This window comes from Salmo salar, chromosome 15 (genome assembly GCF_965601325.2).
Source record: "Salmo salar chromosome 15, fSalSal1, whole genome shotgun sequence".
NCBI lineage: Eukaryota > Metazoa > Chordata > Actinopteri > Salmoniformes > Salmonidae > Salmo > Salmo salar.
In genome coordinates this window covers 80958234-81082018 of record NC_138305.1, presented here as the reverse complement: position 1 = coordinate 81082018, position 123785 = coordinate 80958234, and the positions used below count along the sequence as shown (strand labels likewise).

The 123785-nt window shown below is 43.5% G+C and overlaps 6 protein-coding genes across 6 annotated transcripts; 3 read left to right on the top strand and 3 right to left on the bottom strand.

The window, feature by feature from the left end:
* Positions 1 to 4245: 4245 nt before the first annotated feature.
* etbr2 (Endothelin B receptor-like protein 2) lies at positions 4246 to 7668 on the top strand. Its single transcript, NM_001140030.1, has 2 exons — positions 4246 to 5122; positions 5956 to 7668. The coding sequence occupies exons 1-2, from the start codon at positions 4454 to 4456 to the stop codon at positions 6781 to 6783; spliced, it is 1497 nt and encodes a 498-aa protein (NP_001133502.1). The 5' UTR covers positions 4246 to 4453; the 3' UTR covers positions 6784 to 7668.
* Positions 7669 to 13716: 6048 nt separating this feature from the next.
* Positions 13717 to 16188, bottom strand: arl8a (ADP-ribosylation factor-like 8A). Its single transcript, NM_001140936.1, is given in 7 exon segments — positions 13717 to 14040; positions 14128 to 14198; positions 14301 to 14368; positions 14623 to 14716; positions 14843 to 14916; positions 15148 to 15228; positions 15790 to 16188. Coding segments are annotated over 7 exon segments (567 nt in total). The 5' UTR covers positions 15913 to 16188; the 3' UTR covers positions 13717 to 13984.
* A 268-nt stretch (positions 16189 to 16456) lies between these two features.
* On the bottom strand, positions 16457 to 22255 carry LOC106572094 (tyrosine-protein phosphatase non-receptor type 7-like). Its single transcript, XM_014145921.3, has 10 exons — positions 22092 to 22255; positions 20007 to 20213; positions 19720 to 19909; positions 19543 to 19627; positions 19364 to 19449; positions 18378 to 18515; positions 18159 to 18269; positions 17842 to 17999; positions 17303 to 17416; positions 16457 to 16833 (listed from the first exon to the last, which is right to left on the bottom strand). The coding sequence occupies exons 2-10, from the start codon at positions 20126 to 20128 to the stop codon at positions 16665 to 16667; spliced, it is 1173 nt and encodes a 390-aa protein (XP_014001396.2). The 5' UTR covers positions 20129 to 20213; positions 22092 to 22255; the 3' UTR covers positions 16457 to 16664.
* Positions 22256 to 30335: 8080 nt separating this feature from the next.
* LOC106572096 (peptidase inhibitor 15) lies at positions 30336 to 37258 on the top strand. The gene is made up of 5 exons (XM_014145922.3): positions 30336 to 30792; positions 33552 to 33776; positions 35413 to 35522; positions 35751 to 35842; positions 36117 to 37258. Exons 1-5 carry the CDS (start codon positions 30625 to 30627, stop codon positions 36530 to 36532), a joined length of 1011 nt encoding a protein of 336 aa, XP_014001397.1. The 5' UTR covers positions 30336 to 30624; the 3' UTR covers positions 36533 to 37258.
* A 2856-nt stretch (positions 37259 to 40114) lies between these two features.
* On the top strand, positions 40115 to 54540 carry LOC106572097 (uncharacterized). The gene is made up of 5 exons (XM_014145923.3): positions 40115 to 40484; positions 50420 to 50661; positions 50962 to 51070; positions 51437 to 51532; positions 51637 to 54540. The coding sequence occupies exons 1-5, from the start codon at positions 40434 to 40436 to the stop codon at positions 53149 to 53151; spliced, it is 2013 nt and encodes a 670-aa protein (XP_014001398.1). The 5' UTR covers positions 40115 to 40433; the 3' UTR covers positions 53152 to 54540.
* A 7482-nt stretch (positions 54541 to 62022) lies between these two features.
* On the bottom strand, positions 62023 to 110907 carry LOC106572099 (kelch domain-containing protein 8B). Its single transcript, XM_014145928.3, has 4 exons — positions 110747 to 110907; positions 103976 to 104200; positions 82968 to 83069; positions 62023 to 68737 (listed from the first exon to the last, which is right to left on the bottom strand). Exons 1-4 carry the CDS (start codon positions 110883 to 110885, stop codon positions 68541 to 68543), a joined length of 663 nt encoding a protein of 220 aa, XP_014001403.2. The 5' UTR covers positions 110886 to 110907; the 3' UTR covers positions 62023 to 68540.
* Positions 110908 to 123785: the final 12878 nt, after the last annotated feature.

The following is a 123785-nucleotide window of genomic DNA, read 5'->3' as shown; positions in this document are numbered from 1 at the left end:
ACAAGCCACCACTAACTTTTTTATTTTTATTTTATTTAACCTTTATGGCAAGTCAGTTAAGTTTCTTGGCAAGTCAGTTAAGAACAAATTCTCATTTACAATGACAGCCTACCAAAAGGCAAAAGGCCCCCTGGGAGTACGGGAGCTGGGATTTAAAATAAAAACATTTAATAACAATATTGGACAAAACACACATCAAGACAAGAGAGACAACACAACACTACACAAATAAATACCTAACACAACAACATAGCAAGGCAGCAAAACATGACAACACTGCATGGTAGCAACGCAACATGACAACAACATGATAGAAACACAACATGGCAGCAGCACAACATGGTAGCAGCACAAAACTAGCATTAGCACATGACTGGAGGTATGCTAGCAGTTACCATAGACTTCCAGTCATTGTGCTAACACTATTTAGCAACAGCGCTAATGCTATTTAGCATCTGACTCAGAGAAAAAAGATACAGGGCTTCAATCCTGAAGTATCCATTTAAGATCAAAAGATCACTGATGTACTAGGCTACTGTCTATGAGAGAGTGATGTAGTGAGATTCAGACATTTCCCTTTTCTTTTCTCTTTTATACAGCCTATGGTGACTAATCCTGTTTAACTGGAATTATTTAAAAGGATCCTGTAATTTAATCTGAATCTCAACCTATTGCCATGCTCTGCTGGATGTTTACTATTCCAGATGTCACTTTCTTACCATACTTTACCGTCTAGGGTTCTCGGTTACTACATCTTCATAGTTTGCTTTAGTAAAAGCATGATAAAGTATTGAACAGCATTTAGGCTGATGTAGCAAACACGTTACAACCTCTGGGCTTGTGTTGATTGTTGACAACTCATGTAGTGACTGGCAAATCATGCTCAGCCTTCAGCCTGGACTTCCTGTCGCAGTCAAGGCGTGATACAGTCTGAGGCTGAGCCAAGCTATTGTAAGAGACGTCTTGTTGCTTTCCTTACACACCACAATATGTAGGCCTATTCAATCCAAATATAGCCTCTCTTTCATGGTTTTCTAGAGGGAAGCTCTAATCGGTTGAGATCTCATCTGGCCATTCAAAAGGTCAGTGTTTGAGAAAATGACATTTCTAACAATGTGCCAGTTATAACTTATCACAACAATAGTTTCCCAACCTTATCTAAAGTACTTTCTTGCAGTATTCCCAAAAATACAACTTTATAAACATGCAGTTCTTTCCTTTTCAATTTTTCATGAAATATTGATTTCATATGGCAGTTAGGCCATGTCACAAAAATGTGGGATCCTTTTGATTTGCTTTCTTGACCAGGAACATTTTCCAAACTGTAATGACAGCCAGAAGACCCTCTATTTTCTCCATGATTCCTCTGGTTAGCGCTGGCATTGAAAGGTCATTGTAACTGACTGACTGACTGCCTTTAACTCCCTTAACATTCATGTCCCCGGCCGGGCCATACCTGTACACCAGGCAGCGAATTTGATTATATTCCTTGGCCCATGTGAATGTGTCCATGGTGACCATTTGCATTTCAAGGTTCCTCAGTCTTGTCTCCATAGTGATGGAGAGAAAGGCCCAATGGAGGAGTGTGAGGCCCATAGAGGTCCACCGGACCTGGGGAACATTCTGTCTCACTCTCATTGTGATTAATACCTACTTTAGTAGGCTACCTCCAGTGATGGTTGGAGAGACCCCACCTTCTCCTTTACAAGTAACACACAGACACTTTAAGCTTCATCAAGCATGTAACATCCACTTTCTTGTAACCAAATGCACCATTACGATCCACTCCATTCAAACTAAGTGCAACAAAGGTTTTGATAGTTCCCCCAAGATTAAGTAGCATGCTGCAAGGATTATTATCTTCCTTGCTCTAGTATCTGAATCTGCTTTGAAATGCTCCATGATCAGTTGAGAGATCGAAAGAGATTTGATTTAGGCTTCGCTCTAGGCTTCACTCATGTTTACTCAGTCAGCACAGAAAGCGATTGTAATAGTTTCAGCCATATCAAATAGTCATTAGATACTTCTGAGATTTAGTGTCTCTCAAGGAGACCCTCGTCTATTTCATCAGCTAATGAGACAGAGAGAGAGAGAGAGAGAGAGGTTGCAGGGGGGCAGTTGACTGTTAAAACAACCAATGTTAGAAAAGGAAGGAACTAGCTGATTGTTCACCTGAAGTCAGCGACTTGGGAATGTTTGGGTCACTCAAAGGTCAGACCCATTGTTTTCTACACAATGTCATTATTATTACACCTGGGAGTTAACTTTTGCTATTGTGGTTTGATGCACTGCATTCAAAGCTATAGATGTATGAGGGCTTTGACTATGAAACAAAACCAAATAAACTAGACTGTGTTTATGTATGTAACTGACTTGAACCCTGTTCATCAGTGCTACAGATTCAGAATTTTGATATGTAATACGTTTTAAATCCATTGCATTTTGGTAAGTTTATTTTACATAGCACAGTTAAGCCAGGCCGTCTCTTTATATCAAAAGATGAACAGTTATTTTTTTAGATTTTTCTTGTGCATAGATATGTCTGCCCTGCAGTGACCACGTTCTTCGTTCTCTATTGGCACAGCAACCATAAAAGGCCTCTCCTGCTGGGGAGACACGCCGACTGCCTCATTAGGGCATAGCATTACGCATTTCAGTCTGACCCCAAAACTTAGCCTCTCTGGGGTCCTTGCCACAGATGACCCATGAAAAAGCCTCAGTCTTGCCCCTGCATCCGCAGCCAATGACCACCATATATAGGTACAAGAGAAACTACATTATAAAATATATCGGCCAACACAGGTGTAAGAGTGAAAATACCAACATATTTTTGTCAATTTGGAACAGAAGAGACAATTATAGCCTACTAGGTAACATTTTGGCCTTCACAGTGAGTTCCAGACCCCGCTTCATGAATAGTGTTTGTACTTTTTTGACTGTAAAATATGCTCTCCGCTTCAAAGGACACTACAAACATACAGTATCTGAGTCTTAGGAAGTCACCTTTACTGTGGAACCTGTTCACCTATGTATTTACAGAGAGATAAAGACTCATCCCATCACCTCCCTCTTCACAAACAGGGAATGACCATCCTGCTTCAAGTATTTAAAAATAATTCAAGCATTGAGGGCAGTGGGAATGTGCAGCCTGTCCTCAAAGATGTAACATAGTAGATGTAACATAGTAAATGTAAATGAATGTCCCTCCAATTAGTATGATGTGTTACTTTTGCTAATGTCACATAAGACAGAAGGTTCCGGGAAGGATGGGTGGGCATATAACGTTTAATGTCTAACAGCCCAAAGGTTGCGTGTTTGAATCACATCATGGACAATTTTAGCATTTTAGCTAATTAGCTACTTTGCAACTACTTACTACTTTTTAGCTACATTGCAACTACTTAGCATGTTAGCTAACCCTTCCCCTAACAGAGAGGAAGAGGTGAAGCTAGAGGGTCTATCCCCGTCAAAATCTGTCCAGACGAAAATGTAAAAATAAATCCCTGCCTGGTCTGCTTATATTGGTCTGGTTATTAAGCAGACCAAGCAGACCAAGACCAAGTGGCCTGTCTTTCCGCCTTTGGGACAACGCCTCCCATTGTTAGGGCGGGCACAAGACCATCTCATCATTATATACAGCATCTCTGACCCTAACCATAACATTAACCTCTAACCCTAACATTAACCCCTAACCCTAATTTTAACCCCTAACCCACATTCCAATTGATTGTAGATTAAGTAAATATCTCCACCTTTCCTATGGGTTAGGGTTAGCATTTCCTGTTGATACTGTTGTAGGTATAGTAGGGGGAGCTGGACTGTTCATGTGGATTTTGGAACAGGACACACTTCCTATACTACCAAAATATACGGCACCTTTGGATAACACAACAGATCTGGTTATATAGATACAACACATCCAATAAAACGTTCTGCATTTGTCCTTATTGATGTTGTGCCAGTGTCTTTGTTTGCATGACATTTTATTCTCTGAGGGATTCCACCACAAAGTGATATTGAAATGAATGGGAACAGATAGGGATTGGTGATTGATGTACTTTTTATGTAGATACTGCCCCCTACATGAAAAACATGAAACTGCAACTGATATGTCCAAGTATTTTGACCAGCAGAGGGCACTTTTGGGGGTCCACAGAGAAAAACAGATGGGGTTCGACTTGTCTTTCCCTTTCCAAAGGGACCAGCTACCCATGTCTGAGCAGGCAGTGTACTTGTTAACAGACTCACAGATGCTCCTATAGGACTGCAGCCACAGGACGCAGAGAGAGAGTTCCCCAAGCTTCAGCATCTCACCACGGATTGGCACCTTCTTCTCTTCTCCTAAATTAACTTCTGCTGAGGGGCCTCATTTTTACCACGTCTCCTGCAGTGATCAAAGTTGGCAAGTTTTGGAATTTAAAGAAAATCTACTTTTCAGGCTACTCATCTCACGATGATTCCCTTTATTTCATTGGTGATACTATTGACTGTGTGGGCTTCCGATGCAAAAAATGTTCCACAGACAAACAGTGCATCTGTTGAAAAGGATATGTCAAATCTCGACATTCAAGTCATTCAAAGCCATGGTTATGGTGATGAGGATGTAAAACAACTGCAATTTGACAAGCAGCACAAGAGAGCGCCGCGGGGCGCAGAGATCATGGACACAGACGCAGGTGAACCTCAGTCTACCTTCTCACAGTCTTACGAGAATGAATTCTTCACCACACCCAGAGCCACCCAGTTCTCTAACTCAACCCTAGACACTGGAGCCACTGGGGCTAACACAGATGGGGACCAGGGCAATATCAGCACCACAAAGCGGGGCATCACCCACATCCACAACCCTCTGTACCCAGTGACTGACAGCTCCTACACTGCCTACGCTGTCATGTTCCTGTCTCTGGTGGTGTTCGCTGTGGGGATTATAGGGAACCTGGCTGTGATGTGCATCGTCTGGCACAACTACTACATGAGGAGTGCCTGGAACTACATCCTGGCTAGCTTGGCTTTCTGGGATTTCCTGGTGCTCTGCTTCTGTTTACCTGTGGTGGTCTTCAATGAGCTCACCAATAAGAGGCTGTTGGGGGACATCTCATGCAGAGTGGTACCATATATGGAGGTGGGTTTGATTCCCTTAGCCCCCCCCCCCCCACCCCCACCATCATCACACCCCACACCCCTCACCCCTCCCGCCATGGTGGAATCACTGTGGCCTTGTATGAAAATAATTCATGAACATGGCTATGATTCTGAGTCCCCAAGGACAAGTTTAGTACCTGCTGTTGCCTAAAACAACCCTCCATTTATTTTCTGCTTTTGACTATGTCATTATGAGATATTTACTCTGATTTATGACATTGTTGCAAATCAGCCAGTAAAATAAACATATGGGTTGAATTATGTTTATGGGCCACATAGTATTTTGAAATGTAAAATGTTGTAAATGTTTAAAACTTTTACCAATCTAATATTTATAGTACAATTTTATGGTAATCCAAAGTTTATTAACTGATTATTGTTTGCTAATTAACAACAAATTACATAGTTGTATGTAAGCCATGCATTTTGTGTACAATTTTATCTTGTCAAACTACAATTTAAACTCCTAATTTTATATCTCTACAGCTAATGTAACAGGTTGGAAAGACTGCTTCCATATTGAAACTGTTGTCTAATTGAAATGGCCAGTGATCCTCCCTTTGATCTGTTCTCTCAGACGGGTCATTTGTGAGTGGTGGGTTCATAGTTTTAATGGGATATTTCTAGTTCCAGTGACATTCTGCTATAAAACCATGCTGTGTTAATAAATGGTGTGTGCAAGGTGTGAAAACGTTTCCCTCATTCCACCCACATTTGTAGGTCAAAAGATCATAACTGTCATACAAAAGAAGCATCTGCACACCATGAAAATTCTAGCATAGCTAACAAGTTTAACTCCATTTATCCCTCTAGGTGACTTCCCTAGGGGTGACTTCCTTCAGCCTGTGTGCCCTGGGTATCGACCGCTTTAATGCTACCACTAGCTCCCAGCCCAAGACCCGTCGGGTGGAGCGCTGTCAGTCCGTCCTGGCCAAGCTGCTGGTCATCTGGGTTGGTTCCATGGTGTTGGCTGCCCCAGAGCTGCTCCTATGGCAGCTCAGTCAGGCCGTGTCTCCAGCCACAGGGGCCTTGATGGACTCCTGCACCATGAACCCCACCTCCAACCTTCCCGAGTCCATCTACGCCCTGGTCATCAACTACCACGAGTGCCGCATGTGGTGGTACTTTGGCTGCTACTTCTGCCTGCCCGTGGTCTTCACCCTGCTGTGCCAGCTGGCCACCTGCCACGTGTCCCATGACAGCATCCCTGAGCGTCTGGAGGAGCGCTCCCCCTCCAAGAAGCAGAAGATACAACACAACCAACAGGTGGAGCGCCAGCTCAACTGCACCGTGATGGCCCTGGCCGTGGTCTACGGCATCTGCGCCCTACCGGAGAACGTGTGCAACATCGTTCTGGCCTACACCGCCATGCCCATCTCTGACAACACCGCCACCCTGCTGGCCCTCATCAACCAGTTCTTCTTGTTCTTCAAGTCGTCAGTGACGCCGGTGCTGCTGTTGTGCCTCTGTAAGTCCCTGGGCCAGGCCTTCATGGACTGCTGCTGCTGCTGCTGTGAGGAGTGCCAACCCAGCAGTTCCTCTTCCCCTGGCACTGAGGCCAAACTCAAGAGCACCTCCACCATCTTCTTTGACAAAGCCAAGGACAGCTCCACCATCCTGTCAATCAGCGGGTCCAGCTGATCTGACTTCTCCTGCCTGCCTTTTCTTTCCATCCTATCACCTAACCTAATTAGATGTGGTAACAAAACAACTCACCTTTCAGCAGTGGACATTCCAACCTCAACCTCACCCCCCTTTCCTCCCCAGTCCCACCACACAGGGATCAGATGCTGGATCTCTCCATGGACACGCCTTTGTTTTCAGTGATATTAGTAAGAGGACTGGGACCATTGTCAGTGCCGCCTTCTCTGTAACTTTAAAGTCTGTAATGTCTCTCCTTTTGATGTTCTCTCCAAATAGAGACCACACCCCATCCAGTTTTAAGGTGGTTCGTTTTACAGGAAGTTAAGACTGACTAAGTGCAGATTAGGAGAAGAGCTCCATTTAATATTTTTTGTAGAAGTGTCACCCCAATGTTTTCATCCTATGGATTATTAGATCAAGATAAACTGCGTATTATGTTAGATTATTATGATAGGTTTGACTAACTAACATTCCCTTGGAGCCTCAGAGTGTGGGGCACTGAGATAATTATTTTTGATGTCACAGCCTATTTACATATCTGTTAAACAATGTGTGTTCGCTCACTAGCCAACACAGACAAGTTTGCCATAGAATTTTATTCATGCCCCCCCACCCCCGATGGAGCTACTTCATCTTTAGCCATCCCGTGTCATTGTATGCATTATTACTTTGAGTTTTATTAATAATCAAGAGGGATGGTTAAGACATATTAATTTCCATCAACGTGCTGTGAATAATAAATATTTGACGAGATAATCATGAAAAGTCGCTGTACAGAGGTCAAGGTTATCAACCGGTTATAAGAAGGTCAAGAGAGAAGTCTGAGATGTAAATTCGCCGGATGTAGTGTTGTTAATTTATCCAATAAAGGTTTATCATTTATCAGCGCTTGTCATTTTTCTCCTAGAGGGATGTTGGGTGATTAGTGCTTGACTGAGCATCCCATTGACCCTCTGAAACTCAATAATGGGGTCCTCCCCCTGAGCTGGAGCATATTTTTCCTCTCACTGATTCAGGCTTTGGACAGCAGCAGAGCTGCTCTCATAAGGGTATCCTTGTTCTCCAGGGGCCGATGGAACCCTACACTCTGAATATCAATGCCCTGTTACTACAGTTGAGTTGCCAGGTTACCATCCCAAAATTCACGTGTATTGCAGACTGGCCAAAGCCGGGCAAGCTTTCCTCGATTTTCTCACCCTGCCTGGTTCCCCTGGAAACAGGGCATTTAACTGTCCAAATCAACATGGGGTGCTGCTGCATGTTCTCTCATGTTGTGGTGAAGGTTAGAAAGAAAATACATGATATAGAAATGTTTCTAGTTTGTTTTATTTCACTTTTAAAAAAAAATGGAGATGGACAAGGGCTTAGTGACATGATCATTTTCTGATGGATGGGCTAGGTTCAATCAGAGATCACGGCCACAATGAAACTCAAGAAAACCTGATTGGAAAACATATCAAAAGATCACTTGTAAGCCAATAGGGCCTACCAATAACCAATGGTGATTGACTTAGAAGTCAGTGGGAATCTACAGAGACAGTCTGGTTCCTAAAAATATGCACTGATTGAAGGGGTTAGACAGAGGAGGGTATTTTTGGGGGGGGTTGACCTCTTTAGAGTTTCTCTCTCTGGGTCTTGGAGCCTGGGCAGATGACTGTGTGTGTGAGAGAGAGAGAGAGAGAGAGAGAGAGAGAGAGAGAGAGAGAGAGAGAGAGAGAGAGGGTGCTGGAGCCTCATTAGCAGTGAGCACGGAGCTCTTCAGCTCCCCTGGCCACTAATGACTGCACAGTTAACAGTCCCCTCTCTGTTTCCTTAATGAAGCCACCAACACAAATCAACAGACAGCCCCTGCCACAACATCCAATGCCAGTCCACTAATATACAAGGACTGAGGGAGAGGGATGGTTTATGAAGCACTACAACAGGTGAATAAATAGAATGAGTCCTTCCAGGATGAAAAGTTGAATGTACATGATGACATAGCGAGCTGGCATCACAAGCAGAAATAGGATAGAAGGTATCAACATAGATCAGATCATATGCACATGTACAAAGCAGAGATCTTGGCTCATTTGATTGAAAAGTACATGACTGAATGCTTTATGAAACTATTTCAGTTTTCCCCTGTATTGTCAGATTACTGAAAACATGAAATGTTAAGCAAGAGTGGAGAAAGAGTGGAGAAATCTTTGGTATTATATTTGTGAAACACCAAAGACAAGTGTGCAGAAATGTAAATGGACCTATTTTCTGGCACTGCCAGTGTGTGTTATTTGTGTGCACGCTTGTAATACTGTAATACTTATTTAATAGGATTTATGGTATGTTGCCTGTACAAACAATTGGGCAATGTTTATATGAGCCCCTTTCAAACAGCCCCATCTTACCTCTTTCTTGTCGGCATTCACCTTTTACATAGCCATTACTTAGGTGGCAATTGAGAAAGAGACATTCAACTTTGACCTTACTGTTGCAACCGTTGCAAAAAATAGAGCAGGTAACGTTGCTATTTTGACCAGGCTGCTGCATGCAGACTGCCGTTTTGATTATGCTTTTTCATAATGACAACGGCAAGTTGATGTTGGAGAGCAACAATAAAATGACCATGATTTAATATGTGCCAAAGCAGGTAAGATGATAGGGGACATTTAAACTGAGTTGGCAATACTTTGAAACATATTACCACAATCATGACTAGCTCGGTTAGCAGAAATAAACATACAGGCTTTGTTGCCGGCAATACCTTTCAGATATAAAAGAAGTTGGCGGCATGCTAAAGTTGGTAACAAAACGTCTAGGTTTAAAAGGTGTATATGAGGGTGCTTGATTGTTTTCAGACTGTGAATGGCTCTCATGGCTGTCTCAGACACTCTGTGTGAATGTGTGACTGCATGTGAATGTTTTTTGTATGGTGAGAGGCAATTCTGTATGTGTGCCTGTGAGTGAGAGAGGAGAGAGAGTGAGAGAGGAGAGAGAGTGTGTCTCTCTCTCATGCTGCATGTCCTCTTTGGGTTGGCTCAGTGAACGCAGACTAATATGCCCTGAATGTCCCCACTTATGAACACAGAGCTGCCTCACCTCCCCCTGATGCGGGAACAGTGTTTGTTTTGTTCTGTTGGAATACTGACGAGGGTGGGGGGGAGCTCTCAGAACCATTCACCCCTGTTGTCATGGCAGAGGCCTGACAGAGAGCCTTGGCCCTTCCGAGAAACACAAACTGATCTGAATCAGAGAGATTGGCGCAGATCCTGAGCACGAACGGCCACACACACACACACCGGCCCGCTCCGGACCCCAGGCTTCTATAGCCACCGGACCACCTTGTTCTCTCTGGACAGGAAGTCCTGGTCAGCCTCATTATAGTGTGCTGTGATGCCAAGGAGAGACAAAAACAGAACTTGTCACAACTCGTTTGTATTCATGGCCAATGGCGGTTAAACCCAGAGGAGAGTAGAGAGGGGAGTAACTTATTTTCAGCTTTAGTCTGGCCATTCTGAGATCACCACTTCCATAGCACCTCTCTGGTACCCACAATTACTCCCTCTTTGGGGTCTGGGAGATTGGGAAGCCCTGCAAAACACCTCAATCCAACTTATTTGGATTGAGGTGAGATTTGCCATACACAAAGGCTTCACACACTTGTTGAAAATCAGTTCTGAGAAAGGGAGTGAGAAAGATTGTGTTGTGGGGGTAGAAAGAAATCCCCTAAATTGTGTAGTGTAAGCACGTTAGAGCCTACCTGCTGTTTTAGGCGTAGAGTTTAGTTTACAAATCCCTCTTACATACCAGCGTTTGACTAAATCTAAAACGGCAATTTTTGCATAATTAAATATACAGAGAAAAAATACACACTAACAACAGATCTCTAAAATCTATTATTTGAAAGTAAAAGTGCCAGTCAGTGGTATTAGTTTCCCACAGGGCAGCATTGTGTGCAACAGACAGAACAATATAATGATGCAACATAGTAGCCTGCTCACCATGCTGCTAGGCTAAATACTGCAGAAGGGGATCATCTCAAAGTGACAGTCCTGAGGTTATTAACCATGAATCCTGCCAAACGTTCTTTCTAATGCACAACCTTCTGTCATTAGAAAATGTCCCTCAGAATACTCATTATAACACTATGGAAACCAGATCTGAAGTCGTTTAAACCACACGCATACAAATGTAGACCATGTATGCGTTCAGAATAGTTTTGAGGGATTGACTGCCTTAGTCTACCCTCAATCACCCAGAAAGGACCTGCGACTGGGAAGCTACTGCCCCCTGCTGTTCACAATATTTGCTTAATGTCGGTAGGCTTGGATCTTCCCTTGAGGAAATCCTTTACACACACACACACACACACACACACACATACATACATACATACATATAAACTCAGCAAAAATAGAAACGTCCTCTCACTGTCAACTGCGTTTATTTTCAGCAAACTTAACATGTGTAAATATTTGTATGAACATAAAAAGATTCAACAACTGAGACAACTGAACAAGTTCCACAGACGTGACTAACAGAAATGGAATAATGTGTCCCTGAACAAAGGCGGGGTCAAAATCAAAAGTCGGTCTCTGGTGTGGCCACCAGCTGCATTAAGTACTGCAGTGCATCTCCTCCTCATGGACTGCACCAGATTTGCCAGTTCTTGCTGTGAGATGTTACCCCACTCTTCCACCAAGGCACCTGCAAGTTCCCAGTCATTTCTGGGGGGAATGGCCCTAGCCCTCACCCTCCGATCCAACAGGTCCCAGATGTGCACAATGGGATTGAGATCTGGGCTCTTCGCTGGCCATGGCAGAACACTGACATTCCTGTCTTGCAGGAAATCACGCACAGAATGAGCAGTATGGCTGGTGGCATTGTCATGCTGGAGGGTCATGTCAGGATGAGCCTGCAGAAAGGGTACCACATGAGGGAGGAGGATGTCTTCTCTGTAACGCACAGCGTTGAGATTGCCTGCAATGACAACAAGCTAAGTCCGACGCCGCCCCAAATCATGACGGACCCTCCACCTCCAAATCAATCCCGCTCCAGAGTACAGGCCTCGGTGTAATGCTCATTCCTTCGACAATAAACGCGAATCTGACCATCACCCCTGGTGAGACAAAACCGCGAGTCGTCAGTGAAGAACACTGTCTTAGGCAGTACGGACATTGCAATGTATTGCCCTGGCCACATCTGCCTCCTTGCAGCATGCCTAAGGCACGTTCACGCAGATGAGCAGGGACCCTGGGCATCTTTCTTTTGGTGTTTTTCCAAGTCAGTAGAAAGGCCTCATTAGTGTCCTAAGTTTTCATAGCTGACCTTAACTGCCTAACTGCTGTAAGCTGTTAGTGTCTTAACGACCGTTCCACAGGTGCATGTTCATTAATTGTTTATGCTTCATTGAACGAGCAAGGAAACAGTGTTCAAACCCTTTACAATGAAGATCTGTGAAGTTATTTGGATTTTTATGAATTATCTTTGGAAGACAGGGTCCTGAAAAGGGGATGTTTCTTTTTTTGCTGAGTTTATATTTGGTAAGAGGTAAAGGTTGGCGGTGTCACTGCTATTTCCCTCATTGACTGAAGTGATTACAACCTCGTCACAACCTTTTCCTCAGGTTGTGACGAGTGCCGTGGCATGGACCTTTAATGAGAGCAACGGAAACACAAACTTTCTCCCACATGAAACAAACAGACAACACTACATGTAAAGCACCAACCATCATCCCAACAACCCAAAGTTACAGTGAGATTCTATATTGTTTGGCAACAATAACCATATGAATTCTGCAGACCATGGATACAGTTGTTTTCACCATTGTTTTTAGTTTGTGTATGATACTTTCATCAACTTAATTGAAACAATAATGTACAAACAGGTTAAAACAGATACAGTATTTACTATTATTTGCCATAAAAATAACAATTTATAGTTCATTCTCAAAGGTCCCACAAATACTTATGCCCAAGCATGCAAACAAATAAGTAAAGATATTTTGCTGCGGTTGTCAATAACCAAAAATGACTTAGGTAATGTTGGCAATGTAGGAAGCAGAATAATTCATAGACATGTAAGTTTAGTTTATACAAAATTAGATAGAAGCCTTCATCGTTAGTTCATATGGCTGGCACCTGTAGAATCTCAATTTATCTAGTGGACTTCTTTATCAACAGTCACTGAAGAACACATTTTACATTTTATAATGGGTTATTCATGACTCGTGATGAGACAAAAACTGGCCAAGTAGTATCTGTACATTACTGGGTACAAATGAGCTATTACATAATTACATAAATGAATGGTAAGAAAGGGGAAAGAATATGCAAAAATCAATAAATATATATTTTGTTTATAACCCATGTGTTGCAGATAATGCTTGACCATAGACATGGCCATTGAAAATGTAAAAAGGCCAGGTTGCTTAGTTTAAAGAAACCCTGTCTGCTGTTTCTAAAGTAACAGAAGGGTGTCAGGGCGACAGACAGAGATGACGACATATAACGCAAATGTATATATAGATATATATTGACAATAGAGATTACATCAAGGGTACTCTTTAACAACACCTACCAATTAGCCTTTAAAAAATGAGAAACGGAGATACTTGTACACACTCCAAGTATTTGAATCAAATGGTGTAATGATCCCCCTTCATAAAAGGTACATACATGTACAGTACCATTTCAGTTGGGCACTGTCATTGGGAAGTGATAAGACTATGGTCCGAGACTTATATTGTTTGAGATTTGATATCAGTGTTCTAAACTTGACTTTGGGGCTGTTAATTGATGCAGTGTTCAGACTCCAGTCTCTTCTACCTATTGGGAGCAGAGGTTACGTTCAGTACTCCGCCCTGTCTCCGGATCAGTTGAATATGAACCTCAACATCAACAGAGATGATGAACTACGAAATATGAACACAATTATCTTTTTTTTCTTTTTCAGGGCAGCTAAGTACCACTTTATCCATCAGAGGTTATATGTCACTACAATAATGATTATATTACAAAAAAGAAAATGAACAGTGCAAGTAAAAAGTTTCCAGGCTCTCTTCAGGAGAGTGGAATCAGGCAAGGAGTCTTGGCAAGGGAGGGCCATCCAAAGAAAATAGGGGGAGAATGGATAAGCTTGGGAGGATAGAGGACAGGGTGTAAGGGACCTGTGCAGGCCTGTGGGGCTGTCTCAGGGCTGTGACCGTAAGATGAGGTTCTCATGAAGTGCTCCGCTTGGTTCTGGAGTGCTGGATCAGCCACTGTAGTGTTATATCTGGAAATAAAATAACAGAAGTTTAAAATGGCATGAAATAAATAAGAAAACTGGAAATAACAAGTAATAAAGTCGTCAGATACTGACCAATGTTGTCCTTTTCCTTGCAAGAGATAGAGTAACAGCAGATCTCTCTGTCCTGGATGGCTGAGAGGTTCCTGTGGATCACAGAAGAGTCATGAGTATCACTCATTCTCAACCCCCCCCCCCCCCCCCCCCCCCCCCCCACACACACACACACGCACACACTTGGTGCTTACATCCTCTCAATCAGCTCTTTCTCATCAAGTGACCCAGGAAGATCTCTCTTGTTCCCCAAGACAAGAACCTGTGAGGGGGAAACAATATGGAGAGTTGGACAAAGTCAACGTAATATGAATATAGGCCATTTAGCAGACACTTTTATCCAAGGCTACTTAGTCATGAGTGCATACATGTTACATATGGGTGGTCCCAGGAATCGAACCCACAATCCTGCATTGCAAACGCCATGCTCTACCAACTGACCACAACGAGGAAATTGAAGCAATTAGGCCTACTACTGTAGCTATTAGATCAGCAAGCTCTGTATGGGGTACTCACAGGAATACCCTGGAGCTGGGGCTTGTCCAACAAGTTGTGTAGTTCATTCTTAGAGGCCTCAATTTTCTCTGGGTCTGCTGCATCAACCATGTACCTTTAAAATGATACGGTTTCAAAAGTTTGAAGAAATATCCTTATTTGAAACGGGCAACCAATATAATTGACCACCCCCACCACCACAAGGGGTAGGAGGCATGACTGAGTCAATGCTGTTACCCACACAATGGCACTGACTCCTCGGCAGTATCGCTCCCACATACTCCTGAATCGAGGCTGACCGCCGATATCCCACAGCTAGAAAAGCAAGGGATCAAAACATCAATACAGCCTTGATACTGTGAAGCTAATCAGTTTTAAACCTTTCACAATTAATAAAATAGCTTCAGTGAGTCACAGTCAATCCGAGAGCCCATCCAAGATCCCCCTAAATACTTAACTCTCCTCTCGCTGGAGCAACCAAGTGATGAATCAAGTATGACCATTAAGTGGCCTGACCTCTGTCCTTTGACCTGGCAGTGTACTGACCTTAATGGTGACGTTTCCCTTGGTGATTTTCCTCATGTTGAAGCCCACTGTTGGAATCATGTCTTCACTGAACTGGCCTGACTGCAAGGGGTTAAGAATAGAGGTGGGTTACTGATGAAGTTATATTAAATCATCTGGCAAATAGTGTTTGTAATATTGCTAGGACTTAAATTGTGAAATATGATCATGTCGCTCATAAAACTGACCCTAGTCATTTCATGAAAGGGACTTAAGAAATACGATTGAATGCACTGTGCACAAGTGAACTGTCAGGACATACACGTGTGTGATGGGGGATGATAGGCGAGTATTGTCCGTTTCCATGGGGTCACGGTGTGGTGGCACTACTGCATGCCTCATGTGCATGCTGTCGTTAAGCTAACAGAGCTAGGGTCATCATCACCGCCCGTACATGTCAGCAACCACACACGTTAGCTTCCTCGCTAAAGCCGACCTTTAAAATATGTCATCGAGACGTAGCTAACTATATAAAATGGATACAACAACAGAAGCTAACGTTATCTAACTGCTGAGCTAGCAAGCGCTTGCATCGGTGGTGCACGAGCAGACATCTCGATCTGTTCCAACAACAAGGACACGTCGTCCGTAGATTAAATGACAGTAAGAAATGATTGACCGTACCGCAATCACGTTTACGAAGGTTGTCTTTCCCGAATACTGTAGTCCCACCAAAGTCAACTCCATCTCCTCCTTCCAAAATAGTGCTTTAAACCAGTCAAGGAGCTTGTTGATCAACGCGATCATTTTGGGAGCGTTGTGATAGCACTGCTACTACTGGGAAAGGGAACCTGCTAGCCAGCTAGCTAACGTTAGTTACAAGTTGCCTAGCTAGCGCTATCTGACAACACAGTAACGTTACATACAGAACGAATAGCGTGCCTATAATGAATACTCGCTAAATAATCCGTTTTGCGCGCACGTGTTGGCTATATTATTTGAGGTATTTTTCAGTTATCCGCCTTGTTTACTATGCCTCTTCCCTCCCTGTCTGTATTTTCCAATAAGGGTTTGTCCTTCCTCATTGAGTGGGATTTCAGAATCAGGCAGTGAGAGGAACGCTCGATAAAGAGGGTGCTCAGCGCAAATGAGGCTCTGGCTTCACAAGACCTGTCCTCTGCTGGAGAGAAGGAACATTACCGTAGCTCTTGTGTATTTCTTTTCTGTTTTACATATCACCATGTACACCTGGAAAAGCATAAAATAATAATACATGTATTTATCTACTATATGAATGTATTCTTCAGAATGTCAAGTGAACTGCAATTAGGTCTAATTAGAGCCAAGGACATTATGCATAATGCTTGTTTTTATTATCACGGTAACAAATATGGACAATATTATTACGAATGACTTTCAATAAAATTCTAACTGCATGGTGTGGTGAGTACCACATCACATGCCCATCAAAATGCCACAATCAATGTCACGGTCAAGAGGATGAGATGGCCACAGTGTGTGAGCAGAGTTCCAGGAGCTTATTCCCCCATGCGGAAATATCAAGTTTTAGCTGGGCTTTCTCTGTCACTGCATGTCCCCGTAGTTCTAATGGTCTGGATAGGGCCAGGGCTCTCTGAGCCACTGTCTGTGTTCCCCAGCTGCCTACTGTACTGAGCCAGGGTGAGGTACAGGAACTGGTACTGCTCACTGGTCTGGATCATACCACCCCTAAAAACACAGAGGCGGAGAGAGTGAGGGAGCAGCATCCCCAAACTACAACCATTTTTTTCATAACTCAAGATAATTATCAAATGCTGTTTTTGAACCAAGGTGCTCACTTGATAGTTTACGTGATAAGTAACAGAGTTTGGTTTAAATGTGCTTGTCACTTTAGTTTCAAGTTTTAGTGTCACGTGCACAAGTACAGTGAAATGCCTTTCTTGCAAACTCAAAGCCCAACAATACAATAGTCAATAACAGTGTATTACTAGAAATAAAGAAAAAACACGAGAAATAAGAATAATAAATATGAAATACGCAATTAAGTGAGGACATTTAAAAAAAAAAATTCAATACCATATTTACATGTGCAGGGATAGTGGAGTGATGGAGGTAGACGTGTATAGGGGTAAGGTGACTAGGCAACAGGTTACTACCAAAAGCAGGGCGGATGGCCAAAGTGTGTAGTGGCTAGTACCTGTCGAGGCGTAGCTTACAGACGATCCCAAGCACATCAGCCTTACTAGTGTGTTGCAGCTGTAGGCATCCAATGCTGCTGGCGATGAAACAACCTGTTCTCCCAATCCCTGCACTGCAAGACAGAGCCCATGAGATCATGTCAAATAGAGCTGTAACATTCAACCTTCTGTCATACAATGTATTTATACTTCAGTCTTTCTGATACAGTATCTGCCAGAAATACACAGTCCACATGTACACTATACTGTATATCACAACACAAACGGAATTCCATAGCATTCACCTTTGCCGTCAGTAAGTGTATTCAAGTCGTTCACCGTAAATCATTTCAGAGCCTAATTCTGACTGACATGGTATGTGAAAGGAGCCTCCCTAAGGTGTCGTAACGTATAAATCCTCTGGAAGTGAGATCCGTTCAAGTAGCCTAGGGCTATTTTCTTTTCAAGGACATTCTATCATACGTCATTGTTTGTTCTTTTCACATTTATTATATTGATAGCTAATGAGAATAAGTGTTAAGGGGTGTGCTAGTGGGACCTGCAGTGGACGATGGTGGGTCCTGGGCTGGGTATGGACTGCCTGTGTTCATCCACATCCACCACCAGTCTGAGCAGGGGCCCAGTGCAGTCTGGGGTCTGGTGGTCTGGCCATGTGGAGTACCAGTAGTGTCTCACCTGCCTGTTCTCTGAGCCCACCTGTCAGACACATTGTTGTTAGTGAATTATTTGGTTCATTCATTCTTTCATTCATTCAATCATTCCTTCAGAAGTTCGGAATTTTTTTAACTGGTTTAACCCAGCGCTTTGACTGGCATTACTTCACACTTTACAGATGATAATAACCTACTATCTCACCTGTATAATCATATCTCGAATGGTGTAGCCGTCACATTCTTTCACAATGGACACTCTGACCTCAAATCTGCCATAGCTGCCGTCCTTCTCTGGCCAGTAAAGCTCGCACTTCTGAAAAACAGGGCACACTTTTTGTAGACTGTAGACTTAAACTGTCTGTCAACGGAAACCATTGATGAAAGCTTTGGAGGTGGAATAAAATTGACATATCCCTGTTACCTCGTTCTTCTCCTTTAGCTTGGTGATCATGACAATGGTGGTGGATCCCTCCTGCCACACCATCTCCCAGAAGTCATGCACTGTGTTGAGCATGGGTCCCTGGGTGGCGATGTAGGCACTGGGTGCACCGTTGTAACCCTGCGTGGGAGACAGCAAGAGTTGAGCCTGTGTCGTTCGTTTCCACTTTGACTTCCTGTGGGTTTCCTTGGTTGACATGATACACCCACGTAAACCAACCGTATCACTCTTTACGGCAAGCTACAGTTGCTGCATCCATTTTTGGACTGATAAAGGAGAGATATGTAGGATTGATTTTTGAAGAATATAACTTATAAATGCCTCATGAGCTTAGTTCAACTGTAGTACACTCTTAGAAAAAAGGGTCCAAAAGGGTTCTTCCGCTGTCCCCATAGGATAACCCTTTTTGGTTCTAGGTAGAACCCTTTTGGGTTCCATGTAGAACTCGCAGAGGAAAAGGTTATGCATGGAACCCAAAAGGGTTCTACCTGGAACCAAAAGTGTTCTACAGTACCTGGCACCAGAAATGGTTCTTCAAAGTGTTCTCCTATCGGGACAGCCGAAGAACCCTTTTAAGTTCTAGATAGCACCCAAAGTATAAGCTTGTTTTACTCCAATGTTTGTAAACAAAGTAAATGTACACATACACTGTATAGCCTCAAAACATGATTAAAACTATAATTTTTATCTCATGGATGGTCAGTACTTGCATCCATAGCTCTGTCTATGAATTTGAGAATGGTTACATTTCTCCAGCCCCATCCCTCAGCTTTTTTTGCAAAACAGTTGTGGCGAGTACGCTTTGTTATAGTTTCAACTGCTGATTGCTGTTTTAACATACACTGTGCAGTGTGTATTCTTGACTTTCTCCTCACCTTTTGTATTACTCTTACTTTAAGTTCGCATGACACAGTTGTGTCAAAAATGTATAAATAAAGACGGTGGTTGTAATAATGCATGATTCTAACCTTTATGTAGTTTGCATTGATGTATCTCTCAGTATTACCCCCTTCCTCTGCTGCAGGGTTCCTCAGACGCACACGGGTCTCAGGATCTGGTTAACATGATTATAGTGTTTACATTGCCTGGGTGCCAGCGTGTTTCAGCATTTATCAACTATTTCTTCACTTATGACTTAGGAACTCACTTGGCAGTATGGTCTTGTATCTATCTTTTAAAGCGCGTCCTGGAATGTCCAGCTCTGCAGGGTTGACAAAGTTTGGAGGAATCTTCTGTTGGAAAGAATGGACAGGCTTAGGGTACACATTCCACTTGATCCTACATGCAGTCAATCTCTGCACGTACAGTTACAGTAGATATTAACCTGGTACTCTGAGTTCAGCCTGCTGGTCTCGTCAGATGCCTCCTGCAGCTGAGAGGGGGTCAGAGGGCGTGTTAAGGTCCTCAGCAGGTGGAGGAGGGTCTCTTTGGGGGTGGAGATGGAGCACAAGGGCTCTACCGCACCCAGGCTGAGACTGCTCACGTCCAGCACCAGGGACACATTGGAGCCCCGTCTGAGGATGTATGGAACCACAGAGAGGACAAAAGGTCAGGAACTCTGTTCAATAAATATAATGACAGTACTGTTTATTATCATGGATGTCTCTCTACCTCTCCTGGAGCTGGACTGGTTTGCGAGGAGCTGTGGCAGCAGGGCAGGGGAATAACTGTTCCTGGTCCACAGGTTGTGATGATGATGATGATGATGATGGGGATTCTACTGACTCATTCATGGTGGTGTGTGGAATGACTGGGAGGTTTAGAAGGATACCATACAACCATACTCCACTGACATCTGTTCATAGAGTGAAAACGGACCTGAGAGAGAGAGAGAGAGAGAGAGAGAGAGAGAGAGAGAGAGAGAGAGAGAGAGAGAGAGAGAGAGAGAGAGAGAGAGAGAGAGAGAGAGAGAGAGAGAGAGAGAGAGAGAGAGAGAGAGAGAGAGAGAGAGAGAGAGAGAGAGAGAGAGAGAGAGAGAGAGAGAGAGAGAGAGAGAGAGAGAGAGAGAGAGAGAGAGAGAGAGTAGTGAACTACATGTAACTATATTTTGCATTAGCTTGGTGGTAGCTGAACTAAATTCGAATCTAGGTAGTCTTTTCAGTATAACTTTTTTTTTGCCATGTAGTGTTGTAGCTACAGTAACTACTGGAAGTACACACTACTTTTTTTGGCTGAAGGAGCCAATCATTTCCAGCATCAAACCTGCCTAATGGTCACTTGAAATATTGGTTTCGGGTTTAATAGGCTAAAGTGATCTGTTCTTGCAATTTATAGTCTATGACAGGGATCATCAACTAGATTCAGCCAAAGGCCGATTTTTGCCTGAGTGGGCTGGAACATAATTACTAATAATTTGTAGACCGCAAATTGACCGCAAGAAGCCCAAACCGATATAATAATTGACTAAAACGTTATAATTTTGTCACATCTGCTCCTGCAACGCCCTCTACTGCTCATCCTGTGTCGCCTTGATCTGCCGCCTCCCCAGTGCACTTTCCCTCTCTCTCTCTGTGTGTGTGTGTGTGTGTGTGTGTGTGTGTGTGTGTGTGTGTGTGTGTGTGTGTGTGTGTGTGTGTGTGTATGTGTGTGTGGGGGGGGGGGGGTGGAGACAGGTGTGCTGGAGTCAGAGCAGATCTCCACTAGCTGCAACCTGTTCCATAATCAAGACCTCTAATACTAATACTCAGCCCTTCCACTTCCACGCTGCCAGATCGTAATCTCTGCTCAGTCAGTCTATGTTGCTAGCCGTTTGTTACTATTCAGATCCAGTTATCCTGTTGTACCTGTTTTCCTCTCCGCTACAGTTCTGCTCACTCTGACTCTGGTCCCTGTCTCCAGTCCCACGTCTCGTCATTCTGCTACTCTGTCCTGGATTCCCCACTCTACTACTCCTTTGGATTCCCCTCTGGACCTGCTTACCCTGTCTTTTTTTTTTACTTGGGGGGCCCAAATAAAATTACCCGCGGGCCGCCAGTTGGGGAACCCTGGTCTATGACATTTCAGATTTACATATGATAATTTTTCACAAATTAGTTTGGATGTAGTGAACTACTTTTTTCACAGTAACTTTAGTTAAGTAAACTATATTTTTCGTAGGGGTAGCTCTAGTGTAGCTTAACTTCTGTCAGTGTGAAGTAATTGGTAGCTTGGTAAACTATCTTTTCAGAGTAGCTTCCCCAATACTAGAGAGGGATAGGGAGAGAGAGAGTATTAAAGACTGCTAGTGAATTGACCTGTTGACCTTTACTGCCCACCTCACTAATTCTGTGACAAACATACTCAGCCATAGTTTTTCTTCCTTCTCTCTGTTCAACTAGTCTACCCAGACCTCAAAACTGGCATAAATCACACACAATTTTAACATCTAAACTCTCCATGGATCTTGTAATTAACTATTCTATTTTGATCACAACTGTATTATACGTTTATTGCTATATCACATTATTCCTCATTATACCAACAGACCAGAATAGCAATTCAATTCAGATGGAATTTGAAATATTTATCCTTATCAGCTCTTCTTGTCAAAAGTACAACAGCTAATGAAATATCTCACATCCCCTAAAACGGAGAAATAACATTCACAACACATGGCACTCAGTAGACAACACCCTTGACTAACAATTTCTGTTTCAGATCATAATTTCTTTCCCATCTCTTGTTGCCAAATTGTCGCGAAACTGGATCTATCCATACCTGAATCCTGTGCTGCCGATGTGTCAGAATAATCCAAAGCCAAATTAAATATCTGCCGTTGACGTGAACCAACCAGGGCAAGAAGAAACTGGAAAGTGAGAGAGAGAAACAGAAAGAGTGAGAGAGAGAGAGGGGAGAGAGAGATAGAGACAGTGAGAAATAGAGAGTGAGCAAGAACAGACGCGCAATCTTTTTGACACAGTGCCTCAGTATGTTAGTAGCTAGCCTCTTTGGCTTCAGGTGCACGTCTAAACGTGAGAGTGGCTGAAAAATCACTGAGAAGTTCCTGGAGGAAAGAGAGGCAGAGAATATTGTGAAGCTGAGCTGCTTTGGGAATAGGTGAATCAGTAGTCATTCCTCAATGACTCCAGGCTCAAGGCTGGCGCAAATGTGCATGTCAATAGTTGCCCATGATTTATTCATCATACTAACATTCTGTTTTGCATAAATGTTTGCACATAGTGTATTGGATTTGCTGATGAAGTCCTTGAAGCTGGATTGTATCAGACAAGTAAATTATGTTTAAAAAAACAATAGAGAAATACTCTCAGATACATAAATAGCTTTGAAATTGTATTTAAGATACTAAACACTTGACTATTGGAATACTAAATGATGAGGAGGTGATGTGGTCAATGATATGATTATTACTTATAGCACAACAAATAATACAGTAAGGAAGCTCAGAACATAACCAACCGTAAGCCTTACTGCAATGATGGAACAGCTGAAAGTATGCATCAGTTCATCTGTATGGGCTGACATACAGCATCAGACTGACCAGAGTCTTCCATGTTCTCGGCTAAAAGGTGGCGTTAACATGATGATGGGGGAAAACAATCTGTAGTCCACCTGCAGCCATACAGTACAGTATACTTACGCCTTTACTCTGGCTTGTGATTGTCGCTATCGCACTGAATGAGAAAGGCCTGGAAGATAACGCACCAGTGCAAGGGACTGCCAATCAAAGTTGGCCCTCAGAATCTCCTCTGTCCGTGAGTACTATGTGGCTGTGTGACGACCAGGGCCTCAGTCCAGATAAGCTATTACAGACACAGGCAGTCTTAACACTGGGCTCCTTGGCTTAAGGGAAGCTGATGAGAGCACTGTTTTTTTCTTTTACTTCTTCTACCTCTCCACGCTTCCTCTCTACTCACCCACTCACTCACTCTCTCATACTCTCAGTTCCGCACGCACGCGCGCACGTACGCACGCACGCACGCACGCACACACACACACACACACACACACACACACAGATATTCAAGGCTGTATCACCCCTGCAGACTCAGTGCCACCGGCTTTTGTGTAACCTGGAAGGAGAGCGCACTAACCTCACATCTGAATTTTAAGTTGACTATTATTTTCTCTACAGCTACAACATGCAAACAATGGACCGATATGCACAGTTACAGCAATACAACCATTGAGTGGATAATATGTCAAATGTGAGAGCCATATTGCAAGCATTTTCTAATCTCATCACAGTGTCTTGACAGTGCAAAAGTGAATAACAGTCACTGTGGGTCGAAATGTCAGATGTTGTTTATGAAACTGTAGTGGAAATGAGCATTGATGTGATGGAAACTGCTGGGCGACAAATTGAATAACAGTGTTATTTGAATCATTTATTTAGCTTTTATTTAAGCAGGTAAGTCATTGAGAACAGATGATCTTTTACAATAGCGATCTGATCTGTAACAATAATGTTGATTTAACACAAACATCAGCCATCTCACTGCAGAAATGTTTGGTACTTTCCTATTACGTGACGTTGATGTTGTTTTACCGCCGTGGATTGAGGGCATTTCAAGCGACAAGCTAGTCATAAATACCAAGATAAAGGAAAATCAGAGTATAACAGTACGTTTATGGAAAACCATAGTAAAGGAAGGTCATAGTAACACGTTAGAGGTATTCATATCGGAGGTACAAGTTAATCCAAGTATGTGCCCAGTAAATCACATGAAACTTAGTGAGGGTGAATGAGCTTTCTGTGATAAAGCTTAATTATAACATAAGATCTATGCATCATCTGTACAGAGATCCCTGATGAGTAAGGCTTGTGGTGGTTGCTACGTGGGTGGGAGGCTGGTCAACAGGCCTGAATCCGCTACTGAGGGTTTGAGCAAGCCACTTCCTGTCATGGCCATACATCACTTCCTGCTGTTAACAGACTGTTTTAGTCAGACTCAGCAATATTAGTCATCCATACCATCAACGTTAACATATACACCATAGTGTAAAAGTACATGTTTATCTCTTAAATATTTAGCTCTGTACAGTTGAATGGAGGTCCATGGCCATTGCATTATTTATCAGTCATGATGAGGAAATGAGTCCTCTCAGGACCTTCCACCCACACAGGCCAGGCAGCAACACTCTGAATGTGATGCGGATGTTTTATTTTTATTTGATTTCCCAATGATGACTACAGTAAGTCACACGCTAAGAGCACACACACTGTTCTAACCTTTGAAACATTCTTACACACAACTCTGCAAATAGTTGAAATAGTACAACTACAATGTGTTACAATTAGAAACATTCATATTTTGTAGAATGAAAAAGATTGAATTAGATCCACGTACTGTACTGTATGTTGGATAACAGTAATATTGTAGCCCACAAGGATTCATTACTAGAAAAAAAGAACACTCTTGCCTTTCTTACTAACACTCACAATTGTTTTACTTCTTACTGACACTGACTTTGATTTATTGAAGAAAAATGTACTCATTATGGCTGTGATATGTGGTTGTCTCACCTAGCTACCTTAAGATGAATGCACTGACTGTAAGTCGCTCTGGATCTGACTAAAATGTAATGTAAACGTAATCAACAGCAGGTGGCACTGCCTGTCTGAATCGCTCATCGTTTTCTGCTTAGTTTTCACAATACTATATTCATAACCTGTTCCACACTACCGTCAATAGGACAAATCTAATAAAAAGTGAGGTTATGTAAATATGAATCAAATAGACAGTAACATTTTTACGTTTAACATTTATGTCATTTAGCAGACGCTCTTATCCAGAGAGACTTACAACAGTAGAATGTCATCAGTTGCTCTTCCGAGATGCGCTTGTTTTGTTTGAATTATAGTTGTCCAGTAGATGTCAGTTGAGTCATTTTATGTTGCATTTGACTTGCCTAGGAAAACAACCAATGCTTTTGATTTGGCAATGCTTTATTTCGATTTTCAGTTGAGGTACACATCATAGAGTACAGTCGGTGCATGTCTCCAATCAGAGAGAAGGGTGCTGATGATTCTAGTGCTTCTGAAGTGTTCTTCACTCCACATAATCATTGAAAAAACAAACAACAAATGTCTCTTTGAGAAGTAATTTCCTGTTCAGAATTTCTGAGCACCGTGCAGTGGTTGCAGAATTCCCATCAGAAAACAAATTGTGTAATATCCCCAAGGATACAAGTCCCTGCCTGAGATGGTCCAGAGAATAAGTCATACTTAAATTCTAGGCCTGGAAAAAGTTTGGTGCATTGATTGGATTTGATGACATTTTTAATGTAAGAAATATCCAACCTTTTCTAGGGTTACACATGCATACTTGCATGTACTTGATGATGAGTAGCAGTTGTTTTGTAGTCAAACTCTGAGAATCAAAATAGGTTATGGAACACAATTTCTATGTCTTTGCAAGGCAAAAGATGTTCATTTAACTTGTCCTGGGGAACTTAGTTTTCATCAAGTTGAACAGAAAAGGCTCCTCCCAGAACCCTGCTTCTCTACAGCACGCCTCCTGGTAGATAAAGAGAGAGAGGATGACGGGGAGCTGCTCTGCACTGAGGGCCTGTGATGTGAAAGGTTCCAGATGCATGGGGAGGGGAGTTTTGGGGGGAGTCCTAAGGGGCAGAACACAGTGAATTAGAGCCCAGAGCTGAAGTCATACACAGCTGTAGCCAGAAGTCACTCCACCCCAAAATCTGCCTGTATTCCTGCACCATGGTCACCAAGGCAACAGCCAGGCCAGAGAACGGAGAGGACAGCCGCAGAGTCCAGGGCCAGACATCCAGAAGCTCCATGCTGCATACACAGACAGACGTAACTGAAGCAGTCAGGCATCACCATAGTTTCCAGGTCTAACACCTGTAAGACTCTAATGGGCGTTTACTTTAATTCATACTGTAATACATTACGCAGTATGAAGGGTTTTCTGAACCTCTTAGTGTCTAATTGCAAAATACATCTCATGTCTCTCTGAGGTGATGATATTGCAGAGCACGGCAGTGAACCCAGGACGCTGGGGTGAAAGGCAAACACCCTATTCATCGCACCAATTGCAATAACTCACTTGGTGTGAATTGTTAAGTGTCTCATAGGATGAGGATCGCTACAATATGATAAGCAGGATGGAACACTTCCAAAAAGAGTGCGTCTGCACTTCATGGCAGTCTCTATGGGGGTGCCACAGGGTTCAATTCTCGGGCCGGTTCTTTTCTCTGCGTATATCAATGATGTCGCTCTTGCTGCGGGTGAATCTTTGATCCACCTCAACGCAGATGACAACATTCTGTATACATCTGGCCCTTCTTTGGACACTGAGTTAACAAACCTCCAAACGAGCTTCAACGCCATACAACACTCCTTCGGTGGCCTCCAACTGCTCTTAAATGCTAGTAAAACTAAATGCATGCTCTTCAACCGATCCCTGCCCACACACACCCGCACGACTAGCATCACTACTCTGAACGGTTCTGACTTAGAATATGCAGACAACTACAAATACCTAGATGTCTGGCTAGACTGTAAACTCTCCTTCCAGACTCACATCAAACATCTCCAATCCAAAGTTAAATCTAGAATCGGCTTCCTATTTCACAACAAAGCCTCCTTCACTCACGCTGCCAAACATACCCTCGTAAAACTGACTATCCTACCAATCCTTGACTTCGGTGATGTCATTTACAAAATAGCCTCCAACACTCTACTCAACAAATTGGATGCAGTCTGTCACAGTGCCATCCGTTTGTCACCAAAGCCCCATATACTACCCACCAATGTGAACTGTATGCTCTCGTTGGCTGGTCCTCGCTACATATTCGTTGCCAAACCCACTGGCTCCAGGTCATCTTTAAGTCTTTGCTCGGTAAAGCTCCGCCTTATCTCAGCTCACTGGTCACCATAGCAACACCCACCCATAGCACACATTCCAGCAGGTATATTTCACTGGTCATCCCCAAAGCCAACACCTCATTTGGCTACCTTTCCTTCCAGTTCTCTGCTGCCAATGACTGGAACAAACTGCAAAAATTGCTGAAGTTGGAGACTTGTATCTCCTTCACTAACTTTAAGCGTCAGCTGTCAGAGCAGCTTATCGATCGCTGCAGCTGTACACAGCCCATCTGTAAATAGCCCATCCAACTACCTACCTCATCACCATATTTGTTTTTGTTTTTCTGCTCTTTTGCACACCAGTATTTCTACTCGCACATCCTCATATGCACATATATCACTCCAGTGTAAATTGCTAAATTGTAATTACTTTGCCACTATTGGCCTATTTATTGCCTTACCTCCTTACTTCATTTGCACACACTGTATACAGATTTTTCTATTGTGTTATTGACTGTATGATTGTTTATCCCATGTGTAACTCTGTGTTGTTTTTGTCACACTGCTTTGCTTTATCTTGGCCAGGTCGCAGTTGTAAATGAGAACTTGTTCTCAACTGGCCTACCTCGTCAAATAAAGGTGAAATAAATAAAAAATTGGTTACCATGCCAAAGTTGATGGTTGTATGATTTTACATTTTTGTAATGGACAATAAAATCATCCTTATCTCCACCCATGTAAACACTGTCATTCAGAATGTTTACTCACACTTGGACATGTAAAACTAGCCTCTGTGTCACTTTGAAAGAATTGTTAATTTGACCCCATTCATAACAATCAAACATACTGAGCTTTGTTCAATATCAACAAGCTCTTAGAAAGTAATCTGAGATTGGACTTAATCTTCTTGCTCAAGCTCAACCATGGCTTGGGTCAGGCCAAAGGGGCACAGGCAGCCCTGGGGTGTGTTTACCTGTACCATAGCTCACCATGACTTCAGAACTGGGCTCTAGATCCCTGAAAAGTGTGGATCTCCAGAGCTCTCCTCTGGCCATCTGAAGCCTGTCATAGGCCTGCTGAATCCAGTCAAGACCAAGGCGGGTATGATGCTGGAGAACTAGGGATACATCTACGGTGAAGATCTGAAACACCCCAGGAGAGGTTGAGGGAATGCCTAATGCCTTTATGTTGTTGTCTTGTCCATTCATCACTTTGCTAAGACCTCTGAGATAGTAGGCTGAGGTAAACTCACAGAAAGTGGTGTTATTGAATAAAGACAAAGTGAAGCTGCTAGTGCTTATTCAAGCGTTGTAGTGGTATGTACTTTTGATATCAAACTGCATCTGCAACCAAGATAGCTGTGTCCTAGAAAAACAGGATTCAGAAAGGCCTGGTCGAGTCATCCTTTAGCCCTGCATGAAAGATAACAGGAAAGATTATGACAGAGAAAAACAAGCTAAGTGCGAGTTCGTGACATGTTGTTGTTGTGTTCCATCAATGAAAAATGAATGTATCTGATTTGGATTAATTCAGATGTAGCTCTGATTAACGAGTTGTGGTTTCTGCTCTTATTTAGCCAGGGAGAAATGTCTCTTCCCCTATGGCAGGACAGCTAGGGCGGATCCATGGACAAGTCCTCATAAATTACTCTACTTAATGTGTGAGAAAAACTACTCCTACCTCCATTAAGTTGCTAAAGCGCATAAACACATTGTATAGAGAGGGATGGATACCAGGGTGTGTATTTGAGGTACAGCACATTGCGGAGAGATCCTTTCTGTGGAGGTTAACGTCATGAAATGATGCAATCCTCTTCTCAGCTGGTAGTAATATTGTACATTTCCTGTAAGTAAGTCGTAGTTGTTTTGAAAGCTTTTCTCTCAGGCAAGGTTTCTCAGAACGACTCTAATACTTGTTCTCCCTGTGGCATTATAGTCACGGAGCACATTCTGGAAGAAGGGCTTTTGGGAGGGTTCAGGATCAGCTTATCAGGTCTCAGCTTTCAGTTCATTCTGCAGACCTGTGCATACCGAGCTACTGACCATGGACAGCTGGAGTGTTTGGTTGCTATGTGTATGTGAGGGACTTGGCCCCACTTCTCTGGTCTAATGAAGTTTTAAGGAGCTCAGAGGCCCACACCCTCTATGGCTCTAGTGACGCAAAAAAAAATGAAATAAACCTTTCCTGTGAACACTCCAATATGACTGATACCTACCGCATGTGTAATTCATGAACAGAATGTTAACCACTAGAATGAATGACAGCAAACATCACATGCTCAAATCTGTTGTTTTTCTGCAGTGCAAACTCCTGTCTGTCATAGACTCATACTGGGTATGTTTTCATGAAATAGTATTGAGATAATGTATGGAAGGGTCTCAGTGTGCTGAATGTACTGCCCTGAACCTTATAAAGGCCCCATGTAAAAACACCCTGGTGTGAGCAATGGGACATTCCCCGGTTCCAGCAGGATTATATGACTTATGGACTGGGAACCTGCTTTGTTCGTTACATTGTCATAACTGAAATCATGAAATCCCATTGCAATTCAGGATTTAGGAATGTGTCCCTAAAATTAATAAGCATTTCTTTAATTTGATTGTCATAAGGAATGCATTCCTGGAAATTAAAATTGAAATCTGAATGACCACATTGAGGTCTGGTAGCTACCAAATGTTGATGGTACAGAGATGTGTATGTGCCAAGTGAATCACGTCCCACCCAACCCACCGCATAGGATCACATTACATTCTTTATCAGCTATGGAAATTCCTCTGTTATGAAGAGCTGTAACGGAAGGAGAATAAAAGTAAATATGACACTGGGGTGAGATACAACACAACATAGGTCAACTGCCTGATGCTGCTCAGTCTTCCCATGTTTGGATTTAAGATCTTTCCTGTCAGGTGCACCACAGGGAAATCTGTGTCCTGACTCAGTGTTGAGAGCACAGAGTGAAGGCCAACTGCGTGTGAGTCAGAGATATGAACAGTATCTGTATCTCAACGTATCTTGATCTGTATCTGTGTCCAGCCTGAAATCACACCAGATTCGTAAGAATAGGCCGATTGTTTTCAAGTGGTGTCGGTGCGTACCAGTCAGAGCAGCGTGTAATGTGACCTAGTGAGGGTGAGGGTGGTGTGGGTGTTCTCCTGTGGAGAGCGGGGTGGAGTCACTCCCTCTTAATATCTCCAGCCTGAGATCCAAGAGGAGAAGAGACAGAGCAGCTGAAGCACACACTATACACACACTATACACACACATACACACACATACACATATAAGTACACACACAAGTACATTGACCGAAAGAAAGATTTTCACACACACATATACATACTCGCAGAACACACATCTACACACTGGAAACACACATTCACATAGAGCAACACCCTCGATACTGGCAGACATCTGAAGTGACCCTTGAGAGATAGAAAGAGAGGACTTTACTGCCTAGACATGCTGAGGGGGACACTTCTCTGGGCTGGCCTGGTGGGATTCTATGTCATCGTCACCCTGTGTCCAGCCTCCTGCCAGCTGAGCGAGGAAGATACAGAGACCCTCGTGGAGCTGCACAACAGCTACCGTGGCCAGGTGGAGCCCAATTCCACCTACATGCGTAAAGTGGTAAGCGCAGCATCACTGGGGGGACGGATAGGAGGTTATCTCTACCTGGATCTCTACCTGTCCGTGGCGGGATGGGTTCAGTCTGGGCACTTCTGCATCAGAATAGGTGGAAATAATACGTTTTAACCCTTTGTGGTGAGGAGCTTCTTGGATATTGGGATACTACTGTATGGCTGGTGGGATTGGTGGAGTTTACCCCTGTTTTGACTGCTGTCACCTGGTGTGGTTAGTAGTACTCGTTGTTCTCATGGGGTTAATGTGTATTAGAATTGATCTCAGGTGGATGTAGATACATAGGTTTCTGCTGGTGAGGGGATTTTTGAATGATATTTATGTTTGTGCAATGCTGCCAGTTGTTCAGTATTGTACATGAAATGGGTGCTTCAGCAACTTAACATATCCGTTAGTATTCAGCTTTAAAATGGCCTTGCATCAAAACTAAACTCTGCCTGCATCTACAGTGTCATGGCCATTGCTTTGACATGATATCAACATATCATAAATGACAAAAAGCTTGTTGTGCAGAACATTTACCACAGTGCTGCAGAAGATGCATCATACCTAATACATATTACCACCCAGTAAAGTTGACAAAAACAGCGCTGCCCCATGTTTAAATCAGCATATCAATGATAAAAGTAATCCCAAGACAAAACGTTTGTCGACATCCAGAGTTAAGTTAATTACTTTGCTGATAGAGCCTGTCTGTGCCTCAGTGCATTTCTGTGTTGATTCACCCCACCGTGACTGAGTGAGTGGGTGTTCAGAGTTGAGTCCAGGGTTATGCAATGCATGAGAGTGAGTGAGTGAGTGTGTGTGTGAGTGTGCACACTGTGGAATGTACATGCTAAAGTTGCTATCTGGCAGTCCCAGGGTTGGGTCTCTGCCTGTCTCTGTGTTAAGATGAACGCAACACCGAGGCCATTTTCATGAATGGGTTCATATCATTCATTCATAGCATTAAAGCATTAATTGCAGTTGAGTGGAATCATGAGTCATCATGACCAACAAACCGCAACATTTCAACAGTTAAACAGTAACTTCCTGTTAAGCATTGCTTCATCCTCACCTTCTGTGAATGACAGGTTTATTAGATGTCCTGGGACAGGAATGTCCGTCAAACATCACAGTAATCAATTACCTGGAGAAAGAAAGATAATGTGGACTATACAAGAAGAAACAGAACATACCTATTATAAACAAGAAATTTATGTAACTTTTTATTTGTATTTTTATGGAAGATTCAATGAAATTTTAATGGGTGTTTCAAAACATAGCCATATGTCATTGACTCATATATCACAGCTTTCTACGTCACTACTTGGTCAGGTTTCATCTGCAGAGTCACACCCCATGTGGAATGTCCTTGATTTTCTGTGTACTGGACACAGCATCTAATGCTGACCAGATGGTCAGGGGGACGCCTTTGTTTTCTCTGGCTGAAGCATGACAAAGATGTACAACTCTGTTTCCCCAAGAACAGAGAGGAGGAGATCTGATGTCCTGAGGCTAGGATGCAAGATGTTGTGGAATTTCAACTAGTATCCCCAGCCTCCAACACAAGACCCCTGTTTGTTTAGAGTCATGGGGTGACAAATAACCTGAACTTCACATGACTCCACACTGGACGTCTCTGTCTGGACAGGTCATGATACAAAGACAATACGCGTTCGTACAATACTGCATCTCTTCATTTCTTCGAACCAATTACCACCATAACTTTTGGCGAGCTAAATCAAGATCAAGCCTTATCTGTCAAGTGCCACCTCATCCTCTTGCTCATTACAATACCTGTATAGGAATTGAACTGAAACTATGTGGGATAAGTTAACATTCCTCAACCTCTAATACCCGTATTACTGAAAGGTTCCTTATAAGTTCCTAAGTAAAGGTTTGATTTAATAAGGAAGGAACATAAAAAGGAGTATGAGGTTTACATGGGAATGTTGGTGTGACTAATGTAATGTACAGTATGGTTTATGTCTAAAGTTAAAGGTGTGACTAATGTAATGTACAGTATGATTTATGTCTAAAGTTAAAGAGGATCCTTTTAGACAGAGATAGTCATTGTCCTCCTCCAATGTTAACATAACAAACCCTCCCTTATCGGTTTGCAGTTTTAACATTTCAATAGTGGAGAAGGAAATTCCTCTTGCTACAGGCAGTATTAGAAGGAAATACCAATGTCGACTGGCGGGTGGCCGGGTCAGGAATTGTTCAATTATTAGGGTAGTATAAATTGGCACATACATCAAATAAATACATCAAATATACATCAAATAAATACATCAAATAAATAAATAGCTACATTCAAAACCATTAGCAATAGAGTGTCTCCACCAATGTTTTCATAAGCATACCTCTTGTATTACAATCTGCCAGTGCTGTGCTGTCTAGATCAACCGTGAAAGCTTGGTATTTAGATAGGGGTAGAGATAGGATCATAGCTATTGGTTTTAGAATGCCACTTGCAAAAATTATTTTTTCCCTCTTTAGAATCAGAGTAATAGGACATATGTGATTTTAGGATCAAACTTACTTGCAATGTGGTGGATATGCTGAATAGAATTATTAATTTGAAGTAGTTTGAAGTTGTACACTATTGAAACACTGAGTTCTGTTTTGGTCCTCAGTGTTGGTTAATGTCTCCCTCTGTCGTTCAGTCTGCAGCACTACATCTGTACAGATTACAGGTAGCAGTCAAGCACATTATTGGTAGTCTACAGTAATACGATGGTTTGTCTCTTTTTCCCCTTCAGAAATGGGATGAGAAGCTGAAGATCATAGCTGAGGGCTATGCTGTGAAGTGTATATGGGAGCACAACCCGGATCTAGAGGAGCTGAACATGGGAGAGAACCTGTTTGTGTCCAACGGACTCTTTGACCCCAACATTGCCATGGAGAAGTGGTTCCTGGAGCACCTAGACTACGACTACAACAACAACAGCTGCCAGGATGACAAGATGTGTGGACACTACACTCAGGTGAGTGACACCGGGAGATAATAGTTACTGTATTTGTAGAATACACCTCTTATAACACAGTACCGTAATTTCCGGACTATTAAGCGCACCTGAATATAAGCCGCACCCATTGAATTGAATTTTTTTTTTTTTAACATAAATAAGCCGCACATGTCTATAAGCCGCAGGTGCCTACAAAATTAGCAGTAAGCTTTAGTTGTCTTTTTGCACTGAGTCAATTCCTCACGCTGCTATTTCCAACGTCTTATTATCGACTCATTAAGACCAAGCTCCCGTGCAGCAGCTCTATTTCCTTTTCCAACTGCCAGATCAATCGCCTTCAACTTGAAAGCTGCATCATATGCATTTCTCTGTGTCTTTGCCATGATGAGGGTGACAAAATGACTACCGTAATCAGAATGATGGGAAGTTTGAGAGCGCTCGATTTAATCTAAACATTAAACAAAAAAGTTGTTTGACCGTAACCCGTTCGGCAATTTCATTGGTCTAATGAAAGCTTCATTCCGGCAAAAAACTGAGCACGTCACAGAATGTGTTTTTTTGGAGAAAAAAAATTTTGAAAGCGGGAAAAATCCATATATTAGCCGCGTCATTGTTTAAGCCGCGAGGTTCAAAGCCTGGGAAAAAAGTTGCGGTTTATAGTCCGGAATTTACGGTACTACAACTGTGACAGGTGGAATATTCCTTTATGTCTTTACTCCTGTGTGTATAACCCCTGTGATAGTGAGTGATGATGATGATGATGATGATGGTGATGGTGGTGATGATGATGGATGGTGATGATGATGATGATGTTGGTGGTGATGATGGTGATGATGATGGTGGTGATGATGATGATGATGATGATGAGGGTGGTGATGATGAGGGTGAGGATGGTGATGATGATAGTGATGATGATGATGATGGTGGTGATGATGATGATAGTGATGATGATGATGGTGGTGATGGTGATGATGATGGTGGTGATGAGGGTGATGATGGTGGTGATGATGATGATGAGGGTGGTGATGATGACGGTGAGGATGGTGATGATGATAGTGATGATGATGATGATGGTGGTGATGATGATGATAGTGATGATGATGATGGTGGTGATGGTGATGATGATGGTGGTGATGAGGGTGATGATGGTGGTGATGATGATGGTGATGATGATGATGGTGATGGTGATGATGGTGGTGGTGATGATGTTGGTGATGATGGTGGTGATGATGATGGTGATGATGTTCATGGTGATGATGGTGATGATGTTGATGAAGGTGATGATGATGGTGGTGATGGTGAAGATGGTGATGATGGTGATGATGATGGTGATGATGATGATGATGATGGTGATGATGGTGGTGATGATGATGGTGGTGATGATGATGGTGATGGTGGTGATGATGATGGTGATGGTGGTGAAGATGGTGGTGATGGTGATGATGGTCATGGTGATGATGATGATGATGTTGATGAAGGTGATGATGGTGGTGATGATGATGGTGATGGTGATGATGGTCATGGTGATGATGGTGATGATGTTGATGAAGGTGATGATGATGGTGATGATGGTGAAGATGGTCATGATGGTGATGATGATGATGATGATGATGATGATGAAGACATTAATACAAGACTGCTGGGGATGTTTCAGATGGTGTGGGCGGACTCTCACTCTGTGGGCTGTGCTGCTCATCGCTGTGACACCATGGAGGGGCTGTCCTTTGAGAAAGTCACCTTCCTCGTCTGCAATTATTATCCAGCGTAAGTATGTTACCAGAGAACATGGACTAAATTCCACATTCATCTCCTATTTCTACACTTAGACATTCAGTTAACATAATGAATCCTTACCATTGCATTTCACTGACTGCGTTAGGGTTAGCATTACACCTATAGAGACATTGTAATACCATTCTGGGGTTAGGGTTGATCCCTGACTTACAGCCCTGACAGAGTGACCGCTGACCTGTGTTACCATTCGCATTTCAGAGGTAACTTTAATGATGAGAAACCCTATGAGGAAGGTGAATGGTGCTCCAAGTGTCCAGACAACCTGCCGCGATGTGACCAGAACCTCTGTGGTAGGAATTCAGCACATGTCAATCACACAACTCTGCCCGCAACTCCGCCTGCCTGCCCCCTCTCCGTCCCCCAAATTCATTTTACCTCACTATCTACCTCCAGTGTCTTGGAAAACAGATGTCAAATCTCATCCTCTCCAACCTGACCTAAATGTCAAGCCAATTGTGGTTGATCATGATATTCCCTCTTTGTGAAGATTGATTTGTTGCTTTGGGCTAGGGACCCTGTAATCAGTTTCGAAGACAGAAGATTTCTCATTATTGTTTCCCACAGTGCCTGATGCCCCTGAGCCTACAGAGGAGCCTGATGTAGAGAAGGAGACAATGGACAGCTCTCCCTCAGGCACTAATGAGCCCTCCACACACACAGCCACAGCCACCACCCCCGCCACAGCCACCGAGGACACACCGCCATCACCACCGAGGACACAACCCGACTACTCATCAGCTCCTGAGCCAACCATGGCTGACAGAGCGGAGACAGACACAGAGCCTGGGGAGGAGGAGGAGGAGGAGGAGAAGGAGAAGGAGGAGGAGAAGGAGGAGGAGGAGAAGTGGGAGGGGGAGGAAAGAGCGACAGTGAGGGAGAAGGACAGTACTAGGGAACAACCTAGGGCCAACGCAGGAAGTGTTTCTACTTCCCTGCTTCTGGTTACTAGCTTGATGCCTTTACTGTCAATGGGATTGTGAGGGAGTGCATGAGGGAAAAGGTATCACGCACACACACGCACTATCTGGAGCTGAACTGGACATTGGTGGAAGTTGAATTACATTGTGATATAATTAAGCAATAAGGGCTGAGGGGGTGTGGTATATGACCAATATACCACAGCTAAGGGCTGTTCGTATGCACGACGCATCGCAGACTGCCTGGATACAGTCCTTAGCCGTGGTATATTGGTCATATATATTGGTCAAATACCACAAATCCCAGAGGGGAGCCTTATTGCTATTATAAACTGGTTACCAACGTAATTAGAGCAGTAAAAATAAATGTTTTGTCATACCTGTGGTATACGTTCTGATATACCCCGGGTGTCAGTCAATCAGCATTCAGTGCTCGAACCACCCAGTTTATAATTATGTATACAGCATGGATTTATATTAAATAAACCAAAGTAGCTAATTTCATGGTTATTTAGCTTTTATTTGCTGGTAAATAATTACAGTTGGTAGTTTGCCATATGCCTTCTTAGCAATAAGCATAGAACATACAGTAGTTATCAATGTAATATAACAGTTGTATAAAAACAGTTGTGACATGTGACCAATCTAACAGCAACTACCTTTTAAAGCAAGTCACATCCTCTATAAACAGGAATGTGATTCCTAAGCCTAAAGGAGCAGAACTATTGTCAATATTGAATATTTCTGTAAATGTCTGTATATAGAGTACAATAAATATTGTTTGTTCTACTCGTCGGGTCTCAACACTTCCATGTGTCATATACTGTACCTTCCTCTGGACTGTGAACACGTGTTTCCCACTACCACAAAGAATAGAGACCAGCAACTTGATGAGCAGACGAGCTCCTCATCAAAATGACTTCTTTTAGGGGCCATAACAATGTGAGTTCAAAGGTTATTCTGTATCAGAATATGCTTTGTGTCTTCCTATAGTCCTTTCTCTCTGTAATGTTTTATCATTCTCACTCTCCTTTAACCATTTTCATCAGTTAGGTGTGTTGCATGTAAAAGAAATATATAACGAAGTGGAGAAAAAAAAAACAGCAGAAAAACAGAGTCGGCCTATGCAAAGGAAGGGATAAAGTGGTTGGTGAGAAAGTGCAAAGCCCTGTTAACAAAACACCTGGGGAGAAAAATATTAAAAATCCAAACAGATCTGGCTCAGCCTGGCCTGGCTTACAGTCAGCAGCACAACTGAAATATTCATTTACCACTTCTCTGTGAGGTTATTTCTGGAGGTGCATTTAGACACTCAGGCCTCCACAGTGTTCACAGAGAAATTAAAATGAGTCGAGGGGGGCCCGGGCTCCACTTGTAAGGTACCCAGAACTGAAGGACTTTCTCGCTCCCTGGCTTGGTATTTTAGATAGATTTTTAAGAGACTGGATTTTAAAAACAACTCTCCTAGGCATTGAAATGTCACGTTACATCACAGGCTCGTTAAATGCATCTCCTCCTTAGATGATTCGATGTGACATTTTTTGATTTCTCCGAATGCTGACGTGAGCAGTTAACCAACCCTGTCAGCTGTTAAAGTGCATGTCTGTACTGTATTAATGGGTGTGTGCACAGAGACTTTAATGAATGAGATTCAAAGACAGACAGAGAGACTCCCGGTGGGTTACAGTGGCTAATTCTATAACACTGACTGCACCATTGCACACCACAATGCCAACATTTACATATGAAATATAGCTAGACATATCAATTCAGACACAAATAGTGGATGCAGAGAGCCCAGTGACCGAAACAACAGGCAAAGTCAGGCATGGTGAGAGGGGACAGCAGGACAACACCTGCAGGCTAGCTGGGACTGGGAGGAGAAGCTGGGAGGCTGGCACTCCGTGGGGACGTGATTGAAGATGACATGAACTAGTGTGCCCTCTCTCTCTCTCTCTCTCTCTCTCTCTCTCTCTCTCTCTCTCTCCTGTTTTTTATTTTTCCTTTTATCGCCTCTCCTCTGAAGCGCTCTCTGTTCTCAGGATTTCTAGGCTACCTCTAACTGATCTATTCCACTCTCGTCATCCTTCATAATAACGGACTGAACATCTAGAAGAGGAGATTATTGGTGAAGGGGATATTCTTAGAACCTGGAGACACTGGATTCATGTGAGAATGCAAGCAGGCAAACCAGGACCCTGGACTTGATCCCAAAGACACAGCTCACACGCACAAAAGGAATAGCAAATCCATGCTTTTGAGTGTCAAATTGTCTGGTGTGCTGACAGAGTGACTGACATGACAGTAACTGTCCCCTGCAGATAGAGACGGAGATAGTTTGCCTCTGCTGGGGGTTGACTCATCCTCTGTGAGTATGACTGTGTCAGTGCTTTAGACGGGTGATCAAATCAAAATCATCAAATCAAATGTTATCGGTCACATACAAGTGTTTAGCAGATGTTATCGGTCACATACACGTGTTTAGCAGATGTTATCGGTCACATATACGTGTTTAGCAGATGTTATCGGTCACATACACGTGCTTAGCAGATGTTATTGCGGGTGTAGCGAAATGCTTGTGTTTCTAGCTCCAACAGTGCAGTAATATCTAACAATACACAACAATACACACAATAAACACAAATGTAAGTAAAGGAATGGAATGAAGAATATATAAATGAGCAATGTTAGAGCGGCATAGACTAAGATACAGTAGTATATTATAGAATACAGTATATTCATATGAAATGAGTAATGCAAAATATGTAAACATTATTCAAGTTAGTGCTCCAATATTAAAGTGGCCAGTGATTTCAAGTCTATGTATATGGGGAAGCAGCCTCTAATGTGCTAGTGATGGCTATTTAGCACTCTGATGGCCTTGAGATAGAAGCTGTTTTTCAGTCTCTTGGTCCCAGCTTTCATGCACCTGTACTGACCTCGCCTTCTGGATGATAGCGGGGTGAACAGGCAGTGGCTCGGGTGGTTAGTTGTCCTTAAGGATCTTTTTGGCCTTCCTGTGACATCGGGTGCTGTAGGTGATGTGAAGGAATGTGTGCTGGTGGATGTGTGTTTATGCCTTTCTCTCCCTAGAGTTTAGAATGAAAGCTCATTAACCAGCATTAGTGTTTCTTGCAAAATTCCCTCTCCTTCTGGACACCTTATGCCACTACAACTATGTTCCATAACTAAACCAATTCCCCAGCATTCAATAATACCACAGCTGGTAAGAGTGCCTGCCAAGGGTTAGCTACTTGAATATTTAAGCATAATAATGAGATACTGTATTTGTTTACTGACACACTTAGCTTCTATCATTAAAATGGCAAATATAAACATAATGCAAAATATCATATTGATATGGGAGTAATCTCTGCCATGCAATTACCAACATACTGTACCTTCGTTTGGGGAGGAGGGGGTTTATAAAGGGAAAGACCATTTCATTTTCATCAAGTACAAATGGTGATAAACACTGTGGGGAAGACTGAATAAATGAATGAATGTTTGACTGCTGATCCTTTGAACCAATACCATCCACAGGCCTCCCTCCCTCTCTCATTCTGGCTCTGGGATTGGTTCATTGGTGTTGACAGATGCTGAATATGCATGAGCAGAGGGTCTGTTCGTGGGTGGAGCCTCAGAGGCTGACTCTGAGAGAGGATGAGAGAGAAGTGAAGCGAGTAACAGCAGCGTTCTATTCTCCAGCACTGCAGAATCCACGCACTGACAAGGCTCACATTCCCCATCATTTGAGGAGGGGGGGGGCATTTCTGCCCGCCTTTCCTCTTCCCTGGACTCTGGCACAGATTGGATTGATGCACCGATGCACTGGTTTCATCCTTCATACCTCCAAGCTGGCTTGTCTACCTTCCTCTTACCTTCGAACTGGCCTTCCCTCCTCCTCTCTCCCCCTCCACTGCTGTAAGTGGATCGGCCAGACCTCCACCAGAGTGACACAGACATGGGCTGTCGGTTCTCTGGACAGGGACAGTGGGCTGACAATGGGAATGGGGTAAGTAAGGGTGGTTATGTGTGTGTGTGTGGGTGTTTGCATGAGTGCGTTCAACCTGTGCCTTTGTTCTGGGATTTGTGTGCTTATAGACAAAGCAGCCTATACTGTTACCATCATGTCTGCCTTCACACAGAAAAGTCAACATACGCAGGCTACGTAATCTGAAGACTCGGGGCAGACAGTGTGTGTGTGTGTGTGTGTGTGTGTGTGTGTGTGTGTGTGTGTGTGTGTGTGTGTGTGTGTGTGTGTGTGTGTGTGTGTGTGTGTGTGTGTGTGTGTGTGTGTGTGTGTGTGTGTGTGTGTGTGTGTGTGTGTGTGTGTGTGTGTGTGTGTGTGTGTGTGTGTGCGTGCGTGCGTGCGTACGTGTTTGTGTGGTCACGCACACATTTATGGTATGACCTCATGTGCGTTCGTTTGAGTGTGTTTGCATAACTGAGGGTCTTTAGCATGCATACCGTATTTGTGTTGGCAAAAATATTCCATGAAGAGAACAGTCTAAGAGAAACTACTGCAGTTTCTGTGTGTGTTCAAGCGTAGCTAACAGGGACTGATGGTGGCTGTGGTGACCTGCTCTGGTCTCACAGGAAGCCATGTAGATGCCTCTAGACAGGCTGACTTTTCACCAACACGCTGTCTATCTCTATTTGCCCCAAGCAGCCTCTGGCCATTCAGCAGCCATCGTCCAGATACTGTGCATTGTAATGCATCAAAAGAATTGTATACTGTGCATTAAGAGAAGATTGCTCGTTGGTGACCAGAGGGTGAATGTGTTCATGGGTGACCTGATAGAGTATATGTCTCCATTGTCAATGGAGTAACTACTGTTAGCAATAGCTATGGCTGCTCAACCTGGCTGCCTGCCTTGCATTTATAAACTGGAATCTGAGCACAATACACACGCATATAAACTCACAGGTTTGCAAGCACAGACACACAGTATACCAGTGGCGGTCGGTGCCGTTTAAGATTAGGGAGGACAATACATTTTTTATGAGCATGGCCTTATTTCTATTACAGCATATTGGATGACTGTCATCCATATTCCATTCACCCTGCTCAATGTATCATCGATAGGTTTAAGCAACTACATGATACTCAAATTTGTCCTATACCCACCATGAGGTTGCTTCAACTTAGCCTACAATTGAACGTTTATAATGTAGGTGCACAGGTCAAGAGACAAATTGGAGTAATCAAGGTGACAGAAAGCGACACATTCAATACGGCCATGCACACTATTGCCTGGATCTAGCTGATCATGGGTGTAATCATTAGTCCAAACAGTTGTAAAATGTTCCGTTTTTCAACTGAAACAAGAGTTTCTATTGGACAAATTCAGGTAGGTCCCTCCCCGCTTCGATCCGTTTAAGAAACATTTTGCAACAGAATCAGCGGAATGAATACACCCCGAATCACACGCACACAGAGTTCACTTTCAAAGCAGCCACATACAGCATCATCACTTTGCTAGTTGTATAATTCCTTTTTGCTCTCCTCTAACCTTTTCCCCAACTATTTAGGAAACCCCAACTATTTAGTTCTATAATCAATATACTAGCTTTTAAATGTGCCTGGCTTTATAAATCATCCATATACAGTACCAGTCAAAAGTGTGGACACACCTACTCATTCAAGTGTTTTTCTTTATTTTTACTATTTTCTACATTGTAGAATAATAGTGAAGACATCAAAACTATGAAATAACACATATGGAATCATGTAGTAAACAAAAACGTGTTAAACAAATAGAAATATATTTTATATTCTTCAAATTAGCCACACTTTGCCTTGATGCACACTCTTGACGTTCTCTCAACCAGCTTCATGAGGTGCATTTGTGGAATTTAATTCCTTCTTAATGAATTTGAGCCAATCACCTGTGATGTGACAAGGTAATTTTTTTAACCTTTATTTAACTAGGCAAGTCAGTTAAGAACAAATTATGATTTACAATGACGGCATACCCCAGCCAAACCTGGGCCAATTGTGCGCCGCCCTATGGGACTCTCAATCACCGTATGTGATACAGCCTGGAACCAGGGACTCTAGCGATACCTCTTGCACTGAGATGAAGTGCCTTAGACCGCTGCGCCACTCGGGAGAAAGTAGGTAGGGGTGGTATACAGAAGATAGCCCTATTTGGATTTGACGAAGTCCATATTATGGCAAGAACAGCTCAATTAAGCAAAGTGAAACGACAGTCCATCATTACTTAAAGACATGAAGTTCAGTCAATGCGGAAAATTTCAAGAACTGTTTCTTCAAGTGCAGTCACAAAAAACTTCAAGCGTTATGTTGAAACTGGCTCTCATGAGGACCATCACAGGAAAGGAAGACGCAGAGTTACCTCTAACGTAGAGGATAAGATTCATTAGAGTTACCAGCCTCAGAAATTGCAGCCTAAATAAATGCTTCACAGAGTTCAAGTAACAGATACATCTCAACATAAACTGTTCAGAGGAGACTGCGTGAATCAGGCCTTCATGGTTGAATTGCTGCAAAGAAACCACTACTAAAGGACACCAATAAGAAGAAGAGACTTGCTTGGGCCAAGAAACACGAGCAATGGACATTAGATCGGTGGAAATCTGTCCTTTGGTCTGATGAGTCCAAATTTGAAATTTTTGGTTCCAGCTGCCGTGTCTTTGTAAGACGCATGTGTGGTTCCCACCGTGAAGCATGGAGGAGGAGGTGTAATGGTGTGGGGGTGCTTTGCTGGTGACACTGTCAGTGATTTATTTAGAATTCAAGGCGCACTTAACCAGCATGGCTACCACAGCCTTCTGCAGCAATATGCCATCCCATCTGGTTTGCGCTTAGTGGGACTATCATTTGTTTTCAACAGGACAATGACCCAACACACTTCCAGACTGTGTAAGGACTATCTGACCAAGAAGGAGAGTGATGGAGTGCTGCATCAGATCACCTGGCCTCCACAATCCCCTGACCTCAACCAAATTGAGATGGTTTGGGATGAGTTGGACCGCAGAGTGAAGGAAAAGCAGCCAACAAGTGCTCAGTATATGTATAAACTCCTTCAAGACTGTTTGAAAAGCATTCCAGGTGAAGCTGGTTGAGAGAATGCCAAGAGTGTGCAAAGCTGTCATCAAGGCAAAGGGTGGCTACATTGAAGAAAATATCCAAAAAATATATACACTGCTCCAAAAAATAAAGGGAACACTTAAACAACACAATGTAGCTCTAAGTCAATCACACTTCTGTGAAATCAAACTGTCCACTTAGGAAGCAACACTGATTGACAATACATTTCACATGCTGTTGTGCAAATGGAATAGACAACAGGTGGAAATTATAGGCAATTAGCAAGACACCCCCAATAAAGGAGTGGTTCTGCAGGTGGGGACCACAGACCACTTCTCAGTTCCTATGCTTCCTGGCTGATGTTTTGGTCACTTTTGAATGCTGGCGGTGCTTTCACTCTAGTGGTAGCAAGAGACGGAGTCTACAACCCACACAAGTGGCTCAGGTAGTGCAGCTCATCCAGGATGGCACATCAATGCGAGCTGTGGCAAGAAGGTTTGCTGTGTCTGTCAGCGTAGTGTCCAGAGCATGGAGGCGCTACCAGGAGACAGGCCAGTACATCAGGAGACGTGGAGGAGGCCGTAGGAGGGCAACAACCCAGCAGCAGGACCGCTACCTCCGCCTTTGTGCAAGGAGGAGCAGGAGGAGCACTGCCAGAGCCCTGCAAAATGACCTCCAGCAGGCCACAAATGTGCATGTGTCTGCTCAAACGGTCAGAAACAGACTCCATGAGGGTGGTATGAGGGCCCGACGTCCACAGGTGGGGGTTGTGCTTACAGCCCAACACCGTGCAGGACGTTTGGCATTTGCCAGAGAACACCAAGATTGGCAAATTCGCCACTGGCGCCCTGTGCTCTTCACAGATGAAAGCAGGTTCACACTGAGCACGTGACAGACATAACAGAGTCTGGAGACGCCGTGGAGAACGTTCTGCTGCCTGCAACATCCTCCAGCATGACCGGTTTGACGGTGCGTCAGTCATGGTGTGGGGTGGCATTACTTTGGGGGACCACACAGCCCTCCATGTGCTCGCCAGAGGTAACCTGACTGCCATTAGGTACCGAGAGGAGATCCTCAGACCCCTTGTGAGACCATATGCTGGTGCGGTTGGCCCTGGGTTCCTCCTAATGCAAGACAATGCTAGACCTCATGTGGCTGGAGTGTGTCAGCAGTTCCTGCAAGAGGAAGGCATTGATGATATGGACTGGCCCGCCCGTTCCCCAGACCTGAATCCAATTGAGCACATCTGGGACATCATGTCTCGCTCCATCCACCAACGCCACGTTGCACCACAGACTGTCCAGGAGTTGGTGGATGCTTTAGTCCAGGTCTGGGAGGAGATCCCTCAGGAGACCATCCACCACCTCATCAGGAGCATGCCCAGGCGTTGTAGGGAGGTCATACAGGCACGTGGAGGCCACACACACTACTGAGCCTCATTTTGACTTGTTTTAAGGACATTCCATCAAAGTTGGATCAGCCTGTAGTGTGGTTTTCCACTTTAATTTTGAGTGTGACTCCAAATCCAGACCTCCATGGTTTGATAAATTGGATTCCCATTGATTATTTTTGTGTGATTTTGTTGTCAGCACATTCAACTATGTAAAGAAAAAAGTATTTAATAAGATTATTTCATTCATTCAGATCTAGGATGTGTTATTTTAGTGTTCCCTTTATTTTTTTGAGCAGTATATATTGATTTGTTTAACACTTTTTTGGTTGCTACATGATTCCATATGTGTTTTTTGTCCATCAAGGAAAACACTGTCTGGCGCAAACCCAACACCTCTCATCCCTCCGAGAACACCATCCCCACAGTGAAGCATGGTGGTGGCAGCATCATGCTGTGGGGATGTTTTTCATCGGCAGGGACTGGGAAATTGGTCAGAATTTAAGGAATGATGGCTGACACTAAATACAGAGAAATTCTTGAGGGAAACCTGTTTCAGTCTTCCAGAGATATGAGACTGGGCCGGAGGTTCACCTTCCAGCAGGACAATGACCTTAAGCATACTGCTAAAGCAACACTTGATTAGTTTAAGGGAAACACTTAAATGTATTGGAATGGCCAAGGCAAAGCCTAGACCTCAATCCAATTGAGAATCTGTTGTATGACTTAAAGATTGCTGTACACCAGCGGAACCCATCCAACTTTAAGGAGCTGGAGCAGTTTTGCCTTGAAGAATGGGCAAAAATCCCAGTGGCTAGATGTGCCAAGCTTATAGGGACATACCCCAAGAGACTTGCAGCTGTAATTGCTGCGAAAGGTGGCTCTACAAAGTAGTATTTTGCGTGCTCAAGCTTTCTGTTTTTTTGTCTTATTTCTTGTTTGTTTCACAAGAAAAAATATTTTGCATCTTCAAAGTGGTAGGCATGTTGTGTAAATGGAAGGATACAAACCCCTCAAAAATCTATTTTAATTCCAGATTGTAAGGCAACAAAGTTGGAAAAATGCCAAGGGGGTGAATGAGTACTACTGAATGAAACCTACTCATTTACAGTACCGCAAGCCACTGTAAATGAGTAGGTGTGTCCAAACTTTTGACTGGTCCTGTATATCTACAGAAATAAGACAGATCCTACTTCTGTTGCATGTTTGAGTGTTTGTTTAGTAGCCTACTGATTCCGTGAGCACCAAGCCTCACCCAATCACAACATGGATAAACGATTTCACAAATTCGGCAATTTTTTATCTTTACTTTGCTGTAATAAAGGCTTTACACTTTTTTTCTCTCGTTAGATCATCCTCTGGTATTATTTATAACTTATTTTGTGTTGTTTACATTGTTCCAAAATTATATTTATAGTAATAACATTAATCTTCCTTTTTCTTGATCTCCTTCTTATTGTTATTATTACAATTATTATTATGATCATCATTATAATAATAAGTAACGTCATTATCATTAGTAATCTTATATAACAGCATTGTTGTCTTCCTCACCATCTTAAATAATGCCTTCCTCACCATCTTAAATAAGCATGCCCCATTCAAGAAATTTAGAACCAGGAACAGATATAGCCCTTGGTTCTCCCCAGACCTGACTGCCCTTAACCAACACAAAAACATCCTGTGGCATTCTGCATTAGCATCGAACAGGCCCACTGCACTGAGAATAGGAAACTCTGTCACCACCGATAAACCCACTATAATTGAGAATTTCAATAAGCATTTTTCTACGGCTGGCCATGCTTTCCACCTGGCTACCCCTACTGCAGTCAACAGCACTGCACCCCCCACAGCTACTCGCCCAAGCCTTCTCCATTTCTCCTTCTCCCAAATCCATTCAGCTGATGTTCTGAAAGAGCTGCAAAATCTGGACCCCTACAAATCAGCCGGACTAGACAATCTGGACCCTTTCTTTCTAAAATGATCTGCCGAAATTATTGCAACCCCTATTACTAGCCTGTTCAACCTCTCTTTCGTGTCGTCTGAGATTCCCATAGATTGGAAAGCAGCTGCTGTCATCCCCCTCCTCAAAGGAGGGGACACTCGACCCAAATTGCTACAGACCTATATCCATCCTACCCTGCCTTTCTAAGGTCTTCGAAAGCCAGGTCAACAAACAGATTACCGACCATTTCGAATCCCACCGCACCTTCTCTGCTATGCAATCTGGTTTCAGAGCTGGTCATGGGTGCACCTCAGCCACGCTCAAGGTCCTAAACGATATCGTAACCGCCATCGATAAGAAACAATACTGTGCTGCCGTATTCATTGACCTGGCCAAAACTTTCGACTCTGTCAATCACCACATCCTCATCGGCAGACTCAATAGCCTTGGTTTCTCAAATGATTGCATCGCCTGGTTCACCAACTAGTTCTCTGACAGAGTACAGTGTGTCAAATCGGAGGGCCTGTTGTCCGGACCTCTGGCAGTCTCTATGGGGGTGCCACAGGGTTCAATTCTTGGGCCAACTCTTTTCTCTGTATACATCAATGATGTCGCTCTTGCTGCTGGTGAGTCTCTGATCCACCTCTACGCAGACGACACCATTCTGTATACTTCTGGCCCTTCTTTGGACACTGTGTTAACAACCCTCCAGACGAGCTTCAATGCCATACAACTCTCCTTCCGTGGCCTCCAACTGCTCCTAAATACAAGTAAAACTAAATGCATGCTCTTCAACCGATCGCTGCCTGCACCTGCCCGCCTGTCCAGCATCACTACTCTGGACGGTTCTGACTTAGAATATGTGGACAACTACAAATACCTAGGTGTCTGGTTAGACTGTAAACTCTCCTTCCAGACTCACATCAAACATCTCCAATCCAAAGTTAAATCTAGAATTGGCTTCCTATTTCGCAACAAAGCCTCCTTCACTCATGCTGCCAAACATGCCCTCATAAAACTGACCATCCTACTGATCCTCGACTTCGGCGATGTCATTTACAAAATAGCCTCCAATACCCTACTCAACAAACTGGGTGCAGTCTATCACAGTGGCATCCGTTTTGTCACCAAAGCCCCATATACTACCCACCACTGCGACCTGTACGCTCTTGTTGGCTGGCCTTCGCTTCATAATCGTCGCCAAACCCACTGGCTCCAGGTCTTCTACAAGACCCTGCCAGGTAAAGTCCCCCCGTATCTCCGCTCACTGGTCACCATAGCAGCACCCACCTGTAGCACATGCTCCAGCAGGTCTGGTCACCCCCAAAGCCAATTCCTCCTTTGGCCGTCTCTCCTTCCAGTTCTCTGCTGCCAATGACTGGAATGAATTACAAAAATCTCTGAAACTGGAAACACTTATCTCCCTCACTAGCTTTAAGCACCAGCTGTCAGAGCAGCTCAAAGATCACTGCACCTGTACATAGCCCATCTATAATTTAGCCCAAACAACTACCTCTTCCCCTACTGTATTTATTTATTTAATTTATTTTCCTCCTTTGCACCCCATTATTTATTTTCTACTTTGCACTTTCTTCTACTACAAATCTACCATTCCAGTGTTTTACTTGCTATATAGTATTTACTTTGCCACCATGGCCTTTTTGCCTTTACCTCCCTTATCTCACCTCATTTGCTCACATTGTATATAGACTTATTTTTCTACTGTATTATTGACTGTATGTTTGTTTTACTCAATGTGTAACTCTGTGTTGATGTATGTTGTCGAACTGCTTTGCTTTATCTTGGCCAGGTCGCAATTGTAAATGAGAACTTGTTCTCAACTTGCCTACCTGGTTAAATAAAGGTAATAATAATTATTTTTTAATTGTATAACCACCATTGAGCTGTAGGCCGAAGAGCGCATCCTGTTTAGTCTTGATACCGTAACTTACTTAGGCCTATATTTCAATACTTATATAGGCTACTGTATCAATCAATCATTCATTTGTTCATGTCATCACACAGTATACAAGTAATTCATGATTCGAAATACAATCAAGAATTTATTTTTATTTTTTAAATAACAAAATGACCCTTCAATAATTAGCATAAGCAATAAATAAACTGTTCCATTTCGGAAATTGTATTCAGGAATGAATGTGGCTGATTTTAGTCTTTGCTGTAATAAAGGCTTTACAAAACACATTACAACAGATTCTCTGGTACATTTACAATTTATTTAGTTTTGTTTACATTCTTCCAAACGGTCAGGAAAATTATATTGTAATCTAACAGCACCTGTTTGGCACACAGAATATACATGCTTGCTTCTTATTTTAATTTTATTTATTGATCTCCAGTATTTTCCACAACTAGACACATTTATTCCACACATCTGACTTCCCCTTTACCTCCTGAGCAACCAGTAAACATTCTCATTTCAAGTTTATTTGTCACGTCCTTTGCATCCATTTTGCTGTCACATGTGTTACGGTGTTCGGAGATTGTTATAACCATTTTATTGATGTGATTATGATATGCTGTAGTTCAGACCCTATTGGTCACTTGCTTTTGATGCACACATGTGTCACATAAAGAGAGCAAGGGTTGAGGGAATAGGGAATGTTTTTTCCTTAAGAAGTGAAGGATTTCAGTAACAGAACTTTTCAGTCAGAAAGGGCTGTAATTATGTTGCAGCTTCAGCAACATGGACAGCGCGATAAACACTGTTGATGTTCGGTGGTGGTCACTGAAGCAGAGACAACAGGTGCTATTCAGACAGACACTGGCTGTGATTTGTTTTTAACCCAGCACATCAAGTTTGAGCCCGGCCCTGCACAATCAAATCAATTGTGGTCGTACTCCCTCTAGTACCTTGTGTGTCTTAATTATTTCATCAAACAGAGCATAAAAGCAAAACAGTGCTTAAAGCATCAGACAAGCTCAGTGCATATAGTTGATATGATTTAAACACTTAGGATGTGTCTATATATTGAAAAATATGCGTTTTAAAATGTCAAACAATTGTTTGGTCAAAAGAGCAGATGACTCTCGGTCCACCCAGATTCTTTTTAGCTGGGGACAGCCCTAGAGTGCAGGGGGATGAAAAAGATCTTCCTGACTTGCATCTCTAGGGTTTTGTTGAGCACAAAGCTTTTCAGATGAGCCAGAAAGCACGGCCCAGAATCCATGGCGAGAATCAGTCCAGCTCAGCTGGCCTACATTTCTAGACCCATGAGACTTCAAGCATTATAATAACAAGAAGCTAATGTCTGTGTACAGTACTGTCTGCCACTTCCAAACATGATCTTTATTGAGGTGTTGATGCTCTATTATTCTTTCCACCATAGTGCTTTTGTTCGATGGGACATGGCCCACACATATACTGTACATTAAATCAACTGTGCTATCCCGGTCCTGTGGTGTCCTTGTGTCTAACAAAAAACAAAACAGACATAAGATATGAGATGGCATGAAACAGAGCATATCAGTGAACCAGCAAAACTCAACTACCTCACTTCCTCTACATCTGACCTTACATGTTCATATGTCTCCCAGGTCAAAGGGCGTGACCTGTCTCATCTCAGCCACCGAGAGGCGTTGCAGTTCCGGGGGGACGGCTATGAGCAGCCAGTCACTACACAGATTGAGGGGAGGCACCGGCGAGGGAGAAGGCGTCATCACTCCCAGTACCCAGTGTCTGACTGTGGCACTCAGACGGAGCAGCAATCCTGGGAGGCTCTGAGGGCCCTAGGGGGGGTGGAGGGGGCCGGGCCTGGCCTCGGTGCCTACGCTTCTGGGTATGTGCTGCTTGGTTTGGGCCTCTCCACTTGTTCTCTGTCTCTATATTTGCTTGTGTATGCAAGTATAATGGCAGATTAATAGTGACCCAGTTATATTGAACCAGTGATGTCCCATGATTGAGGCTCTGGGTTATGTCATTTAGAGTATAGCCGTGAGATGTATACAGAAGTGGTGTTAGAATTGAATGGAACCACTGACTTGAACCGGTCTAATGTGTAAACATAGTCATTTACGCTTAAAATGCCTACGGTGTGAAACAGCCATGTTTTCTTATGTCGTGACCTCATTCTCCACAGACCTTACTATGATCACATGACCCTTTCACCAGAACTCTATGCAGCCAATGGATACCTCCCCAGTGTTGCCTACAATCTGGAGGACATTAACAGGATAGAGTATGATGATGTGAGTTATTAATTTGAGACGGTTTGCTACAGCAGGAAAATAATCCTGCAGCAACGGAAATGTATTATGTGGATTATAATGAATGGACATGTTTGTCGGGGTTGGTACATTTTTTGTTAGGGTTGGTACATTTTTTGTTAGGGTTGGTACATTTTTGTAAGGGAGAATCAAGTCTACCATTTCTAAGTGGAAATGACAAGCTTCAGAAGTGTTTTTATACCTCAAATATACAAGTTCTACATTCTCCTCTAACAGGGTGATCAAATTAAGATCCTACATCTGTATATGAGTCTAGCCTAGATTTTGTACATCCCATTGATATCTAAGACTTGTGTATCCACTCCTTATGTTCACCTATACTGATAGGATCCAGAGATGATGAATAACCAGCCCAATAACAGGAACTGTCTGATTGACTGCTGTAACACTGATAATGATGAGCCTAGCAGCTTCCTGAGCCAGGTACTGTAAGAAATAAAAAGATAGACAAATGTTTTCTATTTGAACACGTGGTCATAGACATTCACAAGTATAATAACCAATGTTTCTTCCATCCTCTATTTCAGAGTGAATATGAGGGCCACTGGCTGGACAGGCCTCTGAATTACCTACCCCTCCACGAGCTTGACAGTGGCCTGGGCTGCACCGACGGCAGCCTCCACCAGGGGGACCTGTCCGACCCAGAGACAGAGGAGGGGGTAGAGGCCCCTATGTCCTCTCCTCCAGGAAACACCAGCCGGGGAAGCTCTCCCTCCTCTGAGTCCCTCCTTTCGTCAGAGCTCAGTGACTCTGGCTTCCACAGCGTCAGCACAGGGGAGTTCCGCCACTTCCAGAAGATTATAGATGGGAGGATCCACAACTACCGGAGTCGCGTCATGCCCCGGGAACAGAGATCAAAGTCTCGCTGGGACCTGGAGTCCATCCCTGAGACCCTGACCTGTGACCCCCAGGCTGGCAGAGCCGCAGACGGAGTTCACACAGCCATGACCCACCAGTGCACCATGGGTAGTAGCTCCATTCAGTTCCGCAAAGCCAGGAGCCCCCAGCTGAGCAGGCATGGCACTGGGTTTGCTCCTAGGGTTGCTGCCTCCAGCTGCCGTACAGAACCCTGCCAGAGGAGAGCATTGATGCTGAACCAGCACTCTTCTGAGGACCTCCCCAGCCGCAGCCATACCGTGCATGACTTATCAGACAGGAGACGGGCCAGCCACCCAGCCCTGTCCGCTGGGAACACTGCCACAGGGAAATACAGACACGTAAACGGACAACCACCCAGCAGCCCAAACCACCTAGCCGTGCCCACTGAGAACTCTGGCACAGGACAATACAACAGGGGGTTCAACACAGACATCAGTGAGAAGAGGAGATGTCCACTGAGTGACCATGTGGAAGGCACCTGGCAAGGATGTATGGGTGACCACAGAAGCAGTATGGCCAGTGAGGAATATAACAGTGAGAAACGGGGTCTTTCCAAGAGTCCCTCAAAGAAACAGCCTGGGAAGGAGCCAGCAGACTGGCGTCAGTTTGCGACACTGGGACATCCTCACATTGGTGGGGACTGGCCCCAAGCAGACTGCCCCTGCGGTCCCCTCTATAGCACGCTGGATGGGCCCTCTGTCCGCTCCAGGAGGGGTCTCTCTGGGAATCCCCGGGCGGTGAGGAACCAGCTCCTGAAGGCACGGGCCTCTCGGCTGGCTGACGAGCGCAGTGAGGTCACCACGGACGAGGAGGCCCGCGGGGAGGCCTGGGCAGGTCGCTACTGGAACAGAACGGAGCGCCGGCGCCACCTGGCGTGGGCCCGGGAGCAGAGGCAGAGGAAGCTGAACCGTGGGGCTGAGGGGGCAGGGGAGAATGGGGCTGGAGGTACAGGGGTTGCTGGGGGCCTTGGGGGTGCAGGGGGTCCTGGAGGAGGCTGCAGCACAGTGCTGGAGCTCAGCCACAGGAAGCAAAGCCGTCTGAGGAACCATAAACTGCTGGATGACTGGACCACAGTGGAGGAGCTGCTGACTCATGGGACAAGGGTGGGGCAGCGGGACAACATCCTCGGTCACAGCCCTCTGTTGTCTGTCACTACTGTATAATGACACATTAAGATAAGGGGTGTGTGTGTGTGTGTGTGTGTGTGTGTGTGTGTGTGTGTGTGTGTGTGTGTGTGTGTGTGTGTGGTGTGTGTGTGTGTGTGTGTGTGTGTGTGTGTGTGTGTGTGTGTGTGTGTGTGTGTGTGTTTGTCCTACTGATTGTGAAGAGGGTCAGTGATATGACTACAGTTTGACTATCTCTTGTTCTCCACTCATGTTCCTGGACACAAACCTACAGCAGTAGTTGTCTAACAGACTCGACCAATGGCAGTATTAAGCAATCTAAATGGTAGTATTCACTGGTTACTTTAAAGCTAGCTACGTGGGGTTTTGGGTTAGCTACTGCACAGAAGATATAGCTGCGTTTTAATGGTGTTGACTCCTTTCATCAATAGACACCTTTTACAGTTAAATACAATCTAATTTGCTTGTTTGCCCAACGAGTGGATAAAACCATATCACTGTAATTAAATCAACAAAACATGTATTGGAAATCATTTCATATCGTTGCATCACATTTGGCTAGCTCAATGTGACCTCGTTTTAAAACCACATAATTGTAGTGATACAGACTTTATATTTTGTATGAAACCTCAGGTAGTAAATGATGTGTTGTACTGTATATCTACTGCACATGGACAAGAGTCCCATCTCACTCACATGAGAAATGCACTGTGAACTGTTGACTCTTTCAAGATGCACATCCCCCCCAATAAAGTGTGTCTACGGTCATATCATGTGTAATATTCACCTCATGATAAGTTGCACAATCATTGTGTGTGGTCATGAAACATTCTGATGTTCTTGTTTCACCTCTTTTTACAGCCTGTGTTGAATAAGAAGACAAAGTACCTTTATTCCCAGCATGTAGACTATCCTCAATACAAACCTGGCAACTGGACAATGACAGCACTATTTCACATGTCACCTCTCTAACTGGGCTTGGATTCACAGGGCTGATTTTCCCCTGACACCACTCTTTGTCAGTCAGACATTTGTGAGTGCTGTCGTAGTGATGTGTCACAACATTTCAGACAAGAGTTACTTATGGTTTGGGGTTTTGATGTTTAGCTTGATGTTGTGGTCCAGAACACCTCTGATTAGTGTTGCATGACATAAAACAAAATGTAGAACTCTATTCACATAAAACCAATTGAAAGTTGTTCATTTGCAGACACAAAATATGATCAAATCGTGTTAACAATTATCAAATGGTATCAAATGCACGTTCTAGCCTGGAATATGATCGTATAACGGTTTCCATTTGTCATGTGGATAAGCCCTGTGTGTCCAAGCCCTGCTCTTGGTCTTAAAGATACATTTATGGCTGCGATGGACACATATCATGGTTGTTATGAATACTTTATTTTGAGTGCTCAAATAAAAATGTTGAAATGCATCAAATCTCCTGACTTTCATTTTCATTCTAAACTACAAATTAAAGGCCCAGTGCAGTCAAAAGACTTGGGCTGTGTTTTATATATATTTCCCACACCATGAGGTTGGAATAATACTGTGAAATTGTGAACATTATGTTAATTTCCTTTTTAGTGTAAGCTGTTTAAAATATTTCAGCCTGTTTTGGTGGGATGGAGTTTTGGCCTGCCTGGTGACATTATCAGGCAGTAAATTCGTTAATAGACCAATAAGAAAGAGTTCCAAACCCCTCTGCCAACAGCTAGTTTTCAGTTTTCCCCTGCCCACCCAGCCCAATACCAGACAGTCCCAGCTAAATTCTTGCTTGAGAAATTGCTATTTGCTAAGAAGCTATTTTAGTTGATTATTTTACCATTTTAGTTGAAAACATTCACAGGTATTGCATTTTTACCCAGAACATTTATATTGAGATAAAAATGGCAGCATTGGACCTTTAAAATACCAACCTTATTTCCCAAATCCAAATGTTACTGTCCCACTTATTATAAACTGCCAAAGGGCCATGGATTTCAAATGTCACATGGTGACAAAAAATAATCTATTAATAATCTTCTGTGTACTAACCCCCAATTATTTGTGTGTCCCGTCAGGCAATTACATCCATACTCACATTATACTCTGTACCAAATAGAAATATGGTAAACTGGCAAAGTTCATTTCAGAGTGAAAAAGTATATTTCTAAAGCAACTGAATAGTGATTTCCTATGGAATGAGAGTTGAAACTATGGCCAACTCCTTCTATCCAAACATGGTCTATTTTCCTTCACATTATTGAGTGACGTCATTGAACAGCCTGCAACATAAATTTGTAACAGTAGGTGGCAGACACAGACAACTATTTTGTATTAAACGCACAGTTCACCCATTTTTATTTAACCTTTATTTAACCTTTATTTAACTAGGCAAGTCAGTTAAGAACAAATTCTTATTTACAATGACGGCCTACACCGGCCAAACCCAGACAACGCTGGGCCAATTGTGTGCCGCCCTATGGGACCCCCAATCACGGCCGGTTGTGAATACAGCCTGGATTTGAACCAGGGTATCTGTAGTGACACCTCTAGTACTGAGATGCAGCGACTTAGACCGCAGCTCTGCTCAGGAGCCCATTTCATACAGTCTTGATAAATACTAGGTTAAATGAATGTCACCACAAATTGAATATGTTTTGTATGTAAAAACAATTTATGTATTTATTGTTGCATTTGATATAGCATCTAATCCAGGGTCCCACTTTATTTGGATAGAGCATCTATCGATGGTCTGTAGATGCTCAAACTATCAACCACAACTCTGCAGGGTTATGGATAACAGCTGAGGTTAGGTTTAGATATATTACAAGATTAGGGTTAGGGTCAGGGTTACAGTTAGCATTACAGCTATAGGTATATTGTTATACAATTTTAGGGTCAGGATTGCTGTTAGCATGTCAGCTGTAGGAACATTGTGATACCATTCTAGGGTTAGGGTCAGGATTGCTGTTAGCATGTCAGCTGTAGGAACATTGTGATACCATTCTAGGGTTAGGGTCAGGATTGCTGTTAGCATGACAGCTGTAGGAACATTGTGATACCATTCTAGGGTTAGGGTCAGGATTGCTGTTAGCATGTCAGCTGTAGGAACATTGTGATACCATTCTAGGGTTAGGGTCAGGATTGCTGTTAGCATGACAGCTGTAGGAACATTGTGATAGCATTCTAGGGTTAGGGTCAGGATTGCTGTTAGCATGTCAGCTGTAGGAACATTGTGATACCATTCTAGGGTTAGGGTCAGGATTGCTGTTAGCATTACAGCTGTATGTACATTGTAATACAGTTTTAGGGTTAGAGTTGCAGTTAGGATTACAGCTGTAGGTACATTGTAATACCATTGTAGGGTTAACGGTTAGTGTTATAGCTGTAGGTGCATTGTATTACTATTCTAGGGTTACCGGGTTAATTGCATAGCATATAGAATTGATTGTAGTATGAGTTAAGTTATGTGATTCCCTCTATCCTCTGACAAACTATGAAAGAAACTGAGAGAGAGGTAGGCCTTAATGAGTATCACATTCTACTGAACATTTGGAGAGAGAGATCAGAAAGAGAGAGAGAGATCAGAAGGAGAGAGAGAGAGGTAATTGAGTTTGTGAAGTTTCAGCTCCCAATTTCCTAATGGATGGTGAGACAGCCAGGCAGAGCAGTGGAAGGCAGCGGCAGCAGCAGCTGAGTCTATAAATGAACGGCTCTGCTCCTGCGTTAGTTAGTCATCATCGCCATGTTCTCAGCTGGAAAAGCTTTTATGCACTCCTCAGATCCAGACTTAGCATGCAGCCTATACCTCAACTGTATGTGTGTGTTTGTGTTTGCGTGGATGTGCATGCGAGGATGAATGGGTGGGTGTGAGTGCAGCCGGGTATTCATCTTCCTGTGCATACAGTACATTCACATATTTACCCACGTCACTCAAACCTTACTAACAGTGGTCTTTGTCTTGTAATACGATAAGAAACAAGGCAACAAATAGATGTTAGCGTTTGATGTTAGTGCGGGATGTGGACTTAGAATAATACTCAGTGGTGGTGGAATTCATCACCATTGTCTGTGTTCACAAGTTCTCCAGTCACAACTTCATGTTCTTTTTCTACTTTTCTGCTTAGGAAGAATTAAGACAAACAAGACATCCAGCAGTAGTGTGCATCGTTGAAGAGGTGTATCATCCTGTTGTATGATCGCATGTATCAGAAAATGATTGAAGCATCTTGGGAAGATGCGGAGGAGACATTTTGTGCTCGTTATCATTACCTCTTATGAGGACGTAATGACGTCCATTTTTCACTATTTGTCTGCGGACACTTATAACCGGTCTGAGTAGTTCCTTCGAGAACATGCACTACTGATACGAAAATGTTTCCTCTTGTTTATCTACAGTGCATGAATAGTGTTCATCGTTTTAATTGCCTCACCCTTAAAATCAATTGGTGCAGATAGTGTTTCAGAGGCTTTTGTAGAATCCCTGTGGGCTCCTGTCAAAGGCTCAGCGCTCTAATCAAGTTTGGCTGGTAAATAAGTGATGGAATGAACGGTTGACTGTATCTTACACACTGTCTCCTGAAGTCCCAAGTGAATGATTCTACCAGACATAACTAGATCTCAGAGATTAGATTTTTAAATTACCTCCAAAACCAAAAGATAACCTTGATATTTGATAGGATGTTGACCTTAGCTCTAAATGTATATATTTTTGAATAACCTCATTTACAACCATGAAATAAACTATAAAAGCATCTAGAGATGTAGTCGTTTATTACTGTATGCCTCACAAAGAACCAAAGTGCAGCAACAAACCCAGAACTCCAGGAATAATCCAAACTGTTCCAAACAAACAAACCCAATGATGTACGCATGAATATTGACAAAAATAGAAAATTAACTATCAAGAAAACAGAATCGGAAAAAGAAGCAGAAATCTATGAATGCATATACTGTAGAGGCCAGGGAAAGCCACAAGATGAGAAGAGAAAACCATTCAGTTCAATATGTGTATCTGGGTTATATTCAAATAGCCACAATGGGTTTTTGAAACAAGCTCATCAAACCCTGCTTCTCCCTGGGTTCTGGTTGGTGAACTTGAACACATTACCTCTCAGTTAACTAAGAGCAGAGTTCAGGGCTAGGGATTCAAAATCAAATCAAATCAATCAAATTGTATTTGTCACATGCTTCTTAAAAAACAGGTGCAGACAAGCAGTGAAATGCTTACTTACGGGCACTTCCCAACAATGCAGAGATAAAAAAAATGGAGAAATAGTCTAAATAATTTAAGTAATAACACAAGGAATAAATAGACAATGAGCAACAATAACTTGGTTATATACACAGGGTACCTGTACTGAGTCGACATGCAGGGGTACAAGGTAATTGAGGTAGATATGTACATATAGATAGGGACAGATAATAAACAGTAACTAGCTATTTAGCAGTCTTATAGCTTGGGGGTAGAAGCTGGAGTCTTGAAAAGTTGTAGGGCCTTCCTCTGACACCGCCTGGTATAGAGGTCCTTGATTAGAGGGAGCTCGGCACCAGTGACGTACTGGGTTGTATGCGCTATCCTCTGTAGCGCCTTGCAGTTGGATGCCAAGCAGTTGCCATTCCAAGCAGTGATGTAGCCAGTCAAGATGCTCTCAATGGTGCAGCTGTAGAACTTTTTGAGGATCTGAGGACTCATGCCAAGTCTTTTCAGCGTCCTGAGGGGGAAGAGGCATTGTTGTGCCCTCTTCCCGACTGTGTTGCTGTTTATGTGGACCATGAGTGTTCTGAGTAGGGAGCTGCCTAATTGTCCCTTGACTTCATGGGAGTTTCGCCCACCAAGTTCACTGCCAAGAGGCATCACATTAAAGACAAAGTTTTAGGTTTTATTCATTGATATTATGATGTACAATGAAGAAACTGTGTACCTGGAAACAGGGACATTGGCTACAGATGATTTACACGGGCTAAACTTCTGCTTAACAGAGTACCTCAGTAGAAACATACAATACTTCCCTGTCATAATTCAGTATTTCGAATTCTACGTTACACACTGTTCCGTTGAATATGATGACACTCAGTGCGGATGACATACCATTTACAGTGAAATGGTAAAAATAAGGAAATTAATTTAGAAAACTAGTGGACTGTGGAGCCATACCTTAACATCATTATAACAAGAAGGAAACCACTTCCATTCTCACCATAGGAACAGAAACCTTGAGTAACGTTTGAACTGCTTTGTACCGCCTGGCTCATCTATAATGAACAAGGTCAAATGTTCTCACATTTTGATACACCTCTGCTAACTAGACATTGAACTACACACTGCGGATGAGGCGCCTGGTTGCTGCCTGCATGTGAAAGTAAGAGAAAACGACTGACAGAAATAATGGCACACACAACCAATGGCATCAGACATCAAGTCAAAATATTTTATTATAGAATTCATATATTCGAGGCACTACCTCACATTTATAGGCACTGAACTACTGTACTGGAGTCACAGCCACAGCTCTTCCTGTGTACTGTATCACATTACTTTAACAATGTTTAACAAGTGAACACAATCAGAAACAACCACAGGATTCAATCCAGGCATCTCTCTGTCAGACCAGAGCACTGTCAAAACGCCCGGTGCTCTCTTCTGCACATTGATCCACAAATCAGGCCATTAGTAAACTTGTTTCCTCATTCAGTTTCTGGTGCTACAGAACATGATGCTGCCCAGCCATCAGGCATCATCTTGGGGGAGTTATCAGGTCTGTTAGAGGGCTGACTAACTGGCTCCTCTCTTCTGGCTGGTGAGTACCAAAGCTGAGTTATTTAGAGGTCTGGGTGTCCATATTTCTCTGTTGAATATATAACCGAAATTATAATATAAAATATATGATATAATATATAATATAATATAACCATCTCCCGTTATAGGAGTAAAACAGTTCCTGCTGATTGTCAGTTAGAACATGAAAGATGCCACACACAACAGATAAGTTATGGGAGTGTCCTATTTGGTTTTCAGGAGAATTGATTGAGGTTCAGCAACAGACTTCATATGACAGCTGTTCCTCTCCTCATCCATACCGTACCATTTATAGGAATCTCCTTCTCCAGATGTGGATGTGCTGTGACATAATTAGTATGTGTGGATGTGCTGTGACATAATTAGTGTGGTGTGTGTGTGTGTGTGTGTGTGTGTGTGTGTGTGTGTGTGTGTGTGTGTGTGTGTGTGTGTGTGTGTGTGTGTGTGTGTGTGAATATATATATCTTTACCAAAGCAAACTCATCTGGCTTCATGGCTTCAAACATCAACCTGAAATTAAAATAATTGTGACAGGCTTTCGTTCCCATTGAACCCCTCTGTGATATTCAGACACATACTGTAGCCTCCCTCCTTGAGACAGGAGTCAAGACACACAGACACACAGTGCACTTGATACAGTCAGAGATCATCAGCTAACACCATCACCGTGGTTACGCACCATGGAAACACGTCACAGCACAGCATCATAGAGAGATATCAGGACTGTGTCAACACGACAGGGCAACAGCACCACAAACCCGAATCTGTACAACTCAACCCACACAACACAAATAAACACCTGCAGGAGAAGCACTGTGGGGTTAAAACAACAGAGATAACATAAATTATTTAAATACTCATTTCTTTTGGAAGGAAAAGCAACAATACTTGACTCACTATAACACAGTAATGCTACTGGCGGGTGTGACACAGTGACTGTTGCCTGGACACCACATGGTCACAGTGAACCGCTCAAAAACAGAGGCTTTGATGGTGAAAATAAGACACAGTTCTGAAATGATTTCTATCAATCAAATGTAAGTAAGTTCGGAAATATGTAGTGTATGGACTCATCATACAGTATTTTATCCCATGAAGAAAAGGCAGAGAGACATGTTATAAAACCTGACTGAGTCTAATAGACTGCATAAGGAGATCAGTACTACAAAGAAAACAAATGGGAAAAGTAAATGTACTGAATGCTCTACAACACTATTATGTTTATAAAACCAGCAGCGATGAGATTACAGTACAGAACTAGAGTAAACAGTAGTTTACACTGTTGAGTCATATGTCTCGTCAGCGCCAGTGGAGCACATCTGAAAATTGATTTTACCTCGGAAATGTTATTCAGAACGACAGAGAAACCCCATAGAATGCCTTGAGGGTGTGTGAGCACTGTCTAAACTGAACTGTACTCAAGAGCTTAGAAACCAGAGCTTATTTTCTGCAGAGGAGACCGTGAGCCCCCTTCAAACTGCTAATGAATACAGCATTCTCTCCACTGACGAAAATCTATTTACGTATATACATATATGTGTTACATCCATCATTTTATGGTTGTGCCAATAACCCTGCTGAGTCATCCCCTAACCAGCCACAGCCCCAGCCCTCCTAGCCAGTCACAGACCAGGCCCTCCTTACCAGCCACAGCCCCAGCCCTCCTTACTCCTTACCAGCCCCAACCCTACTAACCAGCCCCAGCCCTCCTTATCAGCCCCAGCCCTACTAACCAGCCCCAGCCCTACTAACCAGCCCCAGCCCTCCTTACCAGCCCCAGCCCTACTAACCAGCCCCAGCCCTCCTTACCAGCCCCAGCCCTACTAACCAGCCCCAGCTCTCCTTACCAGCCCGAGCCCTACTAACCAGCCCCAGCCCTACTAACCAGCCACAGCTCTCCTTACCAGCCCCAGCCCTACTAACCAGCCACAGCCCTCCTTACCAGCCACAGCCCCAGCTCTACTAACCAGCCACATCCTTCCTTACCAGCCACAGCCCCAGCCCTACTAACCAGCCCCAGCTCTACTAACCAGCCACAGCCCCAGCCCTCCAGCCTGTAATTTAGCACATCAAAGGACTGTGCAACAGGAGAGGCTGATGAACACAATAATGAATAAAGTCATGAACCAGGTAATTATTTTATTGTAATGTTAATTTTTGTTCCTGTTGGTGAGAAACATTTTGTACTCAGGGCATCATTGGTAAAGAGACCATGGTCTCAATTGTGCTACCCTGAATAAATAAAAGTCAATAAGACAACCAGAGAGAGTAGAAGCCACAGCCTGAACAGGTGTAGGACACAGTTGGGCCAGCTTAGTTTAGGATGAAATCCTAAAAATAAAAATACATCATGATCCATAATATGTGGGGTTATACATAGGTGGCCAAGGAAAGGAAAAAAATATATACAAAAAATATATTTTTAGAACAAGCAAATGTGAACTCCACCCTCTGTCCTCCAACACTAGCTCTAAAACCACTCCTGCTCTCTCTATTTCTTATCTGGTCCTTGAGAAGGCAAGGCTGAACAAGGAAGGTATTTTTACAGGAGGGCTCAGGAAAATGCAGCATGGTCTTTCTATTAAAGGGACATTTTACCACTGCTCTTTCACTGTATCTGTCCATTGGGAGTACCGAAGGGCGGCGCACAATTGGCCCAGCGTCGTCCGGGTTTGGCCGGGGTAGGCCGTCATTGTAAATAAGAATTTGTTCTTAACTGACTTGCCTAGTTAAATAAAGGTTAAATAAATAAAATCAAATGTATATGTTATTAACATAATGTGTCATAAAAAATGTTTACTTCCTCACTACATGCAAAAGCGAGTGTTTTTGCATCTCACCGGAAGAAACAGGCCATCTACATTTCCTGGTTGTAAGCAAACCACAATATCCAGAATTCATAGCGAATTCATATCAGAACGTACTACCGCCCCCTGTCGAGGTGGATCCAGTTGAGAATGGATGTCAGCAGGTAGCTAATGTTACTCACTGGACAAGCCACTCGGTCATAGAACATCAGCTTGAGAATAACTATTTATTTTAATTTTTGTGTCGACAACAACTGTAAAGTTTTGTCATGGTGTGGTGCTCAGTACCTGGATGTGCAAACTACAAGCAAGCACAAGATGATGGGGTAACATTTCATTGGTTACCTTACTAAAGAAGTCAAGCAGAGGTAAGGTAGCTAACTTTGCTACAGTAGCTAGCTAACTACATTTGTTGATCTAAACCAAATTCTAGCTAGCTTTCATAATATGCTGGCTAGATATCCCAAAGCAAATCAATGTAATTAGCCAGCTGCTATGTATATGGCGATGTGATTTGTAACTTTGCAAGCTAACCTTAGGTTACATTAGCAAGCTAACTACCGCAGAGGCTAACATGACTAGCCTTTGTGTTCCCATTCAACATATGCAGCGGCATCAACATCAAGCTCAGCACCAGGTACTAGTGTAAGTCACCTTTTCCTTCAATGACTCCATGAGCAAAAAAATTAACTGGAGCTTGGGATAAACATGGTCTGTGTCTAGTTGTCATAGTTGGTGTGTTTATAAGTAGGCTACAACTTTTCTCTGTATTATGGAGACTTAGTTGATTGCTTATGCAAAACTTGAAGTCTAAATTGGAGAAAAACATGAGTTATTAGTAAGGAGGGGATGGTGTGGGTGACTGACTGGTGTCTGTTGGGGGTGTGTATTGTGTGTGACAGTTAGTATGCATTATCTATTGACATGAGGGGGATAGGGGGATATAGTACCTTGTTTGAGTGTGTATTGATGGGGACAAAGTAGTTAAATGTTGGCTAATCACTGACTAGTGTATGTTCTAAAGACTAATCCTGCTGCTGATGACCTGGACACCAGCTTTAGTAGTACAGATCCTGTAGACCCATTGGATGAGAGCTTTCAGCCGTGAACATGCTTAAGCTCAACATCATCTGACTCGGGAGAGGCAAAGACTGCACGGGTCTGGCAAGAGCTCATGAAGTTCTGCCAGACCAGCTGCCATTGCCCAACACAAGACGAGGTTAACCAGATTAAGAACATTCAGGACCCTGCCTGGAACATTCAACCAACACAACATCCATATTCAGTTAGACTGACGTTGTAGTATAATATAGAATGCCTACAACTGCATTGTGGTATAGATATTGCTAGCGGTAGATAAACTCAGCAAAAAAAGAAACGTCCTCTCCCTAACAACTGCGTTTATTTTCAGCAACTTAACATGTGTAAATATTTGTGTGAACATAACAAGATTCAACAACATACATAAACTGAACAAGTTCCACAGACATGTGACTAACAGAAATGGAATAACGTGTCCCTGGAAAAAGGCGGGGTCAAAATCAAAAGTAACTGTCAGTATCTGGTTTGGCCACCAGATGCATTAAGTACTGCAGTGCATCTCCTCCTCATGGACTGCACCAGATTTGCTAGTTCTTGCTGTGAGAAGTTACCCCACTCTTCCACCAAGGCACCTGCAAGTTCCCGGACATTTCTGGGGGGAATGGCCCTAGCCCTCACCCTCCAATCTAACAGGTCCCAGATGTGCACAATGGGATTGAGATCCCCGGACTCTTCGCTGGCCATGGTAGAACACTGACATTCCTGTTTTGCAGGAAATCATGCACAGAATGAGCAGTATGTCTGGTGGCATTGTCATACTGGAGGGTCATGTCAGGATGAGCCTGCAGGAAGGGTACCACATGAGGGAGGAGGATGTCTTCCCTGTAACGCACAGCGTTGAGATTGCCTGCAATGACAACAAGCTCAGTCCAATGATGCTGTGACACACTGCCCCAGACCATGACGGACCCTCCACCTCCAAATCAATCCCGCTCCAGAGTACAGGCCTCGGTGTAACGCTCATTCCTTCAACGATAAATGCGAATCCGACCATCACCCCTGGTGAGACAAAACCGCGAGTCGTCAGTGAAGAGCACTTTTTGCCAGTCCTGTCTGGGTTTGTGCCCATAGGCGACGTTGTTGCCGGTGATGTCTAGTGAGGACCTGCCTTACAACAGGCCTACAAGCCCTCAGTCCAGCCTCTCTCAGCCTATTGCGGACAGTCTGAGCACTGATGGAGGGATTGTGCATTCCTGGAGTAACTCGGGCAGTTGTTGTTGCCATTTTTTTATTTAACCTTTATTTAAATAGGCAAGTCAGTTAAGAACAAATTCTTATTTACAATGACGGCCTAGGAACAGTGGGTTAACTACCTTGTTCAGGGGCAGAACAACAGATTTTTTACCTTGTCAGCTCGGGGATTCAATCTAGTAACCTTTCGGTTACTGGCCCAACACTCTAACCACTAGTCTACCTGCCGCCATCCTGTACCTGTCCCGCAGGTGTGATGTTCGGATGTACCGATCCTGTGCAGGTGTTGTTACACGTGGTCTGCCACTGTGAGGATGATAAGCTGTTCGTCCTGTCTCCCTGTAGTGCTGTCTTTGGTGTTTAACAGTACAGACATTGCAATGTATTGCCCTGGCCACATCTGCATTCCTCATGCCTCCTTGCAGCATGCCTAAGGCACGTTCACGCAGATGAGCAGGGACCCTGGGCATCTTTCTTTTGGTGTTTTTCAGAGTCAGTAGAAAGGCCTCTTTAGTGTCCTAAGTTTTCATAACTGTGACCTTAATTGCCTACCGTCTAAGCTGTTAGTGTCTTAACGACCGTTCCACAGGTGCATGTTCATTAATTGTTTATGGTTCATTGAACAAGCATGGGAAATAGTGTTTAAACACTTTACAATGAAGATCTGTGAAGTTATTCTGATTTTTACTAATTATCTTTAAAAGACAGGGTCCTGAAAAAGGGACGTTTCTTTTTTTGCTGAGTTTGTATATAATGGTGTTTGATCAAATGTTTTATATAATCTTTTTTACATGAGTACTGGCTAAATGATTCCAGCTGCATCAGAAACCAATAAAGTGTTGACTTCAACTTCTGGATCAATTCATTGTGATAATCATTAAATGTATTTGGAAGTAACTAGCTACAATCTTACTGCTAAAACAAATGATGCAGGAAGTTGCTGCATCATTTCAACTTTAATTTGTTTAGAATTAAACATGTTTTAATACAACAATAGAATAGTCTGTCAATGTGGCAAATAAGTAGACATGGCTTTTATTCCAGACAAAGTTTATTTGCTCTGGAGACCAAGGTGAGTTTACACAGCAGTATGCAGGAACAGTTATGGCAATGTATTGTATGACATTTATACAGTAGAAGAAAAATATACTACTAACACCTATAATAAATACTACAGTTCTACAATGGGAATACTTGCATATGGCCTGTTTGAGGGGTGCAGTGAGGTGTTCAGAGTCACTTTGATACAAGGGGAGATTGTTGTTATGGACCTTACACTCTCCTCTTGAGTCATCAACTTATTTGTATCTAACATACTGTCCACTGTGTGAGGGATAAATTGCTAATATGGCTCCAACAACACATGCAGGCAAGGGGATTCGGTGTCCTCTGCCTAGCTTCTCCCATGTAGAACAAACTCCAAAAATAATCTGTAGGCCACCAAGCAGTATTGTCTGTAAGAGAATGACAAAAACGCTATTAGACTTTCATGGGCAATCGTTGTGTACTGTCTGTATTCTTACTGTAGCAGCACGGTGCAGAATATTACACATCTCACAGACGCACATGAGCTAGTTAGCTACTGAGGCTAGCTAGGCAAATGTTAGCTATCTAGCGAGCTGCATTAGGCTACAGTACATTTTGGGTATAGCAAACAGAGCTAGTTAGCTTAACTTGGCTTGTGGTATTAGCAAGCCCTGTCATCGCCGAATCGATCACAAAATTATACTGTGCGGGACAACGATCACAAAATTATACTGTGCTGAAAAATACTGCCTCATGTGAAAAGAGAACTTAGCTAGCTACCGACAGCAAAATAACTTACTAGTTTGTCATTTTCCCTCCTGGTCCAGCTGGTCTAGGCTGCCTCCGCCACTTGATCTTGAAGGTTCTGAAGAACGTCTCCAGCATACCAAAATCCATATGTGAGTCGAAACTTCGATGGTCTGTCACATACACATGATCCATGGGGTCTGCAGTGACCTTCTCCAGTAAGAGAATTTGTTGCAACACAGACGTTCCTCTTCTGTTGGCATGGCTGGACAGCACCCTCATAGGTACCACCAGTCGGAGTCTGACCGTGGCTCCCCATCGTTGTTTGCTGGTCTCGCAATTCTTGTTCTCGCTGTCTCAATTCGGCTTCAGTGTATTCCGGCTCAAATGGATAGGGCAGTATGTCCCTATGTTAGTATGTAAAAGAACATCAAAAAACGGTTTCGTCGTGAAGTTCTTCTTGGAAAGAGGAATCATCAGAAGCAGCCATTGTAATTACTTAGCCATCTTGGTAACATAGCTCCCATTAATGGTTAGAAAATAGTACCGATGCCATTTTGAAAAGCAAAGTAGGGCTCCTGTCAGGCTGTAGTCTTTACAAAGCCAGGAAAATTTTGTCAACCTAGGTATCCTGCAATGTCGTGGCAGATAGGAACATCGTTGAGACAAGTCCAATGGCTCTATTGAACAAGGCCAACCATATCAACTCGCTGCTAGCATGTATGTGTAATTGGCAAAACACAAAGGCCACAATAATTGCTACAAAACATGACTCCATTAATTTTTAAATCAGACAGCAGGCTCAATCAAACTCTCCCGGCATGAAAAAAAAATAATACTACTATGGTGCATAATTATGTCTGAAACACCTCTCATCACTCATAATTATGTCTGAAACACCTCTCATCACTCATAATTATGTCGGGAGACTGGAAAAACTCCCCAAATATTGTCTAGCGGTGAACTTTCCATTTACGATTTTCCATTTAAAAACACATTTCCAATTTCCCTCTCTTTCGCTCTCTCTTTCCGTCTCTCTTTTTTTTAAGGATTATCTGAAATAAAAACACTTTCTGAGCATGCACTTTGTCCTGCCTTTAGGTCCTTTGCCTTTCATATATTGTTCATTGCAAAGCTCTTGAGGTAAAATCTATATATATTTTTCTCTAAAAAAGGGAAATGTTTCTTAGTGCCAAAGCACTCGTCTCTGGATGCTACAGTGCAGGGATTGGCTTGCCATTCTAGATGTGTGGTGTGTGGGATTTTAACACCACGTGTATAGCAATGCTATATGCACACACGCCTGGCTGTGAAGGTACCAAAACACAGACAAATACACCAATGTTATATCCTAAACTCTCTACTTTTGTAAGGTGATAGAAAAGTGGCTAAACAAGCCACTGCAGCCTGACTGTTGTAGTGAAACAGATATGGCCCGAAGTTCCTTTAGTTTGCAGAAAAGTACTCTGCTTTTTTCTAGAAAAATGCTGTACTGTTCAAAGGCGTCTTTTGTGTAGTGTGTGTATGTGTGTCTGTGTGTCTGTGGTGTTGTTTTTTGCTTATTTATTTGACTCCTCTTATGTCTCTAAAATGTAGAAAAGTGTTTGTTTCTCCATTGAAAGAAACAGGTGTCAGGGTCACTGTCCTTGATCCTGCCCACCAACTGCAAGGTTCAAAGGCAAAAACAAAGTCTGTATGAGTGTCTATCCCCTGCACACATTGAATTTGCTTGCATTGAGTCCTTCGTCTGTCTCTGTGTACGTGTGTGTGTGTCACACAGTCTCTCTGAGACAGAGAGCCTCCACGGCGTTGCTGGGTCCTTGGGCCACGCCCCCGATTAGAAACAGCATGTTGGGGGTCTGCAGGGGTGAACAGGAGCAGCGGGGACTGGGCATGGGGGCAGCGTACTCCCAACTCCGCTTCACAGGATTGTAGCTCTCCACCGACGACAGGGGCGACGGCTGGTTACCTGGACACACACACACCGATGAGATCATGAACACCAATTTACAAATTGTTTGCCGCCTAAAATTAGGACACAGATGGATCTTCCCTGAAAAAAAAAACAGCTATTCCCTTCTTAACATGAAAATGTGACCGTCAATATTTTACAGTTGAGCTAACATTATAGAGAGAGCGGTAGAACACAGAATGGAAGCTTCACAAATAGCTCTGTGTTAGTCAGTGCCTGGTGTAATAGAAGAGCACAAAGGCATGTCCGGTGTGTATCCCCCTCACAGCCACATCGTTAGTGTGGCTCGCCTCCAAGCTACTCCATCACTCTGACCTGTCTGGGTCCAGGACTTCTGCACCCCCCAAATGTCACATTGACGCACACACACCACAGGAGACAGGCAGACCTGTTCATCACTCTCTCTCACACACACACACACACACACACACACGTGAGCATGCACATACACCAGAGGAGGAGCTATAGGAGGACCGTTTCATTGTAGTGGCTGGAATGGGATACATGGAAGGAAGTCAAACATGTGGAGTCGGGTCCTCTGACATACACACATGATCAAACTAACACAACTATACTACCTACTGTTGAACAATGTGAAACACACTCAACCTATTTTCACTCTGTCACACAGGAGCACGCATACAAACACACTTCCGGAAATACACACAAAAACTCAAAAAGATAGCAATAGGCTTGTAAGTGCTATTCTGAATAAAGGCATCTTTAATTCCACCCTCCAGTAAGGTTATATACTCAATGATAAGACAGAAATTGATGATAAGACAAACGTGTCTAAGACTAGGGCCCCGGGGGATAGCTGTGTTGTCATCTTGAACTGGGGGGTCTGTCTGTCTAGTTTAGCAATGGGATCTGCCTCTCAGTCTCTGAGCCACAGGTGGAATTATGCAGCATGTTGCGTCCATCCAGATGGCTGGGGGAGTATACTGTAGTCTGTAAAAAACATCTAAATGCACTAGGGGAGATTGGAAGAAGCAAATTAAAACTTGAACTTAACTAAAAAACAAATATACAGTGCCTAGTGAAAGTTTACACACCCCTTGAACAGTTGTCACATTTCAATGCCTTAAAATGACATCTAAAATGGGATTACATTCGAATTTTCCCCTACAGATCTATACAACCTTCTTCAATATCAAAGTGAAAGAAAAAGTACATAACATTTTCTAAATGAATAAAGAATTAAAAACAAAGATGTCTTGATTGCATATGTCTTCACACCCCAGAATTAATATTTGGTGGAAGCACCTTTGGCAGCAATTACAGCTGTAAATACTTTCGACTCTTAGGGCAACATATCTCCATTGTTTTTGTCAAAATTGCTCAAGCTCAGTAAATTTTATTGGGAATTATTGATGGACATCAATATTCAAACACTGTCTCTTATTTTTCAAGCAGATTTAAGTCAGGACTGACACTGGACCCCTCAGGACCCCTCCATTCTGGTGTGTCTTTGACATTAACATTTGTGTCCCAGTGAAAAATAAAAGTCTACCCCGGGTTAGGTATTCAGAAAACCGAGGCAGGTTTTCCTGGGCTTTGCTCCTTTCATATCCCCAGTCACTGCCACCACATTACTTGGAAATACAGAGCATTTCACTATGTGATGTATTGTATTTGATTTGACCAAAATCTAAAGTTTTTATTTGAAGCCAAAAAGTGAATTTATTTGCTATGTTGTCTTGCAATATTACGTATGGGCCTTGTTGTAAACATAATGGACGATTTTAAATAGATTTAACACAGGCTTTCTTCTTTTCACTTTTTCCTACAGGCCAGTAATGTGGAGTGAATGCAATGTTGTGAAACTCTGTATTTTCAAGTATTGTGGTGGCAGCATCATGTTATGGGTATGCTTGTCACTGAAATGGACAGGGAGTTTGTCAGGGTCAAAATAAATATGAAAGAAGCAAAGCCCAGCTTAAAAGTTAGAGGAAAATATCAGTCTTCTATATATTTAACCCTGTGATAGAGTTTTATTTTTCAGTGGGACAATTACATACACATTAATGCCAAAGACACACCAGAATGTCTTTCCAAGAGGTCAGTGTTCCTGAGAAGTCCAGTCTCAGTCCTTAATTTAAATCTGGCTGAAAATCAGAGACACAAGGTTTGAACATTGCTGTCCATGAATGATTCCTAACCAAAATTATCTATGCATAGACACTTTACCCCTACCTACATGTACAAATTACCTCGACTAATCTGTACCTCCGCACATTGACTTGGCACCGGTACCCCCTGTATATAGCCTCGTTATTGTTGTTTTATTGTGTTACTTTTTATAATTTTTTACTTTAGTTTATTTGGTTAATAATTTCTTAACTCTTTCTTGAACTGCATTGTTGGTTAAGGGCTTGTAAGTAAGAGTTTCACGGTAAAGTCTACACCTGTTGTATTCGGTGCATGTGACAAATAAAGTTTGATTTGAATTTACTTACCTTGAGCAATTTTAACAAAATCAATTTTCCAGTTTATTTACCCTGTTCAGGAAAATGGTTCGCTCCTACAGACAGTGAGTCACGTGGCCATGGCTTGCTATATAAAACAGGCAGACAGGAATCGAGGCATTCAGTTACTGTTCAATTGAACGTTAGAATGGGCAAAACAAGTGCCCTAATTGACTTTGAGGTACGCAGGACCGTCAGTGCCAGGCGTGCCGATTCCAGTATCTCAGAAACGGCCGATTTCCTGGGATTTTCACGCATTACAGTGTCTAGGGTTTACAGAGAATGGTGCGACATCCAGTCAGTGGCAGTCCTATGGACAAAAACTGCTTGTTAATGAGAAGTCTAAGGAGAATGGCAAGAATCGTGCAAGCTATCAGGCAGGCCACAAACAGGCAAATAACGGTGCAGTACAACAGTGATGTGCAGAACGGCATCCCGGAATGCACAACTCATCGGTCCTTGTCACGGATGGGCTATTGCAGCAGACGACCACTACTAAAAACAGCTAAAAACAAGAAAATGCCATCCAGTGGGCGTGGGCACGCGAGCACAAACACTTGATGATTGAAGAGTGGAAAAACATTGCCTGATCCGACGAATCCCGATTCCTATTGCATCATGCTGATGGCAGAGTCAGGATTTGGCCCCATCCTGTCTGGTGTCAATGTTTTTCTGGCACACATTAGATCCCTTGATACCAATTGAGTAATGTTTCCATGCCCCAGAAAATTCAGGCTGTTCTGGAGACGGGGGGGGGGGGGGGGTTCGACCCGGTACTAGATGCCTGTACCTAATAAACTGGTGAATGAATAGATGTTGTCCTTATTTACAGCTATAATTGATGCCAAAGGTGCTTCTACCAAGTTTTAACGCTTCATTAGGTGGGAGTTGACCTTTTGTATTTTATTCTTTTTTTTTGTACTGTCTCTATGCATACTCACAAGGCCCTACACACTACGCACACTGATACTCCAACACATACAAACACTCAGTCCATCATTTGCTCTCACACACATGCAGTAATATGCACATACATTTATACTGACTAAACACACACACCCACTCACATACAATCATATACGCTGCTGCTACTCCGTTTATCATATATCCTGATGCCTAGTCACCTTACCCCTATACATACAATAACTACCCCTACCACTCCAGTATCCCTGCACATTGTAAATATGGTACTGGAACTGACCCTGTATATAGATAGTATGCTTAATTACTTCATATTCTATTCAACACGACAATGGGCCTCAGGACCTCAGAATGATCTGTTACCGATCCAACGTTACAGCTGGTTTAGTAACCGTATCAACAACATTTTCTGTAACTTTTTAAAAACAACTGCCATTTTGACCACTACCCCCAACAAGTCAGACATAAACTTACAGCATATGAAATCTTCCTCTAATTTTCAAATCTGAAAACAGAACAGGAATAGCTTCTACCAATCAAGAGGTAGAGCTGTTTTAGTAACCCATCAACTGCTTTCATTAACCTTTTCACCATGTGTGTTCCGCCTCCTCATTAATTCACATAGAAGTAGACCATTTCACTGTTGAGGACAACTTGAGGCTTGATTGAACCAGACAAGCACCTCTCCAGTGTTTCCCCAGATCAAATATGCAGACATTTGCGCTGTCTAGCACAAACTCCGGCACATTTTCTGGCTGGCGCTCGCATTGCCTTCATTGTTGTTTTCCTTACAAATAATAACTTTGACATGTGTGCGTTTCAATCAGTCCCTTATTTTCTGTAAACCGCGTGGTCGTTTCTACTGGAGCATATCGTATGTATGTAAGGAGCATAATGTATTCACTGTTTTATTCACGTGTTCAAGTTCTGGTGACAAATCATGCATTCTAATTCTTGCATAGATTGTAATGATGTGTATGATGTGTGTAAAATACTTTTTTTTGAAGGTTGTACTGATTTTGATGAGCTAATGCTAAGCCATGTGCCAGCTATGTGTGGCACCATGTTTGCTGACATTATACAATGCATTTTGGGTGTCATGTAAACATCTGTCAGACCAAAGATGTTATAACTTAATTAAGTCAATGACATTTCACTCATCTTTCGAGTAAACTTATGGAAGTGAATGAAGTGAATGATCATAGATGACACACCCCTTTCAACATGCATACCGCAAACAGACTAAATCTTTGGTTGACGCGAATAAACAAAAATGGTGGCGTGCACAAATTACCCAGTGTCGCATTACTTTTGATTTTTAGAAAGTGCTTTACTCAATTATTTTGATAAATGGTGAGCTCACCCGTGATGTGATGAATTGTAAATAGTAATTTATATTAGCCAATTCATATTGTGGTTTCTGTCAGCCAAGAGTTAGCCAAATATGACTGCTCTTGTTACGTCAGTCTTTCCTCAGTTAGCGCTAGGACAAATGTAGCCTACACTTTCCGGTTTGGATGATTGCGTTATGCTGTCTCTACTTCTATGAATGTCTGAACATTGCATCCCAAAATACACTGGTCACATTCAGGACATAACTTTGCAAAATGTTTCTGTGAAAAAAACTGTGGCCAGCTCAAACACTGACTGTTGCGTCAGTTGAAACTGGACATTATAAATAAGCGTTCTAATCACATCGGTTTGAGCGTACGCTGCAGGGGCCACTGTAGAATAATCACACCCGTTTGTTGGTATGTGTCAAAGGGTTAAAAATGCAGTAAGTCTTGTCAGAAGCTAGCAGATTCATTACTTACCAACAACAGTAAATTCCAATAGAACTACACCATGTTTTGAAGTTCACTTTCCTTGCTTTGTTTAACAACACTGTTGTGACTTGACTTTAACATTAATCTGAAGACTGTTATTTATCTAATTAACTATGTTTAATTGTCACCCAATTATATTAATAATGTAACAATTAACTAATTAGGATCTGGGGCACCACGAGAGCCGTTCTTTAAAGAGTTACCAACTCCCGAATTAAACTCTAAGGGTGGGTTGCACCAAGATGAATTAACTCTTAAACTGGGTTAAATCAAAGTTTATCTATTAATCTTGTTGGACCAAATTTGAAACCTAGTTTTTGGAGTGTGAAAAAAAAGATTCCCCTTCCTAAAGGAGGGGCTCTGCATGAAGATGGACACTACACTGACAATCATTATTGCAGTGCCGGTTCTGTATAACTTTGGCAGGAGACAAGGAGACAAGCTACCTGAGGAGAATGTAGAAGATGGCCAGGTGCAATATGCTGCCAATGCAAATGGGAATACTATGAGGAAAACAATCCGAGCGTTCTGTACTAACAATAGCAATCAAGCACCCTAGTTAACTTGCTAGCTACTTCCAAACACAAATGACAGAACAGCTCACTGAACATTTCTCGCCCTAGCAAAGCTGGTTAGGCTATTATCTTATCCAGAGTGTTGGTTTCTGCAGCTGTGCTGTCAGATTGTCCGTTCGTAAATTCAGAGCGTTTCGCTCTCGGAGCGTACACTGGCCGATGAGTAGGGTTGATCCGAACGTTCTGACCTCACAACACTAGCTAGGTACACAATAAACCAAAATCCCAACTCATGACGTTACTACCCTGCATGAATCTGCTATCCAACCAGCTATCCAACCAGGTTCAATGTTAGCTAGCTAACATTAGGCTATAGCTAGCCAAGAAAATGGCTCTGAGATACGAATAATAAAATCAAACATGTAACGTTAGCTAGCGAGCCAGCCAGTTAACGTTAGCTAGCTAGCTAGCTAGCTAGCTAGCTAACAGTACACTCTAACTTGAAAGGAAAAGACTTCATGTCAAAATTAGAAACGTGTAATATCTGAAAATGTAGCTAGCTAGACTATCTTACCCATATACATCATGGATGGACATGTCTCCTATCGGATGCCATGGTTGCCCTTAGTTTGAAGATGTAATCCAGAGACAGGTGTTTTTTCCATCTCCTTAGCTATCACACTCGAATTCCACTGATTTCAAAACTCAGTCCTCCAGAAAGTGGAGAGCAACACATGCCGTTTTACTACACGATATGTTAAAAAAATCTGTGTTAGACAGGATTACCTACACATACTGACCAGCTCAAATAGACAGAAGCGTGCTATATGGCAGACCAATCCAAACTCTTCTCTCGGCATGTCCAGCCCACGCATTATCTCAGCCAATCATGGCTAACGGGAAGGTTGCTGGCTTTTTCTGTGGCTAAACCAACTAGGCTCGTAATTTATCAATTGTATTTGTATTTACAGATGGCATACAAGTTCGTTATTAAGGCACATGCCAAAAAACACATTCAGATAATAAAAAAAATCAAGTTTACGTTCAAACGGCTCTCCTGTGAAGTAATAACCCACGACATACGCCGTTTCCTGAAACGGGTCACATATAACATTAGTGTTCTATAGATCACCTCTGTCCATTCCCCACGTTCTATACTGGAAATATTGTTCCAGTATTTGCTTTTGAACGTGTTAGAGTTTCAACGGGAAAAAGGTCTGTTGAGACAAAGCACATTCCTTTGGTGAATTTGGAGAGCGCAGGCCTGGATCTTCTCCCTTGATTTACAACAGGACGTGAGTTGTTAATCCCCACTAGTGCTTTCCTTCCCCCTCTACGGGTGAGAGGGGGTCTGATTGAAGTAATTCATTGCAAACCTGATCTGACCTATTTGGATTCTCATGGACAGTCATGACAACGCTATCATGAATCTAGCAAAGAAGAGTTTTGAGTCAGAGTGCAGTATTTATTTAGCTTCATAGCACAAACGTTTGTTAGCATGTTTCTCACACTGGCTTTAGCCATGGAGGGAGCAAGCCTGCCATAGCTACATGATTTGTGAATCTATTTCGAACCGAACAGCTAACGCGACAGCTAAAATGGCTTTGAAAAAAAAAACAATTTCAGCTAATAAGGAGAGCTATCTACCAAAATAACTACATTATGGCATGACCTGGAATGATACAGAGAAGATTTCTAATGCTTCCCCGGTCTGGACAACCTGGAACAATACAGGAAAGATTTCTAATGCTTCCCCGGTCTGGACGACCTGGAACAATACAGGGAAGATTTCTAATGCTGTCCTCCTTCTCAGGATCGTGTCCCATGCTCTAAATAACTAAACTGGCTAGTTTGCCTGTCTGTAAAGAGAAGGGTGGACTGTACGTTGATCCTGCTGCTCTGATTGGATCAAGCGAAGCGGTCTCCCTTCACTCACTTCCTATTTCACCCAATCACTTCTCATCACACTTCTTTCAGTTTTCACACGCAACTATCGTAGTTTAGACACTGACCACAAAGACTGACCACAACTACTGACCTCAAGCACAAAACTACTGACCTCAAGCACAAAACTACTGACCACAAGTACTGACCACAAAACTATTGAATCACACAACAACACAACTACTGACCACAAAACTCCTGACCACTTCTACTGACCACATCCATACTGTAGGGCCCAAAGAACCTGCAACACCACCACACAACTACTTACCACAACTACTGATCTGGTCTGCACTAGCTCTAGTCCAGCTCTGGTCCTGGGCATAGTTAATTAGCTCGGGTTCGCACTAGCTCTGGTCTAGCTTTGGTCTGAAATATACATTATACAGTGGCAAGAAAAAGTATGTGAACCCTTTGGAATTACCAGGATTTCTGCAAAATTGGTAATCAAATTTGATCTGATCTTCATCTAAGTCACAACAATAGACAAACATAGTGTGCTTAAACTAATAACACACAAATGATTGTATTTTTCTATATTGAATGCATCATTTAAACATTCACAGTGTAGGTTGGGAAAAGTATGTGAACCTCTAGGCTAATAACTTCTCCAAAAGTTAATTGGAGTCAGTAGTCAGGTAAACTGGAGTCCAATCAATGAGACGAGATTGGAGATGTTGGTTAGAGCTCCCTTGCCCTATAAAAAACACAACATTTGAGTTTGTTATTCACAAGAAACATTGCCTGACGTGAACCATGCCTTGAACAAAATATTAAGAATTGTTGACTTGCATAAAGCTGGAAAGGGTTACAAAAGTATCTCTAAAAGCCTTGATGTTCATCAGTCCACGGTAAGACAAACTGTCTATAAATGGAGAAAGTTCAGCACTGTTGCTAATCCCCCTAGGAGTGGCCGTCTTGCAAAGATGACTGCAAGAGCACATCGCTGAATGCTCAATGAGGTTAAGAAGAATCCTAGAGTGTCAGCTAAAGACTTACAGAAATCTCTGGAACATGCTAACATCTCTGTTGACGAGTCTACGATACGTAAAACACTAAACAAGAATGGTGTTCATGGGAGGACACCGCGGAAGAAGCCACTGCTGCCCAAACAAAACATTGCTGCACGTCTAAAGTTTGCAAAAATGCAACTGGATGTTTCACAGCGCTTCTGGCAAAATATTCTGTGGACAGAGGAAACTACAGTTGAGTTGTTTGGAAGGAACACACAACACTTATGTGTGGAGAAAAAAAAGGCACAGCACACCAACATCAAAATCAACCTCTCCACCCTCTCCGAGTTGGGCATCTCCGGCGCGGCCCACGCTTGGATTGCGTCCTACCTGACAGGTCGCTCCTACCAGGTGGCGTGGCGAGAATCTGTCTCCGCACCATGCGCTCTCACCACTGGTGTCCCCCAGGGCTCTGTTCTAGGCCCTCTCCTATTCTCGCTATACACCAAGTCACTTGGCTCTGTCATATCCTCACATGGTCTCTCCTATCATTGCTACGCAGACGACACACAATTAATCTTCTCCTTTCCCCCTTCTGATAACCAGGCGGCGAATCGCATCTCTGCATGTCTGTCAGACATATCAGTGTGGATGACGGATCACCAGCTCAAGCTGAACCTCGGCAAGACGGAGCTGCTCTTCCTCCCGGGGAAGGACTGCCCGTTCCATGATCTCGCCATCACGGTTGACAACTCCCTTGTGTCCTCCTCCCAGAGTGCTAAGAACCTTGGCGTGATCCTGGACAACACCCTGTCGTTCTCCACTAACATCAAGGCGGTGACCCGATCCTGTAGGTTCATGCTCTACAACATTCGCAGAGTACGACCCTGCCTCACACAGGAAGCGGCGCAGGTCCTAATCCAGGCACTTGTCATCTCCCGTCTGGATTACTGCAACTCGCTGTTGGCTGGGCTCCCTGCCTGTGCCATTAAACCCCTACAACTCATCCAGAACGCCGCAGCCCGTCTGGTGTTCAACCTTCCCAAGTTCTCTCACGTCACCCCGCTCCTCCGCTCTCTCCACTGGCTTCCAGTTGAAGCTCGCATCCGCTACAAGACCATGGTGATTGCCTACGGAGCTGTGAAGGGAACGGCACCTCCATACCTTCAGGCTCTGATCAGGCCCTACACCCAAACAAGGGCACTGCGTTCATCCACCACTGGCCTGCTGGCCCCCCTACCTCTGAGGAAGCACAGTTCCCGCTCAGCCCAGTCAAAACTGTTCGCTGCTCTGGCACCCCAATGGTGGAACAAGCTCCCTCACGACGCCAGGACAGCGGAGTCAATCACCACCTTCCGGAGACACCTGAAACCCCACCTCTTTAAGGAATACCTAGGATAGGATAAAGTAATCCTTCTAACCCCCCCCCCCCCCCTTAAAAGATTTAGATGCACTATTGTAAAGTGGTTGTTCCACTGGATATCATAAGGTGAATGCACCATTTTGTAAGTCGCTCTGGATAAGAGCGTCTGCTAAATGACTTAAATGTAAATGTAAATGTAAAATCTCATCCCAACTGCAAAGTATCATGGTTTGGGGTTGCTTTGCTGCCTCAGGGCCTGGACAGCTTGCTATCATTGACAGAAAAATGAATTCCCAAGTTTATCAAGACATTTTGCAGGAGAATGTCAGGCTATCTGTCTGTCAATTGAAGCTTAACAGAAGTTGGGTGACGCAACAGGACAACGACCCAAAACACAGAAGTAAATCAACAACAGAATGGCTTCAACAGAAGAAAATATGCCTTCTGAAGTGGCCCAGTCAGAGTCCTGACCTCAACCCGATTGAGATGCTGTGGCATGACCTCAAGAGAGCAGTTCACACCAGAGACCCCAAGAATATTGCTGAACTGAAACAGTTTTATAAAGAGGAATGGTCCAAAATTCCTCCTGACCGTTGTGCAGGTCTGATCCGCAACTACAGAAAGCGTTTGGTTGAGGTTATTGCTGCCAAAGGAGGGTCAACCAGTTATTAAATCCAAGGGTTCACATACTTTTCCCACCCTGCGCTGTGAATGTTTACACGGTGTGTTCAATCAAAACATGAAACGTATAATTGTTTTTGTGTTATTAGTTTAAGCGGCCTGTGTTTGTCTATTGTTGTGGCCTAGATGAAGAAAAATTATGACCAATTTATGCAGAAATCCAGGTATTTACAAAGGGTTCACATACTTTTTCTTGCCACTGTAGCTACTTAAATGTGCATAAATTAGCATATAATACCAACCAACAATAATTGTAATTCTTGAACCTCACAACTTTCACATGTTCAGTGTATCTCATCCTATCAGCCAACCAATCAATTAATATTTTCATCTACCTACTTTTTCAACTAGTGACATTAATAAGGGATCATAGCTTTCACGTGGTCAGTCTATGTCACTTAAAAAGCAGTTGTTCTCAATGTTTGTTATACTTAGTGTATATCCTCCACAATCACACATCTTATCCTCCCTCCACCACACACAAATAAATATCTCATATCTTTAGGAGGGTCAGTGTGGCGGATGAATCAGAATTAGTTGGGTAACATAGATAATTAAGATGTTTTATTTGCATAATATGCTTATGTGATACTTGTCATATGTGAATGTATCTGTAAAACCATGTGAAGGGATGGCATGATTAATGGGCAACCAATTACTTGTCTCCACAATGTCTGTGCGCAAGTCACTCCCTCCTTTGGCATTGGGGGAAGGTGTATGGCCGTGTCTGGACCATTGCATGTCCTCTTTGATGTTGCACTTATCCTGGGATAGTATATGACCTAGAGGCTCACTCCCCTCAGTGAGCTTGTCCAGGAGTGGAGTCAAGAGGGGGTTTACTTGAGATGGGAGTATCCATTGGGAGTAGCCATTGGATGAGCTAATGGTTCTGTTCTATACCGTACCAGGGAGAGACAGTTCCAGTTTTAGGTAGGAGGACCAGATACTGGTCTATACAATGAACACTGTTCATACAGCAGTTGCTGTCTGCTATGTTTTATAGATATCTTTCATACAAAACTTAACCTTTGAACTGTTCCTAAGATCTGTGGTTTGTCATGTACGTTGAAGGGGTGTATCTTGGCTATAAAAGATCTTTGTACTTTTGTGTAATCACTTTTCAATGGTTCATTAGAGATAGCGCATCATTGAAGGTCAAGTGCTTTTGCAAAAGCATCTTAATTATTAAAGATCTAGTTTTAAGTATAACTCTGACTGGTGTGTGAAATTTGTAACTCTCCTCATTTGGTAATGCAGAAATTAGCCACCACATCAGTCAAAGTGAGTTCTCTCCTCAAGCCTCAGGATTTGTGCTCCTATCCGTGTCATTATACGCTACCAGCTGCTGCTAAAGTTTTTCTGGTTTCCATGGAGGCCCTCAATGAGCTGCAGATTATATGGACTGGTCGGTGGGGGTTAGGCTACTGTTGTTATCATAATTTCTGGGGAGAACAAAGTGCCGAGCTGAATCGTCTTTTCATGGTAATCAGAGTACTGCTCAGACCTGCTCCTTTTTTATCTTCACAGGAACACACTCCGCCATAGCGCTGTGCGGGAAGAACCGCTCCTCCGCTCCGCTCTTCTCGGCGCTCAAAGCATCCTGTCACGCCTTTGATTTCCAGCCCAGCTTCACAATGCTTCTTATCAACCCACAACCCAGCTCCCTCTCTAACACCTAACCTATATCTCCCCCTCTCTGCTACTAGAAGTTTGTCTTCCCGAGGGGGATGTTTTTATTAAATTGGACCAAGATAATTTTGAAAAACGTTTTCATTTTAGTCTTAGCAGACACTCTTATCCAGAGTGACTTACAGGAGCAAATAGGGTTAAGTGCATTGCTCAAGGGCATATCGACAGATGTTTCACCTAGTCGGCTCGGGGATTCAAACCAGCAACCTTTCAGTTGCTGGCCCAACACTCTTAATCGCTAGGCTACCTGCCACCCTAATTGTATTGGCCCCAGCAGTGTAGGTTAGTGTCATAATGGGGGTTCTATCAGAAGTGGATTAGGCACTCCACAGCTACTGCTGACCACTTACCTGCAATAGATTTTAGGACAGAACTGGACAATGGCACAAAGAAATGTGAGGTCACCGACCTAAAAGCAGCTAACGAGGGTTAAACTTCGGTGAATAAATATCACACCTGAAATAAGCCAATCGCTGAAATGACCAAAAGACATTTAAATCATTAGACCTATTAGGATTTGTTATGATGTATGTGCGTACACATGAGTGACATTCTATTGGGCTGTGCACATAATCGCATATCATCCAACTTCACACAGCCATCTCTTCAAAGTTAATTCAAATATTCTCTAATCATAATATTCATACATATATCAATGTGTCTTCTATATGTGATAAGGGGAGAGAGTGACAGTGAGCGGAGGTCGAGAGAGAAATTAAAACATTTGAGAAAAAAAAGACAGTGGGAGAGAAAAAGTGAAGATAGTCAGAAATGTTTGAGAGACAGATGAAGAGAGAATACAGAGATAGAGTGAGTTGGAGGAGGCGGCTCCAGCTTTTCAATGGCAATCTGATGTCACCCTGAAAGCAGCCCTTTGGCTTCCACACATCCAACACTATGAATAATAAATAGGTGCTTCATTCAGCCTCAAAAGACAGAGACAATTCTCCCAGCTGGCTGTTAAACTAAGAGCAGATCCCTCATTTACCAGCTTTTGACAAAAGTCAGAGGAAGGGAAATATGCCATACGTGAATCAGAATCAAAAAATATCCTTCTTGGTTTAAAATGATCATACCCAGACTCTGTTGACATTTCTGAGTGTAGCATTTCCTAATTCGTTCTCTCCTCCCATCTCTCTGTACCAGCCCCCCCCCCCCCTGCTCAAACTGTACTCTCTCTCTCTGCATCCTCTCTTCCCTGTGTCTTTCCTCTCTCTACATCTCTCACTCAAACTCAATGTCCCTCCCTCTCTCCCTCTCTCTTGTCCCTCCCTCTCTCTTGCACAGAGACAGTGGGAGCAGGTCTTATGACAGATTCTAAGCTCGCTTCAATGTCTCCTTAAGCTGTGACATGGAGACCCAAATGAACAAATACATTAACCAAATTACACAGAATGTGTACAAAGACAGAGAATAGAATGCATCCCACACTGTCTCATTATGAGGTAAACACTGCTTTATATCCTACTGAGCCACAGCTAGACATGTAAACTGCTTACAATCATGCAGTGGAGGAAACCCTAACCCTCTGATTACTCATTCTAAACATGATTCATAGTTTTTTTCACAGTATATTTATGATGCAATTCAATCAAGGGGAAAATTAGAAAGCAATGGGAACTTCATTTGCCTAAATTAACATGATTACTTCTCATGGTGTGACTGTCACACTGTGTTACTAAGATTAATGCGCAGGTGTTTTGCTTGTTCACATGAACTACACCTTGAGGTTGTTTTAGTGTTAGGACCTGACCTTGTTGTTGTTGTTAGTGCTGTAAGTGGTGTTGTTATTTGTCAGGGTCAAGTAGTTTATTGTTTCTGGGTCATTTTGGAACCCAAGCATCTATTTGGGCAGTAAAGTGCTCACCTAGTCCACCAGCAACGATGACCCTTCCACCGAGACATCCGGCCGCAAAGTCTGCTCTCTTAACCCTCATCCTGGAGGTTCGGGTTGGTTTGATCCAGATACCTGCAACACACAGAGGTCAGAGGGCAAAGGTCAGAGAGGAGACTGTAACATTAAACACTGTTTGACATAAATATTCCAAAATCCCTTTCCAAGCATCATTAACTACATGTATCCAGCATAAATGTCTAATACAACACAGATGGTTGACCTATTTACAGTGTGGAGGAAAACAGCACCGCTGCTCTAAATCTATATCTGTTTTATGTCTTTCTCTCCTCTCTAACCCTCTCTCCTTGCCCTCTACTCTGCCTGGGTCTTACTCACCACCTCAGTGTTTCCATCATTCCCTGACACTGTTAATATGCCATACCCTCTCTCTATTTGCCGCAAAATCTTTCCTTACTCTGCCCCTGTCTAGCTCTCCCTCTTCCTTTCCTCTCTCTCTATCCTCGTTCTCTCCATCTCTCACTCTCTGACCAATTTTATCTCCCCCTCCTCTCTGATCTCTCCCTCTCTTTCAGGTAGATAATGTAGATGAAGACGAACGATACTATAGATAGGGAGGCTGCCTTTGCTAAGCCTGGGGGAGCTCCATGAATCACTCAGCGCAAAGAGGCCATCCCAGGTGCACTCTGCTCTGGCTGCGTCTGGCGACATGTCTGCCCCACAGCAGATTACATTTTCTAAATTTGGGACAGCGTGCCCTCATTCCCTCTTCACCCTCCCCTTTTCTCCTCTCTCCTGCACTGTCGGCTAAAAGCCTGACTTCAAGCGCTCCATCTTCTCTCCGTGCCAGGTCTGTCCAGTCAGGGAGAGGACAGAACTGTTCAGGTGGATGAGACACCATTTACTTCAGTGGTTTAGTCACAGCAGCAAAGTCTGTGGCCTCAGGCAACTCTTGAACTTTCCCTGAGAGCTCAGCAGCTCACAATAGGAGGCAAAGAGAAAACCCAACACCTCTCTATATGACAAATCAAGCTCTCTGTATGTGAGAAACCAGAACACTCCAAGGTCCAGGCAAATGACTGTTACCAGAGTATATGCAGCCCAATCATAACTGTCATAACAAAAAGCGATATAGTTAAACAAAAACACTGGATTTGGAATAATGGACAGGAAGAAAATGTGTCACTAATGTTCTTATTTATTATATCCCAGAATGTACAGTTCAGATTCTTTCCCTATAGCCATTGCTCCAAAGCGCACCCTGTGAGCTTAGAACAGACACTGTTGTTGCTAATTTGCGTTCTCCAAAACGAATTGAACACTCTTAATGAGCCTTCAGCACTTGGAGGAGTAGCCAACAAAACAACTAGGAAGTCAATAAAGGATGATACTAAGGTACGGAGCGAGGAGGGTAGGAATAAGGGAGGAGGTAGATAACAAGAGAGAGAGCATGGGTCGCATTGATGAGAGAGGAAGGGAGAAGGAGAAATATGCACTGAGTGTACAAAACATTAGGAACACTTTCCTAATATTGAGTTGCACCCCGTTGCCCTCAGAACAGCCTCAGTTCGTCAGGGCATGGACTCTACAACGTGTCGAAAACATTCCACCGGGATGCTGGCCCATTGACTCCAACGCTTCCCACAGTTGTGTCAAGTTGGATGGATGTCCTTTATGTGGTGGACCATTCTTGATACACACGGGAAACTGCTGAGCGTGAAGAACCCAGCAGCGTTGCAGTTCCTGACACACTCAAACCGGTGTGCCTGGCACCTACTCTCATACCCTGTTCAAAGGCACTTCAATCTTTTGTCTAGCCCATTCACCCTCTGAATGGTACACATACACAATCCAAGTCTCAATTGTCTCAAGGCTTAAAAATCCTTCTTTAACCTATCTCCTCCCCTTCATCTACACTGATTGAAGTGGATTTAACAAGTGACATCAATAAGGGATCATAGCTTCACCTGGATTCACCTGGTCAGTCTACAATACATCACCAAAAGTATGTGGATGCCTGTCTATATCATGGAAAGAGCAGGTGTTCCTAATGTTATGTCCTCGTGTTTTTAGGGAGGGATAAATTGCCACATGCAGAGAAAGACACACGCACGAACACACAAACACACACACACACATATATATACACTACCGGTCAAAAGTTTTAGAACACCTACTCATTCAAGGGTTTTTCTTTATTTTGACTATTTTCGAGAATAGAATAGTAGTGAAGACATGAAACTGAAAATAACACATATGGAATCATGTCGTAACCAAGAAAGTGTTAAACAAATCAAAATATATTTTATATTTGAGATTCTTCAAATAGCTACCCTTTGCCTTGATGACAGCTTTGCACACTCTTGGCATTCTCTCAACCAGCTTCACCTGGAATGCTTTTCCAATAGTCTTGAAGGAGTTCCCACATATGCTGAGCACTTGTTGGCTGCTTTTCCTTCATTCTGCGGTCCGACTCATCCCAAACCATCTCAATTTGGTTGAGCTCGAGGGATTGTGGAGGCCAGGAGATCGGATGCAGCACTCCATCAATTTCCTTCTTGATAAAATAGACCCTACACAGCCTGGAGGTGTTGGGTCATCGTCCTGTTGAAAAAGAGATGATAGTCCCACTAAGCCCAAACCAGATGGGGTGGCGTATCGCTGCAGAATGCTGTGGTAGCTATGCTGGTTAAGTGCGCCTTGAATTCTAAATAAATCACAGACAGTGTCACCAGCAAAGCACCCCCACACTATAACACCTCCTTCTCCATGCTTTCCGATGGGAAATACACTTGTGGAGATCATCCGTTCATCCACAGCGTGTCTCACAAAGACACGGCGGTTGGAACCAAAAATCTCCAATTTGGACTCCAGACAAAATAACAAATTTCCACCGGTCTAATGTCCATTGCTCGTGTTTCTTGGCCCAAGTAAGTCTCTTCCTCTTATAGGTGTCCTTTAGTAGTGGTTTCTTTGCAGCAATTTGACCATGAAGGCCTGATTCACACAGTCTCCTCTGAACAGTTGATGTTGAGATGTGTCTGTTACTTGAACTCTGTGAAGCATTTTTTTGGGCTGCAATTTCTGAGGCTGGAAACTAATTAACCTATCCTCTGCAACAGAGGTAACTCTGGGTCTTCCATTCCTTTGGCGGTTCTCATGAGAGCCAGTTTCATCATAGCGCTTGATGGTTTTGCGACTGCACTTGAAGAAACTTTCAAAGTTCTTGACATTTTCCGCATTGACTGACCTTCATGTCTTAAAGTAATGATGGACTGTCGTTTCTCTTTGCTTATTTGAGCTGTTCTTGCCATAATATGGACTTGGTCTTATACCAAATAGGGCTACCTTGCCCCTACCTTGTCACAACACAACTGATTGGCTCAAACCTATTGAGAAGGAAAGAAATTCCACAAATTAAGAAGGTAAACCTGTTAATTGAAATGCATTCCAAGTGACTACCTCATCAAGCTGGTTGAGAGAATGCCAAGAGTGTGCAAAGCTGTCATCAAGGCAAAGGGTGGCTATCTGAAGAATCTAAAATAAAATATATTTTGATTTGTTTAACACCTTTTTGGTTAGTACATGATTCCATATGTGTTATTTCATTGTTTTGGTGTCTTCACTATTATTTTACAATGTAGAAAATAGTAAAAATAAAGAAAAACCTTTCAATTAGCAGGTGTTCTAAAACTTTTGACCAGTAGAGCACATCTCTATCTACAACCTTGACCTTCACTTGGTTGGGTCCATCACGTCTCTAGTGCACACACACACACACACACACACACACAGCAGGCAAGCTGGCTGTACAGTGTAATGGAAGAGGGCAGTCACAGAGTGGCCAGAGCAATTTCCGCCCCAGAGGGGGAGAAGCAGAGCGGCCAGCGGCTCAATAACAGATAAGCTTATTGGAACAGATTGGTTTTTCAGCACAGGCAAATGGAGGCAAGATAACATGTAAAAATAGACAGAGGGAAAAAAAGTGAGGCAGTTTAGGAAGCAGGCACAACTTCCCCTGCTATCTGCAGATAAATTGCCATGGCCATTTCTTCTCCCACACAGTGTTTCTGTGCCCAGGGCTCTCTTAGAAGATGCTCTCTGTCTGCAGCTCTACTGTTATGATGTATAGGATGATAACTACAGCACAGAGGCTGGCCAATGACATACTGGAACTATCTGCCAGTGGACTCTGTCTAAAACTTACTGACACACATTGATGGTTTGAGGTTCTAATTCAATCAAGTACAGGCTCCTTGTTGGTTTGACAATCTTAAGCCCCGAGACTTTGTTTCTGGTGTGTTGTTGCCTTTACACACACACACACACACACACACACACACACACACACACACACACACACACACACACACACACACACACACACAGTTGACTGACAGGTGGGTTAGGCAGAGAACAGTGCCCCAGCTGGAGTATAGAAGCCGTGTGTTTATTTAAAGCCCAGAATCAATCCTCTCTCTCTTTCACACACTACCACTTCTGACTCCAATCACCTCGCTCAATAACCCACAGCCTACCTCTCTCTCTCACCCACCGCAGCATCTCCTGCCACATACCCTGACATCTCCCCAACGGGAGGATGCAATATTCCTCTCCACTACATTTCCAATGACATCAAGCGGCCGGGAGTGGAAAGGAAAATATATAGCCTAGTAAATGCAATCCCTCCATGTGGTCCCATTCACTGAGTCTCTGGAGGAGCAGAATGTGCTGTCAGAGGAATTATGGGAAAAGGATCCCTATCTTGTTCGAGATGTGAAAATTAAGCCTATTACTGAGCAGAACAGTACTTTTTGACATACGGCGGGCGATATGGCATTGAGGTCCACGTTGGTCTCCTTTGTGCCATCCATTCTCCAGATTGTCTGCTCCGTCTACTGACTGACAGGAGTGTATTCATGATGACATACAGTACAGCCAGGCCCTCATTAAAAATACACATAGATCTATACAGTCTGTCTGTCTGTGTCAGAGTCATGTTTGAATCTCAGGTCCTCCCTCCGACACGCCTGATGGATAAATATAGTCTGTTAATCAGGTCCACTCTCACACACACAGACACACACACACAGACACACACACAGCCAGGGTCTCAGGTTTGATTAATTGCGTTCTGAGATTAATTACAAAGATCAATGCGATAATCCACAGGTCTCATGAGGCGAGAGGGACTGTATAGAAGCCCACTCCGAAATGCCATACTCACACGCTGCCACGCTTAGCTTCCTACTGTGTGTGTGGCTGTGTAGTAGATGTACTGTATGTGTGTGGCTGTGTAGTAGATGTACTGTATGTGTGTGGCTGTGTAGTAGATGTACTGTATGAGAGTGGCTGTGTAATAGATGTACTGTATGAGTGTGGCTGTGTAATAGATGTACTGTATGAGTGTGGCTGTGTAGTAGATGTACTGTATGAGTGTGGCTGTGTAGTAGATGTACTGTATGAGTGTGGCTGTGTAATAGATGTACTGTATGAGTGTGGCTGTGTAGTAGATGTACTGTATGAGTGTGGCTGTGTAGTAGATGTACTGTATGAGTGTGGCTGTGTAGTAGATGTACTGTATGAGTGTGGCTGTGTAGTAGATGTACTGTATGAGTGTGGCTGCGTAGTAGATGTACTGTATGAGTGTGGCTGTGTAGTAGATGTACTGTATGAGTGTGGCTGCGTAGTAGATGTACTGTATGTGTGTGGCTGCGTAATAGATGTGTGTGGCTGTGCTTGTGTTGTCCCTCTCATGCTGTGAGAAATGCGGTGGAGATGAGACAAGGTCCTGGACTGTTCTACTCTCCGTTATAGCTAATGGATGAAATCACACATGGATGAAATCACCCTCCTCCTCCCAGCTCCTCCGCCACTTTACACCGCTTATTACAGCTCAGTCACCAGCCTGCCCTCAGAGAGAGAGAGAGAGAGAGAGAGACACAGACAGACAGACAGACAGACAGACAGACAGACAGACAGACAGACAGACAGACAGACAGACAGACAGACAGACAGACAGACAGACAGACAGACAGACAGACAGACAGACAGACAGACAGACAGACAGACAGACAGACAGACAGACAGACAGACAGACAGACAGACAGACAGAGGGATTCAAGTTCATGGGGTTTTAAGTGAGAGGAAAGGTAAATAGAAGGAGAATTGTTTGACAGAAGAAGAGAGGAGGAGATGGCTAAGAGGGGTGACATCAGTGGAGTGGTGAGAGAGCGGCGAGGTGTTACTGACAAAATGTGAATGTATTTTTGATGGCATCATTGGACACAACCGTAACATGCTTTTACAATACAAAGAGCGTGTCAGTGTGTGAATACAGCACAAAGGAAACACAAGTTGTGTATGAACAGTACTATTACAGAGACAGCCGGACCATAATATCTAAATAAACAGGGGTGAAAACAGATATCCAAACACACTAGGTTACATTCCCAAAGTCTGTCAGTGGACATGATCAACTCTAATACAGGCAATTAGAGTTGGAAATGAGGCCTGTTGTTTGATTCTGCAGTGCTTTGTCACTGGGCTGAATAGTGAAATAAGGCACAGTCACACGCGCTAGGGAGGTAGCATAGGAATAAAACCCACAGATAGCTTACTTACAGCTAGCCTCAGCCCGTGAAACACACCCCATAATCTACTGTACAGTCCCTGTTCATTACCCTGAGCCCCAGAGAAACCATATCAATTCTGCCTTGCTGGCTGAATCTACATACAAAAATTAAGACAAATAGGTAGTTTAATACGAGAGATAGACTACTAGAAGTGCCCTAGCTTTACGCACAAAAAGCGTATTTATTTCAAATTTCGTGCACAAATTTGTTTACATCCCTGTTAGTGAGCATTTCTCCATTGCCAAGATAATCCATCGACCTGACAGGTGTGGCATATCAACAAGCAGATTAAACAGCATGATCATTACACAGGTGCACCTTGTGCTGGGAAAAATAAAAGGCCACTCTAAAATGTGCAGTTTTGTCACACAACACAATGCTACAGATGTCTCAAGTTTTGAGGAAGCGTGCAATTGGCATGCTGACTGCAGGAATGTTCACCAGGGCTGTTGCCAGAGAATTGAAAGTTCATGTCTCAACCACAAGCTGCCTCCAATGTTGTTTTAGAGAATTTGGCAGCACGTCTAATCGGCCTCGCAACCGCAGACCATGCCAGCCCAGGACCTCCACATCCGGCTTCTTCACCTGCGGGATCGTCTGAGACCAGCCACCTGGACAGCTGATGAAACTGTGGGTTTGCACAACCGAAGAATTTCTGCACAAACTGTCAGAATCCGTAGCAAGGAAGCTCATCTGCATGCTCGTCGTACTCACCAGGGTCTTGACCTGACTGCAGTTCGGTGTCGCAAACGACTTCAGTAGGCAAATGATCACCTTTGAAGGCAGCTGGCACACTGGAGAAATGTGCTCTTCACAGATGAATCCCGGTTTCAATTGTACCGGGCAGATGGCAGACCGTGTGTATGGCGTTGTGTGGGCGAGCGGTTTGCTGATGTCGATGTTTTGGACAGAGTGCCCCATGGTGGTGGTGGGGTTATGGTATGGGCAGGCATAAGCTACGGACAACAAACACAATTGTATTTTATCAATGTCAATTTCAATGCACAGCGATACCGTGGCGAGTCCTGAGGCCCATTGTTGTGCCCTTCATCCACCACCAGCACCTCATGTTTCAGCATGATAATGCACGGCCCCATGTTGCAAGGACCTGTACACAGGTCCTTGCAACATGCTTAAAATGCTTAAAATGCTTAAAATGCTTAAAAAGCTTAAAATGTCCCAGTTCTTCCATGGCCAGCAATCTCTACTCACCAGACATGTCACCCATTGAACATGTTTGGGATGCTCTGGATCAACGTGTACGACAGCGTGTTCCAGTTTCCGCCAATATAAAGCAACTTCGCACAGCCAATGAAGAGGAGTGGGACAACATTCCACAGGCCAGAATCAACAGCCTGATCAACTGTATGCGAAGAAGATGTGTCACGCTGCATGAGGCAAATGGTGGTCACACCAGATACTGACTGGTTTTCTGATCCACGCTCCTACCTTTTACTTAAGGTATCTGTGATCAACAGATGCATATCTGTATTCTCAGTCATGTGAAATCCATAGATTAAGAGCTAATGAATTCATTTCAATTGACTGACTTGCTTATATGAACTTTAACTCAGTAAAATCTTTGAAATTGTTGCATGTTGCGTTTATACTTTTACCCAGTGTATTTTATTAGTGGAGTGCTGGAGAATGGAGGATGTTGACAGACCTCTATCTAGAACCTTGACCTTCTCTTGGTTGGATCCATCACATCTCTACAGATGAAGAGAGAAGATGTAGAAGGAACCAGAGAATGACTGGTCTGGGCCCATAGCAACAAAGCATCTACCTTTTAAATCATAATTTATAATATTACATGAACAGATCCAAGATCAGCTTTGTGGATACAGGCCCTGGTCTGGTCTGGTGAAGCGCTGTGATTGCTGCAGAGTGAATGTGAACGTTAGCTAAACGAGACAGGGCCAGCCAGACCCTGCTGCTGTTGACTCATCTCAGTCAAACTGCTGTGGGCTCCTAGAATATAGTACAGGATGCATACCTAGCTACCGTAATTCAGACTGCTGTCTACTGCCCAATTTCCTTTAGGAGGCCATTGGATTTAGCTGAACTGAACATGATTTCTGACCCCTAGATAATGCTTCTGTAGTCTACACACATCACTGTTCTTTCACTCCCCCCTACTTGCTTCAGTCATGGAAACATTTGACCGCCAGTGCAATGCTCTGTTTGAATATAAATCAGGCCATCGGTTCCATTATCATCGTGGCGGAAGAAAACCCATGCTGCAGGGAGTATTTACCCTGTTTGGATGCAGCGTGCCACAATGCAGGTTTACTCGAGTCAATTACTTTTCATCACAGGATTTTTCATTAAAGCAGTCAAATGACTTGTTAAACATGTATCAACATAATTATCATTATCAAGACGCACAGGGAGCATAGTTAATCGTTTTAATTGAAATACAATTCCGCACTAAACTACCTCGAGGAATTTCCACTATTCAGTTGGTGGGAAAGAAATGGTTATAATAATCTGTGAAATTTTCTCAGTCAGAACAACTCTCACGTTCTATCTAAAATATGTTCTTATGATTATAATCTCATTATCACCATTGGGAGTTAACCATGAGACTGAAAGCTGAATAACAAGTATTGATTTCCAGTGAAAATGTCAGCTTCAGAGTCATTTTTCTATTTATTATTTTCACGTCCCATAATTCATTTCAGTTCATTAGTGTGTAATCTGCTTCTCTGTATTATCGGTGAATGGGCATCATGCTGTGAATACTGTATCAGTAGCAACAGATGGAAGGGAGAAATGGAAAGCTATGGAATGTGATTGAGGTTTTGGATTCAGGTTATGTTCTTTGCAGGCCTATATACACTACAAACAAACAGTAGTCGAGAAAGAAAGAAAGAAAGAAAGAAAGAAAGAGAAAGAAAGAAAGAAAGAAAGAAAGAAAGAAAGAAAGAAAGAAAGAAAGAAAGAAAGAAAGAAAGAAAGAAAGAAAGAAAGAAAGAAGAAGAGGAAGTCAGTTTGAGAAGAGATAAAACGGTCCCTGGTGACATTAGGGTTTTTCTGTTGGAAGATCAAAGAGAGGTGACTTTGATTGACCGGTCGTCTCTAGGTAACAGCTCTGTCTGAGGGTGGCGCTACCCCATCATGCACCACCAATTGAACTTTGAGAGTAAACGGTAACTTTGAGGAACCTTTGATTGATAGGAGGGAGACTGGTTCATTTTCTGATTGACAGAGGCATAGAGACCAGCTCCATTTTGATTTAGTGATGACTTCTGCTCAGATCTAATCTCTTTATATTTCAGATAAGCCTTTTCTTTACTGGAGGCTTTTTTGATCAAACTAGTGGGGAATGAGGAGGTTAGAAACTAGTGTTGGATCATGAGGTGCGGTACCACCTCAAAAGGCAGCCAGTATACAACAGAACATCCTATTTTCTAAGATCTAGAACATAGAATCTATGTAGATCAACCCCTCCCTCCATCGCATCCCATAAGCCCCCCCCCCCCCCCCCAAGCCTATTCAGCCCCCACACAAACAGAAGTGTAGACTCACCAGGGACATAGTACGATTTGTGTAGGCCTCTAAGCCCTGTTTGAACCAAAGGCCTACTCTCATCCCCCTACTCTGCCCTAAGCACCATAACCTACACTAATCACATTAACAGCTGGCTTTCAGTGAGAGAGGAGGGAAGGAAGTGCATTAAAGGTGGTAGAGACAAATACAAACACAGAAAGTAACAGACCCAGATAGGGCATGATATTGAGTGGTATAAAGGGTGTACAGTGTACTCAGCTACTCTGGTAAAAGTTATTGATTGATCAATTAGCCAGTAGCCATTAAAGTTTGTCAGTACCTCTCCCTGATCACATCAGAGGGGAAGGGAAGGGAAGTGTGATGAAGTTGGCCGTTACCTCGTGCACATAAGGCTTCTTGAAGTCAGAAACAGATCCTCAACATTTTGAATTTGTCAATAAATAGATAAATATAGGTTAAAATCAGGCTAAGAGCTAAAATGCTGAAATAACGATTAAAATATCATAAAATCCAGCAAAGATGCTCTCCTCTATCCTTGCGTCCAACTAACGCCTTCTTATTTAACAGCAGTTGGCATCCTATATGTTGCATTACCACCCCCAACTGAACTATAGTATAGATCCATTACACTGTGATATAAAAGGGGAGCCGGGAAAAATAAAAATTATACATATATTTTGAATTACCCTACCAACTAACCCTATACTCATTAAAACCTTATTCTACTTCTTTAACCTGTTGGGGCTACAGGTTAGCAATGAACCCCGAGTCGGGATTGCTAACAAGGCTGGAAATTCAAAACATCAAAAATCTAATAATTTCAATTTCTCAAACAATCAACTATTTTACACAATTTAAATGATAAACATCTCCTTAATCTAACCACATTGTTCGATTTTCAAAGAGGCTTTACGGCAAAAGCATAAAGTTAGATTATGTTAGGACAGTACATAGCCACAAAAGTACAAACATCCATTTTCAATTCAAGGTCAGGCGTCACCAAAAGCAGAAACCAGCTAGAATTATGCACTAACTTTTGTCAATCTCCATCAGATGACACTCCTAGGACATTATGTTATACAATACATGCATTTTTTGTTCCATCAAGTTCATATTTATATCCAAAAACAGCATTTTACAGTAGCGTGAAATTCTGATTTTTTTCTTCTCTGAAATGCTTCCGGTGAACATAACAAAATTACTATTCGAAAACATTGGTCAATTATAATATTGTCATTCAAAGAATAATATATTATCATCTCGTAATTGCTACCGAATGGCCAGATCTCAAAATAACTTTACTGGGAAATCATATTTTGCAATAAACGGGGTGCTATGCTAAGAACAACAGGCTATGCTATACAGTTAGCGTCATCTAAAATCGATAATAACATTGTAAATATCCCCTTACCTTTGATTATCTCCATCAGAAGGCAGGAATCCCAGGTCCGGAAGGCATCCCAGGTCCGGAACAAATGTGGTTTCTTTTGACAAAGTTCATAATTTATGTCCAAATAACACCAAGTACTTAGCGTTCATTATGCTCCCACAAAACGTGGTGGGGGGAGTGTAAAATCACGCCGAAAAGCTAAAAAAACCTAGTAAATAATCTATTTAGGTCCGTTCAAACATGTCAAATGTTGTTTAGCATTAATCTTTTGGTCCATTTTTAACGTTAAACATCAGTAATATTTTCACACAACCTATCCTATGTCTAGATAAACAATGAAGACAAACTCACGCTTCTCAGATTTATGCGCAGGCGCAAAAAAATGAAGTGATGACATGTCAACTTCCTTGGATTCTAATTTGCTCTCTGTTTATCATAGACGCTTCAAACAACTTTATAAAGATCGTTGACATCTAGCGGAAGCCGTAGGTGTTGCGAAATGAATCCTTTCTCACTATGGTATCTATAAAACAATGACACTAAATAGTACAGTCACAAAATTCACATTTTTTTAAATCTATTTTTCACAGGTTTTTGCCTGCAATATGAGTTTTGTTATACTTACAGACACCATTCAAACTGTTTTAGAAAATTCAGAGTGTTTTCTATCCGAATGTGTTAATAATATGCATATCCTAGCTTCTGAGTTGGTGTAGGAGGCAGTTAAAAATGGGCACATATTTTTTTCAAAATGTCTCAATACTGCCCCCGAGCCCTCTCTGATCCTACCCCAGGCCGACGACCTGAGAGGACGGGACACTACCACTCAACACACCCTGTAACTCTTCTGAAGTCAGATCTCCTACCCCCAAGAACTTCTCTGCAGCTGCCACCACAACATATATTTTCTGTGATTTGCAGTACAGTTGATAACCATTGCTATGAACGCTAAAAAGCCAACCTTAATGAAACACATCACTCATTAGCCTATCCCTCTGTTTTGGCACAGAACTACTACTCACAGGGATTCTCTCAGAATCCATCTCCCTTTATCCACCCTCTACTTTCTTCACTACCTCAGCATACGACACCTTCTGCACTACTCTGACCCTGGCCACCTCAACCTGCCTCTATCATACCTCCTCTACTTTCTTCACTACCTCAGCATACGACACCTTCTGCACTACTCTGACCCTGGCCACCTCAACCTGCCTCTCTCGTACCTCCTCTACTTTCTTCACTACCTCAGCATACGACACCTTCTGCACTACTCTGACCCTGGCCACCTCAACCTGCCTCTCTCATACCTCCTCTACTTTCTTCACTACCTCAGCATACGACACCTTCTGCACTACTCTGACCCTGGCCACCTCAACCTGCCTCTCTCATACCTCCTCTACTTTCTTCACTACCTCAGCATACGACACCCTCTGCACTACTCTGACCCTGGCCACCTCAACCTGCCTCTCTCGTACCTCCTCTACTTTCTTCACTACCTCAGCATACGACACCTTCTGCACTACTCTGACCCTGGCCACCTCAACCTGCCTCTCTCATACCTCCTCTACTTTCTTCACTACCTCAGCATACGACACCTTCTGCACTACTCTGACCCTGGCCACCTCAACCTGCCTCTCTCGCACCGGACACTGCATCTGCGTCGCACCAAACGGCGGGCGTCACAAACACCAGGAGTCTTCAACTTCAATTGCTCCACCTCCACACTTAACGCTACCCCAGAAATCACTCCCTTCAATGGTGCCCTGTACCTAAGCGTAAAGCAAGATACAGGTCTTTCCCCAAATTGCATCACATGGAGAGCCTGCTCCCTCTGATCTGAAGAAACACAAACATCACAAGTCCACTTCATGCTACCTTCACCGACTCAACAGAACCCACAATATATTCCACCCAACCTGAAACCACCCATGGATCCACCCTCTTCAAAAATCTCACTCACACTGGACCAAACTTATATCTATCATAACCATGTCCTTCCACCTCTTCCATTTCACCTCCAGAATTCGAAAAGGCGTCCGGCTCACTCCGTTTGAAATTGACACCAATCTTCCTCGACATACCCCTCTCCCTTATTACTGCTAGCTTCAACAGATTCACACCCATCCTGTGCCTCCATCAGTCTTTTAACCTCATCTCTCATTCCCTCCAATCCTCCTCCTTTAACCAATTACCGATTTGTTCTGAAAATGTTCTACTTTTCCAAGTCTAAATCTCTTTTTTGCCTCATCAAGGGAAATGCTATGCCCTATACTCGACCTACAGTCGTCCACTATCCCCAGGTCCTTTCCATGATATAATGGCGGTCCGCAAACAAAGTTTAAGGTGCATGCCGCCACCTACTAAGCTGGAGTGGGTGGTCAATCACGGTTCACAACATTAGTTCCACATGACTAAATCCTCCTCCCTAACTCAATACTCCTGAGAAAAAAGAAAAAAAAGAGTCCTACTAACTTCTAAAAGACCCTTCCCATCTTCCAACTGCCTTTCTCCCCCAAACACATTTACATTTTAGTCATTTAGCAGACGCTCTTATCCAGAGCGACTTACAGTAGTGAATACATACATTTCATAAAAAAAAAAAAAAAAATCCGTACTGGTCCCCCGTGGGAATCAAACCCACAACCCTGGCGTTGCAAACACCATGCTCTACCAACTGAGCCACATATACACCTGGATTCAATCAACTCAAATTGGTGGGAGGGACCTATAAATACACAATTAGCCAATCCGTATTCTACACACATTCCTCGCACATTCAATTGACACGCTTAACTGCTGCAAGTGAAATGGTGGGAAAACACGCTAACTATGGCAGAATATAAAATATGACTGAAAACAGGGCATTTTAACATCACTAACACACAAAATGGGGAATGTTCAATCTTTTAGTGAGGATGTGCCATCATTCTCAGAGGAACTATTAACCAGAGAGGCAGCCAGAGGATAAAAACTCACTCTCCACCCTCGGCCCTCTACAAACCAACCACCATAATGGCTTTTAACATGGCGCCTGGGGGGGTGCTTAAGAGGGAAGGATCTTAATATTGAGCCTTCAATAATAGCTCCTCAATGGGAACTCAAGATGATAATTCAGTCATTACCATTAGGCAGATGTGCAGTACTTAACGTGAGACTGGGATGGGAATTCAAATGCGTGCATAATAATAGCTATAGAGCACCGGGTCAATTGGATCCCCTTCATATGGCTGAGTGGCGTGTTTCCCAGACATGGCTGCTCCTTCATATGGCTGAGTGACATGTTTCCCAGGCATGGCTGCTCCTTCATATGGCTGACTGGCATGTTTCCCAGGCATGGCTGCTCCTTCATATGGCTGAGTGGCATGTTTCCCAGGCATGGCTGCTCCTTCATATGGCTGAGTGGCATGTTTCCCAGGCATGGCTGCTCCTTCATATGGCTGAGTGGCATGTTTCCCAGGCATGGCTGCTCCTTCATATGGCTGAGTGGCATGTTTCCCAGGCATGGCTGCTCCTTCATATGGCTGAGTGGCATGTTTCCCAGGGATGGCTGCTCCTTCATATGGCTGAGTGGCATGTTTCCCAGACATGGCTGCTCCTTCATATGGCTGAGTGGCGTGTTTCCCAGACATGGCTGCTCCTTCATATGGCTGAGTGGCATGTTTCCCAGGCATGGCTGCTCCTTCATATGGCTGAGTGGCATGTTTCCCAGGCATGGCTGCTCCTTCATATGTCTAAGTGGCATGTTTCCCAGGCTCCTTCATGCAGCTAAGTGGCATGTTTCCCAGGCTCCTTCATGCAGCTAAGTGGCATGTTTCCCAGGCATGGCTGTTCCTTCGTATGGCTGAGTGGCATCTCACACGTCTCTCCCTTCAATTCATGGTTCGGTTTGATGGAAACTAAAAGGTTTTCTCCAAAAGTAATTTCAAATGAAAGAATAAGTCAAATATTCCGTTCAACAGGGAAATCATAAAGACATGAATACTCAGTTTAAGCACATTGTCGATAGCCAGTATTGATTGAGGTAAACACTGTGTAGTCAAGAAGGTGTATGGTAAGAGCCAGAGTGGTGGGACTAGTCCCTCTGTCTGTTCCGTCTTCTGCACAGACACCCTATTAGGCTCATAGTCACACATGCTGTCACCCACCAACACACCCACAGGTTTCCTCAGCTCAGTGCTACACAGTTGTAAATGGGCAGATAAGAGCAGAGAGGTGTGTAATTGAGGATATGGCCTGTAAACTGTGTGCTGGTGATTACTGTACATAAAACATACTGTACATAAAACATACTGTACATAAAACAAACTGTACATAAAACAAACTGTACATAAAACATACTGTACATAAAACATACTGTACATAAAACAAACTGTACATAAAACATACTGTACATAAAACAAAACATACTGTAAAACACTGTACATAAAACATACTGTACATAAAACAAACTGTACATAAAACAAACTGTACATAAAACAAAACATACTGTAAAACACTGTACATAAGACACACTGTACATAAAACAAACTGTACATAAAACAAAACGTACACAAAACAAAACATACTGTAAAACATACTGTACATAAAACATACTGTACATAAAACATACTGTACATAAAACATACTGTACATAAAACAAAACACTGTAAAACATACTGTACATAAAACATACTGTACATAAAACAAACTGTACATAAAACAAACTGTACATAAAACAAAACATACTGTAAAACATACTGTACATAAAGCATACTGTACATAAAACATACTGTACATAAAACATACTGTACATAAAACAAACTGTACATAAAACAAAACATACTGTAAAACATACTGTACATAAAACATACTGTACATAAAACATACTGTATTATCTCCAGGCTGCACAGTAATGGGTGAGGTGATAATGGAATTATGGCCACCTCGCTCTCTCTCCCTCTCTCTGACACACACACATGCACGCACACGCAAACAACCCACACAGAGGGGACACACTATGTTCCATTAACTGGGCATGCTGTTCTGCCTTGTGCAGCCATTCCTTTTCATAAAGGGACATTTACATGCAAATTGTCTTGATTAAAACATTTGAGGATGTAAAAATTAACCGGTTACAACCTGCATAACCCTCCTGCTTCATGTAACCAGCCCTAATGTATTAGACTCAAATATATTACATTGCAGCACAGTACAATGGAATTTTCTTCACGACAGGCCTATCTTTCATAGCCTGGCTGACGCAACTCATGTGACTCACAGCGCAGGGAGAGCTGAGACACACTGGTCTGGAAAGGAGGCTATTGTAAATGCAGTATTCGCTCAGAAATGTAGCGGACGCATTGATTGGTTCTCTCAAAAGTTGCATTGATTGGTTCTCTCAAAAGTAACTTTTGAGAGAACCAATCAATGCATCCGCTCAATTTCTGAGTGATTTGAAAATCCAACAGTTATAATGGAAGGGGGCAGCGCTCAGGGCTGTGTGTGGCTGTCCATGTGGGTGTTTGTGTGAGAAAGACACAAAGGAGAACCAACCAGTAAAAGCGCAGACCCCTTCATTATCCATGCATCATACTGACAACATCAAAACAGCCTTTCCAGACTCTGAAGTCAGGAGGACTTTGAGTTAGGTGTTAGCCAGACTATATCTTCATGCATTCTCCTACAAAAGAGAAACTCCATGAAATGTGTAACCAAGGCAGAACACTGTGCACTGACACCAGTAGGAAGCGTTTAAAAATCTATCAGTTCTATTTCTTTACAACATTTTTCTCTTTCTACTATTCACTGCATCGGAATAGACACTTCTAAGATGGAATTTCATGACTATCCTACGAGGCAGAGGGAGATTCAATATAAATGCACTTCTTTGACTGGGCCTGTTTTTGTGCTGCTATTCTATTATCTGTCTGAGGCGATTGCCTGGCCACCATGCCTTGAGTTTACCCATGGGTCCTAGCAGGGACGCAATGAATGGAAAGGAATTGAGAGGGAGACAGAGCACACTAACCACAAAATCTCTCATCCATAAAGGACACACACGGGATGACACACATACACAGGAGGTCACCTTTTCACCGTGAAAAGCTTGGGATGCTTTGTTCTTCAGAATAAATCCATATCTTCAAAAGCCAAATTAAACTAAACTCATCTGGCTTTTAATTTCAGCAACTGCAAAGGTTATACAGTATGCCTTATATCAGGACTGGAAATGCACAGCAGGGAGTAAAATATAAAATGTTAATATGGACAGAGAATAAGATTCCCCTCCCTCCCTCCCTCCCTCCCGCACATGCACACACACACACACACACACACACACACACACACACACACACACACACACACACACACACACACACACACACACACACACACACACACACACACACACACACACACACACACACACACATGGCTTAATCCAGAAATGAAAGGTGAATCATACACAGCACAGTTCTGGAATATCTGTCTCAGTGTACCAGTAAGCTGCTGCAGTAGGAAATCATGTGTGATCAAGACCCTATTCGATGGCTCTGTGACTCAGTAACACCCCAACCCACCTTGCCTGGCCTCAAGCATGGATATACTTTCAAAAGTAGTGGAAATATATAGAAGTGTTTTCTTAGTGGATGTGTTAGGAGACTGTATAGTAAGCCGAGTGTGTAACAGTAGATAAGGCTTGAGTTGAGTTTATGACTGAGGTTGATATTACGCATGTATGGGTAGCATATACAGTTGAAGTCGGAAGTTTACATACACCATAGCCAAATACATTTAAACTCAGTTTTACACAATTCCTGACATTTAATCCTAGTAAAAAGTCCCTGTGTTAGGTCAGTTAGGATCACCACTTTATTTTAAGAATGTGAAATGTCAGAATAATAGTAGAGAGAATGATTTATTTCAGCTTTTATTTCTTTCATCACATTCCCAGTGGGTCAGAAGTTTGCATACACTCAATTAGTATTTGGTAGCATTGCCTTTAATTTTGTTAACTTGTGTCAAGCGTTTCGGGTAGCCTTACACAAGCTTCCCACAATAAGTTGGGTGAATTTTGGCCCATTCCTCCTGACAGAGCTGGTGTAACTGAGTCAGGTTTGTTGGCCTCCTTGCTCGCACACATTTTTTTAGTTCTGCCCACAAATTTTATATAGGATTGAGGTCAGGGCTGTGTGATGGCCTGCTCCAATACCTTGACTTTGTTGTCCTTAAGCCATTTTGACACAACTTTGGAAGTATGCTTGGGGTCATTTTCCATTTGCAAGACCCATTTACGACCAAGCTTTAACTTCCTGAGTGATGTCTTGAGATGCTGCTTCAATATATGCACATCATTTTCCTTCCTCATGATCGATCTATTTTGTGAAGTGCACCAGTCCCTCCTGCAGCAAAGCACCCCACAACATGATGCTGCCCCCCCCGTGCTTCACGGTTGGGATGGTTGTGGTGGATGAATCAGAATTAGTTGGGTAACATAGGTAATTAAGATGTTTTATTAGTATAATATGCTTGTGTGAGATACTTGTCATTAGAAAGTGTCCTTTGGACCCTGGTGTCTTTCAGCTGCACGTTTCCCTTAGCTGGGTCTCAGTCACTTGGGGCTCAGAGAGGGGAGAGGTCAGACTTGTCTTTTACTTGTCTCTTTTGCTATGCAGAATATCAGCAAGAGAGGAGGACAGAATTAAATATTGTCTTCATATGTGAATGTCTCTTTACCTATTCTTAAACCATGTGAAGGGATGGCGTGATTAATGGGGAACCAATGACTTGTCTCCACAATGTCTGTGAGCAAGTCACTCCCTCCTTTTCTTTATTGTGGGGAGGTTTATGGCAGTGTCTGGGACCATCGTCTCTTAGATCTCGCACTTATCCTGTGACAGTATATGGCCTAGAGGCTCACTCCCCCCAGTGAGCCTGTCCAGGAGTGGGGTCAAGATGGGGTTTGCTTAAGATGGGAGTATCTAGAGTTGACAATTGATATATGCCATTGGATGAAATGGTGTTTTTGTTCTATGAAGTACCAGGGACGAGATTAGAACCTCGTCATTAGGGATCAAACTGAACGATAATTTATAGCGAATGTTATCTAGCTGTGGATACTCCTCTCTAAAGTAAACAGTATTTCTTTGTGAACCGTTCCTAACTATCTGTGGTTTGTCATGTCAAAAGGGGGTGGATCTTGCTATAAAGATCTCAGTAGTAATTGTGTTCAACACTCTCAATGGGTCATTAGAAATGGTGAATCGTTGAAAGTCAAGTGCTAATGCAAAGCTCTTATAATTAAAATTGTAGTTTAAGTATAAACTCTGACTGGTGTGTGTGAAGTTTGTCTCTCCTCATTTGGTAATACAGAAATTAGCAACCACATGGTGTTCTTCGGCTTGCAAACCTCCCCCTTTTTCCTCCAAACATAACGATGGTGATTATTGCCAAACAGTTCTATCTTTGTTTCATCAGACCAGATGACATTTCTCCAAAAAGTACGATCTTTGTCCCCATGTGCAGTTGCAAACCGTAGTCTGGCTTTTTTATGGCGGTTTTGGAGCAGTGGGTTCTTCCTTGCTGAGCGGCCTTTCAGGTTATGTCGATATAGGACTCCTTTAAATGTGGGTATAGATACTTTTGTATCCGTTTCCTCCAGCATCTTCACAAGGTCCTTTGCTGTTGTTCTGGGATTGATTTGCACTTTTTGCACCAAAGTACATTCATCTCTAGGAGACAGAACGCGTCTCCTTCCTGAGTGGTATGACGGCTGTGTGGTCCCATGATGTTATACTTGCGTACTATTGTTTGTACAGATGAACCTGGCACCTTCAGGCATTTGGAAATTGCTCCAAAGGATGAACCAGACTTGTGGAGGTCTATCATTTTTTTCTGAGGTCTTGGCTGATTTCTTTTGATTTCCCATGATGTTAAGCAAAGAGGCACTGAGTTTGAAGGTAGTTCTTGAAATACATCCACAGGTACACCTCCAACTGACTCAAATGATGTCAATTAGCCTATCAGAAGCTTCTAAAACCATGACCTCACTTTCTGGAGCTATCCAAGCTGTTTAAAGGCACAGTCAACTTAGTGTAAGTAAACTTCTGACCCACTGGAATTGTGATACAGCGAATTATAAGTGAAATAATCTGTCTGTAAACAATTGTCGGAAAAATTACTTGTCATGCACAAAGTGGATGTCCTAACCGACTTGCCAACGCTATAGTTTGTTAACAAGAAATTTGTGGAGTGGTTGAAAAACTACTTTTAATGACTCCAACCTAAGTGTATTATAAACGTCCAACTTCAACTGTATAGGGGGTGACAGCATGCTGAGCCAAATAGGTTCATCTTGCAAGTCTGGCTGATTGAACTAGAGTACTGGAGCCCCAGGATACAATTTAAATTAACAATATAGAGAACAATATATATTGTTTTCTTTAATTCTGTGACTGGAGCCCCTGTAAGTATGTGTCTGTGTAAACTCTGAATTGACTCACCCTGTTCTGGGTCGTACTCCTCCACTGTGCTGACGAAGTGTGGTCTGGAGTAGAAGTTGTGGGGGCCAGGCTGCTGGAGCCCTCCCAGGCTGAAGAAGCCCCGCTCGGTGGCAGCACAGCAGGCGAAGGCCCGGCGGCTGGGGATGCAGGGGTAACACGTCCAACTCTTCATTTCCAGGTCAAAGGCCTCGAAGGCTGTGACAGGAAGCTTGCCCTGACGCCCACCTGCCAGGGAGGAGTGGAGAGAAAGGAGAGAGGGTCAGAAGGAGTGGGCAGCAGGGCATGAGAGAGAAGGAATGGGAGAGGAGAGAGATGAAGGGTCAGAATAGGTGGGAGGGACGAGATGTGAGAGCGAGGGAGAAACAGTTGTAAAAAATGAATAATAATAACTAAATAAAAAGAAAAAAACGTTGGCACTAAATGGATGGTTGGAAATGGTTTACCTTCATTAGCTGATTCCATATCTGATAGGAGCAGCCAAATATCCTGGGATGTGTTCTCAAATATAAGCTTGGCACCTCCAGATATTAGTATTTTTGTATTCTCTCGTTCCATTGGTTTCTCCGTTTCTCACCTTTCTGATCCTCCCTCTCTCTCTCTGTGACAGCCCCAGGCTCTCTCTCCTCCATGCTCACTCCTGGCCCAACAAAACTCACCAAACATGACAGCTACCCAGAGAGTGTGTGTGTGTGTGTGTGTGTGAGTGATGAGTATTCCACTTTGGGTCTGGCTGACAGTGTGTATAGTGAAGATCATGCACCGTGTCAGTCATTCTGCTATGCTGTTGGACCTGCAGGAAGTGAGACAGGTGTGGATCCTATTGGACTTGGGCTAAAGTTTCTATCCATGTTTGAGTAGACAGTTTGCACTACAGCCTGTCAGTGTCGGAGGTTTGATCAGCCTGGACCTGCTGACAGTATTCCCACTGTGATCACACGCTGATTGCCGACACAGACACAAAGCCTGACATGGCGTATTTCAGGTAATATTCATCTGGTTTTACTCATGGACATCACATGTCACGGTCTGTGTATTCAGTTACATACGACATTATTATTCATCCAAAGAAAACAAATCAAAGGGAGTAAACAGACACATCCTGCTGTAGTCCAATGAGCCAAGAAAGGTGTTCGTGCCTTTCACAGAGTAGAGGGAGATTACATGAGTAGCACTGCTTCATTTTTCTAATTGTGTACATTTAATTGATTTACAGTAGGTAAATGTACTATATTGTACAGGGGTGTGGTTGTTATATTGTAATAGTATAACAATGTAATTAGCATAAGGCTAATGAACAACCCCGGCCCCTCTTCTACTCAGGAAGCTGAAACATGGGAGTCTGGGAAATGCTCTGTGGAAAATGTCACATTTACTACACGTCTTCAGTTCAGATCCCTGGTTGTCACACTGCAGTCCAAAAGTATGGGTCTGCTCTGCATTCGCTGAGCCTGTTACCCCTCGCCAGCCAGCCAGCACTGTCTGGCAGCCCTGTCTGGCAGCCCTACAGTCCTCCATCAGTAGACAGAGAGAGAGAGAGAATAAAAGACAAGATAGGAGCGAAGAAGAGATACACATTCCGGGCTGTGCACCACTCAGAGTAGCAGCTGATGTACAAGATGTTCTCAGAGAGAGTGTATGGAGGGGCTCCGAAAAGCTTCTCACAGTCAAGATGGGCAGTATTCACATACACACCCACTCAGACAGCTTTGATGACAGACCGCCATATTGAACTGAACCTTATACACACTGGGCTGGGTGAGAACTAACAGTCTGGCAGCCTGAAACGCAGTCCCATATGCAAGCAAAATCATTCTAGAAACCAATGCCACTTTGACAGTTCTATCCATATAAGGTAGTCAGCATACTACAATTTCAGCAGCAATCTTATTTTGCCTGTACAGAAACGTGTTTGTTTCACATTAAATCATTGAGTTTATGGAGTGCACTGAAAAGGGTATTATTTACATGAAAAGGGCATCAACATGTAGCTAAAGTACACTATACATTGTGAACACTGGATCCTTCTCCCACACTTCAGCAGGGTGAAATTGATGGGAAGACCCTCGTCCACTTACGCTCAAATCAAATAAAATCTTATAAGTCACATGCTGTAACGCCCTGGCCATAGAGAGGGGTTTTTGTTCTTTATTTTGGTTAGGCCAGGGTGTTACATTGGGTGGGCGTTCTATGTGCATTTTTCTATGTTGGTTTGTTTCATTGATTTTGGCCGTGTGGCTTCCAATCAGGCACAGCTGTAGAGTGTTGTTGCTGATTGGGAGTCACACATAAGTGCCTGTTTTTCCGTTGGGGTTTTGTGGGTAATTGTTTCTGTTGAGTGTTTTGCACCTACCAGGACTGTTTGGCTGTCAGTTTTCTCGTTTTGTTTTGTGTAGTGTTCTTTATTAAATTAAAATCATGATGAACACTAACTCCGCTGCGCCTTGGTCTACTCTCTCTCCCGACAGCCGTTACACATGCGCCGAATATAACAGTGAAATGCTGAATACAACCAGTGTAGACCTTACAGTGAAATGCTTACTTACAAGCCGCTAACCAACAATGCAGTTAAAAAAAAGACGGCTAAGAATAAGAAATAAAAGTAACAAGTAATTAAAGAGCAGCAGCAAAATAACAATAGCCAGACTATATACAGGATGTGAGGAAGCTTGGCCTCAGTGATGTACTGGGCCGTTCGCACTACCCTGTGTAGTGCCTTGCGGTCGGAGGCCGAGCAGTTGCCATACCAGGCAGTGATGCAACACGTCAGGATGCTCTCGATGGTGCAGCTGTAGAACCTTTTGAGGATCTGAGGACCCATGCCAAATCTTTTCAGTCTCCTGAGGGGGAATAGGTTTTGTCGTGCCCATTTAATGATGGTGTTGGAGTCGAGACTGGCCGTGCAGTCATGAGTGAACAGGGAGTACAGGACGGGACTGAGCACGCACCCCTGAGGGGCCCTTGTGTTGAGGATCAGCATGGTGGATGTGTTGTTACCCACCCTTACTACCTGGGGGCTGCCCATAAGGAAGTCCAGGATCCAGTCGCAGAGGGAGGTGTTTAGTCCCGGGGTCATTAGCTTTTTGATGAGCTTTGAGGGCACTATGGTGTTGAACGTTGAGCTGTAGTCAATGAATAGCATTCTTCTAGGCAGAGTTCCTCTGTCCAGTGTCTGTGTTCTTTTGCCCATCTAAATCTTTTCTTTTTATTGGCCAGTCTGAGATATGGCTTTTTCTTTGCAAATCTGCCCAGAAGGCCAGCATCCCAGAGTTGCCTCTTCACTGTTGACATTGAGACTGGTGTTTTGCAGGTATATCTATCTGCCAGTTGAGGACTTGTGAGGCATCTGTTTCTCAAACTAGACACTCTAATGTACTTGTCCTCTTGCTCACTTGTGCACCGGGGTCTCCCACTCTTCTTTCTATTCTGTTTAGAGACAGTTGGCGCTGTTCTGTAAAGGGAGTAGTACCCAGCGTTGTACGATATCTTCAGTTTCTTGGCAATTTCTCACATGGAATAGCCTTTATTTCTCAGAACAAGAATAGATTGACCAGTTTCAGAAGATTGTTCTTTGTTTCTTTGTTAGCGCATATAAAGCACCCACAAGCTACCGGTGGCTGAAAACACAATCATAGTGGGATGAACGAGTGACGAATTTCCAGCCAAGGGTGGTCCATTTAAAAATCATTCCTTCCTCCCTCACAAGTGTCAACTCGTCAGACGTAACGATACGTCATCATAAATGTCCACTTAATTTGAGGGCAGAGGGGATAGGGTGTGTCTTTTAAGTGTTTGGACTGCAGCCAATGATACACTGATAAACAACATGAATCAAATAATTCCCCTCCTTCCTCATTGCTCCCTGTAATATGAATCTGCATCATAAGCCTGCTAGCTAGCAAGCAGCGGCCATTCATCTATGAGACTGGATTCCAGCAGGCAGTAACATATTAACACCAGATAGAGGTACCAGACAGACAGCCAAACAGTAACACCAGATAGACATACCAGCCAGCCAGCCAGCCAGCCAGCCAGCCAGCCAGCCAGACAGACAGACAGACAGACAGACAGCAGCAGACAGACAGACAGACAGACAGACAGACAGACAGACAGATGTACCAGCCAGACAGGCAGATAGCCAGACAGACAGACAGGCAGGCAGTAACACCAGATAGATGTACCATCCAGCCAGCCAGCCAGCCAGCCAGACACAGACAGACAGACAGACAGACAGACAGACAGACAGACAGACAGACAGACAGACAGACAGACAGACAGACAGACAGACAGACAGACAGACAGACAGACAGACAGTAACACAGTAACACAGTAACACAGTAACACCAGATAGATGTACCAGCCAGCCAGCCAGCCAGCCAGCCAGCCAGCCAGACAGACAGACAGACAGACAGACAGACAGACAGACAGACAGACAGACAGACAGACAGACAGACAGACAGACAGACAGACAGACAGAAACACAGTAACACCAGACAGATGTACCATCCAGTCAGCCAGCCAGCCAGCCAGCCAGCCAGCCAGACAGACAGACAGACAGACAGACAGACAGACAGACAGACAGACAGACAGATAGATGTACCAGCCAGACAGGCAGATAGCCAGACAGACAGACAGGCAGGCAGTAACACCAGATAGATGTACCATCCAGCCAGCCAGCCAGCCAGACACAGACAGACAGACAGACAGACAGTAACACCAGACAGATGTACCATCCAGCCAGACAGACAGCCAGCCAGCCAGCCAGCCAGCCAGCCAGCCAGCCAGACAGACAGACAGACAGACAGACAGACAGACAGACAGACAGACAGACAGACAGACAGACAGACAGACAGACAGACAGACAGACAGACAGACAGACAGACAGATGTACCATCCAGCCAGACAGCCAGCCAGGCAGACAGACACAGACAGACAGACAGACAGACAGACAGACAGACAGACAGACAGACAGACAGACAGACAGACAGACAGACAGACAGACAGACAGACAGTAACACAGTAACACCAGATAGATGTACCAGCCAGCCAGCCAGACAGCCAGCCAGACAGCCAGACAGACATACATACAGTAATACAAGATAGATATACCAGCCAGATAGTCAGCCAGCCAGCCAGCCAGCCAGCCAGACAGACAGCCAGACAGACAGTAACACAGTAACACAGTAACACAGTAACACCAGATAGATGTACCATCCAGCCAGCCAGACAGACAGACAGACAGACAGACAGATGTACCATCCATCCAGCCAGCCAGCCAGCCAGCCACAGACAGACAGACAGACAGACAGACAGACAGACAGACAGACAGACAGACAGACAGACAGACAGACAGACAGACAGACAGACAGACAGTAACACAGTAACACCAGATAGATGTACCAGCCAGCCAGCCAGCCAGCCAGCCAGCCAGCCAGCCAGCCAGACAGCCAGCCAGACAGACAGACAGACAGACAGACAGACAGACAGACAGACAGACAGACAGACAGACAGACAGACAGACAGACAGACAGACAGACAGTAACACCAGACAGATGTACCATCCAGACAGACAGACAGACAGACAGACAGACAGACAGACAGACAGACAGACAGACAGACAGACAGACAGACAGACAGTAACACCAGATAGATGTACCAGCCAGCCAGCCAGCCAGCCAGCCAGACAGACAGTAACACCAGATAGATGTACCAGCCAGCCAGCCAGCCAGCCAGCCAGACACAGACAGACAGACAGACAGACAGACAGACAGACAGACAGACAGACAGACAGACAGACAGACAGACAGACAGACAGACAGACAGACAGACAGACAGACAGACAGACAGACAGACAGACAGACAGTAACACAGTAACACAGTAACACAGTAACACCAGATAGATGTACCAGACATGGAGAGGAGAATGTGGTTATACTCTTTTGCTGGGAATGGAGATCACTTATGAATATTCATAAGAAGCCAGCTTTTTATAATGTTTTCCCTCCTACACAGCCATATATTTAGATGTCTCTACTCCTACACGTTAAAAAGTATTCTAAAACTAGGACTGTTGTCCACAGCTGCAGTGCTGGTACCAGTGAATGAATGTGAATAATTACCTATCTGTTTCATCTGTTCTCATGACCTATTTGAAATCAGATCGATCATGTTTGCTCAGAGACTCAGAGAACAGATCTACAGCTTTCCCTCACTCCCTGTCTGATTTCTTTCTCTCTGTCCCTCACTCCCTGCCTGTTTTTGGAACTCGCACAGAGTCAAGACCCAGAAAGTTCTGTAGAGCATGAGAGCCCGATGGGCCCGACCCTTCCCAGACGTCTGAGCAAGAGTGTGTGTGTGTGTCTGTGTGTTGCTCTCCTATTCAGCACAGGTTCCTCTGATCCTCATGGTCAATTAGAAACCCTTATGCTGTACGTGCATGCGTGCATATTTAAATGTGTGTAGTACAACAGCGTGTACATGTGGCGTGTGTGGCCGTACTGTAGGTCAGATCTGACCAGAGTGACACACAGTTGGGGGAGAGAGAGCGAGGGGCCAGTGTTGGCTGGTGCTTGAGCCTGTTTGGCATGGTGTTCTGAAACATGTCCCGCAGGCTGCCATTTAACTACAGGCCAACAATCTAACTGTGGTCCACCTGCCTAACCTCTCTTTTGACCTCTCTCTGCATGCTGTCTTCTGAGTGGTCAGAGGCGATGATACTGCCATTCCCCTGGGATGTGACCGGACAGAAGGGGAAGGGATGGGGGAGTGGCCTACCCAGCACGTAGATCTTGTTGCCTCTCAGGAAGGAGGCGGCTCCATAGCGGGGCGTGGGCATAGAGGTCAGGGGCTGCCATTGGTCCTTCTCCGGCTCATAAACCCTCACCAGAGCCTGGGGCGTCGTGTCAGCTGCCATCCCTCCCAGAGCATATACCTTCCCATCTGACAGAGGAGAGAGAGAGGAGGGAGGGAGAGAGAGGAGGGAGAGGGAGAGAGAGAGGGGGGAGAGAGGGAGTGAAGGGGGAGAGAGGGAGGGAGGGCGAGAAGGAGAGATGGGGGATAGGTAAGGGAGAGAGTTAAATATTTCCCATGTTGAACTAAAGAGTGGCGTAATTTCATCAGTTCACAATTCCACTATCCAGAGTGTTATGAGAATAAAAGTAAAGAACCAACTCAACCAACGAAACAAAAATGCACTTTGGTCTCTGACACTAACCTTGCTGTCACGCTGTGCACCTATTCTTGATTATGATGTGTGTTATGATCCTCTGCATCTCTTTTTTAAGTAATGAGTCATACGCAAACACAATCCAGGGGCCTGATTAAAAAATACAGATAACCCTGCCTGAAGTTTCAAGGAGAAATGTAAATATCTCTGCTGCAGTGACATTAGAATATTAGAAAAAAAGAAATGGGGAAAGAAAAACGCGAGCTAAGCAAACATGGCCATCCTGCCGAAACACTGCGGTTGCCAGCCAGATTAAAAGGGAGGGAAAAAGAGACTAGCGAGAGATGGAGCCAAACCCAAACAGATGTCTGCCTTAATGCCAATGAACATCCCTGTCAGATACCGAGGAGAGAAATACAATGTATCACTCCCTGCAGAGTGTCTGGAAATAGATGGAACGATGGATGGATGGCTGGATTGATTAATATATGGATGGATAGATGGGTGGATTGATTAATATATGGATGGGTGGATTGCTAGAAGGCAGAGTAGAGGGAGGGGTTGGAAAGGTCAAGGGGAAAGAGGAGAGGATGGTTGGGGAGAGGAGAGGGAGGAGGGAGAGGAGAGGAGAGGAGAGGAGAGGAGAGGAGAGGAGAGGAGAGGAGAGGAGAGGAGAGGGAGAGGAGAGGAGAGGAGGGGGGGGGGGGGGGGGTTTGGGGAGAGGAGAGGAGGGTTGGGGAGAGGAGAGGAGAGGAGAGGATGGTTGGGGAGAGGCGAGGAGAGGAGAGGAGGGTTGGGGAGTGGAGAGCAGGGTTGGGGAGAGGCGAGGGGAGGAGGGTTGGAGAGAGGAGAGGACGGTTGGGGAGAGGAGAGGAGGGTTGGGGAGAGGCGAGGAGAGGAGAGGAGGGTTGGGGAGAGGAGAGTAGGGTCAGCACTCTATTAGCAGTCAGATTTGCGACCGCAGCATTGCACTAATCCAGAGAAGCAGGAGGATTTACTGGAACACTTTCAGACAGAGGGCTAGAGCTCGGAATACAAAAACAGTTCTTCCTCTTTTCCCTATCATGTACAGATACCCCCGTGTCCCTGCAGCCTGCTGCACAGATTCTGACAGAGGTTTTGACCTGCTTACTGCTCAGAACATGACTCAGTGCCAAACACACAGACAAACACATACACACAAACACACACACACACACACACACACACACACACACACACACACACACACACACACACACACACACACACACACACACACACACACACACACACACACACACACACACACACACACACACACACACACACACACACACACACACACACAGAGAAACGAGGGAGAGAAGAATGAAGAGCATGTAGGAGGATGAGCCAGAAAGAAGAGAGAAAAGACACATGCAAGCAAACTAAAAAGGAGAGATAAGTGGAGAAGAGGCCAGGCAGAGAGATGACAAAGAATAAGTGCTGAGGAAGTCAATCTGAATGCATCCCTGCTTGTTTATTAAGACCATCACTGATTTGACAGTACCAGATTACAAAAATAATTCCAAAACCATTGGAGATTGTACTGCCGCCTCCTCTTCCAGGTCTCCTACAATATCCCTTTATTCCCTACTCATCTCCTTCTATCTGTGTCCACCCTCACCTTCTCTCTGCACCACTCACCTTCTCTCTGCACCACTCACCCCCCCTCTCTGCACCACTCACCACCCCCTCTCTGCTCCACTCACCCCCCCTCTCTGCTCCACTCACCCCCCCCTCTGCTCCACTCACCCCTCTTTATGCTACACTCACCCCCCTCTCTGCACCACTCACCCCTCTCTCTGCTCCACTCACCCCCCCTCTCTGCTCCAATCACCCCCCCCCTCTCTGCTCCACTCACCCCCCCTCTCTCTGCTCCACTCACCCCCCCTCTCTGTTCCACTCACCCCCCTCTCTGCTCCACTCACCCCATCTCTGCTCCACTCACCCCCCTCCTCTCTGCTCCACTCACCCCCCCTCTCTGCTCCACTCACCCCATCTCTGCTCCACTCACCCCATCTCTGCTCCACTCACCCCCATCTCTGCTCCACTCACCCCCATCTCTGCTCCACTCACCCCCATCTCTGCTCCACTCACCCCCATCTCTGCTCCACTCACCCACATCTCTGCTCCACTCACCCCATCTCTGCTCCACTCACCCCCCCTCTCTGCTCCACCCACCCCCATCTCTGCTCCACCCACCCCCTCTCTGCTCCACCCACCCCCTCTCTGCTCCACCCACCCCCATCTCTGCTCCACCCACCCCCATCTCTGCTCCACCCACTCTCTGCTCCACCCACCCCCTCTCTGCTCCACCCACCCCCATCTCTGCTCCACCCACCCCCATCTCTGCTCCACCCACCCCCTCTCTGCTCCACCCACCCCCATCTCTGCTCCACCCACCCCCTCTCTGCTTCACCCACCCTCTCTCTGCTCCACTCACCCCCCCTCTCTGCTCCACCCACCCCATCTCTGCTCCACTCACCCCCCCTCTCTGTTCCACTCACCCCCATCTCTGCTCCACTCACCCCATCTCTGCTCCACTCACCCCCATCTCTGCTCCACCCACCCCCTCTCTGCTCCACTCTGCCCTGGTATGGAGGGCCTCCTCTCAGTGAGCACCGTGGCCTGCTCCCTGTTAAACTCACAGGTCATAATGACCCTCACTTCTCAGAGGGAACAGCGCAGAGCCCCTCTCTCACACACACACAGACCTGTGATTATCTCCGATTATCTGAAATGCAGAGGAGAGAACCCTCTCTCCCCGGCCCGCCCACACACCACTCAAGATTATCATTAACGTGTTACATCTAGCCAGGGTGTTTAGCACGTTCAAACAGAGGAACAACTAAATAAATGACTACTTACAGATATGATGCATAACCATAACCATGGGAATGGGAGTGTGTGTATGTGTGCGTGTGTATGTGAATGAATGGGTATGAAAGTATCTGTGGGTAAACAAATTCAGAAAAGAACAAAGAAAATGATGAGTAACTGCATTTCCATTTTGAGCTTTCACCACCAAAACCTCTTTAAATAGGCTTTGATAGGCCTATCCCCTGAGAAATGAAATGACAACCTTTAAACAAGCAAATATCAAACAGCCATTCAGAAAGACCTGTGGGAACCACTGTATCACAGCAGTCTAAATTCCACACCCTGATTTTCTCACTTGTTCAATTCCATTCCTCAGTTTCACTCATTATAATCCTCCACATTAGATTGTCACAGATAGGGATGATTTTGTTGTAATATTTCTGGAGGGCTTGGCGTTCTGAAGGCAATGAAGACTCTACACATATCCTCTACACTCAGTGTAAACAATACATGAAAAAAAAACGAATGATATAACATTCTCCATCCTTGCAAGTTCATTCTAATAACATTGAAAAAGCTAAACGTACCCCTTGGGTGTTAATAACAAAACATCAGTCATCACCTGTGGTTATCTGTTGTTTTTCTCTGTGCATTTAAAAATATCAACATATGTTCACTGGCTGTGGTTGTAACAGGGAGAGGTAGGGAGGGGGAGGAAGAGGGGGGCCCAGCTTCCGCTCTGGGCCCCTGGAGCATCCACCTCCTACCGGCCCGCCGCCCTGAGGTTCCACCACACAATCACACGCAGTCTCCTCTAATTAAGGTAACTCTGCTCTGATCTATGCCCGTCTCCCAGGGAGACGCCATGGCAACCGCTACCCAGTAGACATTTAAGGGGTGGAGCACACGGAGCTTGTGCAGGTGGTGCTGACTGGTGGACGATAATAACATACATCATCATGACCCATGACCAGTGTGACACACCAATTAAAGATGAACAGAAGAATCACCGTTACCAACACAGATACAGAGAGCCCACACAGCTCTGTGTAGTCACAGAGAGGCAAGACGCAACAACAATAACAGGAAGTTAGATATGGTAAGTCGCTTTCTAACAGATACAGATAATCAACAGCTTTAGTCACATGAACAAAGCATAAGATAAAGTCACAAACACACACAGCAGAAAATGTGATGTACTGTAGACCCGATTGACACAGAAACACATCAACCCTGCATGAAGCACATCCTGCTTCTCCAAAAGGAGAACAGTCTTATTAACTGACCACCTGCTGCTCATCCATTTCCTCCTGCAACTGCTCTCTTCCTCTCACATCCTCTCATTTTGCCTCCACACACTCACACACACATAAACACGCACGCATGCATACACACACACACGCAACCACACTCTTTTGAAGTTTGGTTGTTATGTGAAAAAGACACACAGAGGCCATCGTTGTCACACGGTGCCTGTAGACAGGGCTGACAGGTAACCAGACTGATAGCTATGCACCATAGTCATGGAACACAAGACAGGAACAAACACTCTGGGTGATTTAAGGATTTACAAAGGAGGAAAGACACACAGCGGCGAGATTGAAGGAAAATCTAAATAAGAGATAAGAGAGAAAGAGTTGCAGGGAGTACAAGGAAGGGTGATATCTGGTGAAGGTGATAGGCGAGAGCCTAAAGACAGTTAAAGATGTGTTATGAAGGTTTTGTATAATTTCAGCCAGTAGTTTTGAAATCAGCGCTCACGAGCCAAAATGATTCCCCAAAACGATTCATCTTTAACTGACTTTAATTTATTTGTAATTTTATCTTGCAATTCGTATGATATGTTACGAATTCCAATTTGTACAATATGTTCTGAATTTCTAAGTGCTTAACCTGTTGGGGATAGGGGGCAGTATTTGCACGGCCGGATAAAAAACGTACCCGATTTAATCTGGTTACTACTCCTGCCCAGTAACTAGAATATGCATATAATTATTGGCTTTGGATAGAAAATACCCTAAAGTTTCTAAAACTGTTTGAATGGTGTCTGTGAGTATAACAGAACTCATATGGCAGGCAAAAACCTGAGAAGATTCCTTACAGGAAGTGGCCTGTCTGACCATTTCTTGCCCTCCTTGATCATCTCTATCCAAAACAGGGGATCTCTGCTGTTACGTGACACTTCCTACGGCTCCCAAAGGCTCTCAGAAGGCGGGAAAAAGCTGAATGATGTAATTCCAGCCCCAGGCTGAAACACATTAGCGCTTTTGGCAAGTGGCCGATCAGAAGACGATGGGCTAAGGCGCGTGCACGAGTCGACCCCATGCTTTATTTTCTTTCGTCTTTTTACCTAAACGCAGATTCCCGGTCGGAATATTATCGCTTTTTTACGAGAAAAATGGCATAAAAATGTATTTTAAACAGCGGTTGACATGCTTCGAAGTACGGTAATGGAATATTTAGAAATTTTTTGTCACGAAATGCGTTGTGCTCGTCACCCTTCTTTACCATTCGGATAGTGTCTTGAACGCACGAACAAAACAGAGGATATTTGGATATAACTATGGATTATTTGGGACCAAACCAACATTTGTTATTGAAGTAGAAGTCCTGGGAGTGCATTCTGACGAAGAACACCAAAGGTAATAACATTTTTCTTATAGTAAATCTGACTTTGGTGAGTGCTAAACTTGCTGGGTGTCTAAATAGCTAGCCCTGTGATGCCGGGCTATCTACTCAGAATATTGCAAAATGTGCTTTCACCGAAAAGCTATTTTAAAATCGGACATATCGAGTGCATAGAGGAGTTCTGTATCTATAATTCTTAAAATAATTGTTATACTTTTTGTGAACGTTTATCGTGAGTAATTTAGTAAATTTTTAGTAAATTCACCGGAAGTTTGCTAGTTCTGAACGTCACATGCTAATGTAAAAAGCTGGTTTTTGATATAAATATGAAGTTGATTGAACAAAACATGCATGCATTGTATAACATAATGTCCTAGGTGTGTCATCTGATGAAGATCATCAAAGGTTAGTGCTGCATTTAGCTGTGGTTTGGGTTTTTGTGACATTATATGCTAGCTTGAAAAATGGGTGTCTGATTATTTCTGGCTGGGTACTCTGCTGACATAATCTAATGTTTTGCTTTCGTTGTAAAGCCTTTTTCAAATCGGACAGTGTGGTTAGATTAACGACAGTCTTGTCTTTAAAATGGTGTAAAATAGTCATATGTTTGAGAAATTGAAGTAATAGCATTTCTAAGGTATTTGAATAACGCGCCACAGGATTCCACTGGCTGTTACGTAGGTGGGACGATTTCGTCCCGCCGACCCTAGAGAGGTTAAGATCCCGTTAATCTCTTTAAGGGCCCAATGCAGTCAAAAACGTGATTATCCTGTATTTTATATATATTTCCACACTACGAGGTTGGAATAATGCCCTTTAAGTGGAAGTTTCAGTCTGTTTTGGTGGGATGGAGCTTTGGCCTTTCCATGGTGATGTCACCATACAGTGAATTAGTTAAAGATTCACTATTCAGAAATCACTCCGCCATTTCCTAGTTTAAAAAAATTCTAATTTGCCTAATTTCAGTTTATGAAATTCATGTTTGTGCTTTTCTAATAACCAATTTCTGTGTTCTACGTTTGTGCTTTTCTAATAACCAATTTTTGTTTTCATTCAAGTGACTGATTGAACAAATCCTCACTCTCAGTATCTGCAATTTGGCAGTACACCCAGAGCCTTGTTTTGAGAATTAAAGATATCTCAGTTTCAAGGTCTCAGCTTAGAGAGAAGAAGCCTCATGAGGTATTGGCGTGTCTCATGCATGAACCAGTATTGGTCGGTCACATGAATGAAACAAACGTTAATAATAAATAAATAATGAATGATGAATAAGCTAAATCATGCAAATTATAATATAATATAACGGGACTGCCCCGAAAGAGCTCCTGATTGACAGTGCTAGCCTCTCTACATTGGAATCCTGTTAAGGCAAGGGCTGATTTCAATGTTTTACTGCTAACCTACAAAGCATTACATGGGCTTGCTCCTACCTATCTCTCCGATTTGATCCCGCCGTACACACCTACACGTACGCTACGGTCACAAGACGCAGGCCTTCTTATTGTCCATAGAATTGCTAAGCAAACAGCTGTTGGCAGGGCTTTCTCCTATAGAGCTACATCTTTATGGAATGGTCTGCCTATTCATGTGAGAGACGCAGACTCGGTCTCGACCTTTAACCTCTCTGGGCTAGGTGGGACGCTTGCGTCCCACCTACTCAACAGCCAGTGTAATCCCGTGGCGCGATATTCAAATACCTCAAAAATGCAAAAACTTCAATTTTTCAAACATATGACTATTTTACACCATTTTAAAGACAAGACTCTCGTTAATCTAACCACACTGTCCGATTTCAAAAAGGCTTTACAACGAAAGCAAAACATTAGATTATGTCAGCAGAGTACCCAGCCAGAAATAATCAGACACCCATTTTTCAAGCTAGCATATAATGTCACATAAACCCAAACCACAGCTAAATGCAGCACTAACCTTTGATGATCTTCATCAGATGACAACCCTAGGACATTATGTTATACAATACATGCATGTTTTGTTCAATCAAGTTCATATTTATATCAAAAACCAGCTTTTTACATTAGCATGTGACTAGCATGTGACTAGCATTCCCACCGAACACTGCCGGTGAATTTACTAAATTACTCATGATAAACGTTCACAAAAAACATAACAATTATTTTAAGAATTATAGATACAGAACTCCTCTATGCACTCGCTATGTCCGATTTTAAAATAGCTTTTCGGTGAAAGCACATTTTGCAATATTCTCAGTAGATAGCCCGGCATCACAGGGCTAGCTATTTAGACACCCAGCAAGTTTAGCACTCACCAAAGTCAGATTTACTATAAGAAAAATGTTATTACCTTTGCTGTTCTTCGTCAGAATGCACTCCCAGGACTTCTACTTCAATAACAAATGTTGGTTTGGTCCCAAATAATCCATTGTTATACCCAAATAGCGGCGTTTTGTTCGTGCGTTCAAGACACTATCCGAAAGGGTAAATAAGGGTGACGAGCGCGGCGCATTTCGTGACAAAAAAATTCTAAATATTCCATTACCGTACTTCGAAGCATGTCAACCGCTGTTTAAAATACATTTTTATGCCATTTTTCTCGTAAAAAAGCGATAATATTCCGACCGGGAAAGCGTGTATACGTACAAAGAGAGAGAAAACAAAAATATCTCGTGCCCTCGTGCACGAACCTGAGTCTCAGAGTACTCTGACCGGCCACTATCCAAACGCGATAATGTGTTTCAGCCTGGGGCTGCCTCGATATCATTCAGCTTTTTCCCGGGCTCTGAGAGCCTATGGGAGCCGTAGGAAGTGTCACGTTACAGCAAAGATCCTCAGTCTTCAATAAACAGAGACAAGAAGAACAAGATCTTGTCAGAGAGGGCACTTCCTGTAAGGAATCTTCTCAGGTTTTTGCCTGCCATATGAGTTCTGTTATACTCACAGACACCATTCAAACAGTTTTAGAAACTTTAGGGTGTTTTCTATCCAAAGCCAATAATTATATGCATATTCTAGTTACTGGGCAGGAGTAGTAACCAGATTAAATCGGGTACGTTTTTTTATCCAGCCGTGTCAATACTGCCCCCTAGCCCTAACAGGTTAAGTCATGACCGAAGACTCATCTCTTCAGTAGGTCCTATGATTGAGTGTAGTCTGGCCCAGGGGTGTGAAGGTGAACGGCAAAGCACTGGAGCTATGAACCGCCCTTGCTGTCTCTGCCTGGCCGGTCCCCCTCTCTCCACTGGGATTCTCTGCCTCTGACCCTATTACGGGGGCTGAATCACTGGCTTACTAGTGCTCTTCCATGCCGTCCCTAGGAGTGGTGTGTCACTTGAGTGGGTTGAGTCACAGACGTGATCTTCCCGTCCGGTTTTGCGCCCCCTCGGGCTCGTGCAGTGGAGGAGATCTTTGCGGGCTATACTCAGCCTTGTCTCAGGGTAGTAAATTGGTCTGTTGATATCCCTCTAGTGTTGTGGGGGCTGTGCTTTGACAAAGTGGGTGGGGTTATATCCTGCCTGGCTGGCCCTGTCCGGGGGTATCGTCAGACGGGGCCACAGTGTCCCCCGACCCATCGGTCTCAGTCTCCAGTATCTGTACGGCAATAGTCTATGTGCCGGGGGGCTAGGGTCAGTCTGTTTATCTCCTGTCTTAAGTATGCTCCCTCTAATTCTCTCTCCATTTCTCCCTCCCCTCCCAGAGGACCTGAGCCCTAGGATCATGCCTCAGGACTAACTGGCCTGATGACTCCTGGCTGTCCCCAGTCCACCTGGTCATGCTGCTGCTCCAGTTTCAACTGTTCTGCCTGCGGCTAGGGAACCCTGACCTGTTTACCGGATGTGCTACCTTGTCCTGGACCTGCTGTTTTCGACTCTCTCTCTCTCTACCGCACTTGCAGTCTCAACCTCTGAATGCTCAGCTATGAAAAGCCAACTGAAATTTACTCCTGAGGTGCTGACCTGTTGCACCATCTAAAACCACTGATAATTATTTGACCCTGCTGGTCATCTATGAACGTTTGAACATCTTGAAGAACAATCTGGCCTTAAATTGCCATGTAATCTTATAATCTACACCTGGCACAGCCAGAAGAGGACTGGCCACCCCTCAGAGCCTGGTTCCTCTCTACGTTTCTTCCGAAGTTCCTGCCTTTCTAGGGAGATTTTCCCAGCCATCGTGCTTATACATCTTCATTGGTTGCTGTTTGGGGTTTTAGGCTGGGTTTCTGGATAGCACTTTGTGACATCTGCTGATGTGAAAAATGCTTTATAAATAAATTTGACGGATTGATTGATTGATGTGTACTTGGTGCATTGAGTTGATTGGAACCCTCCAGCGCGCTGATAATAAAGAATGATTCATTTAAGATTGACTTTGAGTTTCCCTGTGTATAATTTCTACGACAGTGTCAAAACAAGCAAGTATAATGTAGGAAATCATACTGTACCATCTACACCACTGTGAAATATATTTTCCATAAACAAAAAGATTGTATTTTCAGCTGTTTGAAGCTGGTGTACAAAAACGAAAGTAAAAGACACAAGAACTAATCTAAGAATGGGAATTATATAAATAATGCACATAGAACAGATCTACCGCGTCTTAGACATGCTTTCAATGAGAATGACAGACCTATAACTGACATTTCTATGTGAATTGGTCGGTCGCCCAAACTTTAATAGACCAATAAGAAAGAGAGTCCAAAACCTCTCCGACAACAACAGCTAGTTTTCAGTTTGTCGCTCTCCACTCAGACCACTCCCAGACAGTCCTGGCAACATTCTTGCTTGGGAAACTGCTCTTTGCTAAAAAGCAATTTTTGTTTCTTTTTGACCATTTTAGAATGGTATAGAAAACAATCACAGTAAGGTATTTAATTGTTACCCAGAAATTATTTGATATTGAGATAAAAACAGCTGCACTGGACCATTAAGAAGTTTAGTGAAGTAAACACAGTACCTTACGTGATGTTCAGTGGAAGTTACAGAGAACAGCACATAAAAGGGTACATACTGTATGGTACAGTATATCATGACAGCTAGAGAGACGTATTTGGCACAAGTTAGGTGAGGAGACACTGACAGGGCTATAGAGAGTTATAGGTAGACAGAGATAGACAGAGGAAGCTTGTAGTTCTTAGCTTACAGTGTACAGTACATTGTGAACTTACTGCATGTGGATTTGTGTAATATATGCTTCTACATACTGTACCTGTATGTTGTCTGTACTGCCTTAGAAAAAAAGGGTTCCAAAAGGGTTCTTTAGCTGTCTCCATAAAATAACCTTTTTTGGTTGCTGGAAGAACTCTTTTGTGTAAATGCTTCTACAGTATATGGAACTCAAAAGGGTTCTACCTGGAACCAAAAAGGGTTATTCAAAGGGTTCTCCTATGGGGACAGCAGAAAAACCCTTTTAGGTTCTTAGTAGTGTTATGTTCCCCAATAAGAAAACCAAAAATATCATCACTCAACAGAAGTAGGGAACAAACAAATAAGCCATGGACAACCAGAACAAAACAGGTGGAGCTTTAGGGGGGGTTCTGAAAGACACTCATGGGGGTGTCCACTGAAAGTTGACTAGCAACAAGAATCTGGGTCCTAAAAGACACCCACCATGAGTGCCCACTAACTTTTCCCCAGAAAAGGCAAACCAAAATAAAACCCCACACCAACTTGTAATTTGGAGCTAAAAATGGAGCAAACCAAATAGGGAGACAAAATAAAAGGCTTTGTATTCAAAAATGTAAAGAGGGAGAGCTAAACAGCAGTTAAGCTCTTCCAACATCTCTCATGCCAACTGGAGCATTGGCTCTGCAGCTCTTAAAGGAGAAGTATCCCCAAATCCAGAAACTCCCAAGTGATTTCATACATTGAAACTAGTGGAGTTTGACCTCTCCCCCTCTCTCTTCCTGTAGTTCTGTACTGAAACAGCTGAAGAAAAAAAAACAGGTCACGTGACTTGTGATGTTGCTGGATGCAGGCCTCGCTCTGCTTCATTGCCAGTGAATTCATAGTTCAGAAATCCACAAAGTGTGGACAAATTGAACGTTTATTGAAAATGTACAGCTGAATTAGCTATTTTTGTCAAATGTCCAATAGTTTTTGTGTCAGGAAATGTGTACTTTTCCACCTCAAACATTTACCATTATTATATTTAGCTGAATGCCACAGCTGCGGAGACGGGTAACAACTGTATATGTGCGCCCTCGTGGGGGAGACCCTTCAGCCTCAACCATCTACACACAATAACCCATAATGAAAGTGAAAACATGTTTATAGAAATGTTTTCAAAATGATTGAAAATTCAACAAAGAAATATATAATTTACATAAGTATTTACACCCCTGAGTCAATACTTTGTTGAAGCACCTTTGGCAGCGATTCCAGCTATGAGTTTTTCTGGGTAAGTATCTAAGAGCTTTCCACACCTGGATTGTGCAACATTTGCCCATTATTATTTAAAAAATTCTTCAAGCTCTGTCAAATTGGTTGTTGATCATAGCTAGACAACCATTTTCAGTTCTTGCCATAGATTTTCAAGACAATTTAAGTCAAAACTGTAACTCGGCCACTCAGGAACAGTCACTGTCTTCTTGGTAAGCAACTCCAGTGTAGATCTGGCCTTGTGTTTTAGGTCACTGTCCTGCTGAAAGGTGAATTCATCTCCCAGTGTCTGTTGGAAAGGAGACAACCAGGTTTTCCTTCCTTTATTTTATCCTGAAAAACTCCCCAGTCCTTAACGATTACAAGCATACCCATAACACGATGCAGCCACCACTATGCTTGAAAATATGGAGAGTGGTACTCAGTAATGTGTTGGATTTGCCCCAAACATAACACATTTTTTGCAGTATTACTTTAGTGCCTTAAAGCAAACAGGATGCATGTTTTGGAATATTTGTATTCTCTACAGGCTTCATTCTTTTCGCTCTGTCAATTGTGGAGTATTGTGGAGTAACTTCAATGTTGTTGATTAATCCTCAGTTTTCTCCTTTCACAGCCATGAAACACTAACTGTTTTAAATTCACCATTGGCCTCATGCTGAAATCCATGAGCGGTTTCCTTCCTCTCCAGGAACTGAGTTAGGAAGGACGCCTGTATCTTTGTAGTGACTGGGTGTATTGATACACCATCCAAAGTGTAATTAATAATTTCACCATGCTTAGAGGGATATTCAAAGTCTGCCCTTCTTTTGCAAAGCATT

Coding starts and splice junctions, on each gene's coding strand:
- etbr2 (NM_001140030.1), top strand. CDS start 4,454: ATGATTCCCTTTATTTCATTGGTGATACTATTGACTGTGTGGGCTTCC. Junction 5,123..5,955: donor GAGTGGTACCATATATGGAG/GTGGGTTTGATT, acceptor TTATCCCTCTAG/GTGACTTCCCTAGGGGTGAC.
- LOC106572094 (XM_014145921.3), bottom strand. CDS start 20,128: ATGAATGAGTCAGTAGAATCCCCATCATCATCATCATCATCATCACAA. Junction 19,628..19,719: donor GGCTGAACTCAGAGTACCAG/GTTAATATCTAC, acceptor TCTTTCCAACAG/AAGATTCCTCCAAACTTTGT. Junction 19,450..19,542: donor ATACAAGACCATACTGCCAA/GTGAGTTCCTAA, acceptor CATGTTAACCAG/ATCCTGAGACCCGTGTGCGT.
- LOC106572096 (XM_014145922.3), top strand. CDS start 30,625: ATGCTGAGGGGGACACTTCTCTGGGCTGGCCTGGTGGGATTCTATGTC. Junction 35,523..35,750: donor GTCTGCAATTATTATCCAGC/GTAAGTATGTTA, acceptor TTCGCATTTCAG/AGGTAACTTTAATGATGAGA. Junction 35,843..36,116: donor ATGTGACCAGAACCTCTGTG/GTAGGAATTCAG, acceptor TGTTTCCCACAG/TGCCTGATGCCCCTGAGCCT.
- LOC106572097 (XM_014145923.3), top strand. CDS start 40,434: ATGGGCTGTCGGTTCTCTGGACAGGGACAGTGGGCTGACAATGGGAAT. Junction 50,662..50,961: donor CTCGGTGCCTACGCTTCTGG/GTATGTGCTGCT, acceptor CATTCTCCACAG/ACCTTACTATGATCACATGA. Junction 51,533..51,636: donor CTAGCAGCTTCCTGAGCCAG/GTACTGTAAGAA, acceptor CCTCTATTTCAG/AGTGAATATGAGGGCCACTG.
- LOC106572099 (XM_014145928.3), bottom strand. CDS start 110,885: ATGGCAGCTGACACGACGCCCCAGGCTCTGGTGAGGGTTTATGAGCCG. Junction 104,201..110,746: donor CAACAAGATCTACGTGCTGG/GTAGGCCACTCC, acceptor CCTCCCTGGCAG/GTGGGCGTCAGGGCAAGCTT. Junction 83,070..103,975: donor GGAGTACGACCCAGAACAGG/GTGAGTCAATTC, acceptor TGTGTGTTGCAG/GTATCTGGATCAAACCAACC.